Below are 144179 nucleotides of genomic sequence, written 5' to 3'. Positions count from 1 at the left end.
GAGCCCGAAAAATCCCTTCTCGTGCCGCGATGGCCGAAATCGACTTTTGAAGGTGAAAATGGCGACCCGGGCTGCGGAGCCAGAAATCCACATCCAGAGCGCGAAAACGTCCTCCTCGCGCCACGATGACCAAAATCGACTTTTGAGGCCAGAAATGGAGACACGGGCTTCGGAGGCCAAAATGCACGTTCGGAGGCTGAAAACGCCCTCCTCAACCCGCGATGGACAAAATTGACTTCTGTAGTTGAAAACGTCGAAACGGGCTGCGTAGGCCTAAATCCACATCCGGTACCCGAAAACACCCTCTTCGGGCCGCGATGGCCAAAATTGACTTTTGAAGCCGGAATCGGAGACCCGGGCTGTGGAGCCAGAAATTCACCTCCGGAGCCCAAAAACGTCCTCCTCATGCTGCGATGGCCGAAATTGACTTTTGAAGACAAAAACGGCGACCCGGGCTGCGGACCGAGAAAATCACTTCCAGAGCCTGAATACGCCCTACTGGGGCCGCGATGGCCAAAATCGAGTTTTGAAGCCGAAAACGGCGACCCGGGCCGCGGCGCCAGAAATTCATGTCCGGAGCCTGAAAACATCCTCCTCGGGCCATGATGGCCAAAATCGAGTTTTGAAGCCGAAAACGGCGACCCGGGCCGCGGCGCCAGAAATTCATGTCCGGAGCCTGAAAACATCCTCCTCGGGCCATGATGGCCAAAATCCACTTCTGAAGGTGAAAACGGTGACCCCGGGCGGCGGAGAGAGAAAATCACCTGCGGAGCCCGAAATGCCCTTGCTGGGACGCGATGGCCGAAATTGACTTTTGAAGGTCAAAATGGCTTCCCGGGCCGCGAAGCGAAAAAATCACGTCCGGAGCCCGAAAAAGCCCTTCTCGGGCCGCGATGGCCGAAATCGACTTTTCAAGGTGAAAATGGCGACCCGGGCTGCGGAGCCAGAAATACACATCCAGAGCGCGAAAACGTCCTCCTCGCGCCACGATGACCGAAATCGACATTTGAGGCCAAAAATGGAGACACGGGCTTCGGAGGCCAAATGCACGTTCGGAGGCTGAAAACGCCCTCCTCAACCCGCGATGGACAAAATTGACTTCTGTAGTTGAAAACGCCGAAACGGGCTGCGTAGGCCTAAATCCACGTCCGGTGCCCGAAAACACCCTCTTCGGGCCGTGATGGCCGAAATCGACTTTGAAGCCAAAAACGGCGACCCGGGCTGCGGACCGAGAAAATCACTTCCAGAGCCTGAATACGCCCTACTCGGGCCGCGATGGCCAAAATCGACTTTTGAAGCAGGAATCGGAGACCCGGGCTTTGGAGCCAGAAATTCACCTCCGGAGCCCAAAAACGTCCTCCTCATGCTGCGATGGCCGAAATTGACTTTTGAAAACAAAAACGGCGACCCGGGCTGCGGAGCCAGAAATTCATGTCCGGAGCCTGAAAACATCATCCTCGGGCCATGATGGCCGAAATCCACTTCTGAAGGTGAAAACGGTGACCCCGGGCGGCGGAGAGAGGAAATCACCTGCGGAGCCTGAAAACGCTCTATTCGGGCCGCGATGGCCGAAATTGACTTTTGAAGGTCAAAATGGCGACCCGGGCCGCGAAGCGAAAAAATCACGTCCGGAGCCCGAAAAAGCCCTTCTCGGGCCGCGATGGCCGAAATCGACTTTTGAAGGTGAAAATGGCGACCCGGGCTGCGGAGCCAGAAATACACATCCAGAGCGCGAAAACGTCCTCCTCGCGCCACGATGACCGAAATCGACATTTGAGGCCAAAAATGGAGACACGGGCTTCGGAGGCCAAAATGCACGTTCGGAGGCTGAAAACGCCCTCCTCAACCCGCGATGGACAAAATTGACTTCTGTAGTTGAAAACGTCGAAACGGGCTGCGTAGGCCTAAATCCACGTCCGGTGCCCGAAAACACCCTCTTCGGGCCGTGATGGCCGAAATCGACTTTTGAAGCCAAAACGGCGACCCGGGCTGCGGACCGAGAAAATCACTTCCAGAGCCTGAATACGCCCTACTCGGGCCGCGATGGCCAAAATCGACTTTTGAAGCAGGAATCGGAGACCCGGGCTTTGGAGCCAGAAATTCACCTCCGGAGCCCAAAAACGTCCTCCTCATGCTGCGATGGCCGAAATTGACTTTTGAAAACAAAAACGGCGACCCGGGCTGCGGAGCCAGAAATTCATGTCCGGAGCCTGAAAACATCATCCTCGGGCCATGATGGCCGAAATCCACTTCTGAAGGTGAAAACGGTGACCCCGGGCGGCGGAGAGAGGAAATCACCTGCGGAGCCTGAAAACGCTCTATTCGGGCCGCGATGGCCGAAATTGACTTTTGAAGGTCAAAATGGCGACCCGGGCCGCGAAGCGAAAAAATCACGTCCGGAGCCCGAAAAAGCCCTTCTCGGGCCGCGATGGCCGAAATCGACTTTTGAAGGTGAAAATGGCGACCCGGGCTGCGGAGCCAGAAATCCACATCCAGAGCGCGAAAACGTCCTCCTCGCGCCACGATGACCGAAATCGACTTTTGAGGCCAAAAATGGAGACACGGGCTTCGGAGGCCAAAATGCACGTTCGGAGGCTGAAAACGCCCTCCTCAACCCGCGATGGACAAAATTGACTTCTGTAGTTGAAAACGTCGAAACGGGCTGCGTAGGCCTAAATCCACGTCCGGTGCCCGAAAACACCCTCTTCGGGCCATGATGGCCGAAATCGACTTTTGAAGCCAAAAACGGCGACCCGGGCTGCGGACCGAGAAAATCACTTCCAGAGCCTGAATACGCCCTACTCGGGCCGCGATGGCCAAAATCGACTTTTGAAGCAGGAATCGGAGACCCGGGCTTTGGAGCCAGAAATTCACCTCCGGAGCCCAAAAACGTCCTCCTCATGCTGCGATGGCCGAAATTGACTTTTGAAAACAAAAACGGCGACCCGGGCTGCGGAGCCAGAAATTCATGTCCGGAGCCTGAAAACATCATCCTCGGGCCATGATGGCCGAAATCCACTTCTGAAGGTGAAAACGGTGACCCCGGGCGGCGGAGAGAGGAAATCACCTGCGGAGCCTGAAAACGCTCTATTCGGGCCGCGATGGCCGAAATTGACTTTTGAAGGTCAAAATGGCGACCCGGGCCGCGAAGCGAAAAAATTACGTCCGGAGCCCGAAAAAGCCCTTCTCGGGCCGCGATGGCCGAAATCGACTTTTGAAGGTGAAAATGGCGACCCGGGCTGCGGAGCCAGAAATCCACATCCAGAGCGCGAAAACGTCCTCCTCGCGCCACGATGACCGAAATCGACTTTTGAGGCCAAAAATGGAGACACGGGCTTCGGAGGCCAAAATGCACGTTCGGAGGCTGAAAACGCCCTCCTCAAGCCGCGATGGACAAAATTGACTTCTGTAGTTGAAAACGTCGAAACGGGCTGCGTAGGCCTAAATCCAGGTCCGGTGCCCGAAAACACCCTCTTCGGGCCGTGATGGCCGAAATCGACTTTCGAAGCCGAAAACGGCGACCCGGGCAGCGGAGCCAGTAATCCATGTCCGGAGGCCGAAAACGCTATCCTCGTGCCGCGATGGCCGAAATCGACTTTTGAAGCCAAAAACGGCGACCCGGGCTGCGGACCGAGAAAATCACTTCCAGAGCCTGAATACGCCCTACTCGGGCCACGATGGCCAAAATCGAGTTTTGAAGCCGAAAACGGCGACCCGGGCCGCGGCGCCAGAAATTCATGTCCGGAGCCTGAAAACATCATCCTCGGGCCATGATGGCCGAAATCCACTTCTGAAGTTGAAAACGGTGACCTGGGCAGCGGAGTGAGAAAATCACCTGCGGAGCCCGAAAACGCCCTATTCGGGCCGCGATGGCCGAAATCGACTTTTGAAGCCGAAAACGGCGACCCGGGCTGCGGACCGAGAAAACCACTTCCAGAGCCTGAATACGCCCTACTCGGGCCGCGATGGCCGAAATCGACTTATGAAGGTGAAAATGGCGACCCGTGCTGCGGAGCCAGAAATTCATGTCCGGAGCCTGAAAACATCCTCCTCGGGCCATGATGGCCGAAATCCACTTCTGAAGGTGAAAAACGGTGACCCCGGGCGGCGGAGAGAGGAAATCACCTGCAGAGCCCGAAAACGCCCTATTCGGGCCGCGATGGCCGAAATTGACTTTTGAAGGTCAAAATGGCGACCCGGGCCGCGGAGCGAAAAAATCACGTGCGGAGCCCGAAAAGCCCTTCTCGGGCCGCGATGGCCGAAATCGACTTTTGAAGGTGAAAATGGCGACCCGGGCTGCGGAGCCAGAAATCCACATCCAGAGCGCGAAAACGTCCTCCCGCGCCACGATGACCGAAATCGACTTTTGAGGCCAAAAATGGAGACACGGGCTTCGGAGGCCAAAATGCACGTTCGGAGGCTGAAAACGCCCTCCTCAACCCGCGATGGACAAAATTGACTTCTGTAGTTGAAAACGTCGAAACGGGCTGCGTAGGCCTAAATCCATTCCGGTGCCCGATAACACCCTCTTCGGGCCGTGATGGCCGAAATCGACTTTTGAAGCCGAAAACGGCGACCCGGGCTGCTGAGCCAGTAATCCATGTCCGGAGGCCGAAAACGCTATCCTCGTGCCACGATGGCCGAAATCGACTTTTGAAGCCGAAAACGGCGACCCGGGCTGCGGACCGAGAAAATCACTTCCAGAGCCTGAATACGCCCTACTCGGGCCGCGATGGCCAAAATTGACTTTTGAAGCCGGAATCGGAGACCCGGGCTGTGGAGCCAGAAATTCACCTCCGGAGCTCAAAAACGTCCTCCTCATGCTGCGATGGCCGAAATTGACTTTTGAAGACAAAAACGGCGACCCGGGCTGCGGACCGAGAAAATCACTTCCAGAGCCTGAGTACGCCCTTCTCGGGCCGCGATGGCCAAAATCGAGTTTTGAAGCCGAAAACGGCGACCCTGGCCGCGGCGCCAGTAATTCATGTCCGGAGCCTGAAAACATCCTCCTCGGGCCATGATGGCCGAAATCCACTTCTGAAGGTGAAAAAGGTGACCCCGGGCGGCGGAGAGAGGAAATCACCTGCGGAGCCCGAAACGCCCTATTCGGGCCGCGATGGCCGAAATCGACTTTTGAAGGTCAAAATGGCGACCCGGGCTGCGGAGCCAGAAATCCACATCCAGAGCGCGAAAACGTCCTCCCCGCGCCACGATGACCGAAATCGCCTTTTGAGGCCAGAAATGGAGACACGGGCTTCGGAGGCCAAATGCACGTTCGGAGGCTGAAAACGCCCTCCTCAACCCGCGATGGACAAAATTGACTTCTGTAGTTGAAAACGTCGAAACGGGCTGCGTAGGCCTAAATCCACGTCCGGTGTCCGAAAACACCCTCTTCGGGCCGTGATGGCCGAAATCGACTTTTGAAGCCGAAAACGGCGACCCGGGCTGCGGAGCCAGTAATCCATGTCCATAGGCCGAAAACGCTATCCTCGTGCCGCAATGGCCGAAATCGACTTTTGAAGCCAAAAACGGCGACCCGGGCTGTGGACCGAGAAAATCACTTCCAGAGCCTGAATACGCCCTACTCAGGCCGCGATGGCCAAAATCGACTTTTGAAGCAGGAATCGGAGACCCGGGCTGTGGAGCCAGTAATTCACCTCCGGAGCCCAAAAACGTCCTCCTCATGCTGCGATGGCCGAAATTGACTTTTGAAAACAAAACGGCGACCCGGGCTGCGGACCGAGAAAATCACTTCCAGAGCCTGAATACGCCCTACTCGGGCCGCGATGGCCAAAATCGACTTTTGAAGCCGAAAACGGCGACCCGGGCCGCGGCGCCAGAAATTCATGTCCGGAGCCTGAAAGCATCCTCCTCGGGCCATGATGGCCAAAATCGAGTTTTGAAGCCGAAAACGGCGACCCGGGCCGCGGCGCCAGAAATTCATGTCCGGAGCCTGAAAACATCATCCTCGGGCCATGATGGCCGAAATCCTCTTCTGAAGGTGAAAACGGTGACCCGGGCAGCGGAGTGAGAAAATCACCTGCGGAGCCTGAAAACGCCCTATTCGGGCCGCGATGGCCGAAATCGACTTTTGAAGCCGAAAACGGCGACCCGGGCTGCGGACCGAGAAAATCACTTCCAGAGCCTGAATACGCCCTACTCGGGCCGCGATGGCCAAAATCGAGTTTTGAAGCCGGAATCGGAGACCCGGGCTGTGGAGCCAGAAATTCACCTCCGGAGCCGAAAAACGTCCTCCTCATGCTGCGATGGCCGAAATTGACTTTTGAAGACAAAAACGGCGACCCGGGCTGCGGACCGAGAAAATCACTTCCAGAGCCTGAATACGCCCTACTCGGGCCGCGATGGCCAAAATCGAGTTTTGAAGCCGAAAACGGCGACCCGGGCCGCGGCGCCAGAAATTCATGTCCGGAGCCTGAAAACATTATCCTCGGGCCATGATGGCCGAAATCCACTTCTGAAGGTGAAAACGGTGACACGGGCAGCGGAGTGAGAAAATCACCTGCGGATCCCGAAAACGCCCTATTCGGGCCGCGATGGCCGAAATCGACTTTTGAAGCCGAAAACGGCGACCCGGGCCATGGACTGAGAAAATCACGTGCGGAGCCCGAAATGCCCTTCCTGGGCCGGGATGGCCGAAATCGACTTTTGAAGGTGAAAACGGCGACCCGGGCCGCGGAGCGAGTAAATCACGTGCGGAGCCCGAAAAATCCCTTCTCGGGCCGCGATGGCCGAAATCGACTTTTGAAGCCGAAAACGGCGACCCGGGCTGCGGAGCCAGAAATCCACATCCAGAGCGCGAAAACGTCCTCCTCGTGCTACGATGACCGAAATCGACTTTGAGGCCAAAAATGGAGACACGGGCTTCGGAGGCCAAAATGCACGTTCGGAGCCTGAAAACGCCCTCCTCAAGCCGCGATGGACAAAATTGACTTCTGTAGCTGAAAACGCCGAAACGGGCTTCGTAGGCCTAAATCCACGTCCGGTGCCCGAAAACACCCTCTTCGGGCCGTGATGGCCAAAATAGACTTTGAAGCCGAAAACGGCGACCCGGGCTGCCGAGCCAGAAATTCACCTCCGGAGCGCAAAAACGTCCTCCTCATGCTGCGATGGCCAAAATTGACTTTTGAAGACAAAAATGGCGACCCGGGCTGCGGACCGAGAAAACCGCTTCCAGAGCCTGAATACGCCCTACTCGGGCCGCGATGGCCGAAATCGAATTTGAAGCCAAAATGGCGACCCGGGCTGCGGACCGAGAAAATCACTTCCAGAGCCTGAATACGCCCTACTCGGGCCGCGATGGCCAAAATCGACTTTTGAAGCCGGAATCGGAGACCCGGGCTGTGGAGCCAGAAATTCACCTCCGGAGCCCAAAAACGTCCTCCTCATGCTGCGATGGCCGAAATTGACTTTTGAAAACAAAAACGGCGACCCGGGCTGCGGACCGAGAAAATCACTTCCAGAGCCTGAATACGCCCTACTCGGGCCGCGATGGCCAAAATCGAGTTTTGAAGCCGAAAACGGCGACCCGGGCCGCAGCGCCAGAAATTCATGTCCGGAGCCTGAAAACGTCATCCTCGGGCCATGATGTTCGAAATCCTTTTCTGAAGGTGAAAACGGTGACCCGGGCAGCAGAGTGAGAAAATCACCTGCGGAGCCCGAAAACGCCCTATTCGGGCCGCGATGGCCGAAATCGACTTTTGAAGCCGAAAACGGCGACCCGGGCTGCGGACCGAGAAAATCACTTCCAGAGCCTGAATACGCCCTACTCGGGCCGCGATGGCCAAAATCGACTTTTGAAGCCGGAATCGGAGACCCGGGCTGTGGAGCCAGAAATTCACCTCCGGAGCCCAAAAACGTCCTCCTCATGCTGCGATGGCCGAAATTGACTTTTGAAAACAAAAACGGCGACCCGGGCTGCGGACCGAGAAAATCACTTCCAGAGCCTGAATACGCCCTACTCGGGCCGCGATGGCCAAAATCGAGTTTTGAAGCCGAAAACGGCGACCCGGGCCGCAGCGCCAGAAATTCATGTCCGGAGCCTGAAAACGTCATCCTCGGGCCATGATGGCCGAAATCCTTTTCTGAAGGTGAAAACGGTGACCCGGGCAGCAGAGTGAGAAAATCACCTGCGGAGCCCGAAAACGCCCTATTCGGGCCGCGATGGCCGAAATCGACTTTTGAAGCCGAAAACGGCGACCCGGGCTGCGGACCGAGAAAATCACTTCCAGAGCCTGAATACGCCCTACTAGGGCCGCGATGGCCAAAATCGACTTTTGAAGCCGGAATCGGAGACCCGGGCTGTGGAGCCAGAAATTCACCTCCGGAGCCCAAAACGTCCTCCTCATGCTGCGATGGCCGAAATGGACTTTTGAAGACAAAAACGGCGACCCGGGCTGCGGACCGAGAAAATCACTTCCAGAGCCTGAATACGCCCTACTCGGGCCGCGATGGCCAAAATCGAGTTTTGAAGCCAAAAACGGCGACCCGGGCCGCGGCGCCAGAAATTCATGTCCGGAGCCTGAAAACATCCTCCTCGGGCCATGATGGCCGAAATCCACTTCTGAAGGTGAAAACGGTGACCCCGGGCGGCGGAGAGAGAAAATCACCTGCGGAGCCCGAAAACGCCCTATTCGGGCCGCGATGGCCAAAATTGACTTTTGAAGGTCAAAATGGCGACCCGGGCCGCGGAGCGAAAAAATCACGTGCGGAGCCCGAAAAAGCCCTTCTCGGGCTGCGATGGCCGAAATCGACTTTTGAAGGTGAAAATGGCGACCCGGCTGCGGAGCCAGAAATCCACATCCAGAGCGTGAAAACGTCCTCCTCGCGCCACGATGACCGAAATCGACTTTTGAGGCCAAAAATGGAGACACGGGCTTCGGAGGCCAAAATGCACGTTCGGAGGCTGAAAACGCCCTCCTCAACCCGCGATGGACAAAATTGACTTCTGTAGTTGAAAACGTCGAAACGAGCTGCGTAGGCCTAAATCCACGTCCGGTGCCCGAAAACACCCTCTTCGGGCCGTGATGGCCGAAATCGACTTTTGAAGCCGAAAACGGCGACCCGGGCTGGGGACCGAGAAAATCACTTCCAGAGCCTGAATACGCCCTACTCGGGCCGCGATGGCCAAAATCGACTTTTGAAGCCTGATTCGGAGACCCGGGCTGTGGAGCCAGAAATTCACCTCCGGAGCCCAAAAACGTCCTCCTCATGCTGCGATGGCCGAAATTGACTTTTGAAGACAAAAACGGCGACCCGGGCTGCGGACCGAGAAAATCACTTCCAGAGCCTGAATACGCCCTACTCGGGCCGCGATGGCCAAAATCGAGTTTTGAAGCCGAAAACGGCGACCCGGGCCGCGGCGCCAGAAATTCATGTCCGGAGCCTGAAAACATCCTCCTCGGGCCATGATGGCCGAAATCCACTTCTGAAGGTGAAAACGGTGACCCCGGGCGGCGGAGAGAGAAAATCACCTGCGGAGCCCGAAAATGCCCTATTCGGGCCGCGATGGCCAAAATTGACTTTTGAAGGTCAAAATGGCGACCCGGGCCGCGGAGCGAAAAAATCACGTGCGGAGCCCGAAAAAGCCCTTCTCGGGCCGCGATGGCCGAAATCGACTTTTGAAGGTGAAAATGGCGACCCGGGCTGCGGAGCCAGAAATACACATCCAGAGCGCGAAAACGTCCTCCTCGCGCCACGATGACCGAAATCGACTTTTGAGGCCAAAAATGGAGACACGGGCTTCGGAGGCCAAAATGCACGTTCGGAGGCTGAAAACGCCCTCCTCAACCCGCGATGGACAAAATTGACTTCTGTAGTTGAAAACGTCGAAACGAGCTGCGTAGGCCTAAATCCACGTCCGGTGCCCGAAAACACCCTCTTCGGGCCGTGATGGCCGAAATCGACTTTTGAAGGCGAAAACGGCGACCCGGGCTGCGGACCGAGAAAATCACTTCCAGAGCCTGAATACGCCCTACTCGGGCCGCGATGGCCAAAATCGAGTTTTGAAGCCGAAAACGGCGACCCGGGCCGCGGCGCCAGAAATTCATGTCCGGAGCCTGAAAACATCCTCCTCGGGCCATGATGGCCGAAATCCACTTCTGAAGGTGAAAACGGTGACCCCGGGCGGCGGAGAGAGAAAATCACCTGCGGAGCCCGAAAATGCCCTATTCGGGCCGCGATGGCCAAAATTGACTTTTGAAGGTCAAAATGGCGACCCGGGCCGCGGAGCGAAAAAATCACGTGCGGAGCCCGAAAAAGCCCTTCTCGGGCCGCGATGGCCGAAATCGACTTTTGAAGGTCAAAATGGCGACCCGGGCCGCGGAGCGAAAAAATCACGTGCGGAGCCCGAAAAAGCCCTTCTCGGGCCGCGATGGCCAAAATCGAGTTTTGAAGCCGAAAACGGCGACCCGGGCCGCGGCGCCAGAAATTCATGTCCGGAGCCTGAAAACATCCTCCTCGCGCCACGATGACCGAAATCGACTTTTGAGGACAAAAATGGAGACACGGGCTTCGGAGGCCAAAATGCACGTTCGGAGGCTGAAAACGCCCTCCTCAACCCGCGATGGACAAAATTGACTTCTGTAGTTGAAAACGTCGAAACGAGCTGCGTAGGCCTAAATCCACGTCCGGTGCCCGAAAACACCCTCTTCGGGCCGTGATGGCCGAAATCGACTTTTGAAGGCGAAAACGGCGACCCAGGCTGCGGACCGAGAAAATCACTTCCAGAGCCTGAATACGCCCTACTCGGGCCGCGATGGCCAAAATCGACTTTTGAAGCCGGAATCGGAGACCCGGGCTGTGGAGCCAGAAATTCACCTCCGGAGCCCAAAAACGTCCTCCTCATGCTGCGATGGCCGAAATTGACTTTTGAAGACAAAAACGGCGACCCGGGCTGCGGACCGAGAAAATCACTTCCAGAGCCTGAATACGCCCTACTCGGGCCGCGATGGCCGAAATCCACTTCTGAAGGTGAAAACGGTGACCCCGGGCGGCGGAGAGAGAAAATCACCTGCGGAGCCCGAAATGCCCTTCCTGGGCCGCGATGGCCGAAATTGACTTTTGAAGGTCAAAATGGCGACCCGGGCCGCGGAGCGAAAAAATCACGTCCGGAGCCCGAAAAAGCCCTTCTCGGGCCGCGATGGCCGAAATCGACTTTTGAAGGTGAAAATGGCGACCCGGGCTGCGGAGCCAGAAATCCACATCCAGAGCGCGAAAACGTCCTCCTCGCGCCACGATGACCGAAATCGACATTTGAGGCCAAAAATGGAGACACGGGCTTCGGAGGCCAAATGCACGTTCGGAGGCTGAAAACGCCCTCCTCAACCCGCGATGGCCGAAATCGACTTTTGAAGCCGAAAACGGCGACCCGGGCTGCGGACCGAGAAAATCACTTCCAGAGCCTGAATACGCCCTACTAGGGCCGCGATGGCCAAAATCGACTTTTGAAGCCGGAATCGGAGACCTGGGCTGTGGAGCCAGAAATTCACCTCCGGAGCCCAAAAACGTCCTCCTCATGTTGCGATGGCCGAAATTGACTTTGAAGACAAAAACGGCGACCCGGGCTGCGGACCGAGAAAATCACTTCCAGAGCCTGAATACGCCCTACTCGGGCCGCGATGGCCAAAATCGAGTTTTGAAGCCGAAAACGGCGACCCGGGCCGCGGCGCCAGAAATTCATGTCTGGAGGCTGAAAACATCCTCCTCGGGCCATGATGGCCGAAATCCACTTCTGAAGGTGAAAACGGTGACCCCGGGCGGCGGAGAGAGAAAATCACCTGCGGAGCCCGAAAACGCCCTATTCGGGCCGCGATGGCCAAAATTGACTTTTGAAGGTCAAAATGGCGACCCGGGCCGCGGAGCGAAAAAATCACGTCCGGAGCCCGAAAAAGCCCTTCTCGGGCCGCGATGGCCGAAATCGACTTTTGAAGGTGAAAATGGCGACCCGGGCTGCGGAGCCAGAAATACACATCCAGAGCGTGAAAACGTCCTCCTCATGCTGCGATGGCCGAAATTGACTTTTGAAGCCAAAAACGGCGACCCAGGCCGCGGCGCCAGAAATTCATGTCCGGAGCCTGAAAACATCCTCCTCGGGCCATGATGGCCGAAATCCACTTCTGAAGGTGAAAACGGTGACCAGGCCGCGGAGTGAGAAAATCACCTGCGGAGCCCGAAAACGCCCTACTCGGGCCGGGATGGCCGAAATCGACTTTTGAAGCCGAAAACGGCGACCCGGGCTGCGGAGCGAGAAAATCACGTGCGGAGCCCGAAAAATCCCTTCTCGGGCCGCGATGGCCGAAATCGACTTTGGAAGCCGAAAACAGCGACCCGGGCTGCGGAGCCAGAAATCGACATCCAGAGCGCGAAAACGTCCTCCTCGTGCCACGATGACCGAAATCGACTTTTGAGGCCAAAAATGGAGACACGGGCTTCGGAGGCCAAAATGCATGTTCGGAGCCTGAAAACGCCCTCCTCAAGCAGCCATGGACACAATTTACTTCTGTAGCTGAAAACGTCGAAACGGGCTTCGTAGGCCTAAATCCACGTCCGATGCCCGAAAACACCCTCTTCGGGACGTGATGGCCAAAATAGACTTTTGAAGCCAAAAACGGCGACCCGGGCTGCGGAGCCAGTAATCCATGTCTGGAGCCCGATAACGCTATCCTCGTACAGCGATGGCCGAAATCGACTTTTGAAGCCAAAAACGGCGACCCGGGCTGCGGACCGAGAAAATCACTTCCAGAGCCTGAATACGCCCTACTCGGGCCGCGATGGCCAAAATCGAGTTTTGAAGCCGAAAACGGCGACCCGGGCCGCGGCGCCAGAAATTCATGTCCGGAGCATGAAAACATCCTCCTCGGGCCATGATGGCCGAAATCCACTTCTGAAGGTGAAAACGGTGACCCCGGTCGGCGGAGAGAGAAAATCACCTGTGGAGCCCGAAAACGCCCTATTCGGGCCGCGATGGCCGCAATCGACTTTTGAAGGTCAAAATGGCGACCCGGGCAGCGGAGCGAAAAAATCACGTCCGGAGCCCGAAAAAGCCCTTCCTGGGCCGCGATGGCCGAAATCGACTTTTGAAGGTGAAAACGGAGACCCGGGCCGCAGAGCGAGAAAATCACGTGTGGAGCCCGAAAAATCCCTTCTCGGGACGCGATGGCCGAAATTGACTTTAGAAGCCGAAAACGGCGACCCGGGCCGCGGCGCCAGAAATTCATGTCCGGAGCCTGAAAACATCCTCCTCGGGCTATGATGGCCGAAATCCTCTTCTGAAGGTGAAAACGGTGACCCGGGCAGCGGAGTGAGAAAATCACCTGCGGAGCCCGAAAACGCCCTATTCGGGCCGCGATGGCCGAAATCGACTTTTGAAGGCGAAAACGGCGACCCGGGCTGCGGACCGAGAAAATCACTTCCAGAGCCTGAATACTCCCTACTCGGGCCGCGATGGCCAAAATCGACTTTGAAGCCTGATTCGGAGACCCGGGCTGTGGAGCCAGAAATTCACCTCCGGAGCCCAAAAACGTCCTCCTCATGTTGCGATGGCCGAAATTGACTTTTGAAGACAAAAACGGCGACCCGGGCTGCGGACCGAGAAAATCACTTCCAGAGCCTGAATACGCCCTACTCGGGCCGCGATGGCCAAAATCGAGTTTTGAAGCCGAAAACGGCGACCCGGGCCGCGGCGCCAGAAATTCATGTCCGGAGCCTGAAAACATCCTCCTCGGGCCATGATGGCCGAAATCCACTCTGAAGGTGAAAACGGTGACCCGGGCAGCGGAGTGAGAAAATCACCTGCGGAGCCCGAAAACGCCCTATTCGGGCCGCGATGGCCGAAATCGACTTTTGAAGCCGAAAACGGCGACCCGGGCTGCTGACCGAGAAAATCACTTCCAGAGCCTGAATACGCCCTACTCGGGCCGCGATGGCCAAAATCGACTTTTGAAGCCTGATTCGGAGACCCGGGCTGTGGAGCCAGAAATTCACCTCCGGAGCCCAAAAACGTCCTCCTCATGCTGCGATGGCCGAAATTGACTTTTGAAGACAAAAACGGCGACCCGGGCTGCGGACCGAGAAAATCACTTCCAGAGCCTGAATACGCCCTACTCGGGCCGCGATGGCCAAAATCGAGTTTTGAAGCCGAAAACGGCGACCCGGGCCGCGGCGCCAGAAATTCATGTCCGGAGCCTGAAAACATCCTCCTCGGGCCATGATGGCCGAAATCCACTTCTGAAGGTGAAAACGGTGACCCCGGGCGGCGGAGAGAGAAAATCACCTGCGGAGCCCGAAAACGCCCTATTCGGGCCGCGATGGCCAAAATTGACTTTTGAAGGTCAAAATGGCGACCCGGGCCGCGGAGCGAAAAAATCACATGCGGAGCCCGAAAAAGCCCTTCTCGGGCCGCGATGGCCAAAATCGAGTTTTGAAGCCGAAACGGCGACCCGGGCCGCGGAGCCAGAAATTCATGTCCGGAGCCTGAAAACATCCTCCTCGCGCCACGATGACCGAAATCGACTTTTGAGGACAAAAATGGAGACACGGGCTTCGGAGGCCAAAATGCACGTTCGGAGGCTGAAAACGCCCTCCTCAACCCGCGATGGACAAAATTGACTTTTGAAGCCTGATTCGGAGACCCGGGCTGTGGAGCCAGAAATTCACCTCCGGTGCCCGAAAACACCCTCTTCGGGCCGTGATGGCCGAAATCGACTTTGAAGGCGAAAACGGCGACCCGGGCTGCGGACCGAGAAAATCACTTCCAGAGCCTGAATACGCCCTACTCGGGCCGCGATGGCCAAAATCGACTTTTGAAGCAGGAATCGGAGACCCGGGCTTTGGAGCCAGAAATTCACCTCCGGTGCCCGAAAACACCCTCTTCGGGCCGTGATGGCCGAAATCGACTTTTGAAGGCGAAAACGGCGACCCGGGCTGCGGACCGAGAAAATCACTTCCAGAGCCTGAATACGCCCTACTCGGGCCGCGATGGCCAAAATCGACTTTTGAAGCAGGAATCGGAGACCCGGGCTTTGGAGCCAGAAATTCACCTCCGGAGCCCAAAAACGTCCTCCTCATGCTGCGATGGCCGAAATTGACTTTTGAAAACAAAAACGGCGACCCGGGCTGCGGACCGAGAAAATCACTTCCAGAGCCTGAATACGCCCTACTCGGGCCGCGATGGCCAAAATTGACTTTTGAAGGTCAAAATGGCGACCCGGGCCGCGGAGCGAAAAAATCACGTCCGGAGCCCGAAAAAGCCCTTCTCGGGCCGCGATGGCCGAAATCGACTTTTGAAGGTGAAAATGGCGACCCGGGCTGCGGAGCCAGAAATACACATCCAGAGCGTGAAAACGTCCTCCTCGCGCCACGATGACCGAAATCGACTTTTGAGGCCAAAAATGGAGACACGGGCTTCGGAGGCCAAAATGCACGTTCGGAGGCTGAAAACGCCCTCCTCAACCCGCGATGGACAAAATTGACTTCTGTAGTTGAAAACGTCGAAACGAGCTGCGTAGGCCTAAATCCACGTCCGGTGCCCGAAAACACCCTCTTCGGGCCGTGATGGCCGAAATCGACTTTTGAAGCCGAAAACGGCGACCCGGGCTGCGGACCGAGAAAATCACTTCCAGAGCCTGAATACGCCCTACTCGGGCCGCGATGGCCAAAATCGACTTTTGAAGCCTGATTCGGAGACCCGGGCTGTGGAGCCAGAAATTCACCTCCGGAGCCCAAAAACGTCCTCCTCATGCTGCGATGGCCGAAATTGACTTTTGAAGACAAAAACGGCGACCCGGGCTGCGGACCGAGAAAATCACTTCCAGAGCCTGAATACGCCCTACTCGGGCCGCGATGGCCAAAATCGAGTTTTGAAGCCGAAAACGGCGACCCGGGCCGCGGCGCCAGAAATTCATGTCCGGAGCCTGAAAACATCCTCCTCGGGCCATGATGGCCGAAATCCACTTCTGAAGGTGAAAACGGTGACCCCGGGCGGCGGAGAGAGAAAATCACCTGCGGAGCCCGAAAACGCCCTATTCGGGCCGCGATGGCCAAAATTGACTTTTGAAGGTCAAAATGGCGACCCGGGCCGCGGAGCGAAAAAATCACGTCCGGAGCCCGAAAAAGCCCTTCTCGGGCCGCGATGGCCGAAATCGACTTTTCAAGGTGAAAATGGCGACCCGGGCTGCGGAGCCAGAAATACACATCCAGAGCGCGAAAACGTCCTCCTCGCAACACGATGACCGAAATCGACTTTTGAGGCCAAAAATGGAGACACGGGCTTCGGAGGCCAAAATGCACGTTCGGAGGCTGAAAACGCCCTCCTCAACCCGCGATGGACAAAATTGACTTCTGTAGTTGAAAACGTCGAAACGAGCTGCGTAGGCCTAAATCCACGTCCGGTGCCCGAAAACACCCTCTTCGGGCCGTGATGGCCGAAATCGACTTTTGAAGGCGAAAACGGCGACCCGGGCTGTGGACCGAGAAAATCACTTCCAGAGCCTGAATACGCCCTACTCGGGCCGCGATGGCCAAAATCGACTTTGAAGCCGGAATCGGAGACCCGGGCTGTGGAGCCAGAAATTCACCTCCGGAGCCCAAAAACGTCCTCCTCATGCTGCGATGGCCGAAATTGACTTTGAAGACAAAAACGGCGACCCGGGCTGCGGACCGAGAAAATCACTTCCAGAGCCTGAATACGCCCTACTCGGGCCGGGATGGCCAAAATCGAGTTTTGAAGCCGAAAACGGCGACCCGGGCTGCGGACCGAGAAAATCACTTCCAGAGCCTGAATACGCCCTACTCGGGCCGCGATGGCCAAAATCGACTTTTGAAGCCTGATTCGGAGACCCGGGCTGTGGAGCCAGAAATTCACCTCCGGAGCCCAAAAACGTCCTCCTCATGCTGCGATGGCCGAAATTGACTTTTGAAGACAAAAACGGCGACCCGGGCTGCGGACCGAGAAAATCACTTCCAGAGCCTGAATACGCCCTACTCGGGCCGCGATGGCCAAAATCGAGTTTTGAAGCCGAAAACGGCGACCCGGGCCGCGGCGCCAGAAATTCATGTCCGGAGGCTGAAAACATCCTCCTCGGGCCATGATGGCCGAAATCCACTTCTGAAGGTGAAACGGTGACCCCGGGCGGCGGAGAGAGAAAATCACCTGCGGAGCCCGAAAACGCCCTATTCGGGCCGCGATGGCCAAAATTGACTTTTGAAGGTCAAAATGGCGACCCGGGCCGCGGAGCGAAAAATCACGTGCGGAGCCCGAAAAGCCCCTTCTCGGGCCGCGATGGCCGAAATCGACTTTTGAAGGTGAAAATGGCGACCCGGGCTGCGGAGCCAGAAATACACATCCAGAGCGTGAAAACGTCCTCCTCGCGCCACGATGACCGAAATCGACTTTTGAGGCCAAAAATGGAGAAACGGGCTTCGGAGGCCAAAATACACGTTCGGAGGCTGAAAACGCCCTCCTCAACCCGCGATGGACAAAATTGACTTCTGTAGTTGAAAACGTCGAAACGAGCTGCGTAGGCCTAAATCCACGTCCGGTGCCCGAAAACACCCTCTTCGGGCCGTGATGGCCGAAATCGACTTTTGAAGGCGAAAACGGCGACCCGGGCTGCGGACCGAGAAAATCACTTCCAGAGCCTGAATACGCCCTACTCGGGCCGCGATGGCCAAAATCGACTTTTGAAGCCTGATTCGGAGACCCGGGCTGTGGAGCCAGAAATTCACCTCCGGAGCCCAAAAATGTCCTCCTCATGCTGCGATGGCCGAAATTGACTTTGAAGACAAAAACGGCGACCCGGGCTGCGGACCGAGAAAATCACTTCCAGAGCCTGAATACGCCCTACTCGGGCCGCGATGGCCAAAATCGAGTTTTGAAGCCGAAACGGCGACCCGGGCCGCGGCGCCAGAAATTCATGTCCGGAGCCTGAAAACATCCTCCTCGGGCCATGATGGCCGAAATCCACTTCTGAAGGTGAAAACGGTGACCCGGGCAGCGGAGTGAGAAAATCACCTGCGGAGCCCGAAAACGCCCTATTCGGGCCGCGATGGCCGAAATCGACTTTTGAAGCCGAAAACGGCGACCCGGGCTGCTGACCGAGAAAATCACTTCCAGAGACTGAATACGCCCTACTCGGGCCGCGATGGCCAAAATCGACTTTTGAAGCCTGATTCGGAGACCCGGGCTGTGGAGCCAGAAATTCACCTCCGGAGCCCAAAAACGTCCTCCTCATGCTGCGATGGCCGAAATTGACTTTTGAAGACAAAACGGCGACCCGGGCTGCGGACCGAGAAAATCACTTCCAGAGCCTGAATACGCCCTACTCGGGCCGCGATGGCCAAAATCGAGTTTTGAAGCCGAAAACGGCGACCCAGGCCGCGGCGCCAGAAATTCATGTCCGGAGCCTGAAAACATCCTCCTCGGGCCATGATGGCCGAAATCCACTTCTGAAGGTGAAAACGGTGACCCCGGGCGGCGGAGAGAGAAAATCACCTGCGGAGCCCGAAAACGCCCTATTCGGGCCGCGATGGCCAAAATTGACTTTTGAAGGTCAAAATGGCGACCCGGGCCGCAGAGCGAAAAAATCACGTGCGGAGCCCGAAAAAGCCCTTCTCGGGCCGCGATGGCCAAAATCGAGTTTTGAAGCCGAAAACGGCGACCCGGGCCGCGGCGCCAGAAATTCATGTCCGGAGCCTGAAAACATCCTCCTCGCGCCACGATGACCCAAATCGACTTTTGAGGACAAAAATGGAGACACGGGCTTCGGAGGCCAAAATGCACGTTCGGAGGCTGAAAACGCCCTCCTCAACCCGCGATGGACAAAATTGACTTCTGTAGTTGAAAACGTCGAAACGAGCTGCGTAGGCCTAAATCCACGTCCGGTGCCCGAAAACACCCTCTTCGGGCCGTGATGGCCGAAATCGACTTTGAAGGCGAAAACGGCGACCCGGGCTGCGGACCGAGAAAATCACTTCCAGAGCCTGAATACGCCCTACTCGGGCCGCGATGGCCAAAATCGACTTTGAAGCCGGAATCGGAGACCCGGGCTGTGGAGCCAGAAATTCACCTCCGGAGCCCAAAACGTCCTCCTCATGCTGCGATGGCCGAAATTGACTTTTGAAGACAAAAACGGCGACCCGGGCTGCGGACCGAGAAAATCACTTCCAGAGCCTGAACACGCCCTACTCGGGCCGCGATGGCCAAAATCGAGTTTTGAAGCCGAAAACGGCGACCCGGGCTGCGGACCGAGAAAATCACTTCCAGAGCCTGAATACGCCCTACTCGGGCCGCGATGGCCAAAATCGACTTTTGAAGCCTGATTCGGAGACCCGGGCTGTGGAGCCAGAAATTCACCTCCGGAGCCCAAAACGTCCTCCTCATGCTGCGATGGCCGAAATTGACTTTTGAAGACAAAACGGCGACCCGGGCTGCGGACCGAGAAAATCACTTCCAGAGCCTGAATACGCCCTACTCGGGCCGCGATGGCCAAAATCGAGTTTTGAAGCCGAAAACGGCGACCCGGGCAGCGGCGCCAGAAATTCATGTCTGGAGGCTGAAAACATCCTCCTCGGGCCATGATGGCCGAAATCCACTTCTGAAGGTGAAAACGGTGACCCCGGGCGGCGGAGAGAGAAAATCACCTGCGGAGCCCGAAAACGCCCTATTCGGGCCGCGTGGCCAAAATTGACTTTTGAAGGTCAAAATGGCGACCCCGGCCGCGGAGCGAAAAAATCACGTGCGGAGCCCGAAAAAGGCCTTCTCGGGCCGCGATGGCCGAAATCGACTTTTGAAGGTGAAAATGGCGACCCCGGCTGCGGAGCCAGAAATACACATCCAGAGCGTGAAAACGTCCTCCTCGCGCCACGATGACCGAAATCGACTTTTGAGGCCAAAAATGGAGAAACGGGCTTCGGAGGCCAAAATGCACGTTCGGAGGCTGAAAACGCCCTCCTCAACCCGCGATGGACAAAATTGACTTCTGTAGCTGAAAACGTCGAAACGAGCTGCGTAGGCCTAAATCCACGTCCGGTGCCCGGAAACACCCTCTTCGGGCCGTGATGGCCGAAATCGACTTTTGAAGGCGAAAACGGCGACCAGGGCTGCGGACCGAGAAAATCACTTCCAGAGACTGAATACGCCCTACTCAGCCGCGATGGCCAAAATCGACTTTGGAAGCCTGATTCGGAGACCCGGGCTGTGGAGCCAGAAATTCACCTCCGGAGCCCAAAACGTCCTCCTCATGCTGCGATGGCCGAAATTGACTTTTGAAGACAAAAACGGCGACCCGGGCTGCGGACCGAGAAAATCACTTCCAGAGCCTGAATACGCCCTACTCGGGCCGCGATGGCCAAAATCGAGTTTTGAAGCCGAAACCGGCGACCCGGGCCGCGGCGCCAGAAATTCCTCTCCGGAGCCTGAAAACATCCTCCTCGGGCCATGATGGCCGAAATCCACTTCTGAAGGTGAAAACGGTGACCCGGGCAGCGGAGTGAGAAAATCACCTGCGGAGCCCGAAAACGCCCTATTCGGGCCGCGATGGCCGAAATCGACTTTTGAAGCCGAAAACGGCGACCCGGGCTACTGACCGAGAAAATCACTTCCAGAGCCCGAATACGCCCTACTCGGGCCGCGATGGCCAAAATCGACTTTTGAAGCCTGATTCGGAGACCCGGGCTGTGGAGCCAGAAATTCACCTCCGGAGCCCAAAAACGTCCTCCTCATGCTGCGATGGCCGAAATTGACTTTTGAAGACAAAAACGGCGACCCGGGCTGCGGACCGAGAAAATCACTTCCAGAGCCTGAATACGCCCTACTCGGGCCGCGATGGCCAAAATCGAGTTTTGAAGCCGAAACGGCGACCCGGGCCGCGGCGCCAGAAATTCATGTCCGGAGCCTGAAAACATCCTCCACGGGCCATGATGGCCGAAATCCACTTCTGAAGGTGAAAACGGTGACCCCGGGCGGCGGAGAGAGAAAATCACCTGCGGAGCCCGAAAACGCCCTATTCGGGCCGCGATGGCCAAAATTGACTTTTGAAGGTCAAAATGGCGACCCGGGCCGCGGAGCGAAAAAATCACGTGTGGAGCCCGAAAAAGCCCTTCTCGGGCCGCGATGGCCAAAATCGAGTTTTGAAGCCGAAAACGGCGACCCGGGCCGCGGCGCCAGAAATTCATGTCCGGAGCCTGAAAACATCCTCCTCGCGCCACGATGACCGAAATCGACTTTTGAGGACAAAAATGGAGACACGGGCTTCGGAGGCCAAAATGCACGTTCGGAGGCTGAAAACGCCCTCCTCAACCCGCGATGGACAAAATTGACTTCTGTAGTTGAAAACGTCGAAACGAGCTGCGTAGGCCTAAATCCACGTCCGGTGCCCGAAAACACCCTCTTCGGGTCGTGATGGCCGAAATCGACTTTTGAAGGCGAAAACGGCGACCCGGGCTGCGGACCGAGAAAATCACTTCCAGAGCCTGAATACGCCCTACTCGGGCCGCGATGGCCAAAATCGACTTTGAAGCCGGAATCGGAGACCCGGGCTGTGGAGCCAGAAATTCACCTCCGGAGCCCAAAACGTCCTCCTCATGCTGCGATGGCCGAAATTGACTTTTGAAGACAAAAACGGCGACCCGGGCTGCGGACCGAGAAAATCACTTCCAGAGCCTGAATACGCCCTACTCGGGCCGCGATAGCCAAAATCGAGTTTTGAAGCCGAAAACGGCGACCCGGGCCGCGGCGCCAGAAATTCATGTCCGGAGCCTGAAAACATCCTCCTCGGGCCATGATGGCCGAAATCCACTTCTGAAGGTGAAAACGGTGACCCGGGCAGCGGAGTGAGAAAATCACCTGCGGAGCCCGAAAACGCCCTATTCGGGCCGCGATGGCCGCAATCGACTTTTGAAGGTCAAAATGGCGACCCGGGCAGCGGAGCGAAAAAATCACGTCCGGAGCCCGAAAAAGCCCTTCCTGGGCCGCGATGGCCGAAATCGACTTTTGAAGGTGAAAATGGCGACCGGGCTGCGGAGCCAGAAATACACATCCAGAGCGTGAAAACATCCTCCTCGCGCCACGATGACCAAAATCGACTTTTGAGGCCAAAAATGGAGACACGGGCTTCGGAGGCCAAATGCACGTTCGGAGGCTGAAAACGCCCTCCTCAACCCGCGATGGACAAAATTGACTGCTGTAGTTGAAAACGTCGAAACGAGCTGCGTAGGCCTAAATCCACGTCCGGTGCCCGAAAACACCCTCTTCGGGCCGTGATGGCCGAAATCGACTTTTGAAGGCGAAAACGGCGACCCGGGCTGCGGACCGAGAAAATCACTTCCAGAGACTGAATACGCCCTACTCGGGCCACGATGGCCAAAATCGACTTTTGAAGCCGGAATCGGAGACCCGGGCTGTGGAGCGAGAAATTCACCTCCGGAGCCCAAAACGTCCTCCTCATGCTGCGATGGCCGAAATTGACTTTTGAAGACAAAAACGGCGACCCGGGCTGCGGACCGAGAAAATCACTTCCGGAGCCTGAATACGCCCTACTCGGGCCGCGATGGCCAAAATCGAGTTTTGAAGCCGAAAGCGGCGCCAGAAATTCATGTCCGGAGCCTGAAAACATCCTCCTCGGGCCATGATGGCCGAAATCCACTTCTGAAGATGAAAACGGTGACCCGGGCAGCGGAGTGAGAAAATCACCTGCGGAGCCCAAAAACGCCCTATTCGGGCCGCGATGGCCGAAATCGACTTTTGAAGGCTAAAACGGCGACCCGGGCTGCGGACCAGGAAAATCACTTCCAGAGCCTGAATACGCCCTACGCGGGCCGCGATGGCCAAAATCGACTTTGAAGCCTGATTCGGAGACCCGGGCTGTGGAGCCAGAAATTCACCTCCGGAGCCCAAAAACGTCCTCCTCATGCTGCGATGGCCGAAATTGACTTTTGAAGACAAAAACGGCGACCCGGGTCGCGGACCGAGAAAATCACTTCCAGAGCCTGAATACGCCCTACTCGGGCCGCGATGGCCAAAATCGAGTTTTGAAGCCAAAACGGCGACCCGGGCCACGGCGCCAGAAATTCATGTCCGGAGGCTGAAAACATCCTCCTCGGGCCATGATGGCCGAAATCCACTTCTGAAGGTGAAAACGGTGACCCCGGGCGGCGGAGAGAGAAAATCACCTGCGGAGCCCGAAAACGCCCTATTCGGGCCGCGATGGCCAAAATGGACTTTTGAAGGTCAAAATGGCGACCCGGCCCGCGGAGCGAAAAAATCACGTGCGGAGCCCAAAAAAGCCCTTCTCGGGCCGCGATGGCCCAAATCGACTTTTGAAGGTGAAAATGGCGACCCGGGCTGCGGAGCCAGAAATACACATCCAGAGCGTGAAAACGTCCTCCTCGCGCCACGAGGACCGAAATCGACTTTTGAGGCCAAAAATGGAGACACGGGCTTCGGAGGCCAAAATGCACGTTCGGAGGCTGAAAACGCCCTCCTCAACCCGCGATGGACAAAATTGACTTCTGTAGTTGAAAACGTCGAAACGAGCTGCGTAGGCCTAAATCCACGTCCGGTGCCCGAAAACACCCTCTTCGGGCCGTGATGGCCGAAATCGACTTTTGAAGGCGAAAACGGCGACCCGGGCTGCGGACCGAGAAAATCACTTCCAGAGCCTGAATACGCCCTACTCGGACCGCGATGGCCAAAATCGACTTTTGAAGCCGGAATCGGAGACCCGGACTGTGGAGCCAGAAATTCACCTCCGGAGCCCAAAAACGTCCTCCTCATGCTGCGATGGCCGAAATTGACTTTTGAAGACAAAAACGGCGACCCGGGCTGCGGACCGAGAAAATCACTTCCAGAGCCTGAATACGCCCTACTCGCGCCGCGATGGCCAAAATCGACTTTTGAAGGTGAAAACGACGACCCGGGCCACGGAGCGAGAAAATCACGTGCGGAGCCGGAAAACGTACGCCTCATGCTGCGATGGCCGAAATTGACTTTTGAAGACAAAAACAGCGACCCGGGCTGCGGACCGAGAAAATCACTTCCAGAGCCTGAATACGCCCTACTCGGGCCGCGATGGCCAAAATCGACTTTTGAAGCCGAAAACGGCGACCCGGGCCGCGGCGCCAGAAATTCATGTCCGGAGCCTGAAAGCATCCTCCTCGGGCCATGATGGCCAAAATCGAGTTTTGAAGCCGAAAATGGCGACCCGGGCCGCGGCGCCAGAAATTCATGTCCGGAGCCTGAAAACATCATCCTCGGGCCATGATGGCCGAAATCCTCTTCTGAAGGTGAAAACGGTGACCCGGGCAGCGGAGTGAGAAAATCACCTGCGGAGCCTGAAAACGCCCTATTCGGGCCGCGATGGCCGAAATCGACTTTTGAAGCCGAAAACGGCGACCCGGGCTGCGGACCGAGAAAATCACTTCCAGAGCCTGAATACGCCCTACTCGGGCCGCGATGGCCAAATCGAGTTTTGAAGCCGGAATCGGAGACCCGGGCTGTGGAGCCAGAAATTCACCTCCGGAGCCGAAAAACGTCCTCCTCATGCTGCGATGGCCGAAATTGACTTTTGAAGACAAAAACGGCGACCCGGGCTGCGGACCGAGAAAATCACTTCCAGAGCCTGAATACGCCCTACTCGGGCCGCGATGGCCAAAATCGAGTTTTGAAGCCGAAAACGGCGACCCGGGCCGCGGCGCCAGAAATTCATGTCCGGAGCCTGAAAACATTATCCTCGGGCCATGATGGCCGAAATCCACTTCTGAAGGTGAAAACGGTGACACGGGCAGCGGAGTGAGAAAATCACCTGCGGATCCCGAAAACGCCCTATTCGGGCCGCGATGGCCGAAATCGACTTTTGAAGCCGAAAACGGCGACCCGGGCCATGGACTGAGAAAATCACGTGCGGAGCCCGAAATGCCCTTCCTGGGCCGGGATGGCCGAAATCGACTTTTGAAGGTGAAAACGGCGACCCGGGCCGCGGAGCGAGTAAATCACGTGCGGAGCCCGAAGAATCCCTTCTCGGGCCGCGATGGCCGAAATCGAGTTTTGAAGCCGAAAACGGCGACCCGGGCTGCGGAGCCAGAAATCCACATCCAGAGCGCGAAAACGTCCTCCTCGTGCTACGATGACCGAAATCGACTTTGAGGCCAAAAATGGAGACACGGGCTTCGGAGGCCAAAATGCACGTTCGGAGCCTGAAAACGCCCTCCTCAAGCCGCGATGGACAAAATTGACTTCTGTAGCTGAAAACGTCGAAACGGGCTTCGTAGGCCTAAATCCACGTCCGGTGCCCGAAAACACCCTCTTCGGGCCGTGATGGCCAAAATAGACTTTTGAAGCCGAAAACGGCGACCCGGGCTGCCGAGCCAGAAATTCACCTCCGGAGCGCAAAAACGTCCTCCTCATGCTGCGATGGCCAAAATTGACTTTTGAAGACAAAAATGGCGACCCGGGCTGCGGACCGAGAAAACCGCTTCCAGAGCCTGAATACGCCCTACTCGGGCCGCGATGGCCGAAATCGAATTTGAAGCCAAAAATGGCGACCCGGGCTGCGGACCGAGAAAATCACTTCCAGAGCCTGAATACGCCCTACTCGGGCCGCGATGGCCAAAATCGACTTTTGAAGCCGGAATCGGAGACCCGGGCTGTGGAGCCAGAAATTCACCTCCGGAGCCCAAAAACGTCCTCCTCATGCTGCGATGGCCGAAATTGACTTTTGAAAACAAAAACGGCGACCCGGGCTGCGGACCGAGAAAATCACTTCCAGAGCCTGAATACGCCCTACTCGGGCCGCGATGGCCAAAATCGAGTTTTGAAGCCTAAAACGGCGACCCGGGCCGCAGCGCCAGAAATTCATGTCCGGAGCCTGAAAACGTCATCCTCGGGCCATGATGGCCGAAATCCTTTTCTGAAGGTGAAAACGGTGACCCGGGCAGCAGAGTGAGAAAATCACCTGCGGAGCCCGAAAACGCCCTATTCGGGCCGCGATGGCCGAAATCGACTTTTGAAGCCGAAAACGGCGACCCGGGCTGCGGACCGAGAAAATCACTTCCAGAGCCTGAATACGCCATACTAGGGCCGCGATGGCCAAAATCGACTTTTGAAGCCGGAATCGGAGACCCGGGCTGTGGAGCCAGAAATTCACCTCCGGAGCCCAAAAACGTCCTCCTCATGCTGCGATGGCCGAAATTGACTTTGGAAGACAAAAACGGCGACCCGGGCTGCGGACCGAGAAAATCACTTCCAGAGCCTGAATACGCCCTACTCGGGCCGCGATGGCCAAAATCGAGTTTTGAAGCCAAAAACGGCGACCAGGGCCGCGGCGCCAGAAATTCATGTCCGGAGCCTGAAAACATCCTCCTCGGGCCATGATGGCCGAAATCCACTTCTGAAGGTGAAAACGGTGACCCCGGGCGGCGGAGAGAGAAAATCACCTGCGGAGCCCGAAAACGCCCTATTCGGGCCGCGATGGCCAAAATTGACTTTTGAAGGTCAAAATGGCGACCCGGGCCGCGGAGCGAAAAAATCACGTGCGGAGCCCGAAAAAGCCCTTCTCGGGCTGCGATGGCCGAAATCGACTTTGAAGGTGAAAATGGCGACCCGGCTGCGGAGCCAGAAATACACATCCAGAGCGTGAAAACGTCCTCCTCGCGCCACGATGACCGAAATCGACTTTTGAGGCCAAAAATGGAGACACGGGCTTCGGAGGCCAAAATGCACGTTCGGAGGCTGAAAACGCCCTCCTCAACCCGCGATGGACAAAATTGACTTCTGTAGTTGAAAACGTCGAAACGAGCTGCGTAGGCCCAAATCCACGTCCGGTGCCCGAACACCCCCTCTTCGGGCCGTGATGGCCGAAATCGACTTTTGAAGCCGAAAACGGCGACCCGGGCTGGGGACCGAGAAAATCACTTGCAGAGCCTGAATACGCCCTACTCGGGCCGCGATGGCCAAAATCGACTTTTGAAGCCTGATTCGGAGACCCGGGCTGTGGAGCCAGAAATTCACCTCCGGAGCCCAAAAACGTCCTCCTCATGCTGCGATGGCCGAAATTGACTTTTGAAGACAAAAACGGCGACCCGGGCTGCGGACCGAGAAAATCACTTCCAGAGCCTGAATACGCCCTACTCGGGCCGCGATGGCCAAAATCGAGTTTTGAAGCCGAAAACGGCGACCCGGGCCGCGGCGCCAGAAATTCATGTCCGGAGCCTGAAAACATCCTCCTCGGGCCATGATGGCCGAAATCCACTTCTGAAGGTGAAAACGGTGACCCCGGGCGGCGGAGAGAGAAAATCACCTGCGGAGCCTGAAAATGCCCTATTCGGGCCGCGATGGCCAAAATTGACTTTTGAAGGTCAAAATGGCGACCCGGGCCGCGGAGCGAAAAAATCACGTGCGGAGCCCGAAAAAGCCCTTCTCGGGCCGCGATGGCCGAAATCGACTTTTGAAGGTGAAAATGGCGACCCGGCTGCGGAGCCAGAAATACACATCCAGAGCGCGAAAACGTCCTCCTCGCACCACGATGACCGAAATCGACTTTTGAGGCCAAAAATGGAGACACGGGCTTCGGAGGCCAAAATGCACGTTGGGAGGCTGAAAACGCCCTCCTCAACCCGCGATGGACAAAATTGACTTCTGTAGTTGAAAACGTCGAAACGAGCTGCGTAGGCCTAAATCCACGTCCGGTGCCCGAAAACACGCTCTTCGGGCCGTGATGGCCGAAATCGACTTTTGAAGGCGAAAACGGCGACCCGGGCTGCGGACCGAGAAAATCACTTCCAGAGCCTGAATGCGCCCTACTCGGGCCGCGATGGCCAAAATCGACTTTTGAAGCCGGAATCGGAGACCCGGGCTGTGGAGCCAGAAATTCACCTCCGGAGCCCAAAACGTCCTCCTCATGCTGCGATGGCCGAAATTGACTTTTGAAGACAAAACGGCGACCCGGGCTGCGGACCGAGAAAATCACTTCCAGAGCCTGAATACGCCCTACTCGGGCCGCGATGGCCAAAATCGAGTTTTGAAGCCGAAAACGGCGACCCGGGCCGCGGCGCCAGAAATTCATGTCCGGAGCCTGAAAACATCCTCCTCGGGCCATGATGGCCGAAATCCACTTCTGAAGGTGAAAACGGTGACCCCGGGCGGCGGAGAGAGAAAATCACCTGCGGAGCCCGAAAACGCCCTATTCGGGCCGCGATGGCCAAAATTGACTTTTGAAGGTCAAAATGGCGACCCGGGCCGCGGAGCGAAAAAATCACGTGCGGAGCCCGAAAAAGCCCTTCTCGGGCCGCGATGGCCAAAATCGAGTTTTGAAGCCGAAAACGGCGACCCGGGCCGCGGCGCCAGAAATTCATGTCCGGAGCCTGAAAACATCCTCCTCGCGCCACGATGACCGAAATCGACTTTGGAGGACAAAAATGGAGACACGGGCTTCGGAGGCCAAAATGCACGTTCGGAGGCTGAAAACGCCCTCCTCAACCCGCGATGGACAAAATTGACTTCTGTAGTTGAAAACGTCGAAACGAGCTGCGTAGGCCTAAATCCACGTCCGGTGCCCGAAAACACCCTCTTCGGGCCGTGATGGCCGAAATCGACTTTTGAAGGCGAAAACGGCGACCCGGGCTGCGGACCGAGAAAATCACTTCCAGAGCCTGAATACGCCCTACTCGGGCCGCGATGGCCAAAATCGACTTTTGAAGCCGGAATCGGAGACCCGGGCTGTGGAGCCAGAAATTCACCTCCGGAGCCCAAAAACGTCCCCCTCATGCTGCGATGGCCGAAATTGACTTTTGAAGACAAAAACGGCGACCCGGGCTGCGGACCGAGAAAATCACTTCCAGAGCCTGAATACGCCCTACTCGGGCCGCGATGGCCGAAATCCACTTCTGAAGGTGAAAACGGTGACCCCGGGCGGCGGAGAGAGAAAATCACCTGCGGAGCCCGAAATGCCCTTCCTGGGCCGCGATGGCCGAAATTGACTTTTGAAGGTCAAAGTGGCGACCCGGGCCGCGGAGCGAAAAAATCACGTCCGGAGCCCGAAAAAGCCCTTCTCGGGCCGCGATGGCCGAAATCGACTTTTGAAGGTGAAAATGGCGGCCCGGGCTGCGGAGCCAGAAATCCACATCCAGAGCGCGAAAACGTCCTCCCGCGCCACGATGACCGAAATCGACATTTGAGGCCAAAAATGGAGACACGGGCTTCGGAGGCCAAAATGCACGTTCGGAGGCTGAAAACGCCCTCCTCAACCCGCGATGGACAAAATTGACTTCTGTAGTTGAAAACGTCGAAACGGGCTGCGTAGGCCTAAATCCACGTCCGGTGCCCGAAAACACCCTCTTCGGGCCGTGATGGCCGAAATCGAGTTTTGAAGGCGAAAACGGCGACCCGGGCTGCGGACCGAGAAAATCACTTCCAGAGCCTGAATACGCCCTACTCGGGCCGCGATGGCCAAAATCGACTTTTGGAGCAGGAATCGGAGACCCGGGCTTTGGAGCCAGAAATTCACCTCCGGAGCCCAAAAACGTCCTCCTCATGCTGCGATGGCCGAAATTGACTTTTGAAGACAAAACGGCGACCCGGGCTGCGGACCGAGAAAATCACTTCCAGAGCCTGAATACGCCCTACTCGGGCCGCGATGGCCAAAATCGAGTTTGAAGCCGAAAACGGCGACCCGGGCCGCGGCGCCAGAAATTCATGTCCGGAGCCTGAAAACGTCATCCTCGGGCCATGATGGCCGAAATCCTTTTCTGAAGGTGAAAACGGTGACCCGGGCAGCGGAGTGAGAAAATCACCTGCGGAGCCCGAAAACGCCCTATTCGGGCCGCGATGGCCGAAATCGACTTTTGAAGCCGAAAACGGCGACCCGGGCTGCGGACCGAGAAAATCACTTCCAGAGCCTGAATACGCCCTACTAGGGCCGCGATGGCCAAAATCGACTTTTAAAGCCGGAATCGGAGACCCGGGCTGTGGAGCCAGAAATTCACCTCCGGAGCCCAAAAACGTCCTCCTCATGCTGCGATGGCCGAAATTGACTTTTGAAGACAAAAACTGCGACCTGGGCTGCGGACCGAGAAAATCACTTCCAGAGCCTGAATACGCCCTACTCGGGCCGCGATGGCCAAAATCGACTTTTGAAGCCGAAACGGCGACCCAGGCCGCGGCGCCAGAAATTCATGTCCGGAGCCTGAAAACATCCTCCTCGGGCCATGATGGCCGAAATCCACTTCTGAAGGTGAAAACGGTGACCCCGGGCGGCGGAGAGAGAAAATCACCTGCGGAGCCCGAAAACGCCCTATTCGGGCCGCGATGGCCAAAATTGACTATTGAAGGTCAAAATGGCGACCAGGGCCGCGGAGCGAAAAAATCACGTCCGGAGCCCGAAAAAGCCCTTCTCGGGCCGCGATGGCGGAAATCGACTTTTGAAGGTGAAAATGGCGACCCGGGCTGCGGAGCCAGAAATCCACATCCAGAGCTCGAAAACGTCCTCCTCGCGCCATGATGACCGAAATCGACTTTTGAGGCCAAAAACGGCAACCCGGGCTGCGGACCAAGAAAATCACTTCCAGAGCCTGAATACGCCCTACTCGGGCAGCGATGGCCAAAATCGACTTTTGAAGCCAGAATCGGAGACCCGGGCTGTGGAGCCAGAAATTCACCTCCGGAGCCCAAAATCGTCCTCCTCATGCTGCGATGGCCGAAATTGACTTTTGAAGACAAAAACGGCGACCCGGGCTGCGGACCGAGAAAATCACTTCCAGAGCCTTAATACGCCCTACTCGGGCCGCGATGGCCAAATCGAGTTTTGAAGCCGAAAACGGCGACCCGGGCCGCGGCGCCAGAAATTCATGTCCGGAGCCTGAAAACATCATCCTCGGGCCATGATGGCCGAAATCCGCTTCTGAAGGTGAAAACGGTGACTTGGGCAGCGGAGAGAGAAAATCACCTGCGGAGCCCGAAAACGCCCTATTCGGGCCGCGTTGGCCGAAATCGACTTTTGAAGCCGAAAACGGCGGCCCGGGCCAAGGACTGAGAAAACCACGTGCGGAACCCGCAAAAGCCCTTCCTGGGCCGCGATGGCCGAAATCGACTTTTCAAGGTGAAAACGGCGACCCGGGCCGCGGAGCCAGTAATCCATGTCCGGAGGCCGAAAACGCTATCCTCGTGCCGCGATGGCCGAAATCGACTTTTGAAGCCGAAAACGGCGACCCAGGCCAAGGACTGAGAAAATCACGTCCGGAGCCCGAAAAAGCCCTTCCTGGGCCGCGATGGCCGAAATCGACTTTTGAAGGTGAAAATGGCGACCCGGGCTGCGGAGCCAGAAATCCACATCCAGAGCGCGAAAACGTCCTCCTCGCGCCACAATGACCGAAATCAACTTTTGAGGCCAAAATGGAGACACGGGCTTCGGAGGCCAAAACGCCTGTTCGGAAGCTGAAAACGCCCTCCTCAACCCGCGATGGACAAAATTGACTTCTGTAGTTGAAAACGTCGAAACGGGCTGCGTAGGCCTAAATCCTTATCCGGTGCCCGAAAACACCCTCTTCGGGCCGTGATGGCCAAAATCGACTTTTGAAGCCGAAAACGGGCACCCGGGCTGCGGAGCCAGTAATCCATGTCCGGAGGCCGAAAACGCTATCCTCGTGCCGCGATGGCCGAAATCGACTTTTGAAGCCGAAAACGGCGACCCGGGCTGCGGAGCCAGTAATCCATGTCCGGAGGCCGAAAACGCCATCCTCGTGCCGCGATGGCCGAAATCGACTTTTGAAGCCAAAAACGGCGACCCAGGCTGCGGACCGAGAAAATCACTTCCAGAGCCTGAATACGCCCTACTCGGGCCACGATGGCCGAAATCGACTTTAGAAGCCGAAAACCGCGACCCGGGCTGCGGACCGAGAAAATCACTTCCAGACCCTGAATACGCCCTACTCGGGCCGCGATGGCCAAAATCGACTCTTGAAGCCGGAATCGGAGAGCCGGGCTGTGGAGCCAGAAATTCACCTCCGGAACCCAAAAATGTCCTCCTCATGCTGCGATGGCCGAAATTGACTTTTGAAGACCAAAACGGCGACCCGGGCTGCGGACCGAGAAAATCACTTCCAGAGCCTGAATACGCCCTACTCGGGCCGCGGTGGCCAAAGTCGAGTTTTGAAGCCGAAAACGGCGACCCGGGCCGCGGCGCCAGAAATTCATGTCCGGAGCCTGAAAACATCCTTCTCGGGCCATGATGGCCGAAATCCACTTCTGAAGGTGAAAACGGCGTCCCGGTCCGCGGAGCGAGAAAATCACGTGCGGAGCCCGAAAAATCCCTTCTCGGGCTGCGATGGCCGAAATCGACTTTTGAAGCCGAAAACGGCGACCCGGGCCAAGGACTGAGAAAATCACGTGTGGAGCCCGAAAAAGTCCTTCTCGGGCCGCGATGGCCGAAATTGACTTTTGAAGCCGAAAACGGCGACCCGGGCTGCGGAGCCAGAAATCCACAAACAGAGCGCGAAAACGTCCTCCTCGTGCCACGATGACCGAAATCGACTTTTGAGGCCAAAAATGGAGACACGGGCTTCGGAGGCCAAAATGCACGTTCGGAGCCAGAAAACGCCCTCCTCAAGCCGCGATGGACAAAATAGACTTTTGAAGCCGAAACGGCGACCCGCGCTGTGGAGCCAGTAATCCGTCTCCGGAGCCCCATAACGCTATCCTCGTGCCGCGATGGCCGAAATCGACTTTTGAAGCCAAAAACGGCGACCCGGGCTGCGGACCGAGAAAATCACTTCCAGACCCTGAATACGCCCTCTTCGAGCCGCGATTGCCAAAATAGACTTTTGAAGCTGGAATCGGAGACCCGGGCTGTGGCGCCAGAAATTCACCTCCGGAGCCCAAAAACGTCCTCCTCATGCTGCGATGGCCGAAATTGACTTTTGAAGACAAAAACTGCGACCTGGGCTGCGGACCGAGAAAATCACTTCCAGAGCCTGAATACGCCCTACTCGGGCCGCGATGGCCAAAATCGAGTTTTGAAGCCGAAAACGGCGACCCAGGCCGCGGCGCCAGAAATTCATGTCCGGAGCCTGAAAACATCCTCCTCGGGCCATGATGGCCGAAATCCACTTCTGAAGGTGAAAACGGTGACCCCGGGCGGCGGAGAGAGAAAATCACCTGCGGAGCCCGAAAACGCCCTATTAGGGCCGCGATGGCCAAAATTGACTATTGAAGGTCAAAATGGCGACCAGGGCCGCGGAGCGAAAAAATCACGTCCGGAGCCCGAAAAAGCCCTTCTCGGGCCGCGATGGCGGAAATCGACTTTTGAAGGTGAAAATGGCGACCCGGGCTGCGGAGCCAGAAATCCACATCCAGAGCTCGAAAACGTCCTCCTCTCGCCATGATGACCGAAATCGACTTTTGAGGCCAAAAACGGCAACCCGGGCTGCGGACCAAGAAAATCACTTCCAGAGCCTGAATACGCCCTACTCGGGCAGCGATGGCCAAAATCGACTTTTGAAGCCAGAATTGGAGACCCGGGCTGTGGAGCCAGAAATTCACCTCCGGAGCCCAAAATCGTCCTCCTCATGCTGCGATGGCCGAAATTGACTTTTGAAGACAAAAACGGCGACACGGGCTGCGGACCGAGAAAATCACTTCCAGAGCCTGAATACGCCCTACTCGGGCCGCGATGGCCAAAATCGAGTTTTGAAGCCGAAAACGGCGACCCGGGCCGCGGCGCCAGAAATTCATGTCCGGAGCCTGAAAACATCATCCTCGGGCCATGATGGCCGAAATCCGCTTCTGAAGGTGAAAACGGTGACTTGGGCAGCGGAGAGAGAAAATCACCTGCGGAGCCCGAAAACACCCTACTCGGGCCGCGATGGCCGAAATCGACTTTTGAAGCCGAAAACGGCGGCCCGGGCCAAGGACTGAGAAAATAACGTGCGGAGCCCGAAAAATCCCTTCTCGGGCCGCGATGGCCGAAATCGACTTTAGAAGCCGAAAACGGCGTCCCGGGCTGCGGAGCCAGAAATCCACATCCAGAGAGCGAAAACGTCCTCCTCGTGCCACGATGACCAAAATCGACTTTTGAGGCCAAAAATGGAGACACGGGCTTCGGAGGCCAAAATGCACGTTCGGAGCCTGAAAACGCCCTCCTCAAGCCGCGATGGACAAAATTGACTTCTGTAGCTGAAAACGTCGAAACGGTCTTCGTAGGCCTAAATCCATGTCTGGTGCCCGAAAACACCCTCTTCGGGCCGTGATGGCCGAAATCGACTTTTGAAGCCGAAAACGGCGACCCGGGCCAAGGACTGAGAAAATCACGTGCGGAGCCCGCAAAAGCCCTTCCTGGGCCGCGATGGCCGAAATCGAATTTTTAAGGTGAAAACGGCGACCTGGGCCGCGGAGCGAGAAAATCACGTGAGGAGCCCGAAAAATCCCTTCTCGGGCCGCGATGGCCGAAATCGACTTTTGAAGCCGAAAACGGCGACCCTGGCTGCGGAGCCAGAAATCCATATCCAGAGCGCGAAAACGTCCTCCTCGTGCCACGATGACCGAAATCGACTTTTGAGGCCAAAAATGGAGACACGGGCTTCGAGGCCAAAATGCACGTTCGGAGCCTGAAAACGCCCTCCTCAAGCCGCGATGGACAAAATTGACTTCTGTAGCTGAAAACGTCGAAACGGGCTTCGTAGGCCTAAATCCACGTCCGGTGCCCGAAAACACCCTCTTCGGGCCGTGATGGCCGAAATCGACTTTTGAAGCCGAAAACGGCGACCCGGCTGCGGAGCCAGTAATCCATGTCCGGAGGCCGAAAACGCTATCCTCGTGCCGCGATGGCCGAAATCGATTTTTGAAGCCAAAAACGGAGACCCGGGCTGCGGACCGAGAAAATCACTTCCAGACCCTGAATACGCCCTACTCGGGCCGCGATGGCCAAAATCGACTTTGAAGCCGGAATCGGAGACCCGGGCTGTGGAGCCAGAAATTCACCTCCGGAGCCCAAAAACGTCCTCCTCATGCTGCGATGGCCGAAATGACTTTTGAAGACAAAAACGGCGACCCGGGCTGCGGACCGAGAAAATCACTTCCAGAGCCTGAATACGCCCAACTCGGGCCGCGATGGCCAAAATCGAGTTTTGAAGCCGAAAACGGCGACCCGGGCTCTGGACCGAGAAAATGACTTCCAGAGCCTCAATACGCCGAAAACTACGATCCAGGCCGCGGCGCCAGAAATTCATGTCCGGAGCCTGAAAACATCATCCTCGGGCCACGATGGCCGAAATCCACTTCTGAAGGTGAAACGGTGACCCGGGCAGCGGAGTGAGAAAATCACCTGCGGAGCCCGAAAACGCCCTATTCGGGCCGCGATGGCCAAAATCGACTTTTGAAGCCGGAATCGAAGACCCGGGCTGTGGAGCCAGAAATTCACCTCCAGAGCCAAAAAATGTCCTCCTCATGCTGCGATGGCCAAATTGACTTTTGAAGACAAAAACGGCGACCCGGGCTGCGGACCGAGAAAATCACTTCCAGAGCCTGAATACGCCCAACTCGGGCCGCGATGGCCAAAATCGAGTTTTGAAGCCGAAAACGGCGACCCGGGCTGCGGACCGAGAAAATCACTTCCAGAGCCTCAATACGCCGAAAACTACGATCCAGGCCGCGGCGCCAGAAATTCATGTCCAGAGCCTGAAAACATCATCCTCGGGCCATGATGGCCGAAATCCACTTCTGAAGGTGAAAACTGTGACCCGGGCAGCGGAGTGAGAAAATCACCTGCGGAGCCCAAAACGCCCTATTCGGGCCGCGATGCCCGAAATCGACTTTTGAAGCCGAAAACGGCGACCCGGGCCAAGGACTGAGAAAATCACGTGCGGAGCCCGAAAAAGTCCTTCTCGGGCCGCGATGACCGAAATCGACTTTTGAGGCCAAAAATGGAGACACGGGCTTCGGAGGCCAAAATGCACGTTCGGAGCCAGAAAACGCCCTCCTCAAGCCGCGATGGACAAAATAGATTTTTGAAGCCGAAAACGGCGACCCGCGCTGTGGAGCCAGTAATCCGTCTCCGGAGCCCCATAACGCTATCCTCGTGCCGCGATGGCCGAAATCGACTTTTGAAGCCAAAACGGCGACCCGGGCTGCGGACCGAGAAAATCACTTCCAGACCCTGAATACGCCCTCTTCGAGCCGCGATGGCCAAAATCGACTTTTGAAGCCGGAATCGGAGACCCGGGCTGTGGAGCCAGAAATTCACCTCCGGAGCCCAAAAACGTCCTCCTCATGCTGCGATGGCCGAAATTGACTTTTGAAGACAAAAAACGGCGACCCGGGCTGCGGACCGAGAAAATCACTTCCAGAGCCTGAATACGCCCAACTCGGGCCGCGATGGCCAAAATCGAGTTTTGAAGCCGAAAACGGCGACCCGGGCTCTGGACCGAGAAAATGACTTCCAGAGCCTCAATACGCCGAAAACTACGATCCAGGCCGCGGCGCCAGAAATTCATGTCCGGAGCCTGAAAACATCATCCTCGGGCCATGATGGCCGAAATCCACTTCTGAAGGTGAAACGGTGACCCGGGCAGCGGAGTGAGAAAATCACCTGCGGAGCCCGAAACGCCCTATTCGGGCCGCGATGGCCAAAATCGACTTTTGAAGCCGGAATCGAAGACCCGGGCTGTGGAGCCAGAAATTCACCTCCAGAGCCAAAAAATGTCCTCCTTATGCTGCGATGGCCAAAATTGACTTTTGAAGACAAAAACGGCGACCCGGGCTGCGGACCGAGAAAATCACTTCCAGAGCCTGAATACGCCCAACTCGGGCCGCGATGGCCAAAATCGAGTTTTGAAGCCGAAAACGGCGACCCGGGCTGCGGACCGAGAAAATCACTTCCAGAGCCTCAATACGCCGAAAACTACGACCCAGGCCGCGGCGCCAGAAATTCATGTCCGGAGCCTGAAAACATCATCCCCGGGCCATGATGGCCGAAATCCACTTCTGAAGGTGAAAACTGTGACCCGGGCAGCGGAGTGAGAAAATCACCTGCGGAGCCCAAAACGCCCTATTCGGGCCGCGATGCCCGAAATCGACTTTTGAAGCCGAAAACGGCGACCCGGGCCAAGGACTGAGAAAATCACGTGCGGAGCCCGAAAAAGTCCTTCTCGGGCCGCGATGGCCGAAATTGACTTTTGAAGCCGAAAACTGCGACCCGGGCTGCGGAGCCAGAAATCCACATCCAGAGCGCGAAAACGTTCTCCTCGTGTCACGATGACCGAAATCGACTTTTGAGGCCAAAAATGGAGACACGGGCTTCGGAGGCCAAAATGCACGTTCGGAGCCTGAAAACGCCCTCCTCAAGCCGCGATGGACAAAATTGACTTCTGTAGCTGAAAACGTCGAAACGGGCTTCGTAGGCCTAAATCCACGTGCGGTGCCCGAAAACACCCTCTTCGGGCCGTGATGGCCAAATAGACTTTTGAAGCCGAAAACGGCGACCTGGGCTGAGGAGCCAGTAATCCGTGTCCGGAGCCCGATAACGCTATCCTCGTGCCGCGATGGCCGAAATCGACTTTTGAAGACAAAAACGGCGACCCGGGCTGCGGACCGAGAAAATCACTTCCAGAGCCTGAATAGGCCCTACTCGGGCCGCGATGGCCAAAATCGACTTTTGAAGCCGAAAACCGCGACCCCGGCCGCGGCGCCAGAAATTCATGTCCGGAGCCTGAAAACATCCTCCTCGGGCCATGATGGCCGAAATCCACGTCTGAAGGTGAAAACGGTGACCCCGGGCGGCGGAGAGAGAAAATCACCTGCGGAGCCCGAAAACGCCCTATTCGGGCCGCGATGGCCGAAATTGACTTTTGAAGGTCAAAATGGCGACCCGGGCCGCGGAGCGAAAAAACCACGTCCGGAGCCCGAAAAAGCCCTTCTCGGGCCGCGATGGCCGAAATCGACTTTTGAAGGTGAAAATGGCGACCGGGGCTGCGGAGCCAGAAATCCACATCCAGAGCTCGAAAACGTCCTCCTCGCGCCATGATGACCGAAATCGACTTTTGAGGCCAAAAATGGAGACACGGGCTTCGGAGGCCAAATGCACGTTCGGAGGCTGAAAACGCCCTCCTCAACCCACGATGGACAAAATTGACTTCTATAGTTTAAAACGTCGAAACGGGCTGCGTAGGCCTAAATCCACGTCCGGTGCCCGAAAACGCCCTCTTCGGGCCGTGATGGCCGAAACCGACTTTTGAAGCCGAAAACGGCGACCCGGGCTGCGGAGCCAGTAATCCATGTCCGGAGGCCAAAATCACCATCCTCGTGCCGCGATGGCCGAAATCGACTTTTGAAGCCAAAACGGCGACCCGGGCTGAGTACCGAGAAAATCACTTCCAGAGCCTGAATACGCCCTACTCGGGCCGCGATGGCCAAAATCGACTTTTCAAGCCGGAATCAGAGACCCGGGCTGTGGAGCCAGAAATTCACCTCCGGAGCCCAAAAACGTCCTCCTCATGCTGCGATGGCCGAAATTGACTTTTGAAGACAAAAACGGCGACCCGGGCTGCGGACCGAGAAAATCACTTCCAGAGCCTGAATACGCCCTACTCGGGCCGCGATGGCCAAAATCGAGTTTTGAAGCCGAAAACGGCGACCTAGTCCGTGGCGCCAGTAATTCATGTCCGGAGCCTGAAAACATCATCCTCGGGTCATGATGGCCGAAATCCACTTCTGAAGGTGAAAACGGTGACCCGGGCAGCGGAGTGAGAAAATCACCTGCTGAGCCCGAAAACGCCCTATTCGGGCCGCGATGGCCGAAATCGACTTTTGAAGCCGAAAACGGCGACCCGGGCCAAGGACTGAGAAAATCATGTCCGGAGCCCGAAAAAGCTCTTCTCGGACCGCGATGGCTGAAATCGACTTTTGAAGGTGAAAATGGCGACCCGGGCTGCGGAGCCAGAAATCAACAATCAAAACACGAAAACGTCCTCCTCGCGCCACGATGACCGAAATCGACATTTGAGGCCAAAAATGGAGACACGGGCTTCGGAGGCCAAAATGCACGTTCGGAGACTGAAAACGCCCTCCTCAACCCACGATGGACAAAATTGTCTTCTGTAGTGGAAACGTCGAAACGGGCTGCGTAGGCCTAAATCCACGTCCGGTGCCATAAAACACCCTCTTCGGGCCGTGATGGCCGAAATCGACTTTTGAAGCCGAAACGGCGACCCGGGCTGCCGACCGTGAAAATCACTTCCAGAGCCTGAATACGCCCTACTCGTTCCGCGATGGCCAAAATCGACTTTTGAAGCAGGAATCGGAGACCCGGGTTGTGGAGCCAGAAATTCACCTCCGGAGCCCAAAAACGTCCTCCTCATGCTGCGATGGCCGAAATTGACTTTTGAAGACAAAAAACGGCGACCCCGGCTGCGGACCGAGAAAATCACATCCAGAGCCTGAATACGCCCTACTCGGGCCGCGATGGCCAAAATCGAGTTTTGAATCCGAAAACGGCGACCCGGGCCGCGGCTCCAGAAATTCATGTCCGGAGCATGAAAACATCCTCCTCGGGCCATGATGGCCGAAATCCACTTCTGAAGGTGAAAACGGTGACCCCGAGCGGCGGAGAGAGAAAATCACCTGCGGAGCCCGAAAACGCCCTATTCGGGCCGCGATGGCCGAAATCGACTTTTGAAGCCAAAAACGGCGACCCGGGCTGCGGACCAAGAAAATCACTTCCAGAGCCTGAATACGCCCTACTCGGGCCGCGATGGCCAAAATCGACTTTTTAAGCAGGAATCGGAGACCCGGGCTGCGGAGCCAGAAATCCACATCCAGAGCGCGAAAACGTCCTCCTCGTGCCACGATTACCGAAATCGACTTTTGAGGCCAAAAATGGAGACACGGGCTTCGGAGGCCAAAATGCACGTTCGGAGCCTGAAAACGCCCTCCTCAAGCCGCGATGGACAAAATTGACTTCTGTAGCTGAAAACGTCGAAACGGGATTCGTAGGCCTAAATCCACGTCCGGTGCCCGAAAACACCCTCTTCGGGCCGTGATGGCCGAAATCGACTTTTGAAGCCGAAAACGGCGACCCGGGCTGCGGACCGAGAAAATCACGTGCGGAGCCCGAAAAAGCCCTTCCTGGGCCGCGATGGCCAAAATCGACTTTTGATGCCGGAATCGGAGACCCGGGCTGTGGAGGCAGAAATTCACCTCCGGAGCCCAAAACGTCCTCCGCATGATGAGATGGCCGAAATTGACTTTTGAAGACAAAAACGGCGACCCGGGCTGCGGACCGAGAAAATCACTTCCAGAGCCTGAATACGCCCTACTCGGGCCGTGATGGCCAAAATCGAGTTTTGAAGCCGAAAACGGCGATCCGGGCCGCGGCGCCAGAAATTCATGTCCGGAGCCTGAAAACATCATCCTCGGGCCATGATGGCCGAAATCCACTTCTGAAGGTGAAAACGGTGACCCGGGCAGCGGAGAGAGAAAATCACCTGCGCAGCCCGAAAACGCCCTATTCGGGCCGCGATGGCCGAAATCGACTTTTGAAGCCGAAAACGGCGACCCGGGTTGCGGACCGAGAAAATCACTGAATACGCCCTACTCGGGCCGCGATGGCCAAAATCGACTTATAAGCACGAATCGGAGACCCGGGCTGTGGAGCCAGAAATTCACCTCCGGAGCCCAAAAACGTCCTCCTCATGCTGCGATGGCCGAAATTGACTTTTGAAGACAAAAACGGCGACCCGGGCTGCGGACCGAAAAAATCACGTGCGGAGCCCGAAAAAGCCCTTCCTGGGCCGCGATGGCCAAAATCGAGTTTTGAAGCCGAAAACGGCGACCCAGGCCGCGGCGCCAGAAATTCATGTCCGGAGCCTGAAAACATCATCCTCGGGCCATGATGGCCGAAATCCACTTCTGAAGGTGAAAACGGTGACCCGGGCACCGGATTGAGAAAATCACCTGCGGAGCCCGAAAACGCCCTATTCGGGCCGCGATGGCCGAAATCGACTTTTGAAGCCGAAAACGGCGACCCGGGCCAAGGACTGAGAAAATCACGTCCGGAGCCCGAAAAGCCCTTCTCGGACCGCGATGGCTGAAATCGACTTTTGAAGGTGAAAATGGCGACCCGGGCTGCGGAGCCAGAAATCCACATCCAGAGCGCGAAAACGTCCTCCTCACGCCACGATGACCGAAATCGACATTTGAGGCCAAAAATGGAGACACGGGCTTCGGAGGCCGAAATGCACGTTCGGAGGCTGAAAACGCCCTCCTCAACCCACGATGGACAAAATTGACTTCTGTAGTTGAAAAGGTCGAAACGGGCTGCGTAGGCCTAAATCCACGTCCGGTGCCCGAAAACACCCTCTTCAGGCCGTGATGGCCGAAATCGACTTTTGAAGCCGAAAACGACGACCCGGGCTGCCGACCGTGAAAATCACTTCCAGAGCCTGAATACGCCCTACTCGGGCCGCGATGGCCAAAATCGACTTTTGAAGCCGGAATCGGAGACCCGGGCTGTGGAGCCAGAAATTCACCTCCGGAGCCCAAAAACGTCCTCCTCATGCTGCGATGGCCGAAATTGACTTTTGAAGACAAAAAACGGCGACCCTGGCTGCTGACCAAGAAAATCACTTCCAGACCCTGAATACGCCCTACTCGGGCCGCGATGGCCAAAATCGAGTTTTGAAGCCGAAAACGGCGACCCGGGCCGCGGCGCCAGAAATTCATGTCCGGAGCATGAAAACATCCTCCTCGGGCCATGATGGCCGAAATCCACTTCTGAAGGTGAAAATGGTGACCCCGGTCGGCGGAGTGAGAAAATCACCTGCGGAGCCCGAAAACGCCCTATTTGGGCCGCGATGGCCGAAATCGACTTTTGAAGGTTAAAATGTTGACCCGGGCTGCGGAGCGAAAAAATCACGTCCGGAGCCCGAAAAAGCCCTTCTTGGGCCGCGATGGCCGAAATCGACTTTTGAAGGTGAAAATGGCGACCCGGGCTGCGGAGCCAGAAATCCACATCCAGAGCGCGAAAACGTCCTCCTCGCGCCACGATGACCGAAATCGACTTTTGAGGCCAAAAATGGAGACACGGGCTTCGGAGGCCTAAATGCACGTTCGGAGGCTGAAAACGCCCTCCTCAACCCGCGATGAACAAAATTGACTTCTGTAGTTGAAAACGTCGAAACGGGCTGCGTAGGCCTAAATCCACATCCGGTGCCCGAAAAAACCCTCTTCGGGCCGTGATGGCCGAAATCGACTTTTGAAGCCGAAAACGGCGACCCGGGCTGCGGAGCCAGTAATCCATGTCCGGAGCCCTAAAACGCTATCCTCGTGCCGCGATGGCCGAATTCGACTTTTGAAGGTGAAAATGGCGACCCGGGCTGCGGAGCCAGAAATCCACATCCAGAGCGCAAAAACGTCCTCCTCGCGCCACGATGACCGAAATCGACTTTTGAGGCCAAAAATGGACACACGGGCTTCGGAGGCCAAAATGCACGTTCGGAGGCTGAAAACGCCCTCCTCAACCCGCGATGGACAAAATTGACTTCTGTAGTTGAAAACGTCGAAACAAGCTGCGTAGGCCTAAATCCACGTCCGGTGCCCGAAAACATCCTCCTCGGGCCGTGATGGCCGAAATCCACTTCTGAAGGTGAAAACGGTGACCCCGGGCGGCGGAGAGAGAAAATCACCTGCGGAGCCCGAAAACGCCCTATTCGGGCCGCGATGGCCGAAATCGACTTTTGAATCCAAAAACGGCGACCCGGGCTGCGGACCAAGAAAATCACTTCCAGAGCCTGAATACGCCCTACTCAGGCCGCGATGGCCAAAATCGACTATTGAAGCCGGAATCGGAGACCCGGGCTGTGGAGCCAGAAATTCACCTCCGGAGCCCAAAAACGTCCTCCTCATGCTGCGATGGCCGAAATTGACTTTTGAAGACAAAAACGGCGACCCGGGCTGCGGACCGAGAAAATCACTTCCAGAGCCTGAATACGCCCTACTCGGGCTGCGATGGCCAAAATCGAGTTTTGAAGCAGAAAACGGCGACCCGGGCGGCGGCGCCAGAAATTCATGTCCGGAGCCTGAAAACATCATCCTCGGGCCATGATGGCCGAAATCCACTTCTGAAGGTGAAAACGGTGACCCCGGGCGGCGGAGAGAGAAAATCACCTGCGGAGCCCGAAAACGCCCTATTCGGGCCGCGATGGCCGAAATGGACTTTTGAAGCCGAAAACGGCGACCCGGGCTGCGGACCAAGAAAATCACTTCCAGAGCCTGAATATGCCCTACTCGGGCCGCGATGGCCGAAATTGACTTTTGAAGACAAAAACGGCGACCCGGGCTGCGGACCGAGAAAATCACTTCCAGAGCCTTAATACGCCCTACTCGGGCCGCGATGGCCAAAATCGAGTTTTGAAGCCGAAAACGGCGACCCGGGCCGCGGCGCCAGAAATTCATGTCCGGAGCCTGAAAACATCATCCTCGGGCCATGATAGCCGAAATCCGCTTCTGAAGGTGAAAACGGTGACCCGGGCAGCGGAGTCAGAAAATCACCTGCGGAGCCCGAAAACGCCCTATTCGGGCCGCGATGGCCGAAATCGACTTTTGAAGCCGAAAACGGTGACCCGGGCCAAGGACTGAGAAAATCACGTGCGGAGCCCGAAAAAGCCCTTCCTGGGCCGCGATGGCCGAAATCGACTTTTGAAGGTGAAAACGGCGACCCGGGCCGCGGAGCGAGAAAATCACGTGCGGAGCCCGAAAAATCACTTCTCGGGCCGCGATGGCCGAAATCGACTTTTGAAGCCGAAAACGGCGACCCGGGCTGCGGAGCCAGAAATCCACATCCAGAGCGCGAAAACGTCCTCCTCGTGCCACGATGACCGAAATCGACTTTAGAGGCCAAAAAGGAGACACGGGCTTCGGAGGCCAAAATGCACGTTCGGAGCCTGAAAACGCCCTCCTCAAGCCGCGATGGACAAAATTGACTTCTGTAGCTGAAAACGTCGAAACGGGCTTCGTAGGCCTAAATCCACGTCCGGTGCCCGAAAACACCCTCTTCGGGCCGTGATGGCCGAAATCGACTTTTGAAGCCGAAAACGGCGAACCGGGCTGCGGACCGAGAAAATCACTTCCAGAGCCTGAATACGCCCTACTCGGGCCGCGATGGCCAAAATCGACTTTTGAAGCCTGATTCGGAGACCCGGGCTGTGGAGCCAGAAATTCACCTCCGGAGCCCAAAAACGTCCTCCTTTTGCTGCGATGGCCGAAATTGACTTTTGAAGACAAAAACGGCGACCCGGGCTGCGGACCGAGAAAATCACTTCCAGAGCCTGAATACGACCTACTCGGGCCGCGATGGCCGAAATCGACTTTTGAAGCCGAAAACGGCGACCCGGGCTGCGGACCGAGAAAATCACTTCCAGAGCCTGAATACGCCCTACTCGGGCCGCGATGGCCAAAATCGACTTTTGAAGCCGGAATCGGAGACCCGGGCTGTGGAGCCAGAAATTCACCTCCGGAGCCCAAAAACGTCCTCCTCATGCTGCGATGGCCGAAATTGACTTTTGAAGACAAAAACGGCGACCCGGGCTGCGGACCGAGAAAATCACTTCCAGAGCCTGAATACGCCCTACTCGGGCCGCGATGGCCAAAATCGAGTTTTGAAGCCGAAACGGCGACCCGGGCCGCGGCGCCAGAAATTCATGTCCGGAGCCTGAAAACATCCTCCTCGGGCCATGATGGCCGAAATCCACTTCTGAAGGTGAAAACGGTGACCCCGGGCGGCGGAGAGAGAAAATCACCTGCGGAGCCCGAAAACGCCCTATTCGGGCCGCGATGGCCAAAATAGACTTTTGAAGGTCAAAATGGCGACCCGGGCCGCGGAGCGAAAAAATCACGTGCGGAGCCCGAAAAAGCCCTTCTCGGGCCGCGATGGCCGAAATCGACTTTTGAAGGTGAAAATGGCGACCCGGGCTGCGGAGCCAGAAATACACATCCAGAGCGTGAAAACGTCCTCCTCGCGCCACGATGACCGAAATCGACTTTTGAGGCCAAAAATGGAGACACGGGCTTCGGAGGCCAAAATGCACGTTCGGAGGCTGAAAACGCCCTCCTCAACCCGCGATGGACAAAATTGACTTCTGTAGTTGAAAACGTCGAAACGAGCTGCGTAGGCCTAAATCCACGTCCGGTGCCCGAAAACACCCTCTTCGGGCCGTGATGGCCGAAATCGACTTTTGAAGGCGAAAACGGCGACCCGGGCTGCGGACCGAGAAAATCACTTCCAGAGCCTGAATACGCCCTACTCGGGCCGCGATGGCCGAAATTGACGTTTGAAGACAAAAACGGCGACCCGGGCTGCGGACCGAGAAAATCACTTCCAGAGCCTGAATACGCCCTACTCGGGCCGCGATGGCCAAAATCGACTTTTGAAGCCGGAATCGGAGACCCGGGCTGTGGAGCCAGAAATTCACCTCCGGAGCCTAAAAACGTCCTCCTCATGCTGCGATGGCCGAAATTGACTTTGAAGACAAAAACGGCGACCCGGGCTGCGGACCGAGAAAATCACTTCCAGAGCCTGAATACGACCTACTCGGGCCGCGATGGCCGAAATCGACTTTTGAAGCCGAAAAACGGCGACCCGGGCTGCGGACCGAGAAAATCACTTCCAGAGCCTGAATACGCCCTACTCGGGCCGCGATGGCCAAAATCGACTTTTGAAGCCGGAATCGGAGACCCGGGCTGTGGAGCCAGAAATTCACCTCCGGAGCCCAAAAACGTCCTCCTCATGCTGCGATGGCCGAAATTGACTTTGAAGACAAAAACGGCGACCCGGGCTGCGGACCGAGAAAATCACTTCCAGAGCCTGAATACGCCCTACTCGGGCCGCGATGGCCAAAATCGAGTTTTGAAGCCGAAAACGGCGACCCGGGCCGCGGCGCCAGAAATTCATGTCCGGAGCCTGAAAACATCCTCCTCGGGCCATGATGGCCGAAATCCACTTCTGAAGGTGAAAACGGTGACCCCGGGCGGCGGAGAGAGAAAATCACCTGCGGAGCCCGAAAACGCCCTATTCGGGCCGCGATGGCCAAAATAGACTTTTGAAGGTCAAAATGGCGACCCGGGCCGCGGAGCGAAAAAATCACGTGCGGAGCCCGAAAAAGCCCTTCTCGGGCCGCGATGGCCGAAATCGACTTTTGAAGGTGAAAATGGCGACCCGGGCTGCGGAGCCAGAAATACACATCCAGAGCGTGAAAACGTCCTCCTCGCGCCACGATGACCGAAATCGACTTTTGAGGCCAAAAATGGAGACACGGGCTTCGGAGGCCAAAATGCACGTTCGGAGGCTGAAAACGCCCTCCTCAACCCGCGATGGACAAAATTGACTACTGTAGTTGAAAACGTCGAAACGAGCTGCGTAGGCCTAAATCCACGTCCGGTGCCCGAAAACACCCTCTTCGGGCCGTGATGGCCGAAATCGACTTTTGAAGGCGAAAACGGCGACCCGGGCTGCGGACCGAGAAAATCACTTCCAGAGCCTGAATACGCCCTACTCGGGCCGCGATGGCCAAAATCGAGTTTTGAAGCCGAAAACGGCGACCCGGGCCGCGGCGCCAGAAATTCATGTCCGGAGCCTGAAAACATCCTCCTCGGGCCATGATGGCCGAAATCCACTTCTGAAGGTGAAAACGGTGACCCGGGCAGCGGAGTGAGAAAATCACCTGCGGAGCCCGAAAACACCCTATTCGGGCCGCGATGGCCGAAATCGACTTTTGAAGCCGAAAATGGCGACCCGGGCTGCGGACCGAGAAAATCACTTCCAGAGCCTGAATACGCCCTACTCGGGCCGCGATGGCCAAAATCGACTTTTGAAGCCTGATTCGGAGACCCGGGCTGTGGAGCCAGAAATTCACCTCCGGAGCCCAAAAACGTCCTCCTTTTGCTGCGATGGCCGAAATTGACTTTTGAAGACAAAAACGGCGACCCGGGCTGCGGACCGAGAAAATCACTTCCAGAGCCTGAATACGACCTACTCGGGCCGCGATGGCCGAAATCGACTTTTGAAGCCGAAAACGGCGACCCGGGCTGCGGACCGAGAAAATCACTTCCAGAGCCTGAATACGCCCTACTCGGGCCGCGATGGCCAAAATCGACTTTTGAAGCCGGAATCGGAGACCCGGGCTGTGGAGCCAGAAATTCACCTCCGGAGCCCAAAAACGTCCTCCTCATGCTGCGATGGCCGAAATTGACTTTTGAAGACAAAAACGGCGACCCGGGCTGCGGACCGAGAAAATCACTTCCAGAGCCTGAATACGCCCTACTCGGGCCGCGATGGCGAAAATCGAGTTTTGAAGCCGAAAACGGCGACCCGGGCCGCGGCGCCAGAAATTCATGTCCGGAGCCTGAAAACATCCTCCTCGGGCCATGATGGCCGAAATCCACTTCTGAAGGTGAAAACGGTGACCCCGGGCGGCGGAGAGAGAAATCACCTGCGGAGCCCGAAAACGCCCTATTCGGGCCGCGATGGCCAAAATAGACTTTTGAAGGTCAAAATGGCGACCCGGGCCGCGGAGCGAAAAAATCACGTGCGGAGCCCGAAAAAGCCCTTCTCGGGCCGCGATGGCCGAAATCGACTTTTGAAGGTGAAAATGGCGACCCGGGCTGCGGAGCCAGAAATACACATCCAGAGCGTGAAAACGTCCTCCTCGCGCCACGATGACCGAAATCGACTTTTGAGGCCAAAAATGGAGACACGGGCTTCGGAGGCCAAATGCACGTTCGGAGGCTGAAAACGCCCTCCTCAACCCGCGATGGACAAAATTGACTACTGTAGTTGAAAACGTCGAAACGAGCTGCGTAGGCCTAAATCCACGTCCGGTGCCCGAAAACACCCTCTTCGGGCCGTGATGGCCGAAATCGACTTTTGAAGGCGAAAACGGCGACCCGGGCTGCGGACCGAGAAAATCACTTCCAGAGCCTGAATACGCCCTACTCGGGCCGCGATGGCCAAAATCGACTTTTGAAGCCGGAATCGGAGACCCGGGCTGTGGAGCCAGAAATTCACCTCCGGAGCCTAAAAACGTCCTCCTCATGCTGCGATGGCCGAAATTGACTTTTGAAGACAAAAACGGCGACCCGGGCTGCGGACCGAGAAAATCACTTCCAGAGCCTGAATACGCCCTACTCGGGCCGCGATGGCCAAAATCGAGTTTTGAAGCCGAAAACGGCGACCCGGGCCGCGGCGCCAGAAATTCATGTCCGGAGCCTGAAAACATCCTCCTCGGGCCATGATGGCCGAAATCCACTTCTGAAGGTGAAAACGGTGACCCGGGCAGCGGAGTGAGAAAATCACCTGCGGAGCCCGAAAACACCCTATTCGGGCCGCGATGGCCGAAATCGACTTTTGAAGCCGAAAATGGCGACCCGGGCTGCGGACCGAGAAAATCACTTCCAGAGCCTGAATACGCCCTACTCGGGCCGCGATGGCCAAAATCGACTTTTGAAGCCTGATTCGGAGACCCGGGCTGTGGAGCCAGAAATTCACCTCCGGAGCCCAAAAACGTCCTCCTTTTGCTGCGATGGCCGAAATTGACTTTTGAAGACAAAAACGGCGACCCGGGCTGCGGACCGAGAAAATCACTTCCAGAGCCTGAATACGACCTACTCGGGCCGCGATGGCCGAAATCGACTTTTGAAGCCGAAAACGGCGACCCGGGCTGCGGACCGAGAAAATCACTTCCAGAGCCTGAATACGTCCTACTCGGGCCGCGATGGCCAAAATCGACTTTTGAAGCCGGAATCGGAGACCCGGGCTGTGGAGCCAGAAATTCACCTCCGGAGCCCAAAAGCGTCCTCCTCATGCTGCGATGGCCGAAATTGACTTTTGAAGACAAAACGGCGACCCGGGCTGCGGACCGAGAAAATCACATCCAGAGCCTGAATACGCCCTACTCGGGCCGCGATGGCCAAAATCGAGTTTTGAAGCCGAAAACGGCGACCCGGGCCGCGGCGCCAGAAATTCATGTCCGGAGCCTGAAAACATCCTCCTCGGGCCATGATGGCCGAAATCCACTTCTGAAGGTGAAACGGTGACCCCGGGCGGCGGAGAGAGAAAATCACCTGCGGAGCCCGAAAACGCCCTATTCGGGCCGCGATGGCCAAAATAGACTTTTGAAGGTCAAAATGGCGACCCGGGCCGCGGAGCGAAAAAATCACGTGCGGAGCCCGAAAAAGCCCTTCTCGGGCCGCGATGGCCGAAATCGACTTTTCAAGGTGAAAATGGCGACCCGGGCTGCGGAGCCAGAAATACACATCCAGAGCGTGAAAACGTCCTCCTCGCGCCACGATGACCGAAATCGACTTTTGAGGCCAAAAATGGAGACACGGGCTTCTGAGGCCAAAATGCACGTTCGGAGGCTGAAAACGCCCTCCTCAACCCGCGATGGACAAAATTGACTTCTGTAGTTGAAAACGTCGAAACGAGCTGCGTAGGCCTAAATCCACGTCCGGTGCCCGAAAACACCCTCTTCGGGCCGTGATGGCCGAAATCGACTTTTGAAGGCGAAAACGGCGACCCGGGCTGCGGACCGAGAAAATCACTTCCAGAGCCTGAATACGCCCTACTCGGGCCGCGATGGCCAAAATCGACTTTTGAAGCCGGAATCGGAGACCCGGGCTGTGGAGACAGAAATTCACCTCCGGAGCCCAAAACGTCCTCCTCATGCTGCGATGGCCGAAATTGACTTTTGAAGACAAAAACGGCGACCCGGGCTGCAGACCGAGAAAATCACTTCCAGAGCCTGAATACGCCCTACTCGGGCCGCGATGGCCAAAATCGAGTTTTGAAGCCGAAAACGGCGACCCGGGCCGCGGCGCCAGAAATTCATGTCCGGAGCCTGAAAACATCCTCCTCGGGCCATGATGGCCGAAATCCACTTCTGAAGGTGAAAACGGTGACCCGGGCAGCGGAGTGAGAAAATCACCTGCGGAGCCCGAAAACACCCTATTCGGGCCGCGATGGCCGAAATCGACTTTTGAAGCCGAAAATGGCGACCCGGGCTGCGGACCGAGAAAATCACTTCCAGAGCCTGAATACGCCCTACTCGGGCCGCGATGGCCAAAATCGACTTTTGAAGCCTGATTCGGAGACCCGGGCTGTGGAGCCAGAAATTCACCTCCGGAGCCCAAAAACGTCCTCCTTTTGCTGCGATGGCCGAAATTGACTTTTGAAGACAAAAACGGCGACCCGGGCTGCGGACCGAGAAAATCACTTCCAGAGCCTGAATACGACCTACTCGGGCCGCGATGGCCGAAATCGACTTTTGAAGCCGAAAACGGCGACCCGGGCTGCGGACCGAGAAAATCACTTCCAGAGCCTGAATACGCCCTACTCGGGCCGCGATGGCCAAAATCGACTTTGAAGCCGGAATCGGAGACCCGGGCTGTGGAGCCAGAAATTCACCTCCGGAGCCCAAAACGTCCTCCTCATGCTGCGATGGCCGAAATTGACTTTTGAAGACAAAAACGGCGACCCGGGCTGCGGACCGAGAAAATCACTTCCAGAGCCTGAATACGCCCTACTCGGGCCGCGATGGCCAAAATCGAGTTTTGAAGCCGAAAACGGCGACCCGGGCCGCGGCGCCAGAAATTCATGTCCGGAGCCTGAAAACATCCTCCTCGGGCCATGATGGCCGAAATCCACTTCTGAAGGTGAAAACGGTGACCCCGGGCGGCGGAGAGAGAAATCACCTGCGGAGCCCGAAAACGCCCTATTCGGGCCGCGATGGCCAAAATTGACTTTTGAAGGTCAAAATGGCGACCCGGGCCGCGGAGCGAAAAAATCACGTCCGGAGCCCGAAAAAGCCCTTCTCGGGCCGCGATGGCCGAAATCGACTTTTGAAGGTGAAAATGGCGACCCGGGCTGCGGAGCCAGAAATACACATCCAGAGCGTGAAAACGTCCTCCTCGCGCCACGATGACCGAAATCGACTTTTGAGGCCAAAAATGGAGACACGGGCTTCGGAGGCCAAAATGCACGTTCGGAGGCTGAAAACGCCCTCCTCAACCCGCGATGGACAAAATTGACTTCTGTAGTTGAAAACGTCGAAACGAGCTGCGTAGGCCTAAATCCACGTCCGGTGCCCGAAAACACCCTCTTCGGGCCGTGATGGCCGAAATCGACTTTTGAAGGCGAAAACGGCGACCCGGGCTGCGGACCGAGAAAATCACTTCCAGAGCCTGAATACGCCCTACTCGGGCCGCAATGACAAAATCGACTTTTGAAGCCGGAATCGGAGACCCGGGCTGTGGAGCCAGAAATTCACCTCCGGAGCCCAAAAACGTCCTCCTCATGCTGCGATGGCCGAAATTGACTTTTGAAGACAAAAACGGCGACCCGGGCTGCGGACCGAGAAAATCACTTCCAGAGCCTGAATACGCCCTACTCGGGCCGCGATGGCCAAAATCGAGTTTTGAAGCCGAAAACGGCGACCCAGGCCGCGGCGCCAGAAATTCATGTCCGGAGCCTGAAAACATCCTCCTCGGGCCATGATGGCCGAAATCCACTTCTGAAGGTGAAAACGGTGACCCCGGGCGGCGGAGAGAGAAAATCACCTGCGGAGCCCAAAAAATCCCTTCTCGGGCCGCGAGGGCCGAAATCGACTTTTGAAGCCGAAAACGGCGACCCGGGCCGCGGAGCCAGAAATCCACATCCAGAGCGCGAAAACGTCCTCCTCGTGCCACGATGACCGAAATCGACTTTTGAGGCCAAAAATGGAGACACGGGCTTCGGAGGCCAAAATGCACGTTCGGAGCCTGAAAACGCCCTCCTCAACCCGCGATGGACAAAATTGACTTCTGTAGCTGAAAACGTCGAAACGGGCTTCGTAGGCCTAAATCCACGTCCGGTGCCCGAAAACACCCTCTTCGGGACGTGATGGCCAAAATAGACTTTTGAAGCCGAAAACGGCGACCCGGGCTGCGGAGCCAGTAATCCATGTCAGAAGCCCGATAATGCTATCCTCGTGCAGCAATGGCCGAAATCGACTTTTGAAGCCAAAAACGGCGACCCGGGCTGCGGACCGAGAAAATCACTTCCAGAGCCTGAATACGCCCTACTCGGGCCGCGATGGCCAAATCGACTTTTGAAGCCGGAATCGGAGACCCAGGCTGTGGAGCCAGAAATTCACCTCCGGAGCCCAAAAACGTCCTCCTCATGCTGCGATGGCCGAAATTGACTTTTGAAGACAAAAACGGCGACCCGGGCTGTGGACCGAGAAAATCACTTCCAGAGCCTGAATACGCCCTACTCGGGCCGCGATGGCCAAAATCGACTTTTGAAGCCGGAATCAGAGACCCGGGCTGTGGAGCCAGAAATTCACCTCCGGAGCCCAAAAACGTCCTCCTCATGCTGCGATGGCCGAAATTGACTTTTGAAGACCAAAACGGCGACCCGGGCTGCGGACCGAGAAAATCACTTCCAGAGCCTGAATACGCCCTACTCGGGCCGCGATGGCCAAAATCGACTTTTGAAGCCGGAATCGGAGACCCGGGCTGTGGAGCCAGAAATTCACCTCCGGAGCCCAAAAACGTCCTCCTCATGCTGCGATGGCCGAAATTGACTTTTGAAGACAAAAACGGCGACCCGGGCTGCGGACCGAGAAAATCACATCCAGAGCCTGAATACACCCTACTCGGGCCGCGATGGCCAAAATCGAGTTTTGAAGCCGAAAACGGCGACCCGGGCCGCGGCGCCAGAAATTCATGTCTGGAGCCTGAAAACATCCTCCTCGGGCCATGATGGCCGAAATCCACTTCTGAAGGTGAAAACGGTGACCCCGGGCGGCGGAGAGAGAAAATCACCTGCGGAGCCCGAAAACGCCCTATTCGGGCCGCGATGGCCAAAATAGACTTTTGAAGGTCAAAATGGCGACCCGGGCCGCGGAGCGAAAAAATCACGTGCGGAGCCCGAAAAAGCCCTTCTCGGGCCGCGATGGCCGAAATCGACTTTTGAAGGTGAAAATGGCGACCCGGGCTGCGGAGCCAGAAATACACATCCAGAGCGTGAAAACGTCCTCCTCGCGCCACGATGACCGAAATCGACTTTTGAGGCCAAAAATGGACACACGGGCTTCGGAGGCCAAAATGCACGTTCGGAGGCTGAAAACGCCCTCCTCAACCCGCGATGGACAAAATTGACTTCTGTAGTTGAAAACGTCGAAACGAGCTGCGTAGGCCTAAATCCACGTCCGGTGCCCGAAAACATCCTCCTCGGGCCGTGATGGCCGAAATCCACTTCTGAAGGTGAAAACGGTGACCCCGGGCGGCGGAGAGAGAAAATCACCTGCGGAGCCCGAAAACGCCCTATTCGGGCCGCGATGGCCGAAATCGACTTTTGAATCCAAAAACGGCGACCCGGGCTGCGGACCAAGAAAATCACTTCCAGAGCCTGAATACGCCCTACTCAGGCCGCGATGGCCAAAATCGACTATTGAAGCCGGAATCGGAGACCCGGGCTGTGGAGCCAGAAATTCACCTCCGGAGCCCAAAACGTCCTCCTCATGCTGCGATGGCCGAAATTGACTTTTGAAGACAAAAACGGCGACCCGGGCTGCGGACCGAGAAAATCACTTCCAGAGCCTGAATACGCCCTACTCGGGCTGCGATGGCCAAAATCGAGTTTTGAAGCAGAAAACGGCGACCCGGGCGGCGGCGCCAGAAATACATGTCCGGAGCCTGAAAACATCATCCTCGGGCCATGATGGCCGAAATCCACTTCTGAAGGTGAAAACGGTGACCCCGGGCGGCGGAGAGAGAAATCACCTGCGGAGCCCGAAAACGCCCTATTCGGGCCGCGATGGCCGAAATGGACTTTTGAAGCCGAAAACGGCGACCCGGGCTGCGGACCAAGAAAATCACTTCCAGAGCCTGAATATGCCCTACTCGGGCCGCGATGGCCAAAATCGACTTTTGAAGCCTGAATCGGAGACCCGGGCTGTGGAGCCAGAAATTCACCTCCGGAGCCCAAAAACGTCCTCCTCATGCTGCGATGGCCGAAATTGACTTTTGAAGACAAAAACGGCGACCCGGGCTGCGGACCGAGAAAATCACTTCCAGAGCCTTAATACGCCCTACTCGGGCCGCGATGGCCAAAATCGAGTTTTGAAGCCGAAAACGGCGACCCGGGCCGCGGCGCCAGAAATTCATGTCCGGAGCCTGAAAACATCATCCTCGGGCCATGATAGCCGAAATCCGCTTCTGAAGGTGAAAACGGTGACTCGGGCAGCGGAGTCAGAAAATCACCTGCGGAGCCCGAAAACGCCCTATTCGGGCCGCGATGGCCGAAATCGACTTTTGAAGCCGAAAACGGTGACCCGGGCCAAGGACTGAGAAAATCACGTGCGGAGCCCGAAAAAGCCCTTCCTGGGCCGCGATGGCCGAAATCGACTTTTGAAGGTGAAAACGGCGACCCGGGCCGCGGAGCGAGAAAATCACGTGCGGAGCCCGAAAAATCACTTCTCGGGCCGCGATGGCCGAAATCGACTTTTGAAGCCGAAAACGGCGACCCGGGCTGCGGAGCCAGAAATCCACATCCAGAGCGCGAAAACGTCCTCCTCGTGCCACGATGACCGAAATCGACTTTAGAGGCCAAAAAAGGAGACACGGGCTTCGGAGGCCAAATGCACGTTCGGAGCCTGAAAACGCCCTCCTCAAGCCGCGATGGACAAAATTGACTTCTGTAGCTGAAAACGTCGAAACGGGCTTCGTAGGCCTAAATCCACGTCCGGTGCCCGAAAACACCCTCTTCGGGCCGTGATGGCCGAAATCGACTTTTGAAGCCGAAAACGGCGAACCGGGCTGCGGACCGAGAAAATCACTTCCAGAGCCTGAATACGCCCTACTCGGGCCGCGATGGCCAAAATCGACTTTTGAAGCCTGATTCGGAGACCCGGGCTGTGGAGCCAGAAATTCACCTCCGGAGCCCAAAAACGTCCTCCTTTTGCTGCGATGGCCGAAATTGACTTTTGAAGACAAAAACGGCGACCCGGGCTGCGGACCGAGAAAATCACTTCCAGAGCCTGAATACGACCTACTCGGGCCGCGATGGCCGAAATCGACTTTTGAAGCCGAAAACGGCGACCCGGGCTGCGGACCGAGAAAATCACTTCCAGAGCCTGAATACGCCCTACTCGGGCCGCGATGGCCAAAATCGACTTTGAAGCCGGAATCGGAGACCCGGGCTGTGGAGCCAGAAATTCACCTCCGGAGCCCAAAAACGTCCTCCTCATGCTGCGATGGCCGAAATTGACTTTTGAAGACAAAAACGGCGACCCGGGCTGCGGACCGAGAAAATCACTTCCAGAGCCTGAATACGCCCTACTCGGGCCGCGATGGCCAAAATCGAGTTTTGAAGCCGAAAACGGCGACCCGGGCCGCGGCGCCAGAAATTCATGTCCGGAGCCTGAAAACATCCTCCTCGGGCCATGATGGCCGAAATCCACTTCTGAAGGTGAAAACGGTGACCCCGGGCGGCGGAGAGAGAAATCACCTGCGGAGCCCGAAAACGCCCTATTCGGGCCGCGATGGCCAAAATAGACTTTTGAAGGTCAAAATGGCGACCCGGGCCGCGGAGCGAAAATCACGTCCGGAGCCCGAAAAAGCCCTTCTCGGGCCGCGATGGCCGAAATCGACTTTTGAAGGTGAAAATGGCGACCCGGGCTGCGGAGCCAGAAATACACATCCAGAGCGTGAAAACGTCCTCCTCGCGCCACGATGACCGAAATCGACTTTTGAGGCCAAAAATGGAGACACGGGCTTCGGAGGCCAAAATGCACGTTCGGAGGCTGAAAACGCCCTCCTCAACCCGCGATGGACAAAATTGACTTCTGTAGTTGAAAACGTCGAAACGAGCTGCGTAGGCCTAAATCCACGTCCGGTGCCCGAAAACACCCTCTTCGGGCCGTGATGGCCGAAATCGACTTTTGAAGGCGAAAACGGCGACCCGGGCTGTGGAGCCAGAAATTCACCTCCGGAGCCTAAAACGTCCTCCTCATGCTGCGATGGCCGAAATTGACGTTTGAAGACAAAAACGGCGACCCGGGCTGCGGACCGAGAAAATCACTTCCAGAGCCTGAATACGCCCTACTCGGGCCGCGATGGCCAAAATCGACTTTTGAAGCCGGAATCGGAGACCCGGGCTGTGGAGCCAGAAATTCACCTCCGGAGCCTAAAAACGTCCTCCTCATGCTGCGATGGCCGAAATTGACTTTTGAAGACAAAAACGGCGACCCGGGCTGCGGACCGAGAAAATCACTTCCAGAGCCTGAATACGACCTACTCGGGCCGCGATGGCCGAAATCGACTTTTGAAGCCGAAAACGGCGACCCGGGCTGCGGACCGAGAAAATCACTTCCAGAGCCTGAATACGCCCTACTCGGGCCGCGATGGCCAAAATCGACTTTTGAAGCCGGAATCGGAGACCCGGGCTGTGGAGCCAGAAATTCACCTCCGGAGCCCAAAAACGTCCTCCTCATGCTGCGATGGCCGAAATTGACTTTTGAAGACAAAAACGGCGACCCGGGCTGCGGACCGAGAAAATCACTTCCAGAGCCTGAATACGCCCTACTCGGGCCGCGATGGCCAAAATCGAGTTTTGAAGCCGAAAACGGCGACCCGGGCCGCGGCGCCAGAAATTCATGTCCGGAGCCTGAAAACATCCTCCTCGGGCCATGATGGCCGAAATCCACTTCTGAAGGTGAAAACGGTGACCCCGGGCGGCGGAGAGAGAAAATCACCTGCGGAGCCCGAAAACGCCCTATTCGGGCCGCGATGGCCAAAATAGACTTTTGAAGGTCAAAATGGCGACCCGGGCCGCGGAGCGAAAAAATCACGTGCGGAGCCCGAAAAAGCCCTTCTCGGGCCGCGATGGCCGAAATCGACTTTTGAAGGTGAAAATGGCGACCCGGGCTGCGGAGCCAGAAATACACATCCAGAGCGTGAAAACGTCCTCCTCGCGCCACGATGACCGAAATCGACTTTTGAGGCCAAAAATGGAGACACGGGCTTCGGAGGCCAAAATGCACGTTCGGAGGCTGAAAACGCCCTCCTCAACCCGCGATGGACAAAATTGACTACTGTAGTTGAAAACGTCGAAACGAGCTGCGTAGGCCTAAATCCACGTCCGGTGCCCGAAAACACCCTCTTCGGGCCGTGATGGCCGAAATCGACTTTTGAAGGCGAAAACGGCGACCCGGGCTGCGGACCGAGAAAATCACTTCCAGAGCCTGAATACGCCCTACTCGGGCCGCGATGGCCAAAATCGACTTTGAAGCCGGAATCGGAGACCCGGGCTGTGGAGCCAGAAATTCACCTCCGGAGCCTAAAAACGTCCTCCTCATGCTGCGATGGCCGAAATTGACTTTTGAAGACAAAAACGGCGACCCGGGCTGCGGACCGAGAAAATCACTTCCAGAGCCTGAATACGCCCTACTCGGGCCGCGATGGCCAAAATCGAGTTTTGAAGCCGAAAACGGCGACCCGGGCCGCGGCGCCAGAAATTCATGTCCGGAGCCTGAAAACATCCTCCTCGGGCCATGATGGCCGAAATCCACTTCTGAAGGTGAAAACGGTGACCCGGGCAGCGGAGTGAGAAAATCACCTGCGGAGCCCGAAAACACCCTATTCGGGCCGCGATGGCCGAAATCGACTTTGAAGCCGAAAATGGCGACCCGGGCTGCGGACCGAGAAAATCACTTCCAGAGCCTGAATACGCCCTACTCGGGCCGCGATGGCCAAAATCGACTTTTGAAGCCTGATTCGGAGACCCGGGCTGTGGAGCCAGAAATTCACCTCCGGAGCCCAAAAACGTCCTCCTTTTGCTGCGATGGCCGAAATTGACTTTTGAAGACAAAAACGGCGACCCGGGCTGCGGACCGAGAAAATCACTTCCAGAGCCTGAATACGACCTACTCGGGCCGCGATGGCCGAAATCGACTTTTGAAGCCGAAAACGGCGACCCGGGCTGCGGACCGAGAAAATCACTTCCAGAGCCTGAATACGCCCTACTCGGGCCGCGATGGCCAAAATCGACTTTTGAAGCCGGAATCGGAGACCCGGGCTGTGGAGCCAGAAATTCACCTCCGGAGCCCAAAACGTCCTCCTCATGCTGCGATGGCCGAAATTGACTTTTGAAGACAAAAACGGCGACCCGGGCTGCGGACCGAGAAAATCACATCCAGAGCCTGAATACGCCCTACTCGGGCCGCGATGGCCAAAATCGAGTTTTGAAGCCGAAAACGGCGACCCGGGCCGCGGCGCCAGAAATTCATGTCCGGAGCCTGAAAACATCCTCCTCGGGCCATGATGGCCGAAATCCACTTCTGAAGGTGAAAACGGTGACCCCGGGCGGCGGAGAGAGAAAATCACCTGCGGAGCCCGAAAACGCCCTATTCGGGCCGCGATGGCCAAAATAGACTTTTGAAGGTCAAAATGGCGACCCGGGCCGCGGAGCGAAAAAATCACGTGCGGAGCCCGAAAAAGCCCTTCTCGGGCCGCGATGGCCGAAATCGACTTTTCAAGGTGAAAATGGCGACCCGGGCTGCGGAGCCAGAAATACACATCCAGAGCGTGAAAACGTCCTCCTCGCGCCACGATGACCGAAATCGACTTTTGAGGCCAAAAATGGAGACACGGGCTTCGGAGGCCAAAATGCACGTTCGGAGGCTGAAAACGCCCTCCTCAACCCGCGATGGACAAAATTGACTTCTGTAGTTGAAAACGTCGAAACGAGCTGCGTAGGCCTAAATCCACGTCCGGTGCCCGAAAACACCCTCTTCGGGCCGTGATGGCCGAAATCGACTTTTGAAGGCGAAAACGGCGACCCGGGCTGCGGACCGAGAAAATCACTTCCAGAGCCTGAATACGCCCTACTCGGGCCGCGATGGCCAAAATCGACTTTTGAAGCCGGAATCGGAGACCCGGGCTGTGGAGACAGAAATTCACCTCCGGAGCCCAAAAACGTCCTCCTCATGCTGCGATGGCCGAAATTGACTTTTGAAGACAAAAACGGCGACCCGGGCTGCAGACCGAGAAAATCACTTCCAGAGCCTGAATACGCCCTACTCGGGCCGCGATGGCCAAAATCGAGTTTTGAAGCCGAAAACGGCGACCCGGGCCGCGGCGCCAGAAATTCATGTCCGGAGCCTGAAAACATCCTCCTCGGGCCATGATGGCCGAAATCCACTTCTGAAGGTGAAAACGGTGACCCGGGCAGCGGAGTGAGAAAATCACCTGCGGAGCCCGAAAACACCCTATTCGGGCCGCGATGGCCGAAATCGACTTTTGAAGCCGAAAATGGCGACCCGGGCTGCGGACCGAGAAAATCACTTCCAGAGCCTGAATACGCCCTACTCGGGCCGCGATGGCCAAAATCGACTTTTGAAGCCTGATTCGGAGACCCGGGCTGTGGAGCCAGAAATTCACCTCCGGAGCCCAAAAACGTCCTCCTTTTGCTGCGATGGCCGAAATTGACTTTTGAAGACAAAAACGGCGACCCGGGCTGCGGACCGAGAAAATCACTTCCAGAGCCTGAATACGACCTACTCGGGCCGCGATGGCCGAAATCGACTTTTGAAGCCGAAAACGGCGACCCGGGCTGCGGACCGAGAAAATCACTTCCAGAGCCTGAATACGCCCTACTCGGGCCGCGATGGCCAAAATCGACTTTTGAAGCCGGAATCGGAGACCCGGGCTGTGGAGCCAGAAATTCACCTCCGGAGCCCAAAACGTCCTCCTCATGCTGCGATGGCCGAAATTGACTTTTGAAGACAAAACGGCGACCCGGGCTGCGGACCGAGAAAATCACTTCCAGAGCCTGAATACGCCCTACTCGGGCCGCGATGGCCAAAATCGAGTTTTGAAGCCGAAAACGGCGACCCGGGCCGCGGCGCCAGAAATTCATGTCCGGAGCCTGAAAACATCCTCCTCGGGCCATGATGGCCGAAATCCACTTCTGAAGGTGAAAACGGTGACCCCGGGCGGCGGAGAGAGAAAATCACCTGCGGAGCCCGAAAACGCCCTATTCGGGCCGCGATGGCCAAAATTGACTTTTGAAGGTCAAAATGGCGACCCGGGCCGCGGAGCGAAAATCACGTCCGGAGCCCGAAAAAGCCCTTCTCGGGCCGCGATGGCCGAAATCGACTTTTGAAGGTGAAAATGGCGACCCGGGCTGCGGAGCCAGAAATACACATCCAGAGCGTGAAAACGTCCTCCTCGCGCCACGATGACCGAAATCGACTTTTGAGGCCAAAAATGGAGACACGGGCTTCGGAGGCCAAAATGCACGTTCGGAGGCTGAAAACGCCCTCCTCAACCCGCGATGGACAAAATTGACTTCTGTAGTTGAAAACGTCGAAACGAGCTGCGTAGGCCTAAATCCACGTCCGGTGCCCGAAAACACCCTCTTCGGGCCGTGATGGCCGAAATCGACTTTTGAAGGCGAAAACGGCGACCCGGGCTGCGGACCGAGAAAATCACTTCCAGAGCCTGAATACGCCCTACTCGGGCCGCAATGGCCAAAATCGACTTTTGAAGCCGGAATCGGAGACCCGGGCTGTGGAGCCAGAAATTCACCTCCGGAGCCCAAAAACGTCCTCCTCATGCTGCGATGGCCGAAATTGACTTTTGAAGACAAAAACGGCGACCCGGGCTGCGGACCGAGAAAATCACTTCCAGAGCCTGAATACGCCCTACTCGGGCCGCGATGGCCAAAATCGACTTTTGAAGCCGGAATCGGAGACCCAGGCTGTGGAGCCAGAAATTCACCTCCGGAGCCCAAAAACGTCCTCCTCATGCTGCGATGGCCGAAATTGACTTTTGAAGACAAAAACGGCGACCCGGGCTGTGGACCGAGAAAATCACTTCCAGAGCCTGAATACGCCCTACTCGGGCCGCGATGGCCAAAATCGACTTTTGAAGCCGGAATCGGAGACCCGGGCTGTGGAGCCAGAAATTCACCTCCGGAGCCCAAAAACGTCCTCCTCATGCTGCGATGGCCGAAATTGACTTTTGAAGACAAAAACGGCGACCCGGGCTGCGGACCGAGAAAATCACATCCAGAGCCTGAATACGCCCTACTCGGGCCGCGATGGCCAAAATCGAGTTTTGAAGCCGAAAACGGCGACCCGGGCCGCGGCGCCAGAAATTCATGTCTGGAGCCTGAAAACATCCTCCTCGGGCCATGATGGCCGAAATCCACTTCTGAAGGTGAAAACGGTGACCCCGGGCGGCGGAGAGAGAAAATCACCTGCGGAGCCCGAAAACGCCCTATTCGGGCCGCGATGGCCAAAATAGAGTTTTGAAGGTCAAAATGGCGACCCGGGCCGCGGAGCGAAAAAATCACGTGCGGAGCCCGAAAAAGCCCTTCTCGGGCCGCGATGGCCGAAATCGACTTTTGAAGGTGAAAATGGCGACCCGGGCTGCGGAGCCAGAAATACACATCCAGAGCGTGAAAACGTCCTCCTCGCGCCACGATGACCGAAATCGACTTTTGAGGCCAAAAATGGAGACACGGGCTTCGGAGGCCAAAATGCACGTTCGGAGGCTGAAAACGCCCTCCTCAACCCGCGATGGACAAAATTGACTTCTGTAGTTGAAAACGTCGAAACGAGCTGCGTAGGCCTAAATCCACGTCCGGTGCCCGAAAACACCCTCTTCGGGCCGTGATGACCGAAATCGACTTTTGAAGGCGAAAACGGCGACCCGGGCTGCGGACCGAGAAAATCACTTCCAGAGCCTGAATACGCCCTACTCGGGCCGCGATGGCCAAAATCGACTTTTGAAGCCGGAATCGGAGACCCGGGCTGTGGAGCCAGAAATTCACCTCCGGAGCCCAAAAACGTCCTCCTCATGCTGCGATGGCCGAAATTGACTTTTGAAGACAAAAACGGCGACCCGGGCTGCAGACCGAGAAAATCACTTCCAGAGCCTGAATACGCCCTACTCGGGCCGCGATGGCCAAAATCGAGTTTTGAAGCCGAAAACGGCGACCCGGGCCGCGGCGCCAGAAATTCATGTCCGGAGCCTGAAAACATCCTCCTCGGGCCATGATGGCCGAAATCCACTTCTGAAGGTGAAAACGGTGACCCGGGCAGCGGAGTGAGAAAATCACCTGCGGAGCCCGAAAACACCCTATTCGGGCCGCGATGGCCGAAATCGACTTTTGAAGCCGAAAATGGCGACCCGGGCTGCGGACCGAGAAAATCACTTCCAGAGCCTGAATACGCCCTACTCGGGCCGCGATGGCCAAAATCGACTTTTGAAGCCTGATTCGGAGACCCGGGCTGTGGAGCCAGAAATTCACCTCCGGAGCCCAAAAACGTCCTCCTTTTGCTGCGATGGCCGAAATTGACTTTTGAAGACAAAAACGGCGACCCGGGCTGCGGACCGAGAAAATCACTTCCAGAGCCTGAATACGACCTACTCGGGCCGCGATGGCCGAAATCGACTTTTGAAGCTGAAAACGGCGACCCGGGCTGCGGACCGAGAAAATCACTTCCAGAGCCTGAATACGCCCTACTCGGGCCGCGATGGCCAAAATCGACTTTTGAAGCCGGAATCGGAGACCCGGGCCGCGGCGCCAGAAATTCACCTCCGGAGCCCAAAAACGTCCTCCTCATGCTGCGATGGCCGAAATCCACTTCTGAAGGTGAAAACGGTGACCCCGGGCGGCGGAGAGAGAAAATCACCTGCGGAGCCCGAAAACGCCCTATTCGGGCCGCGATGGCCAAAATAGACTTTTGAAGGTCAAAATGGCGACCCGGGCCGCGGAGCGAAAAAATCACGTGCGGAGCCCGAAAAAGCCCTTCTCGGGCCGCGATGGCCGAAATCGACTTTTGAAGGTGAAAATGGCGACCCGGGCTGCGGAGCCAGAAATACACATCCAGAGCGTGAAAACGTCCTCCTCGCGCCACGATGACCGAAATCGACTTTTGAGGCCCAAAATGGAGACACGGGCTTCGGAGGCCAAAATGCACGTTCGGAGGCTGAAAACGCCCTCCTCAACCCGCGATGGACAAAATTGACTTCTGTAGTTGAAAACGTCGAAACGAGCTGCGTAGGCCTAAATCCACGTCCGGTGCCCGAAAACACCCTCTTCGGGCCGTGATGGCCGAAATCGACTTTTGAAGGCGAAAACGGCGACCCGGGCTGCGGACCGAGAAAATCACTTCCAGAGCCTGAATACGCCCTACTCGGGCCGCGATGGCCAAAATCGACTTTTGAAGCCGGAATCGGAGACCCGGGCTGTGGAGCCAGAAATTCACCTCCGGAGCCCAAAAACGTCCTCCTCATGCTGCGATGGCCGAAATTGACTTTTGAAGACAAAAACGGCGACCCGGGCTGCGGACCGAGAAAATCACTTCCAGAGCCTGAATACGCCCTACTCGGGCCGCGATGGCCAAAATCGAGTTTTGAAGCCGAAAACGGCGACCCGGGCCGCGGCGCCAGAAATTCATGTCCGGAGCCTGAAAACATCCTCCTCGGGCCATGATGGCCGAAATCCACTTCTGAAGGTGAAAACGGTGACCCCGGGCGGCGGAGAGAGAAAATCACCTGCGGAGCCCAAAAAATCCCTTCTCGGGCCGCGAGGGCCGAAATCGACTTTTGAAGCCGAAAACGGCGACCCGGGCCGCGGAGCCAGAAATCCACATCCAGAGCGCGAAAACGTCCTCCTCGTGCCACGATGACCGAAATCGACTTTTGAGGCCAAAAATGGAGACACGGGCTTCGGAGGCCAAAATGCACGTTCGGAGCCTGAAAACGCCCTCCTCAACCCGCGATGGACAAAATTGACTTCTGTAGCTGAAAACGTCGAAACGGGCTTCGTAGGCCTAAATCCACGTCCGGTGCCCGAAAACACCCTCTTCGGGACGTGATGGCCAAAATAGACTTTGAAGCCGAAAACGGCGACCCGGGCTGCGGAGCCAGTAATCCATGTCAGAAGCCCGATAATGCTATCCTCGTGCAGCAATGGCCGAAATCGACTTTTGAAGCCAAAAACGGCGACCCGGGCTGCGGACCGAGAAAATCACTTCCAGAGCCTGAATACGCCCTACTCGGGCCGCGATGGCCAAAATCGATTTTGAAGCCGGAATCGGAGACCCAGGCTGTGGAGCCAGAAATTCACCTCCGGAGCCCAAAAACGTCCTCCTCATGCTGCGATGGCCGAAATTGACTTTTGAAGACAAAAACGGCGACCCGGGCTGCGGACCGAGAAAATCACTTCCAGAGCCTGAATACGCCCTACTCGGGCCGCGATGGCCAAAATCGACTTTTGAAGCCGGAATCGGAGACCCGGGCTGTGGAGCCAGAAATTCACCTCCGGAGCCCAAAAACGTCCTCCTCATGCTGCGATGGCCGAAATTGACTTTTGAAGACCAAAACGGCGACCCGGGCTGCGGACCGAGAAAATCACTTCCAGAGCCTGAATACGCCCTACTCGGGCCGCGATGGCCAAAATCGACTTTTGAAGCCGGAATCGGAGACCCGGGCTGTGGAGCCAGAAATTCACCTCCGGAGCCCAAAAAACGTCCTCCTCATGCTGCGATGGCCGAAATTGACTTTTGAAGACAAAACGGCGACCCGGGCTGCGGACCGAGAAAATCACATCCAGAGCCTGAATACGCCCTACTCGGGCCGCGATGGCCAAAATCGAGTTTTGAAGCCGAAAACGGCGACCCGGGCCGCGGCGCCAGAAATTCATGTCTGGAGCCTGAAAACATCCTCCTCGGGCCATGATGGCCGAAATCCACTTCTGAAGGTGAAAACGGTGACCCCGGGCGGCGGAGAGAGAAAATCACCTGCGGAGCCCGAAAACGCCCTATTCGGGCCGCGATGGCCAAAATAGACTTTTGAAGGTCAAAATGGCGACCCGGGCCGCGGAGCGAAAAAATCACGTGCGGAGCCCGAAAAAGCCCTTCTCGGGCCGCGATGGCCGAAATCGACTTTTGAAGGTGAAAATGGCGACCCGGGCTGCGGAGCCAGAAATACACATCCAGAGCGTGAAAACGTCCTCCTCGCGCCACGATGACCGAAATCGACTTTTGAGGCCAAAAATGGAGACACGGGCTTCGGAGGCCAAAATGCACGTTCGGAGGCTGAAAACGCCCTCCTCAACCCGCGATGGACAAAATTGACTTCTGTAGTTGAAAACGTCGAAACGAGCTGCGTAGGCCTAAATCCACGTCCGGTGCCCGAAAACACCCTCTTCGGGCCGTGATGGCCGAAATCGACTTTTGAAGGCGAAAACGGCGACCCGGGCTGCGGACCGAGAAAATCACTTCCAGAGCCTGAATACGCCCTACTCGGGCCGCGATGGCCAAATCGACTTTTGAAGCCGGAATCGGAGACCCGGGCTGTGGAGCCAGAAATTCACCTCCGGAGCCCAAAAACGTCCTCCTCATGCTGCGATGGCCGAAATTGACTTTTGAAGACAAAAAAGGCGACCCGGGCTGCGGACCGAGAAAATCACTTCCAGAGCCTGAATACGCCCTACTCGGGCCGCGATGGCCAAAATCGAGTTTTGAAGCCGAAAACGGCGACCCGGGCCGCGGCGCCAGAAATTCATGTCCGGAGCCTGAAAACATCCTCCTCGGGCCATGATGGCCGAAATCCACTTCTGAAGGTGAAAACGGTGACCCCGGGCGGCGGAGAGAGAAAATCACCTGCGGAGCCCGAAAACGCCCTATTCGGGCCGCGATGGCCAAAATTGACTTTTGAAGGTCAAAATGGCGACCCGGGCCGCGGAGCGAAAAAATCACGTGCGGAGCCCGAAAAAGCCCTTCTCGGGCCGCGATGGCCGAAATCGACTTTTCAAGGTGAAAATGGCGACCCGGGCTGCGGAGCCAGAAATACACATCCAGAGCGTGAAAACGTCCTCCTCGCGCCACGATGACCGAAATCGACTTTTGAGGCCAAAAATGGAGACACGGGCTTCGGAGGCCAAAATGCACGTTCGGAGGCTGAAAACGCCCTCCTCAACCCGCGATGGACAAAATTGACTTCTGTAGTTGAAAACGTCGAAACGAGCTGTGTAGGCCTAAATCCACGTCCGGTGCCCGAAATAACCCTCTTCCGGCCGCGATGGCCAAAATCGACTTTGAAGCCTGATTCGGAGACCCGGGCTGTGGAGCCAGAAATTCACCTCCGGAGCCCAAAAACGTCCTCCTCATGCTGCGATGGCCGAAATTGACTTTTGAAGACAAAAACGGCGACCCAGGCTGCGGACCGAGAAAATCACTTCCAGAGCCTGAATACGCCCTACTCGGGCCGCGATGGCCAAAATCGACTTTTGAAGCCTGATTCGGAGACCCGGGCTGTGGAGCCAGAAATTCACCTCCGGAGCCCAAAAACGTCCTCCTCATGCTGCGATGGCCGAAATTGACTTTTGAAGACAAAAACGGCGACTCGGGCTGCGGACCGAGAAAATCACTTCCAGAGCCTGAATACGCCCTACTCGGGCCGTGATGGCCGAAATCACTTTTGAAGGCGAAAACGGCGACCCGGGCTGCGGACCGAGAAAATCACTTCCAGAGCCTGAATACGCCCTACTCGGGCCGCGATGGCCAAAATCGAGTTTTGAAGCCGAAAACGGCGACCCGGGCCGCGGCGCCAGAAATTCATGTCCGGAGCCTGAAAACATCCTCCTCGGGCCATGATGGCCGAAATCCACTTCTGAAGGTGAAAACGGTGACCCGGGCAGCGGAGTGAGAAAATCACCTGCGGAGCCCGAAAACGCCCTATTCGGGCCGCGATGGCCGAAATCGACTTTTGAAGCCGAAAACGGCGACCCGGGCTGCGGACCGAGAAAATCACTTCCAGAGCCTGAATACGCCCTACTCGGGCCGCGATGGCCAAAATCGAGTTTTGAAGCCGAAAACGGCGACCCGGGCCGCGGCACCAGAAATTCATGTCCGGAGCCTGAAAACATCCTCCTCGGGCCATGATGGCCGAAATCCACTTCTGAAGGTGAAAACGGTGACCCGGGCAGCGGAGTGAGAAAATCACCTGCGCAGCCCGAAAACGCCCTATTCGGGCCGCGATGGCCGAAATCGACTTTTGAAGCCGAAAACGGCGACCCGGGCTGCGGACCGAGAAAATCACTTCCAGAGCCTGAATACGCCCTACTCGGGCCGCGATGGCCAAAATCGAGTTTTGAAGCCGAAAACGGCGACCCGGGCCGCGGCGCCAGAAATTCATGTCCGGAGCCTGAAAACATCCTCCTCGGGCCATGATGGCCGAAATCCACTTCTGAAGGTGAAAACGGTGACCCGGGCAGCGGAGTGAGAAAATCACCTGCGGAGCCCGAAAACGCCCTATTCGGGCCGCGATGGCCGAAATCGACTTTTGAAGGTCAAAATGGCGACCCGGGCCGCGGAGCGAAAAAATCACGTGCGGAGCCCGAAAAAGCCCTTCTCGGGCCGCGATGGCCGAAATCGACTTTTGAAGGTGAAAATGGCGACCCGGGCTGCGGAGCCAGAAATACACATCCAGAGCGTGAAAACGTCCTCCTCGCGCCACGATGACCGAAATCGACTTTTGAGGCCCAAAATGGAGACACGGGCTTCGGAGGCCAAAATGCACGTTCGGAGGCTGAAAACGCCCTCCTCAACCCGCGATGGACAAAATTGACTTCTGTAGTTGAAAACGTCGAAACGAGCTGCGTAGGCCTAAATCCACGTCCGGTGCCCGAAAACACCCTCTTCGGGCCGTGATGGCCGAAATCGACTTTTGAAGGCGAAAACGGCGACCCGGGCTGCGGACCGAGAAAATCACTTCCAGAGCCTGAATACGCCCTACTCGGGCCGCGATGGCCAAAATCGACTTTTGAAGCCGGAATCGGAGACCCGGGCTGTGGAGCCAGAAATTCACCTCCGGAGCCCAAAAACGTCCTCCTCATGCTGCGATGGCCGAAATTGACTTTTGAAGACAAAAACGGCGACCCGGGCTGCGGACCGAGAAAATCACTTCCAGAGCCTGAATACGCCCTACTCGGGCCGCGATGGCCAAAATCGAGTTTTGAAGCCGAAAACGGCGACCCGGGCAGCGGCGCCAGAAATTCATGTCCGGAGCCTGAAAACATCCTCCTCGGGCCATGATGGCCGAAATCCACTTCTGAAGGTGAAAACGGTGACCCCGGGCGGCGGAGAGAGAAAATCACCTGCGGAGCCCGAAACGCCCTATTCGGGCCGCGATGGCCAAAATAGACTTTTGAAGGTCAAAATGGCGACCCGGGCCGCGGAGCGAAAAAATCACGTCCGGAGCCCGAAAAAGCCCTTCTCGGGCCGCGATGGCCGAAATCGACTTTGAAGGTGAAAATGGCGACCGGGCTGCGGAGCCAGAAATACACATCCAGAGCGTGAAAACGTCCTCCTCACGCCACGATGACCGAAATCGACTTTTGAGGCCAAAAATGGAGACACGGGCTTCGGAGGCCAAAATGCACGTTCGGAGGCTGAAAACGCCCTCCTCAACCCGCGATGGACAAAATTGACTTCTGTAGTTGAAAACGTCGAAACGAGCTGCGTAGGCCTAAATCCACGTCCGGTGCCCGAAAACACCCTCTTCGGGCCGTGATGGCCGAAATCGACTTTGAAGGCGAAAACGGCGACCCGGGCTGCGGACCGAGAAAATCACTTCCAGAGCCTGAATACGCCCTACTCGGGCCGCGATGGCCAAAATCGACTTTGAAGCCGGAATCGGAGACCCGGGCTGTGGAGCCAGAAATTCACCTCCGGAGCCCAAAACGTCCTCCTCATGCTGCGATGGCCGAAATTGACTTTTGAAGACAAAAACGGCGACCCGGGCTGCGGACCGAGAAAATCACTTCCAGAGCCTGAATACGCCCTACTCGGGCCGCGATGGCCAAAATCGAGTTTTGAAGCCGAAAACGGCGACCCGGGCCGCGGCGCCAGAAATTCATGTCCGGAGCCTGAAAACATCCTCCTCGGGCCATGATGGCCGAAATCCACTTCTGAAGGTGAAAACGGTGACCCGGGCAGCGGAGTGAGAAAATCACCTGCGGAGCCCGAAAACACCCTATTCGGGCCGCGATGGCCAAATCGACTTTTGAAGCCGAAAATGGCGACCCGGGCTGCGGACCGAGAAAATCACTTCCAGAGCCTGAATACGCCCTACTCGGGCCGCGATGGCCAAAATCGAGTTTTGAAGCCGAAAACGGCGACCCGGGCCGCGGCGCCAGAAATTCATGTCCGGAGCCTGAAAACATCCTCCTCGGGCCATGATGGCCGAAATCCACTTCTGAAGGTGAAAACGGTGACCCCGGGCGGCGGAGAGAGAAAATCACCTGCGGAGCCCGAAAACGCCCTATTAGACCAAATAGACTTTTGATGGTCAAAATGGCGACCCGGGCCGCGGAGCGAAAAAATCACGTGCGGAGCCCGAAAAAGCCCTTCTCGGGCCGCGATGGCCGAAATCGACTTTGAAGGTGAAAATGGCGACCCGGGCTGCGGAGCCAGAAATACACATCCAGAGCGTGAAAACGTCCTCCTCGCGCCACGATGACCGAAATCGACTTTTGAGGCCCAAAATGGAGACACGGGCTTCGGAGGCCAAAATGCACGTTCGGAGGCTGAAAACGCCCTCCTCAACCCGCGATGGACAAAATTGGCTTCTGTAGTTGAAAACGTCGAAACGAGCTGCGTAGGCCTAAATCCACGTCCGGTGCCCGAAAACACCCTCTTCGGGCCGTGATGGCCGAAATCGACTTTTGAAGGCGAAAACGGCGACCCGGGCTGCGGACCGAGAAAATCACTTCCAGAGCCTGAATACGCCCTACTCGGGCCGCGATGGCCAAAATCGACTTTTGAAGCCGGAATCGGAGACCCGGGCTGTGGAGCCAGAAATTCACCTCCGGAGCCCAAAAACGTCCTCCTCATGCTGCGATGGCCGAAATTGACTTTTGAAGACAAAAACGGCGACCCGGGCTGCAGACCGAGAAAATCACTTCCAGAGCCTGAATACGCCCTACTCGGGCCGCGATGGCCAAAATCGAGTTTTGAAGCCGAAAACGGCGACCCGGGCCGCGGCGCCAGAAATTCATGTCCGGAGCCTGAAAACATCCTCCTCGGGCCATGATGGCCGAAATCCACTTCTGAAGGTGAAAACGGTGACCCGGGCAGCGGAGTGAGAAAATCACCTGCGGAGCCCGAAAACACCCTATTCGGGCCGCGATGGCCGAAATCGACTTTTGAAGCCGAAAATGGCGACCCGGGCTGCGGACCGAGAAAATCACTTCCAGAGCCTGAATACGCCCTACTCGGGCCGCGATGGCCAAAATCGACTTTTGAAGCCTGATTCGGAGACCCGGGCTGTGGAGCCAGAAATTCACCTCCGGAGCCCAAAAACGTCCTCCTTTTGCTGCGATGGCCGAAATTGACTTTTGAAGACAAAAACGGCGACCCGGGCTGCGGACCGAGAAAATCACTTCCAGAGCCTGAATACGACCTACTCGGGCCGCGATGGCCGAAATCGACTTTTGAAGCCGAAAACGGCGACCCGGGCTGCGGACCGAGAAAATCACTTCCAGAGCCTGAATACGCCCTACTCGGGCCGCGATGGCCAAAATCGACTTTTGAAGCCGGAATCGGAGACCCGGGCTGTGGAGCCAGAAATTCACCTCCGGAGCCCAAAAACGTCCTCCTCATGCTGCGATGGCCGAAATTGACTTTTGAAGACAAAAACGGCGACCTGGGCTGCGGACCGAGAAAATCACTTCCAGAGCCTGAATACGCCCTACTCGGGCCGCGATGGCCAAAATCGAGTTTTGAAGCCGAAAACGGCGACCCGGGCCGCGGCGCCAGAAATTCATGTCCGGAGCCTGAAAACATCCTCCTCGGGCCATGATGGCCGAAATCCACTTCTGAAGGTGAAAACGGTGACCCCGGGCGGCGGAGAGAGAAAATCACCTGCGGAGCCCGAAAACGCCCTATTCGGGCCGCGATGGCCAAAATTGACTTTTGAAGGTCAAAATGGCGACCCGGGCCGCGGAGCGAAAAATCACGTCCGGAGCCCGAAAAAGCCCTTCTCGGGCCGCGATGGCCGAAATCGACTTTTGAAGGTGAAAATGGCGACCCGGGCTGCGGAGCCAGAAATACACATCCAGAGCGTGAAAACGTCCTCCTCGCGCCACGATGACCGAAATCGACTTTTGAGGCCAAAAATGGAGACACGGGCTTCGGAGGCCAAAATGCACGTTCGGAGGCTGAAAACGCCCTCCTCAACCCGCGATGGACAAAATTGACTTCTGTAGTTGAAAACGTCGAAACGAGCTGCGTAGGCCTAAATCCACGTCCGGTGCCCGAAAACACCCTCTTCGGGCCGTGATGGCCGAAATCGACTTTTGAAGGCGAAAACGGCGACCCGGGCTGCGGACCGAGAAAATCACTTCCAGAGCCTGAATACGCCCTACTCGGGCCGCGATGGCCAAAATCGACTTTTGAAGCCGGAATCGGAGACCCGGGCTGTGGAGCCAGAAATTCACCTCCGGAGCCCAAAAACGTCCTCCTCATGCTGCGATGGCCGAAATTGACTTTTGAAGACAAAAACGGCGACCCGGGCTGCGGACCGAGAAAATCACTTCCAGAGCCTGAATACGCCCTACTCGGGCCGCGATGGCCAAAATCGAGTTTTGAAGCCGAAAACGGCGACCCGGGCCGCGGCGCCAGAAATTCATGTCCGGAGCCTGAAAACATCCTCCTCGGGCCATGATGGCCGAAATCCACTTCTGAAGGTGAAAACGGTGACCCGGGCAGCGGAGTGAGAAAATCACCTGCGCAGCCCGAAAACGCCCTATTCGGGCCGCGATGACCGAAATCGACTTTTGAAGCCGAAAACGGCGACCCGGGCTGCGGACCGAGAAAATCACTTCCAGAGCCTGAATACGCCCTACTCGGGCCGCGATGGCCAAAATCGACTTTTGAAGCTGGAATCGGAGACCCGGGCTGTGGAGCCAGAAATTCACCTCCGGAGCCCAAAAACGTCCTCCTCATGCTGCGATGGCCGAAATTGACTTTTGAAGACAAAAACGGCGACCCGGGCTGCGGACCGAGAAAATCACTTCCAGAGCCTAAATACGCCCTACTCGGGCCGCGATGGCCAAAATCGAGTTTTGAAGCCGAAAACGGCGACCCGGGCCGCGGCGCCAGAAATTCATGTCCGGAGCCTGAAAACATCCTCCTCGGGCCATGATGGCCGAAATCCACTTCTGAAGGTGAAAACGGTGACCCGGGCAGCGGAGTGAGAAATCACCTGCGGAGCCCGAAAACGCCCTATTCGGGCCGCGATGGCCGAAATCGACTTTTGAAGGTCAAAATGGCGACCCGGGCCGCGGAGCGAAAAAATCACGTGCGGAGCCCGAAAAAGCCCTTCTCGGGCCGCGATGGCCGAAATCGACTTTTGAAGGTGAAAATGGCGACCCGGGCTGCGGAGCCAGAAATACACATCCAGAGCGTGAAAACGTCCTCCTCGCGCCACGATGACCGAAATCGACTTTTGAGGCCCAAAATGGAGACACGGGCTTCGGAGGCCAAAATGCACGTTCGGAGGCTGAAAACGCCCTCCTCAACCCGCGATGGACAAAATTGACTTCTGTAGTTGAAAACGTCGAAACGAGCTGCGTAGGCCTAAATCCACGTCCGGTGCCCGAAAACACCCTCTTCGGGCCGTGATGGCCGAAATCGACTTTTGAAGGCGAAAACGGCGACCCGGGCTGCGGACCGAGAAAATCACTTCCAGAGCCTGAATACGCCCTACTCGGGCCACGATGGCCAAAATGGACTTTTGAAGCCGGAATCGGAGACCCGGGCTGTGGAGCCAGAAATTCACCTCCGGAGCCCAAAACGTCCTCCTCATGCTGCGATGGCCGAAATTGACTTTTGAAGACAAAAACGGCGACCCGGGCTGCGGACCGAGAAAATCACTTCCAGAGCCTGAATACGCCCTACTCGGGCCGCGATGGCCAAAATCGAGTTTTGAAGCCGAAAACGGCGACCCGGGCCGCGGCGCCAGAAATTCATGTCCGGAGCCTGAAAACATCCTCCTCGGGCCATGATGGCCGAAATCCACTTCTGAAGGTGAAAACGGTGACCCCGGGCGGCGGAGAGAGAAAATCACCTGCGGAGCCCGAAAACGCCCTATTCGGGCCGCGATGGCCAAAATAGACTTTTGAAGGTCAAAATGGCGACCCGGGCCGCGGAGCGAAAAAATCACGTGCGGAGCCCGAAAAAGCCCTTCTCGGGCCGCGATGGCCGAAATCGACTTTTGAAGGTGAAAATGGCGACCCGGGCTGCGGAGCCAGAAATACACATCCAGAGCGTGAAAACGTCCTCCTCGCGCCACGATGACCGAAATCGACTTTTGAGGCCAAAAATGGAGACACGGGCTTCGGAGGCCAAAATGCACGTTCGGAGGCTGAAAACGCCCTCCTCAACCCGCGATGGACAAAATTGACTTCTGTAGTTGAAAACGTCGAAACGAGCTGCGTAGGCCTAAATCCACGTCCGGTGCCCGAAAACACCCTCTTCGGGCCGTGATGGCCGAAATCGACTTTTGAAGGCGAAAACGGCGACCCGGGCTGCGGACCGAGAAAATCACTTCCAGAGCCTGAATACGCCCTACTCGGGCCGCGATGGCCAAAATCGACTTTTGAAGCCTGATTCGGAGACCCGGGCTGTGGAGCCAGAAATTCACCTCCGGAGCCCAAAAACGTCCTCCTCATGCTGCGATGGCCGAAATTGACTTTTGAAGACAAAAACGGCGACCCGGGCTGCGGACCGAGAAAATCACTTCCAGAGCCTGAATACGACCTACTCGGGCCGCGATGGCCGAAATCGACTTTTGAAGCCGAAAACGGCGACCCGGGCTGCGGACCGAGAAAATCACTTCCAGAGCCTGAATACGCCCTACTCGGGCCGCGATGGCCAAAATCGACTTTTGAAGCCTGATTCGGAGACCCGGGCTGTGGAGCCAGAAATTCACCTCCGGAGCCCAAAACGTCCTCCTCATGCTGCGATGGCCGAAATTGACTTTGAAGACAAAAACGGCGACCCGGGCTGCGGACCGAGAAAATCACTTCCAGAGCCTGAATACGCCCTACTCGGGCCGCGATGGCCAAAATCGAGTTTTGAAGCCGAAAACGGCGACCCGGGCCGCGGCGCCAGAAATTCATGTCCGGAGCCTGAAAACATCCTCCTCGGGCCATGATGGCCGAAATCCACTTCTGAAGGTGAAAACGGTGACCCCGGGCGGCGGAGAGAGAAAATCACCTGCGGAGCCCGAAAACGCCCTATTCGGGCCGCGATGGCCAAAATTGACTTTTGAAGGTCAAAATGGCGACCCGGGCCGCGGAGCGAAAAAATCACGTGCGGAGCCCGAAAAAGCCCTTCTCGGGCCGCGATGGCCGAAATCGACTTTTGAAGGTGAAAATGGCGACCCGGGCTGCGGAGCCAGAAATACACATCCAGAGCGTGAAAACGTCCTCCTCGCGCCACGATGACCGAAATCGACTTTTGAGGCCCAAAATGGAGACACGGGCTTCGGAGGCCAAAATGCACGTTCGGAGGCTGAAAACGCCCTCCTCAACCCGCGATGGACAAAATTGACTTCTGTAGTTGAAAACGTCGAAACGAGCTGCGTAGGCCTAAATCCACGTCCGGTGCCCGAAAACACCCTCTTCGGGCCGCGATGGCCAAAATCGACTTTTGAAGCCTGATTCGGAGACCCGGGCTGTGGAGCCAGAAATTCACCTCCGGAGCCCAAAACGTCCTCCTCATGCTGCGATGGCCGAAATTGACTTTTGAAGACAAAAACGGCGACCCGGGCTGCGGACCGAGAAAATCACTTCCAGAGCCTGAATACGCCCTACTCGGGCCGTGATGGCAGAAATCGACTTTTGAAGGCGAAAACGGCGACCCGGGCTGCGGACCGAGAAAATCACTTCCAGAGCCTGAATACGCCCTACTCGGGCCGCGATGGCCAAAATCGAGTTTTGAAGCCGAAAACGGCGACCCGGGCCGCGGCGCCAGAAATTCATGTCCGGAGCCTGAATACGCCCTACTCGGGCCGCGATGGCCGAAATCCACTTCTGAAGGTGAAAACGGTGACCCGGGCAGCGGAGTGAGAAAATCACCTGCGGAGCCCGAAAACGCCCTATTCGGGCCGCGATGGCCGAAATCGACTTTTGAAGCCGAAAACGGCGACCCGGGCTGCGGACCGAGAAAATCACTTCCAGAGCCTGAATACGCCCTACTCGGGCCGCGATGGCCAAAATCGAGTTTTGAAGCCGAAAACGGCGACCCGGGCCGCGGCGCCAGAAATTCATGTCCGGAGCCTGAAAACATCCTCCTCGGGCCATGATGGCCGAAATCCACTTCTGAAGGTGAAAACGGTGACCCGGGCAGCGGAGTGAGAAAATCACCTGCGGAGCCCGAAAACGCCCTATTCGGGCCGCGATGGCCGAAATCGACTTTTGAAGCCGAAAACGGCGACCCGGGCTGCGGACCGAGAAAATCACTTCCAGAGCCTGAATACGCCCTACTCGGGCCGCGATGGCCAAAATCGACTTTTGAAGCCTAATTCGGAGACCCGGGCTGTGGAGCCAGTAATTCACCTCCGGAGCCCAAAAACGTCCTCCTCATGCTGCGATGGCCGAAATTGACTTTTGAAGACAAAAACGGCGACCCGGGCTGCGGACCGAGAAAATCACTTCCAGAGCCTGAATACGCCCTACTCGGGCCGCGATGGCCAAAATCGAGTTTTGAAGCCGAAAACGGCGACCCGGGCCGCGGCGCCAGAAATTCATGTCCGGAGCCTGAAAACATCCTCCTCGGGCCATGATGGCCGAAATCCACTTCTGAAGGTGAAAACGGTGACCCGGGCAGCGGAGTGAGAAAATCACCTGCGGAGCCCGAAACGCCCTATTCGGGCCGCGATGGCCGAAATCGACTTTTGAAGGTCAAAATGGCGACCCGGGCCGCGGAGCGAAAAAATCACGTCCGGAGCCCGAAAAAGCCCTTCTCGGGCCGCGATGGCCGAAATCGACTTTTGAAGGTGAAAATGGCGACCCGGGCTGCGGAGCCAGAAATACACATCCAGAGCGTGAAAACGTCCTCCTCGCGCCACGATGACCGAAATCGACTTTTGAGGCCAAAAATGGAGACACGGGCTTCGGAGGCCAAAATGCACGTTCGGAGGCTGAAAACGCCCTCCTCAACCCGCGATGGACAAAATTAACTTCTGTAGTTGAAAACGTCGAAACGAGCTGCGTAGGCCTAAATCCACGTCCGGTGCCCGAAAACACCCTCTTCGGGCCGTGATGGCCGAAATCGACTTTTGAAGCCAAAAACGGCGACCCGGGCTGCGGACCGAGAAATCACTTCCAGAGCCTGAATACGCCCTACTCGGGCCGCGATGGCCAAAATCGACTTTTGAAGCCGAAAACGGCGACCCGGGCCGCGGCGCCAGAAATTCATGTCCGGAGCCTGAAAACATCCTCCTCGGGCCATGATGGCCGAAATCCACTTCTGAAGGTGAAAACGGTGACCCCGGGCGGCGGAGAGAGAAAATCACCTGCGGAGCCCGAAAACGCCCTATTCGGGCCGCGATGGCCAAAATTGACTTTTGAAGGTCAAAATGGCGACCCGGGCCGCGGAGCGAAAAACTCACGTGCGGAGCCCGAAAAAGCCCTTCTCGGGCCGCGATGGCCGAAATCGACTTTTGAAGGTGAAAATGGCGACCCGGGCTGCGGAGCCAGAAATACACATCCAGAGCGTGAAAACGTCCTCCTCGCGCCACGATGACCGAAATCGACTTTTGAGGCCAAAAATGGAGACACGGGCTTCGGAGGCCAAAATGCACGTTCGGAGGCTGAAAACGCCCTCCTCAACCCGCGATGGACAAAATTGACTTCTGTAGTTGAAAACGTCGAAACGAGCTGCGTAGGCCTAAATCCACGTCCGGTGCCCGAAAACACCCTCTTCGGGCCGTGATGGCCGAAATCGACTTTTGAAGGCGAAAACGGCGACCCGGGCTGCGGACCGAGAAAATCACTTCCAGAGCCTGAATACGCCCTACTCGGGCCGCGATGGCCAAAATCGACTTTTGAAGCCTGATTCGGAGACCCGGGCTGTGGAGCCAGAAATTCACCTCCGGAGCCCAAAACGTCCTCCTCATGCTGCGATGGCCGAAATTGACTTTTGAAGACAAAAACGGCGACCCGGGCTGCGGACCGAGAAAATCACTTCCAGAGCCTGAATACGACCTACTCGGGCCGCGATGGCCGAAATCGACTTTTGAAGCCGAAAACGGCGACCCGGGCTGCGGACCGAGAAAATCACTTCCAGAGCCTGAATACGCCCTACTCGGGCCGCGATGGCCAAAATCGACTTTTGAAGCCGGAATCGGAGACCCGGGCTGTGGAGCCAGAAATTCACCTCCGGAGCCCAAAACGTCCTCCTCATGCTGCGATGGCCGAAATTGACTTTTGAAGACAAAAACGGCGACCCGGGCTGCGGACCGAGAAAATCACTTCAAGAGCCTGAATACGCCCTACTCGGGCCGCGATGGCCAAAATCGAGTTTTGAAGCCGAAAACGGCGACCCGGGCCGCGGCGCCAGAAATTCATGTCCGGAGCCTGAAAACATCCTCCTCGGGCCATGATGGCCGAAATCCACTTCTGAAGGTGAAAACGGTGACCCCGGGCGGCGGAGAGAGAAAATCACCTGCGGAGCCCGAAACGCCCTATTCGGGCCGCGATGGCCAAAATTGACTTTTGAAGGTCAAAATGGCGACCCGGGCCGCGGAGCGAAAAAATCACGTGCGGAGCCCGAAAAAGCCCTTCTCGGGCCGCGATGGCCGAAATCGACTTTTGAAGGTGAAAATGGCGACCCGGGCTGCGGAGCCAGAAATACACATCCAGAGCGTGAAAACGTCCTCCTCGCGCCACGATGACCGAAATCGACTTTTGAGGCCCAAAATGGAGACACGGGCTTCGGAGGCCAAAATGCACGTTCGGAGGCTGAAAACGCCCTCCTCAACCCGCGATGGACAAAATTGACTTCTGTAGTTGAAAACGTCGAAACGAGCTGCGTAGGCCTAAATCCACGTCCGGTGCCCGAAAACACCCTCTTCGGGCCGTGATGGCCGAAATCGACTTTGAAGGCGAAAACGGCGACCCGGGCTGCGGACCGAGAAAATCACTTCCAGAGCCTGAATACGCCCTACTCGGGCCGCGATGGCCAAAATCGACTTTTGAAGCCTGATTCGGAGACCCGGGCTGTGGAGCCAGAAATTCACCTCCGGAGCCCAAAACGTCCTCCTCATGCTGCGATGGCCGAAATTGACTTTTGAAGACAAAAACGGCGACCCGGGCTGCGGACCGAGAAAATCACTTCCAGAGCCTGAATACGACCTACTCGGGCCGCGATGGCCGAAATCGACTTTTGAAGCCGAAAACGGCGACCCGGGCTGCGGACCAAGAAAATCACTTCCAGAGCCTGAATACGCCCTACTCGGGCCGCGATGGCCAAAATCGACTTTTGAAGCCGGAATCGGAGACCCGGGCTGTGGAGCCAGAAATTCACCTCCGGAGCCCAAAAACGTCCTCCTCATGCTGCGATGGCCGAAATTGACTTTTGAAGACAAAAACGGCGACCCGGGCTGCGGACCGAGAAAATCACTTCAAGAGCCTGAATACGCCCTACTCGGGCCGCGATGGCCAAAATCGAGTTTTGAAGCCGAAAACGGCGACCCGGGCAGCGGCGCCAGAAATTCATGTCCGGAGCCTGAAAACATCCTCCTCGGGCCATGATGGCCGAAATCCACTTCTGAAGGTGAAAACGGTGACCCCGGGCGGCGGAGAGAGAAAATCACCTGCGGAGCCCGAAAACGCCCTATTCGGGCCGCGATGGCCAAAATTGACTTTTGAAGGTCAAAATGGCGACCCGGGCCGCGGAGCGAAAAAATCACGTGCGGAGCCCGAAAAAGCCCTTCTCGGGCCGCGATGGCCGAAATCGACTTTTGAAGGTGAAAATGGCGACCCGGGCTGCGGAGCCAGAAATACACATCCAGAGCGTGAAAACGTCCTCCTCGCGCCACGATGACCGAAATCGACTTTTGAGGCCCAAAATGGAGACACGGGCTTCGGAGGCCAAAATGCACGTTCGGAGGCTGAAAACGCCCTCCTCAACCCGCGATGGACAAAATTGACTTCTGTAGTTGAAAACGTCGAAACGAGCTGCGTAGGCCTAAATCCACGTCCGGTGCCCGAAAACACCCTCTTCGGGCCGTGATGGCCGAAATCGACTTTTGAAGGCGAAAACGGCGACCCGGGCTGCGGACCGAGAAAATCACTTCCAGAGCCTGAATACGCCCTACTCGGGCCGCGATGGCCAAAATCGACTTTTGAAGCCTGATTCGGAGACCCGGGCTGTGGAGCCAGAAATTCACCTCCGGAGCCCAAAACGTCCTCCTCATGCTGCGATGGCCGAAATTGACTTTTGAAGACAAAAACGGCGACCCGGGCTGCGGACCGAGAAAATCACTTCCAGAGCCTGAATACGACCTACTCGGGCCGCGATGGCCGAAATCGACTTTTGAAGCCGAAAACGGCGACCCGGGCTGCGGACCAAGAAAATCACTTCCAGAGCCTGAATACGCCCTACTCGGGCCGCGATGGCCAAAATCGACTTTTGAAGCCGGAATCGGAGACCCGGGCTGTGGAGCCAGAAATTCACCTCCGGAGCCCAAAAACGTCCTCCTCATGCTGCGATGGCCGAAATTGACTTTGAAGACAAAAACGGCGACCCGGGCTGCGGACCGAGAAAATCACTTCAAGAGCCTGAATACGCCCTACTCGGGCCGCGATGGCCAAAATCGAGTTTTGAAGCCGAAAACGGCGACCCGGGCCGCGGCGCCAGAAATTCATGTCCGGAGCCTGAAAACATCCTCCTCGGGCCATGATGGCCGAAATCCACTTCTGAAGGTGAAAACGGTGACCCCGGGCGGCGGAGAGAGAAATCACCTGCGGAGCCCGAAACGCCCTATTCGGGCCGCGATGGCCAAATTGACTTTTGAAGGTCAAAATGGCGACCCGGGCCGCGGAGCGAAAAAATCACGTGCGGAGCCCGAAAAAGCCCTTCTCGGGCCGCGATGGCCGAAATCGACTTTTGAAGGTGAAAATGGCGACCCGGGCTGCGGAGCCAGAAATGCACATCCAGAGCGTGAAAACGTCCTCCTCGCGCCACGATGACCGAAATCGACTTTTGAGGCCCAAAATGGAGACACGGGCTTCGGAGGCCAAAATGCACGTTCGGAGGCTGAAAACGCCCTCCTCAACCCGCGATGGACAAAATTGACTTCTGTAGTTGAAAACGTCGAAACGAGCTGCGTAGGCCTAAATCCACGTCCGGTGCCCGAAAACACCCTCTTCGGGCCGTGATGGCCGAAATCGACTTTTGAAGGCGAAAACGGCGACCCGGGCTGCGGACCGAGAAAATCACTTCCAGAGCCTGAATACGCCCTACTCGGGCCGCGATGGCCAAAATCGACTTTTGAAGCCTGATTCGGAGACCCGGGCTGCGGAGCCAGAAATTCACCTCCGGAGCCCAAAACGTCCTCCTCATGCTGCGATGGCCGAAATTGACTTTTGAAGACAAAAACGGCGACCCGGGCTGCGGACCGAGAAAATCACTTCCAGAGCCTGAATACGACCTACTCGGGCCGCGATGGCCGAAATCGACTTTTGAAGCCGAAAACGGCGACCCGGGCTGCGGACCAAGAAAATCACTTCCAGAGCCTGAATACGCCCTACTCGGGCCGCGATGGCCAAAATCGACTTTTGAAGCCGGAATCGGAGACCCGGGCTGTGGAGCCAGAAATTCACCTCCGGAGCCCAAAAACGTCCTCCTCATGCTGCGATGGCCGAAATTGACTTTTGAAGACAAAAACGGCGACCCGGGCTGCGGACCGAGAAAATCACTTCCAGAGCCTGAATACGCCCTACTCGGGCCGCGATGGCCAAAATCGAGTTTTGAAGCCGAAAACGGCGACCCGGGCCGCGGCGCCAGATATTCATGTCCGGAGCCTGAAAACATCCTCCTCGGGCCATGATGGCCGAAATCCACTTCTGAAGGTGAAAACGGTGACCCCGGGCGGCGGAGAGAGAAATCACCTGCGGAGCCCGAAAACGCCCTATTCGGGCCGCGATGGCCAAAATTGACTTTTGAAGGTCAAAATGGCGACCCGGGCCGCGGAGCGAAAAAATCACGTGCGGAGCCCGAAAAAGCCCTTCTCGGGCCGCGATGGCCGAAATCGACTTTTGAAGGTGAAAATGGCGACCCGGGCTGCGGAGCCAGAAATCCACATCCAGAGCGTGAAAACGTCCTCCTCGCGCCACGATGACCGAAATCGACTTTTGAGGCCCAAAATGGAGACACGGGCTTCGGAGGCCAAAATGCACGTTCGGAGGCTGAAAACGCCCTCCTCAACCCGCGATGGACAAAATTGACTTCTGTAGTTGAAAACGTCGAAACGAGCTGCGTAGGCCTAAATCCACGTCCGGTGCCCGAAAACACCCTCTTCGGGCCGTGATGGCCGAAATCGACTTTTGAAGGCGAAAACGGCGACCCGGGCTGCGGACCGAGAAAATCACTTCCAGAGCCTGAATACGCCCTACTCGGGCCGCGATGGCCAAAATCGACTTTTGAAGCCTGATTCGGAGACCCGGGCTGTGGAGCCAGAAATTCACCTCCGGAGCCCAAAACGTCCTCCTCATGCTGCGATGGCCGAAATTGACTTTTGAAGACAAAAACGGCGACCCGGGCTGCGGACCGAGAAAATCACTTCCAGAGCCTGAATACGCCCTACTCGGGCCGCGATGGCCAAAATCGACTTTTGAAGCCGGAATCGGAGACCCGGGCTGTGGAGCCAGAAATTCACCTCCGGAGCCCAAAAACGTCCTCCTCATGCTGCGATGGCCGAAATTGACTTTTGAAGACAAAAACGGCGACCCGGGCTGCGGACCGAGAAAATCACTTCCAGAGCCTGAATACGCCCTACTCGGGCCGCGATGGCCAAATCGAGTTTTGAAGCCGAAAACGGCGACCCGGGCCGCGGCGCCAGATATTCATGTCCGGAGCCTGAAAACATCCTCCTCGGGCCATGATGGCCGAAATCCACTTCTGAAGGTGAAAACGGTGACCCCGGGCGGCGGAGAGAGAAAATCACCTGCGGAGCCCGAAAACGCCCTATTCGGGCCGCGATGGCCAAAATTGACTTTTGAAGGTCAAAATGGCGACCCGGGCCGCGGAGCGAAAAAATCACGTGCGGAGCCCGAAAAAGCCCTTCTCGGGCCGCGATGGCCGAAATCGACTTTTGAAGGTGAAAATGGCGACCCGGGCTGCGGAGCCAGAAATACACATCCAGAGCGTGAAAACGTCCTCCTCGCGCCACGATGACCGAAATCGACTTTTGAGGCCCAAAATGGAGACACGGGCTTCGGAGGCCAAATGCACGTTCGGAGGCTGAAAACGCCCTCCTCAACCCGCGATGGACAAAATTGACTTCTGTAGTTGAAAACGTCGAAACGAGCTGCGTAGGCCTAAATCCACGTCCGGTGCCCGAAAACACCCTCTTCGGGCCGTGATGGCCGAAATCGACTTTGAAGGCGAAAACGGCGACCCGGGCTGCGGACCGAGAAAATCACTTCCAGAGCCTGAATACGCCCTACTCGGGCCGCGATGGCCAAATCGACTTTTGAAGCCGGAATCGGAGACCCGGGCTGTGGAGCCAGAAATTCACCTCCGGAGCCCAAAAACGTCCTCCTCATGCTGCGATGGCCGAAATTGACTTTTGAAGACAAAAACGGCGACCCGGGCTGCGGACCGAGAAAATCACTTCCAGAGCCTGAATACGACCTACTCGGGCCGCGATGGCCGAAATCGACTTTTGAAGCCGAAAACGGCGACCCGGGCTGCGGACCGAGAAAATCACTTCCAGAGCCTGAATACACCCTACTCGGGCCGCGATGGCCAAAATCGACTTTTGAAGCCGGAATCGGAGACCCGGGCTGTGGAGCCAGAAATTCACCTCCGGAGCCCAAAAACGTCCTCCTCATGCTGCGATGGCCGAAATTGACTTTTGAAGACAAAAACGGCGACCCGGGCTGCGGACCGAGAAAATCACTTCCAGAGCCTGAATACGCCCTACTCGGGCCGCGATGGCCAAAATCGAGTTTTGAAGCCGAAAACGGCGACCCGGGCCGCGGCGCCAGAAATTCATGTCCGGAGCCTGAAAACATCCTCCTCGGGCCATGATGGCCGAAATCCACTTCTGAAGGTTAAAACAGTGACCCCGGGCGGCGGAGAGAGAAAATCACCTGCGGAGCCCGAAAACGCCCTATTCGGGCCGCGATGGCCAAATTGACTTTTGAAGGTCAAAATGGCGACCCGGGCCGCGGAGCGAAAAAATCACGTGCGGAGCCCGAAAAAGCCCTTCTCGGGCCGCGATGGCCGAAATCGACTTTTGAAGGTGAAAATGGCGACCCGGGCTGCGGAGCCAGAAATACACATCCAGAGCGTGAAAACGTCCTCCTCGCGCCACGATGACCGAAATCGACTTTTGAGGCCCAAAATGGAGACACGGGCTTCGGAGGCCAAAATGCACGTTCGGAGGCTGAAAACGCCCTCCTCAACCCGCGATGGACAAAATTGACTTCTGTAGTTGAAAACGTCGAAACGAGCTGCGTAGGCCTAAATCCACGTCCGGTGCCCGAAAACACCCTCTTCGGGCCGTGATGGCCGAAATCGACTTTTGAAGGCGAAAACGGCGACCCGGGCTGCGGACCGAGAAAATCACTTCCAGAGCCTGAATACGCCCTACTCGGGCCGCGATGGCCAAAATCGACTTTTGAAGCCAGAATCGGAGACCCGGGCTGTGGAGCCAGAAATTCACCTCCGGAGCCCAAAAACGTCCTCCTCATGCTGCGATGGCCGAAATTGACTTTTGAAGACAAAAACGGCGACCCGGGCTGCGGACCGAGAAAATCACTTCCAGAGCCTGAATACGCCCTACTCGGGCCGCGATGGCCAAAATCGAGTTTTGAAGCCGAAAACGGCGACCCGGGCCGCGGCGCCAGAAATTCATGTCCGGAGCCTGAAAACATCCTCCTCGGGCCATGATGGCCGAAATCCACTTCTGAAGGTGAAAACGGTGACCCGGGCAGCGGAGTGAGAAAATCACCTGCGGATCCCGAAAACGCCCTATTCGGGCCGCGATGGCCGAAATCGACTTTTGAAGCCGAAAACGGCGACCCGGGCTGCGGACCGAGAAAATCACTTCCAGAGCCTGAATACGCCCTACTCGGGCCGCGATGGCCAAAATCGACTTTGAAGCCTGATTCGGAGACCCAGGCTGTGGAGCCAGAAATTCACCTCCGGAGCCCAAAAACGTCCTCCTCATGCTGCGATGGCCGAAATTGACTTTTGAAGACAAAAACGGCGACCCGGGCTGCGGACCGAGAAAATCACTTCCAGAGCCTGAATACGCCCTACTCGGGCCGCGATGGCCAAAATCGAGTTTTGAAGCCGAAAACGGCGACCCAGGCCGCGGCGCCAGAAATTCATGTCCGGAGCCTAAAAACATCCTCCTCGGGCCATGATGGCCGAAATCCACTTCTGAAGGTGAAAACGGTGACCCCGGGCGGCGGAGAGAGAAAATCACCTGCGGAGCCCGAAAACGCCCTATTCGGGCCGCGATGGCCAAAATTGACTTTTGAAGGTCAAAATGGCGACCCGGGCCGCGGAGCGAAAAAATCACGTCCGGAGCCTGAAAAAGCCCTTCTCGGGCCGCGATGGCCGAAATCGACTTTGAAGGTGAAAATGGCGACCCGGGCTGCGGAGCCAGAAATACACATCCAGAGCGTGAAAACGTCCTCCTCGCGCCACGATGACCGAAATCGACTTTTGAGGCCAAAAATGGAGACACGGGCTTCGGAGGCCAAAATGCACGTTCGGAGGCTGAAAATGCCCTCCTCAACCCGCGATGGACAAAATTGACTTCTGTAGTTGAAAACGTCGAAACGAGCTGCGTAGGCCTAAATCCACGTCCGGAGCCCAAAAACGTCCTCCTCATGCTGCGATGGCCGAAATCGACTTTTGAAGGCGAAAACGGCGACCCGGGCTGCAGACCGAGAAAATCACTTCCAGAGCCTGAATACGCCCGACTCGGGCCGCGATGGCCAAAATCGACTTTTGAAGCCGGAATCGGAGACCCGGGCCGCGGCACCAGAAATTCATGTCCGGAGCCTGAAAACATCCTCCTCGGGCCATGATGGCCGAAATCCACTTCTGAAGGTGAAAACGGTGACCCGGGCAGCGGAGTGAGAAAATCACCTGCGGAGCCCGAAAACGCCCTATTCGGGCCGCGATGGCCGAAATCGACTTTTGAAGCCGAAAACGGCGACCCGGGCTGCGGACCGAGAAAATCACTTCCAGAGCCTGAATACGCCCTACTCGGGCCGCGATGGCCAAAATCGACTTTTGAAGCCTGATTCGGAGACCCGGGCTGTGGAGCCAGAAATTCACCTCCGGAGCCCAAAAACGTCCTCCTCATGCTGCAATGGCCGAAATTGACTTTTGAAGACAAAAACGGCGACCCGGGCTGCGTACCGAGAAAACACTTCCAGACCCTAAATACGCCCTACTCGGGCCGCGATGGCCAAAATCGAGTTTTGAAGCCGAAAACGGCGACCCGGGCCGCGGCGCCAGAAATTCATGTCCGGAGCCTGAAAACATCCTCCTCGGGCCATGATGGCCGAAATCCACTTCTGAAGGTGAAAACGGTGACCCCGGGCGGCGGAGACAGAAAATCACCTGCGGAGCCCGAAAACGCCCTATTCGGGCCGCGATGGCCGAAATTGACTTTTGAAGGTCAAAATGGCGACCCGGGCCGCGGAGCGAAAAAATCACGTGCGGAGCCCGAAAAAGCCCTTCTCGGGCCGCGATGGCCGAAATCGACTTTTGAAGGTGAAAATGGCGACCCGGGCTGCGGAGCCAGGAATACACATCCAGAGCGTGAAAACGTCCTCCTCGCGCCACGATGACCGAAATCGACTTTTGAGGCCAAAAATGGAGACACGGGCTTCGGAGGCCAAATGCACGTTCGGAGGCTGAAAACGCCCTCCTCAACCCGCGATGGACAAAATTGACTTCTGTAGTTGAAAACGTCGAAACGAGCTGCGTAGGCCTAAATCCCCGTCCGGTGCCCGAAAACACCCTCTTCGGGCCGTGATGGCCGAAATCGACTTTTGAAGGCGAAAACGGCGACCCGGGCTGCGGACCGAGAAAATCACTTCCAGAGCCTGAATACGCCCTACTCGGGCCGCGATGGCCAAAATCGACTTTTGAAGCCGGAATCGGAGACCCGGGCTGTGGAGCCAGAAATTCACCTCCGGAGCCCAAAAACGTTCTCTTCATGCTGCGATGGCCGAAATTGACTTTTGAAGACAAAAACGGCGACCCGGGCTGCGGACCGAGAAAATCACTTCCAGAGCCTGAATACGCCCTACTCGGGCCGCGATGGCCAAAATCGAGTTTTGAAGCCGAAAACGGCGACCCGGGCCGCGGCGCCAGAAATTCATGTCCGGAGCCTGAAAACATCCTCCTCGGGCCATGATGGCCGAAATCCACTTCTGAAGGTGAAAACGGTGACCCGGGCAGCGGAGTGAGAAAATCACCTGCGGAGCCCGAAAACGCCAATTCGGGCTGCGATGGCCGAAATCGACTTTTGAAGCCGAAAACGGCGACCCGGGCCAAGGACTGAGAAAATCACGTGCGGAGCCCGCAAAAGCCCTTCCTGGGCTGCGATGGCCGAAATCGACTTTTGAAGGTGAAAACGGCGACCCGGGCCGCGGAGCGAGAAAATCACGTGTGGAGCCCGAAAAATCCCTTCTCGGGCCGCGATGGCCAAAATCGACTTTTGAAGCCGAAAACGGCGACCCGGGCTGCGGAGCCAGAAATCCACATCCAGAGCGCGAAAACGTCCTCCTCGTGCCACGATGACCGAAATCGACTTTTGAGGCCAAAAATGGAGACACGGGCTTCGGAGGCCAAAATGCACGTTCGGAGCCTGAAAACGCCCTCCTCAAGCCGCGATGGACAAAATTGACTTCTGTAGCTGAAAACGTCGAAACAGGCTTCGTAGGCCTAAATCCACATTCGGTGCCCGAAAACACCCTCTTCGGGCCGTGATGGCCAAAATAGACTTTTGAAGCCGAAAACGGCGACCCGGGCTGCGGAGCCAGTAATCCATGTCCCGAGCCCGATAACGCTATCCTCGTGCCGCGATGGCCGAAATCGACTTTTGAAGCCAAAAACGGCGACCCGGGCTGCGGACCGAGAAAATCACTTCCAGACCCTGAATACGCCCTACTCGGGCCGCGATGGCCAAAATCGACTTTTGAAGCCGAAAACGGCGACCCGGGCCGCGGCACCAGAAATTCATGTCCGGAGCCTGAAAACATCCTCCTCGGGCCATGATGGCCGAAATCCACTTCTGAAGGTGAAAACGGTGACCCGGGCAGCGGAGTGAGAAAATCACCTGCGGAGCCCGAAAACACCCTATTCGGGCCGCGATGGCCGAAATCGACTTTTGAAGCCGAAAACGGTGACCCGGGCTGCGGACCGAGAAAATCACTTCCAGAGCCTGAATACGCCCTACTCGGGCCGCGATGGCCAAAATCGACTTTTGAAGCCTGATTCGGAGACCCGGGCTGTGGAGCCAGAAATTCACCTCCGGAGCCCAAAAACGTCCTCCTCATGCTGCGATGGCCGAAATTGACTTTGAAGACAAAAACGGCGACCCGGGCTGCGGACCGAGAAAATCACTTCCAGAGCCTGAATACGCCCTACTCGGTCCGCGATGGCCAAAATCGAGTTTTGAAGCCGAAAATGGCGACCCGGGCCGCGGCGCCAGAAATTCATGTCCGGAGGCTGAAAACATCCTCCTCGGGCCATGATGGCCGAAATCCACTTCTGAAGGTGAAAACGGTGACCCCGGGCGGCGGAGAGAGAAAATCACCTGCGGAGCCCGAAAACGCCCTATTCGGGCCGCGATGGCCAAAATTGACTTTTGAAGGTCAAAATGGCGACCCGGGCCGCGGAGCGAAAAAATCACGTGCGGAGCCCGAAAAAGCCCTTCTCGGGCCGCGATGGCCGAAATCGACTTTTGAAGGTGAAAATGGCGACCCGGGCTGCGGAGCCAGAAATACACATCCAGAGCGTGAAAACGTCCTCCTCGCGCCACGATGACCGAAATCGACTTTTGAGGCCAAAAATGGAGACACGGGCTTCGGAGGCCAAATGCACGTTCGGAGGCTGAAACGCCCTCCTCAACCCGCGATGGACAAAATTGACTTCTGTAGTTGAAAACGTCGAAACGAGCTGCGTAGGCCTAAATCCACGTCCGGTGCCCGAAAACACCCTCTTCGGGCCGTGATGGCCGAAATCGACATTTGAAGGCGAAAACGGCGACCCGGGCTTCGGACCGAGAAAATCACTTCCAGAGCCTGAATACGCCCTACTCGGGCCGCGATGGCCAAAATCGACTTTTGAAGCCGGAATCGGAGACCCGGGCTGTGGAGCCAGAAATTCACCTCCGGAGCCCAAAAAACGTCCTCCTCATGCTGCGATGGCCGAAATTGACTTTTGAAGACAAAAACGGCGACCCGGGCTGCGGACCGAGAAAATCACTTCCAGAGCCTGAATACGCCCTACTCGGGCCGCGATGGCCAAAATCGAGTTTTGAAGCCGAAAACGGCGACCCGGGCCGCGGCGCCAGAAATTCATGTCCGGAGCCTGAAAACATCCTCCTCGGGCCATGATGGCCGAAATCCACTTCTGAAGGTGAAAACGGTGACCCGGGCAGCGGAGTGAGAAAATCACCTGCGGAGCCCGAAAACGCCCTACTCGGGCCGCGATGGCCGAAATCGACTTTTGAAGCCGAAAACGGCGACCCGGGCCAAGGACTGAGAAAATCACGTGCGGAGCCCGCAAAAGCCCTTCCTGGGCTGCGATGGCCGAAATCCACTTTTGAAGGTGAAAACGGCGACCCGGGCCGCGGAGCGAAAAAATCACGTGTGGAGCCCGAAAAATCCCTTCTCGGGCCGCGATGGCCAAAATCGACTTTTGAAGCCGAAAACGGCGACCCGGGCTGCGGAGCAAGAAATCCACATCCAGAGCGCGAAAACGTCCTCCTCGTGCCACGATGACCGAAATCGACTTTTGAGGCCAAAAATGGAGACACGGGCTTCGGAGGCCAAAATGCACGTTCGGAGCCTGAAAACGCCCTCCTCAAGCCGCGATGGACAAAATTGACTTCTGTAGCTGAAAACGTCGAAACGGGCTTCGTAGGCCTAAATCCACATTCGGTGCCCGAAAACACCCTCTTCGGGCCGTGATGGCCGAAATCGACATTTGAAGGCGAAAACGGCGACCCGGGCTTCGGACCGAGAAAATCACTTCCAGAGCCTGAATACGCCCTACTCGGGCCGCGATGGCCAAAATCGACTTTTGAAGCCGGAATCGGAGACCCGGGCTGTGGAGCCAGAAATTCACCTCCGGAGCCCAAAAACGTCCTCCTCATGCTGCGATGGCCGAAATTGACTTTTGAAGACAAAAACGGCGACCCGGGCTGCGGACCGAGAAAATCACTTCCAGAGCCTGAATACGCCCTACTCGGGCCGCGATGGCCAAAATCGAGTTTTGAAGCCGAAAACGGCGACCCGGGCCGCGGCGCCAGAAATTCATGTCCGGAGCCTGAAAACATCCTCCTCGGGCCATGATGGCCGAAATCCACTTCTGAAGGTGAAAACGGTGACCCGGGCAGCGGAGTGAGAAAATCACCTGCGGAGCCCGAAAACGCCCTACTCGGGCCGCGATGGCCGAAATCGACTTTTGAAGCCGAAAACGGCGACCCGGGCCAAGGACTGAGAAAATCACGTGCGGAGCCCGCAAAAGCCCTTCCTGGGCTGCGATGGCCGAAATCCACTTTTGAAGGTGAAAACGGCGACCCGGGCCGCGGAGCGAAAAAATCACGTGTGGAGCCCGAAAAATCCCTTCTCGGGCCGCGATGGCCAAAATCGACTTTTGAAGCCGAAAACGGCGACCCGGGCTGCGGAGCAAGAAATCCACATCCAGAGCGCGAAAACGTCCTCCTCGTGCCACGATGACCGAAATCGACTTTTGAGGCCAAAAATGGAGACACGGGCTTCGGAGGCCAAAATGCACGTTCGGAGCCTGAAAACGCCCTCCTCAAGCCGCGATGGACAAAATTGACTTCTGTAGCTGAAAACGTCGAAACGGGCTTCGTAGGCCTAAATCCACATTCGGTGCCCGAAAACACCCTATTCGGGCCGTGATGGCCAAAATAGACTTTTGAAGCCGAAAACGGCGACCCGGGCTGCGGAGCCAGTAATCCATGTCCGGAGCCCGATAACGCTATCCTCGTACCGCGATGGCCGAAATCGACTTTTGAAGCCAAAAACGGCGACCCGGGCTGCGGACCGAGAAAATCACTTCCAGACCCTGAATACGCCCTACTCGGGCCGCGATGGCCAAAATCGACTTTTGAAGCCGGAATCGGAGACCCGGGGGTGTGGAGCCAGAAATTCACGTCCGGAGCCCAAAAACGTCCTCCTCATGCTGCGATGGCCGAAATTGACTTTTGAATACAAAAACGGCGACCCGGGCTGCGGACCGAGAAAATCACTTCCAGAGCCTGAATACGCCCTACTCGGGCCGCGATGGCCAAAATCGAGTTTTGAAGCCGAAAACGGCGACCCGGGCCGCGGCGCCAGAAATTCATGTCCGGAGCCTGAAAACATCCTCCTCGGGCCATGATGGCCGAAATCCACTTCTGAAGGTGAAAACGGTGACCCGGGCAGCGGAGTGAGAAAATCACCTGCGGAGCCCGAAAACGCCCTATTCGGGCCGCGATGGCCGAAATCGACTCTTGAAGCCGAAAACGGTGACCCGGGCTGCGGACCGAGAAAATCACTTCCAGAGCCTGAATACGCCCTACTCGGGCCGCGATGGCCAAAATCGACTTTTGAAGCCTGATTCGGAGACCCGGGCTGTGGAGCCAGAAATTCACCTCCGGAGCCCAAAAACGTCCTCCTCATGCTGCGATGGCCGAAATTGACTTTTGAAGACAAAAACGGCGACCCGGGCTGCGGACCGAGAAAATCACTTCCAGAGCCTGAATACGCCCTACTCGGGCCGCGATGGCCAAAATCGAGTTTTGAAGCCGAAAACGGCGACCCGGGCCGCGGCGCCAGAAATTCATGTCCGGAGCCTGAAAACATCCTCCTCGGGCCATGATGGCCGAAATCCACTTCTGAAGGTGAAAACGGTGACCCGGGCAGCGGAGTGAGAAAATCACCTGCGGAGCCCGAAAACGCCCTATTCGGGCCGCGATGGCCGAAATCGACTCTTGAAGCCGAAAACGGTGACCCGGGCTGCGGACCGAGAAAATCACTTCCAGAGCCTGAATACGCCCTACTCGGGCCGCGATGGCCAAAATCGACTTTTGAAGCCTGATTCGGAGACCCGGGCTGTGGAGCCAGAAATTCACCTCCGGAGCCCAAAAACGTCCTCCTCATGCTGCGATGGCCGAAATTGACTTTTGAAGACAAAAACGGCGACCCGGGCTGCGGACCGAGAAAATCACTTCCAGAGCCTGAATACGCCCTACTCGGGCCGCGATGGCCAAAATCGAGTTTTGAAGCCGAAAACGGCGACCCGGGCCGCGGCGCCAGAAATTCATGTCCGGAGCCTGAAAACATCCTCCTCGGGCCATGATGGCCGAAATCCACTTCTGAAGGTGAAAACGGTGACCCGGGCAGCGGAGTGAGAAAATCACCTGCGGAGCCCGAAAACGCCCTACTCGGGCCGCGATGGCCGAAATCGACTTTTGAAGCCGAAAACGGCGACCCGGGCCAAGGACTGAGAAAATCACGTGCGGAGCCCGCAAAAGCCCTTCCTGGGCTGCGATGGCCGAAATCCACTTTTGAAGGTGAAAACGGCGACCCGGGCCGCGGAGCGAAAAAATCACGTGTGGAGCCCGAAAAATCCCTTCTCGGGCCGCGATGGCCAAAATCGACTTTTGAAGCCGAAAACGGCGACCCGGGCTGCGGAGCAAGAAATCCACATCCAGAGCGCGAAAACGTCCTCCTCGTGCCACGATGACCGAAATCGACTTTTGAGGCCAAAAATGGAGACACGGGCTTCGGAGGCCAAAATGCACGTTCGGAGCCTGAAAACGCCCTCCTCAAGCCGCGATGGACAAAATTGACTTCTGTAGCTGAAAACGTCGAAACGGGCTTCGTAGGCCTAAATCCACATTCGGTGCCCGAAAACACCCTATTCGGGCCGTGATGGCCAAAATAGACTTTTGAAGCCGAAAACGGCGACCCGGGCTGCGGAGCCAGTAATCCATGTCCCGAGCCCGATAACGCTATCCTCGTGCCGCGATGGCCGAAATCGACTTTTGAAGCCAAAAACGGCGACCCGGGCTGCGGACCGAGAAAATCACTTCCAGACCCTGAATACGCCCTACTCGGGCCGCGATGGCCAAAATCGACTTTTGAAGCCGGAATCGGAGACCCGGGGGTGTGGAGCCAGAAATTCACGTCCGGAGCCCAAAAACGTCCTCCTCATGCTGCGATGGCCGAAATTGACTTTTGAATACAAAAACGGCGACCCGGGCTGCGGACCGAGAAAATCACTTCCAGAGCCTGAATACGCCCTACTCGGGCCGCGATGGCCAAAATCGAGTTTTGAAGCCGAAAACGGCGACCCGGGCCGCGGCGCCAGAAATTCATGTCCGGAGCCTGAAAACATCCTCCTCGGGCCATGATGGCCGAAATCCACTTCTGAAGGTGAAAACGGTGACCCGGGCAGCGGAGTGAGAAAATCACCTGCGGAGCCCGAAAACGCCCTATTCGGGCCGCGATGGCCGAAATCGACTCTTGAAGCCGAAAACGGCGACCCGGGCTGCGGACCGAGAAAATCACTTCCAGAGCCTGAATACGCCCTACTCGGGCCGCGATGGCCAAAATCGACTTTTGAAGCCTGATTCGGAGACCCGGGCTGTGGAGCCAGTAATTCACCTCCGGAGCCCAAAAACGTCCTCCTCATGCTGCGATGGCCGAAATTGACTTTTGAAGACAAAAACGGCGACCCGGGCTGCGGACCGAGAAAATCACTTCCAGAGCCTAAATACGCCCTATTCGGTCCGCGATGGCCAAAATCGTGTTTTGAAGCCGAAAACGGCGACCCGGGCCGCGGCGCCAGAAATTCATGTCCGGAGGCTGAAAACATCCTCCTCGGGCCATGATGGCCGAAATCCACTTCTGAAGGTGAAAACGGTGACCCCGGGCGGCGGAGAGAGAAAATCACCTGCGGAGCCCGAAAACGCCCTATTCGGGCCGCGATGGCCAAAATTGACTTTTGAAGGTCAAAATGGCGACCCGGGCCGCGGAGCGAAAAAATCACGTGCGGAGCCCGAAAAAGCCCTTCTCGGGCCGCGATGGCCGAAATCGACTTTTGAAGGTGAAAATGGCGACCCGGGCTGCGGAGCCAGAAATACACATCCAGAGCGTGAAAACGTCCTCCTCGCGCCACGATGACCGAAATCGACTTTTGAGGCCAAAAATGGAGACACGGGCTTCGGAGGCCAAAATGCACGTTCGGAGGCTGAAAACGCCCTCCTCAACCCGCGATGGACAAAATTGACTTCTGTAGTTGAAAACGTCGAAACGAGCTGCGTAGGCCTAAATCCACGTCCGGTGCCCGAAAACACCCTCTTCGGGCCGTGATGGCCGAAATCGACTTTTGAAGGCGAAAACGGCGACCCGGGCTGCGGACCGAGAAAATCACTTCCAGAGCCTGAATACGCCCTACTCGGGCCGCAATGGCCAAAATCGACTTTTGAAGCCGGAATCGGAGACCCGGGCTGTGGAGCCAGAAATTCACCTCCGGAGCCCAAAAACGTCCTCCTCATGCTGCGATGGCCGAAATTGACTTTTGAAGACAAAAACGGCGACCCGGGCTGCGGACCGAGAAAATCACTTCCAGAGCCTGAATACGCCCTACTCGGGCCGCGATGGCCAAAATCGAGTTTTGAAGCCGAAAACGGCGACCCGGGCCGCGGCGCCAGAAATTCATGTCCGGAGCCTGAAAACATCCTCCTCGGGCCATGATGGCCGAAATCCACTTCTGAAGGTGAAAACGGTGACCCCGGGCGGCGGAGAGAGAAAATCACCTGCGGAGCCCAAAAAATCCCTTCTCGGGCCGCGAGGGCCGAAATCGACTTTTGAAGCCGAAAACGGCGACCCGGGCCGCGGAGCCAGAAATCCACATCCAGAGCGCGAAAACGTCCTCCTCGTGCCACGATGACCGAAATCGACTTTTGAGGCCAAAAATGGAGACACGGGCTTCGGAGGCCAAAATGCACGTTCGGAGCCTGAAAACGCCCTCCTCAACCCGCGATGGACAAAATTGACTTCTGTAGCTGAAAACGTCGAAACGGGCTTCGTAGGCCTAAATCCACGTCCGGTGCCCGAAAACACCCTCTTCGGGACGTGATGGCCAAAATAGACTTTTGAAGCCGAAAACGGCGACCCGGGCTGCGGAGCCAGTAATCCATGTCAGAAGCCCGATAATGCTATCCTCGTGCAGCAATGGCCGAAATCGACTTTTGAAGCCAAAAACGGCGACCCGGGCTGCGGACCGAGAAAATCACTTCCAGAGCCTGAATACGCCCTACTCGGGCCGCGATGGCCAAAATCGACTTTTGAAGCCGGAATCGGAGACCCAGGCTGTGGAGCCAGAAATTCACCTCCGGAGCCCAAAAACGTCCTCCTCATGCTGCGATGGCCGAAATTGACTTTTGAAGACAAAAACGGCGACCCGGGCTGTGGACCGAGAAAATCACTTCCAGAGCCTGAATACGCCCTACTCGGGCCGCGATGGCCAAAATCGACTTTTGAAGCCGGAATCGGAGACCCGGGCTGTGGAGCCAGAAATTCACCTCCGGAGCCCAAAAACGTCCTCCTCATGCTGCGATGGCCGAAATTGACTTTTGAAGACAAAAACGGCGACCCGGGCTGCGGACCGAGAAAATCACTTCCAGAGCCTGAATACGCCCTACTCGGGCCGCGATGGCCAAAATCGACTTTTGAAGCCGGAATCGGAGACCCGGGCTGTGGAGCCAGAAATTCACCTCCGGAGCCCAAAAACGTCCTCCTCATGCTGCGATGGCCGAAATTGACTTTTGAAGACAAAAACGGCGACCCGGGCTGCGGACCGAGAAAATCACATCCAGAGCCTGAATACGCCCTACTCGGGCCGCGATGGCCAAAATCGAGTTTTGAAGCCGAAAACGGCGACCCGGGCCGCGGCGCCAGAAATTCATGTCTGGAGCCTGAAAACATCCTCCTCGGGCCATGATGGCCGAAATCCACTTCTGAAGGTGAAAACGGTGACCCCGGGCGGCGGAGAGAGAATATCACCTGCGGAGCCCGAAAACGCCCTATTCGGGCCGCGATGGCCAAAATAGACTTTTGAAGGTCAAAATGGCGACCCGGGCCGCGGAGCGAAAAAATCACGTGTGGAGCCCGAAAAAGCCCTTCTCGGGCCGCGATGGCCGAAATCGACTTTTGAAGGTGAAAATGGCGACCCGGGCTGCGGAGCCAGAAATACACATCCAGAGCGTGAAAACGTCCTCCTCGAGCCACGATGACCGAAATCGACTTTTGAGGCCAAAAATGGAGACACGGGCTTCGGAGGCCAAAATGCACGTTCGGAGGCTGAAAACGCCCTCCTCAACCCGCGATGGACAAAATTGACTTCTGTAGTTGAAAACGTCGAAACGAGCTGCGTAGGCCTAAATCCACGTCCGGTGCCCGAAAACACCCTCTTCGGGCCGTGATGGCCGAAATCGACTTTTGAAGGCGAAAACGGCGACCCGGGCTGCGGACCGAGAAAATCACTTCCAGAGCCTGAATACGCCCTACTCGGGCCGCGATGGCCAAAATCGACTTTTGAAGCCGGAATCGGAGACCCGGGCTGTGGAGCCAGAAATTCACCTCCGGAGCCCAAAAACGTCCTCCTCATGCTGCGATGGCCGAAATTGACTTTTGAAGACAAAAACGGCGACCCGGGCTGCAGACCGAGAAAATCACTTCCAGAGCCTGAATACGCCCTACTCGGGCCGCGATGGCCAAAATCGAGTTTTGAAGCCGAAAACGGCGACCCGGGCCGCGGCGCCAGAAATTCATGTCCGGAGCCTGAAAACATCCTCCTCGGGCCATGATGGCCGAAATCCACTTCTGAAGGTGAAAACGGTGACCCGGGCAGCGGAGTGAGAAAATCACCTGCGGAGCCCGAAAACACCCTATTCGGGCCGCGATGGCCGAAATCGACTTTTGAAGCCGAAAATGGCGACCCGGGCTGCGGACCGAGAAAATCACTTCCAGAGCCTGAATACGCCCTACTCGGGCCGCGATGGCCAAAATCGACTTTTGAAGCCTGATTCGGAGACCCGGGCTGTGGAGCCAGAAATTCACCTCCGGAGCCCAAAAACGTCCTCCTTTTGCTGCGATGGCCGAAATTGACTTTTGAAGACAAAAACGGCGACCCGGGCTGCGGACCGAGAAAATCACTTCCAGAGCCTGAATACGACCTACTCGGGCCGCGATGGCCGAAATCGACTTTTGAAGCCGAAAACGGCGACCCGGGCTGCGGACCGAGAAAATCACTTCCAGAGCCTGAATACGCCCTACTCGGGCCGCGATGGCCAAAATCGACTTTTGAAGCCGGAATCGGAGACCCGGGCTGTGGAGCCAGAAATTCACCTCCGGAGCCCAAAAACGTCCTCCTCATGCTGCGATGGCCGAAATTGACTTTTGAAGACAAAAACGGCGACCCGGGCTGCAGACCGAGAAAATCACTTCCAGAGCCTGAATACGCCCTACTCGGGCCGCGATGGCCAAAATCGAGTTTTGAAGCCGAAAACGGCGACCCGGGCCGCGGCGCCAGAAATTCATGTCCGGAGCCTGAAAACATCCTCCTCGGGCCATGATGGCCGAAATCCACTTCTGAAGGTGAAAACGGTGACCCGGGCAGCGGAGTGAGAAAATCACCTGCGGAGCCCGAAAACACCCTATTCGGGCCGCGATGGCCGAAATCGACTTTTGAAGCCGAAAATGGCGACCCGGGCTGCGGACCGAGAAAATCACTTCCAGAGCCTGAATACGCCCTACTCGGGCCGCGATGGCCAAAATCGACTTTTGAAGCCTGATTCGGAGACCCGGGCTGTGGAGCCAGAAATTCACCTCCGGAGCCCAAAAACGTCCTCCTTTTGCTGCGATGGCCGAAATTGACTTTTGAAGACAAAAACGGCGACCCGGGCTGCGGACCGAGAAAATCACTTCCAGAGCCTGAATACGACCTACTCGGGCCGCGATGGCCGAAATCGACTTTTGAAGCCGAAAACGGCGACCCGGGCTGCGGACCGAGAAAATCACTTCCAGAGCCTGAATACGCCCTACTCGGGCCGCGATGGCCAAAATCGACTTTTGAAGCCGGAATCGGAGACCCGGGCTGTGGAGCCAGAAATTCACCTCCGGAGCCCAAAAACGTCCTCCTCATGCTGCGATGGCCGAAATTGACTTTTGAAGACAAAAACGGCGACCCGGGCTGCAGACCGAGAAAATCACTTCCAGAGCCTGAATACGCCCTACTCGGGCCGCGATGGCCAAAATCGAGTTTTGAAGCCGAAAACGGCGACCCGGGCCGCGGCGCCAGAAATTCATGTCCGGAGCCTGAAAACATCCTCCTCGGGCCATGATGGCCGAAATCCACTTCTGAAGGTGAAAACGGTGACCCGGGCAGCGGAGTGAGAAAATCACCTGCGGAGCCCGAAAACACCCTATTCGGGCCGCGATGGCCGAAATCGACTTTTGAAGCCGAAAATGGCGACCCGGGCTGCGGACCGAGAAAATCACTTCCAGAGCCTGAATACGCCCTACTCGGGCCGCGATGGCCAAAATCGACTTTTGAAGCCTGATTCGGAGACCCGGGCTGTGGAGCCAGAAATTCACCTCCGGAGCCCAAAAACGTCCTCCTTTTGCTGCGATGGCCGAAATTGACTTTTGAAGACAAAAACGGCGACCCGGGCTGCGGACCGAGAAAATCACTTCCAGAGCCTGAATACGACCTACTCGGGCCGCGATGGCCGAAATCGACTTTTGAAGCCGAAAACGGCGACCCGGGCTGCGGACCGAGAAAATCACTTCCAGAGCCTGAATACGCCCTACTCGGGCCGCGATGGCCAAAATCGACTTTTGAAGCCGGAATCGGAGACCCGGGCTGTGGAGCCAGAAATTCACCTCCGGAGCCCAAAAACGTCCTCCTCATGCTGCGATGGCCGAAATTGACTTTTGAAGACAAAAACGGCGACCCGGGCTGCGGACCGAGAAAATCACTTCCAGAGCCTGAATACGCCCTACTCGGGCCGCGATGGCCAAAATCGAGTTTTGAAGCCGAAAACGGCGACCCGGGCCGCGGCGCCAGAAATTCATGTCCGGAGCCTGAAAACATCCTCCTCGGGCCATGATGGCCGAAATCCACTTCTGAAGGTGAAAACGGTGACCCGGGCAGCGGAGTGAGAAAATCACCTGCGGAGCCCGAAAACACCCTATTCGGGCCACGATGGCCGAAATCGACTTTTGAAGCCGAAAATGGCGACCCGGGCTGCGGACCGAGAAAATCACTTCCAGAGCCTGAATACGCCCTACTCGGGCCGCGATGGCCAAAATCGACTTTTGAAGCCTGATTCGGAGACCCGGGCTGTGGAGCCAGAAATTCACCTCCGGAGCCCAAAAACGTCCTCCTTTTGCTGCGATGGCCGAAATTGACTTTTGAAGACAAAAACGGCGACCCGGGCTGCGGACCGAGAAAATCACTTCCAGAGCCTGAATACGACCTACTCGGGCCGCGATGGCCGAAATCGACTTTTGAAGGCGAAAACGGCGACCCGGGCTGCGGACCGAGAAAATCACTTCCAGAGCCTGAATACGCCCTACTCGGGCCGCGATGGCCAAAATCGACTTTTGAAGCCGGAATCGGAGACCCGGGCTGTGGAGCCAGAAATTCACCTCCGGAGCCCAAAAACGTCCTCCTCATGCTGCGATGGCCGAAATTGACTTTTGAAGACAAAAACGGCGACCCGGGCTGCGGACCGAGAAAATCACTTCCAGAGCCTGAATACGCCCTACTCGGGCCGCGATGGCCAAAATCGAGTTTTGAAGCCGAAAACGGCGACCCGGGCCGCGGCGCCAGAAATTCATGTCCGGAGCCTGAAAACATCCTCCTCGGGCCATGATGGCCGAAATCCACTTCTGAAGGTGAAAACGGTGACCCCGGGCGGCGGAGAGAGAAAATCACCTGCGGAGCCCAAAAAATCCCTTCTCGGGCCGCGAGGGCCGAAATCGACTTTTGAAGCCGAAAACGGCGACCCGGGCCGCGGAGCCAGAAATCCACATCCAGAGCGCGAAAACGTCCTCCTCGTGCCACGATGACCGAAATCGACTTTTGAGGCCAAAAATGGAGACACGGGCTTCGGAGGCCAAAATGCACGTTCGGAGCCTGAAAACGCCCTCCTCAACCCGCGATGGACAAAATTGACTTCTGTAGCTGAAAACGTCGAAACGGGCTTCGTAGGCCTAAATCCACGTCCGGTGCCCGAAAACACCCTCTTCGGGACGTGATGGCCAAAATAGACTTTTGAAGCCGAAAACGGCGACCCGGGCTGCGGAGCCAGTAATCCATGTCAGAAGCCCGATAATGCTATCCTCGTGCAGCAATGGCCGAAATCGACTTTTGAAGCCAAAAACGGCGACCCGGGCTGCGGACCGAGAAAATCACTTCCAGAGCCTGAATACGCCCTACTCGGGCCGCGATGGCCAAAATCGACTTTTGAAGCCGGAATCGGAGACCCAGGCTGTGGAGCCAGAAATTCACCTCCGGAGCCCAAAAACGTCCTCCTCATGCTGCGATGGCCGAAATTGACTTTTGAAGACAAAAACGGCGACCCGGGCTGCGGACCGAGAAAATCACTTCCAGAGCCTGAATACGCCCTACTCGGGCCGCGATGGCCAAAATCGACTTTTGAAGCCGGAATCGGAGACCCGGGCTGTGGAGCCAGAAATTCACCTCCGGAGCCCAAAAACGTCCTCCTCATGCTGCGATGGCCGAAATTGACTTTTGAAGACCAAAACGGCGACCCGGGCTGCGGACCGAGAAAATCACTTCCAGAGCCTGAATACGCCCTACTCGGGCCGCGATGGCCAAAATCGACTTTTGAAGCCGGAATCGGAGACCCGGGCTGTGGAGCCAGAAATTCACCTCCGGAGCCCAAAAACGTCCTCCTCATGCTGCGATGGCCGAAATTGACTTTTGAAGACAAAAACGGCGACCCGGGCTGCGGACCGAGAAAATCACTTCCAGAGCCTGAATACGCCCTACTCGGGCCGCGATGGCCAAAATCGAGTTTTGAAGCCGAAAACGGCGACCCGGGCCGCGGCGCCAGAAATTCATGTCCGGAGCCTGAAAACATCCTCCTCGGGCCATGATGGCCGAAATCCACTTCTGAAGGTGAAACGGTGACCCCGGGCGGCGGAGAGAGAAAATCACCTGCGGAGCCCGAAAACGCCCTATTCGGGCCGCGATGGCCAAAATTGACTTTTGAAGGTCAAAATGGCGACCCGGGCCGCGGAGCGAAAAAATCACGTGCGGAGCCCGAAAAAGCCCTTCTCGGGCCGCGATGGCCGAAATCGACTTTTCAAGGTGAAAATGGCGACCCGGGCTGCGGAGCCAGAAATACACATCCAGAGCGTGAAAACGTCCTCCTCGCGCCACGATGACCGAAATCGACTTTTGAGGCCAAAAATGGAGACACGGGCTTCGGAGGCCAAAATGCACGTTCGGAGGCTGAAAACGCCCTCCTCAACCCGCGATGGACAAAATTGACTTCTGTAGTTGAAAACGTCGAAACGAGCTGTGTAGGCCTAAATCCACGTCCGGTGCCCGAAATAACCCTCTTCGGGCCGCGATGGCCAAAATCGACTTTTGAAGCCTGATTCGGAGACCCGGGCTGTGGAGCCAGAAATTCACCTCCGGAGCCCAAAAATGTCCTCCTCATGCTGCGATGGCCGAAATTGACTTTTGAAGACAAAAACGGCGACCCGGGCTGCGGACCGAGAAAATCACTTCCAGAGCCTGAATACGCCCTACTCGGGCCGCGATGGCCAAAATCGACTTTTGAAGCCTGATTCGGAGACCCGGGCTGTGGAGCCAGAAATTCACCTCCGGAGCCCAAAACGTCCTCCTCATGCTGCGATGGCCGAAATTGACTTTTGAAGACAAAAACGGCGACTCGGGCTGCGGACCGAGAAAATCACTTCCAGAGCCTGAATACGCCCTACTCGGGCCGTGATGGCCGAAATCGACTTTTGAAGGCGAAAACGGCGACCCGGGCTGCGGACCGAGAAAATCACTTCCAGAGCCTGAATACGCCCTACTCGGGCCGCGATGGCCAAAATCGAGTTTTGAAGCCGAAAACGGCGACCCGGGCCGCGGCGCCAGAAATTCATGTCCGGAGCCTGAAAACATCCTCCTCGGGCCATGATGGCCGAAATCCACTTCTGAAGGTGAAAACGGTGACCCGGGCAGCGGAGTGTGAAAATCACCTGCGGAGCCCGAAAACGCCCTATTCGGGCCGCGATGGCCGAAATCGACTTTTGAAGCCGAAAACGGCGACCCGGGCTGCGGACCGAGAAAATCACTTCCAGAGCCTGAATACGCCCTACTCGGGCCGCGATGGCCAAAATCGAGTTTTGAAGCCGAAAACGGCGACCCGGGCCGCGGCGCCAGAAATTCATGTCCGGAGCCTGAAAACATCCTCCTCGGGCCATGATGGCCGAAATCCACTTCTGAAGGTGAAAACGGTGACCCGGGCAGCGGAGTGAGAAAATCACCTGCGCAGCCCGAAAACGCCCTATTCGGGCCGCGATGATCGAAATCGACTTTTGAAGCCGAAAACGGCGACCCGGGCTGCGGACCGAGAAAATCACTTCCAGAGCCTGAATACGCCCTACTCGGGCCGCGATGGCCAAAATCGACTTTTGAAGCCGGAATCGGAGACCCGGGCTGTGGAGCCAGAAATTCACCTCCGGAGCCCAAAACGTCCTCCTCATGCTGCGATGGCCGAAATTGACTTTTGAAGACAAAAACGGCGACCCGGGCTGCGGACCGAGAAAATCACTTCCAGAGCCTAAATACGCCCTACTCGGGCCGCGATGGCCAAAATCGAGTTTTGAAGCCGAAAACGGCGACCCGGGCCGCGGCGCCAGAAATTCATGTCCGGAGCCTGAAAACATCCTCCTCGGGCCATGATGGCCGAAATCCACTTCTGAAGGTGAAAACGGTGACCCGGGCAGCGGAGTGAGAAAATCACCTGCGGAGCCCGAAAACGCCCTATTCGGGCCGCGATGGCCGAAATCGACTTTTGAAGGTCAAAATGGCGACCCGGGCCGCGGAGCGAAAAAATCACGTGCGGAGCCCGAAAAAGCCCTTCTCGGGCCGCGATGGCCGAAATCGACTTTTGAAGGTGAAAATGGCGACCCGGGCTGCGGAGCCAGAAATACACATCCAGAGCGTGAAAACGTCCTCCTCGCGCCACGATGACCGAAATCGACTTTTGAGGCCCAAAATGGAGACACGGGCTTCGGAGGCCAAAATGCACGTTCGGAGGCTGAAAACGCCCTCCTCAACCCGCGATGGACAAAATTGACTTCTGTAGTTGAAAACGTCGAAACGAGCTGCGTAGGCCTAAATCCACGTCCGGTGCCCGAAAACACCCTCTTCGGGCCGTGATGGCCGAAATCGACTTTTGAAGGCGAAAACGGCGACCCGGGCTGCGGACCGAGAAAATCACTTCCAGAGCCTGAATACGCCCTACTCGGGCCGCGATGGCCAAAATCGACTTTTGAAGCCGGAATCGGAGACCCGGGCTGTGGAGCCAGAAATTCACCTCCGGAGCCCAAAAACGTCCTCCTCATGCTGCGATGGCCGAAATTGACTTTTGAAGACAAAAATGGCGACCCGGGCTGCGGACCGAGAAAATCACTTCCAGAGCCTGAATACGCCCTACTCGGGCCGCGATGGCCAAAATCGAGTTTTGAAGCCGAAAACGGCGACCCGGGCCGCGGCGCCAGAAATTCATGTCCGGAGCCTGAAAACATCCTCCTCGGGCCATGATGGCCGAAATCCACTTCTGAAGGTGAAAACGGTGACCCCGGGTGGCGGAGAGAGAAAATCACCTGCGGAGCCCGAAAACGCCCTATTCGGGCCGCGATGGCCAAAATAGACTTTTGAAGGTCAAAATGGCGACCCGGGCCGCGGAGCGAAAAAATCACGTCCGGAGCCCGAAAAAGCCCTTCTCGGGCCGCGATGGCCGAAATCGACTTTTGAAGGTGAAAATGGCGACCCGGGCTGCGGAGCCAGAAATACACATCCAGAGCGTGAAAACGTCCTCCTCACGCCACGATGACCGAAATCGACTTTTGAGGCCAAAAATGGAGACACGGGCTTCGGAGGCCAAAATGCACGTTCGGAGGCTGAAAACGCCCTCCTCAACCCGCGATGGACAAAATTGACTTCTGTAGTTGAAAACGTCGAAACGAGCTGCGTAGGCCTAAATCCACGTCCGGTGCCCGAAAACACCCTCTTCGGGCCGTGATGGCCGAAATCGACTTTTGAAGGCGAAAACGGCGACCCGGGCTGCGGACCGAGAAAATCACTTCCAGAGCCTGAATACGCCCTACTCGGGCCGCGATGGCCAAAATCGACTTTTGAAGCCTGATTCGGAGACCCGGGCTGTGGAGCCAGAAATTCACCTCCGGAGCCCAAAAACGTCCTCCTCATGCTGCGATGGCCGAAATTGACTTTTGAAGACAAAAACGGCGACCCGGGCTGCGGACCGAGAAAATCACTTCCAGAGCCTGAATACGACCTACTCGGGCCGCGATGGCCGAAATCGACTTTTGAAGCCGAAAACGGCGACCCGGGCTGCGGACCGAGAAAATCACTTCCAGAGCCTGAATACGCCCTACTCGGGCCGCGATGGCCAAAATCGACTTTTGAAGCCTGATTCGGAGACCCGGGCTGTGGAGCCAGAAATTCACCTCCGGAGCCCAAAAACGTCCTCCTCATGCTGCGATGGCCGAAATTGACTTTTGAAGACAAAAACGGCGACCCGGGCTGCGGACCGAGAAAATCACTTCCAGAGCCTGAATACGCCCTACTCGGGCCGCGATGGCCAAAATCGAGTTTTGAAGCCGAAAACGGCGACCCGGGCCGCGGCGCCAGAAATTCATGTCCGGAGCCTGAAAACATCCTCCTCGGGCCATGATGGCCGAAATCCACTTCTGAAGGTGAAAACGGTGACCCCGGGCGGCGGAGAGAGAAAATCACCTGCGGAGCCCGAAAACGCCCTATTCGGGCCGCGATGGCCAAAATAGACTTTTGAAGGTCAAAATGGCGACCCGGGCCGCGGAGCGAAAAAATCACGTGCGGAGCCCGAAAAAGCCCTTCTCGGGCCGCGATGGCCGAAATCGACTTTTGAAGGTGAAAATGGCGACCCGGGCTGCGGAGCCAGAAATACACATCCAGAGCGTGAAAACGTCCTCCTCGCGCCACGATGACCGAAATCGACTTTTGAGGCCCAAAATGGAGACACGGGCTTCGGAGGCCAAAATGCACGTTCGGAGGCTGAAAACGCCCTCCTCAACCCGCGATGGACAAAATTGACTTCTGTAGTTGAAAACGTCGAAACGAGCTGCGTAGGCCTAAATCCACGTCCGGTGCCCGAAAACACCCTCTTCGGGCCGCGATGGCCAAAATCGACTTTTGAAGCCTGATTCGGAGACCCGGGCTGTGGAGCCAGAAATTCACCTCCGGAGCCCAAAAACATCCTCCTCATGCTGCGATGGCCGAAATTGACTTTTGAAGACAAAAACGGCGACCCGGGCTGCGGACCGAGAAAATCACTTCCAGAGCCTGAATACGCCCTACTCGGGCCGTGATGGCAGAAATCGACTTTTGAAGGCGAAAACGGCGACCCGGGCTGCGGACCGAGAAAATCACTTCCAGAGCCTGAATACGCCCTACTCGGGCCGCGATGGCCAAAATCGAGTTTTGAAGCCGAAAACGGCGACCCGGGCCGCGGCGCCAGAAATTCATGTCCGGAGCCTGAATACGCCCTACTCGGGCCGCGATGGCCGAAATCCACTTCTGAAGGTGAAAACGGTGACCCGGGCAGCGGAGTGAGAAAATCACCTGCGGAGCCCGAAACGCCCTATTCGGGCCGCGATGGCCGAAATCGACTTTTGAAGCCGAAAACGGCGACCCGGGCTGCGGACCGAGAAAATCACTTCCAGAGCCTGAATACGCCCTACTCGGGCCGCGATGGCCAAAATCGAGTTTTGAAGCCGAAAACGGCGACCCGGGCCGCGGCGCCAGAAATTCATGTCCGGAGCCTGAAAACATCCTCCTCGGGCCATGATGGCCGAAATCCACTTCTGAAGGTGAAAACGGTGACCCGGGCAGCGGAGTGAGAAAATCACCTGCGGAGCCCGAAAACGCCCTATTCGGGCCGCGATGGCCGAAATCGACTTTTGAAGCCGAAAACGGCGACCCGGGCTGCGGACCGAGAAAATCACTTCCAGAGCCTGAATACGCCCTACTCGGGCCGCGATGGCCAAAATCGACTTTTGAAGCCTAATTCGGAGACCCGGGCTGTGGAGCCAGTAATTCACCTCCGGAGCCCAAAAACGTCCTCCTCATGCTGCGATGGCCGAAATTGACTTTTGAAGACAAAAACGGCGACCCGGGCTGCGGACCGAGAAAATCACTTCCAGAGCCTGAATACGCCCTACTCGGGCCGCGATGGCCAAAATCGAGTTTTGAAGCCGAAAACGGCGACCCGGGCCGCGGCGCCAGAAATTCATGTCCGGAGCCTGAAAACATCCTCCTCGGGCCATGATGGCCGAAATCCACTTCTGAAGGTGAAAACGGTGACCCGGGCAGCGGAGTGAGAAAATCACCTGCGGAGCCCGAAAACGCCCTATTCGGGCCGCGATGGCCGAAATCGACTTTTGAAGGTCAAAATGGCGACCCGGGCCGCGGAGCGAAAAAATCACGTCCGGAGCCCGAAAAAGCCCTTCTCGGGCCGCGATGGCCGAAATCGACTTTTGAAGGTGAAAATGGCGACCCGGGCTGCGGAGCCAGAAATACACATCCAGAGCGTGAAAACGTCCTCCTCGCGCCACGATGACCGAAATCGACTTTTGAGGCCAAAAATGGAGACACGGGCTTCGGAGGCCAAAATGCACGTTCGGAGGCTGAAAACGCCCTCCTCAACCCGCGATGGACAAAATTAACTTCTGTAGTTGAAAACGTCGAAACGAGCTGCGTAGGCCTAAATCCACGTCCGGTGCCCGAAAACACCCTCTTCGGGCCGTGATGGCCGAAATCGACTTTTGAAGCCGAAAACGGCGACCCGGGCTGCGGACCGAGAAAATCACTTCCAGAGCCTGAATACGCCCTACTCGGGCCGCGATGGCCAAAATCGACTTTTGAAGCCGAAAACGGCGACCCGGGCCGCGGCGCCAGAAATTCATGTCCGGAGCCTGAAAACATCCTCCTCGGGCCATGATGGCCGAAATCCACTTCTGAAGGTGAAAACGGTGACCCCGGGCGGCGGAGAGAGAAAATCACCTGCGGAGCCCGAAAACGCCCTATTCGGGCCGCGATGGCCAAAATTGACTTTTGAAGGTCAAAATGGCGAGCCGGGCCGCGGAGCGAAAAAATCACGTGCGGAGCCCGAAAAAGCCCTTCTCGGGCCGCGATGGCCGAAATCGACTTTTGAAGGTGAAAATGGCGACCCGGCTGCGGAGCCAGAAATACACATCCAGAGCGTGAAAACGTCCTCCTCGCGCCACGATGACCGAAATCGACTTTTGAGGCCAAAAATGGAGACACGGGCTTCGGAGGCCAAAATGCACGTTCGGAGGCTGAAAACGCCCTCCTCAACCCGCGATGGACAAAATTGACTTCTGTAGTTGAAAACGTCGAAACGAGCTGCGTAGGCCTAAATCCACGTCCGGTGCCCGAAAACACCCTCTTCGGGCCGTGATGGCCGAAATCGACTTTTGAAGGCGAAAACGGCGACCCGGGCTGCGGACCGAGAAAATCACTTCCAGAGCCTGAATACGCCCTACTCGGGCCGCGATGGCCAAAATCGACTTTTGAAGCCTGATTCGGAGACCCGGGCTGTGGAGCCAGAAATTCACCTCCGGAGCCCAAAAACGTCCTCCTCATGCTGCGATGGCCGAAATTGACTTTTGAAGACAAAAATGGCGACCCGGGCTGCGGACCGAGAAAATCACTTCCAGAGCCTGAATACGACCTACTCGGGCCGCGATGGCCGAAATCGACTTTTGAAGCCGAAAACGGCGACCCGGGCTGCGGACCGAGAAAATCACTTCCAGAGCCTGAATACGCCCTACTCGGGCCGCGATGGCCAAAATCGACTTTTGAAGCCGGAATCGGAGACCCGGGCTGTGGAGCCAGAAATTCACCTCCGGAGCCCAAAAAACGTCCTCCTCATGCTGCGATGGCCGAAATTGACTTTTGAAGACAAAAACGGCGACCCGGGCTGCGGACCGAGAAAATCACTTCCAGAGCCTGAATACGCCCTACTCGGGCCGCGATGGCCAAAATCGAGTTTTGAAGCCGAAAACGGCGACCCGGGCCGCGGCGCCAGAAATTCATGTCCGGAGCCTGAAAACATCCTCCTCGGGCCATGATGGCCGAAATCCACTTCTGAAGGTGAAAACGGTGACCCCGGGCGGCGGAGAGAGAAAATCACCTGCGGAGCCCGAAAACGCCCTATTCGGGCCGCGATGGCCAAAATTGACTTTTGAAGGTCAAAATGGCGACCCGGGCCGCGGAGCGAAAAAATCACGTGCGGAGCCCGAAAAAGCCCTTCTCGGGCCGCGATGGCCGAAATCGACTTTTGAAGGTGAAAATGGCGACCCGGGCTGCGGAGCCAGAAATACACATCCAGAGCGTGAAAACGTCCTCCTCGCGCCACGATGACCGAAATCGACTTTTGAGGCCCAAAATGGAGACACGGGCTTCGGAGGCCAAAATGCACGTTCGGAGGCTGAAAACGCCCTCCTCAACCCGCGATGGACAAAATTGACTTCTGTAGTTGAAAACGTCGAAACGAGCTGCGTAGGCCTAAATCCACGTCCGGTGCCCGAAAACACCCTCTTCGGGCCGTGATGGCCGAAATCGACTTTTGAAGGCGAAAACGGCGACCCGGGCTGCGGACCGAGAAAATCACTTCCAGAGCCTGAATACGCCCTACTCGGGCCGCGATGGCCAAAATCGACTTTTGAAGCCTGATTCGGAGACCCGGGCTGTGGAGCCAGAAATTCACCTCCGGAGCCCAAAACGTCCTCCTCATGCTGCGATGGCCGAAATTGACTTTTGAAGACAAAAACGGCGACCCGGGCTGCGGACCGAGAAAATCACTTCCAGAGCCTGAATACGCCCTACTCGGTCCGCGATGGCCAAAATCGAGTTTTGAAGCCGAAAATGGCGACCCGGGCCGCGGCGCCAGAAATTCATGTCCGGAGGCTGAAAACATCCTCCTCGGGCCATGATGGCCGAAATCCACTTCTGAAGGTGAAAACGGTGACCCCGGGCGGCGGAGAGAGAAATCACCTGCGGAGCCCGAAAACGCCCTATTCGGGCCGCGATGGCCAAAATTGACTTTTGAAGGTCAAAATGGCGACCCGGGCCGCGGAGCGAAAAAATCACGTGCGGAGCCCGAAAAAGCCCTTCTCGGGCCGCGATGGCCGAAATCGACTTTTGAAGGTGAAAATGGCGACCCGGCTGCGGAGCCAGAAATACACATCCAGAGCGTGAAAACGTCCTCCTCGCGCCACGATGACCGAAATCGACTTTTGAGGCCAAAAATGGAGACACGGGCTTCGGAGGCCAAAATGCACGTTCGGAGGCTGAAAACGCCCTCCTCAACCCGCGATGGACAAAATTGACTTCTGTAGTTGAAAACGTCGAAACGAGCTGCGTAGGCCTAAATCCACGTCCGGTGCCCGAAACACCCTCTTCGGGCCGTGATGGCCGAAATCGACATTTGAAGGCGAAAACGGCGACCCGGGCTTCGGACCGAGAAAATCACTTCCAGAGCCTGAATACGCCCTACTCGGGCCGCGATGGCCAAAATCGACTTTTGAAGCCGGAATCGGAGACCCGGGCTGTGGAGCCAGAAATTCACCTCCGGAGCCCAAAAACGTCCTCCTCATGCTGCGATGGCCGAAATTGACTTTTGAAGACAAAAACGGCGACCCGGGCTGCGGACCGAGAAAATCACTTCCAGAGCCTGAATACGCCCTACTCGGGCCGCGATGGCCAAAATCGAGTTTTGAAGCCGAAAACGGCGACCCGGGCCGCGGCGCCAGAAATTCATGTCCGGAGCCTGAAAACATCCTCCTCGGGCCATGATGGCCGAAATCCACTTCTGAAGGTGAAAACGGTGACCCGGGCAGCGGAGTGAGAAAATCACCTGCGGAGCCCGAAAACGCCCTACTCGGGCCGCGATGGCCGAAATCGACTTTTGAAGCCGAAAACGGCGACCCGGGCCAAGGACTGAGAAAATCACGTGCGGAGCCCGCAAAAGCCCTTCCTGGGCTGCGATGGCCGAAATCCACTTTTGAAGGTGAAAACGGCGACCCGGGCCGCGGAGCGAAAAAATCACGTGTGGAGCCCGAAAAATCCCTTCTCGGGCCGCGATGGCCAAAATCGACTTTTGAAGCCGAAAACGGCGACCCGGGCTGCGGAGCAAGAAATCCACATCCAGAGCGCGAAAACGTCCTCCTCGTGCCACGATGACCGAAATCGACTTTTGAGGCCAAAAATGGAGACACGGGCTTCGGAGGCCAAAATGCACGTTCGGAGCCTGAAAACGCCCTCCTCAAGCCGCGATGGACAAAATTGACTTCTGTAGCTGAAAACGTCGAAACGGGCTTCGTAGGCCTAAATCCACATTCGGTGCCCGAAAACACCCTATTCGGGCCGTGATGGCCAAAATAGACTTTTGAAGCCGAAAACGGCGACCCGGGCTGCGGAGCCAGTAATCCATGTCCCGAGCCCGATAACGCTATCCTCGTGCCGCGATGGCCGAAATCGACTTTTGAAGCCAAAAACGGCGACCCGGGCTGCGGACCGAGAAAATCACTTCCAGACCCTGAATACGCCCTACTCGGGCCGCGATGGCCAAAATCGACTTTTGAAGCCGGAATCGGAGACCCGGGGTGTGGAGCCAGAAATTCACGTCCGGAGCCCAAAAACGTCCTCCTCATGCTGCGATGGCCGAAATTGACTTTTGAATACAAAAACGGCGACCCGGGCTGCGGACCGAGAAAATCACTTCCAGAGCCTGAATACGCCCTACTCGGGCCGCGATGGCCAAAATCGAGTTTTGAAGCCGAAAACGGCGACCCGGGCCGTGGCGCCAGAAATTCATGTCCGGAGCCTGAAAACATCCTCCTCGGGCCATGATGGCCGAAATCCACTTCTGAAGGTGAAAACGGTGACCCGGGCAGCGGAGTGAGAAAATCACCTGCGGAGCCCGAAAACGCCCTATTCGGGCCGCGATGGCCGAAATCGACTCTTGAAGCCGAAAACGGTGACCCGGGCTGCGGACCGAGAAAATCACTTCCAGAGCCTGAATACGCCCTACTCGGGCCGCGATGGCCAAAATCGACTTTTGAAGCCTGATTCGGAGACCCGGGCTGTGGAGCCAGAAATTCACCTCCGGAGCCCAAAAACGTCCTCCTCATGCTGCGATGGCCGAAATTGACTTTTGAAGACAAAAACGGCGACCCGGGCTGCGGACCGAGAAAATCACTTCCAGAGCCTAAATACGCCCTATTCGGTCCGCGATGGCCAAAATCGAGTTTTGAAGCCGAAAACGGCGACCCGGGCCGCGGCGCCAGAAATTCATGTCCGGAGGCTGAAAACATCCTCCTCGGGCCATGATGGCCGAAATCCACTTCTGAAGGTGAAAACGGTGACCCCGGGCGGCGGAGAGAGAAAATCACCTGCGGAGCCCGAAAACGTCCTATTCGGGCCGCGATGGCCAAAATTGACTTTTGAAGGTCAAAATGGCGACCCGGGCCGCGGAGCGAAAAAATCACGTGCGGAGCCCGAAAAAGCCCTTCTCGGGCCGCGATGGCCGAAATCGACTTTTGAAGGTGAAAATGGCGACCCGGGCTGCGGAGCCAGAAATACACATCCAGAGCGTGAAAACGTCCTCCTCGCGCCACGATGACCGAAATCGACTTTTGAGGCCAAAAATGGAGACACGGGCTTCGGAGGCCAAAATGCACGTTCGGAGGCTGAAAACGCCCTCCTCAACCCGCGATGGACAAAATTGACTTCTGTAGTTGAAAACGTCGAAACGAGCTGCGTAGGCCTAAATCCACGTCCGGTGCCCGAAAACACCCTCTTCGGGCCGTGATGGCCGAAATCGACTTTTGAAGGCGAAAACGGCGACCTGGGCCGCGGCGCCAGAAATTCATGTCCGGAGCCTGAAAACATCCTCCTCGGGCCATGATGGCCGAAATCCACTTCTGAAGGTGAAAACGGTGACCCGGGCAGCGGAGTGAGAAAATCACCTGCGGATCCCGAAAACGCCCTATTCGGGCCGCGATGGCTGAAATCGACTTTTGAAGCCGAAAACGGCGACCCGGGCTGCGGACCGAGAAAATCACTTCCAGAGCCTGAATACGCCCTACTCGGGCCGCGATGGCCAAAATCGACTTTTGAAGCCTGATTCGGAGACCCGGGCTGTGGAGCCAGAAATTCACCTCCGGAGCCCAAAAACGTCCTCCTCATGCTGCGATGGCCGAAATTGACTTTTGAAGACAAAAACGGCGACCCGGGCTGCGGACCGAGAAAATCACTTCCAGAGCCTGAATACGACCTACTCGGGCCGCGATGGCCAAAATCGACTTTTGAGGCCAAAAACGGCGACCCGGGCTGCGGACCGAGAAAATCACTTCCGGAGCCTGAATACGCCCTACTCGGGCCGCGATGGCCAAAATCGACTTTTGAAGCCGGAATCGGAGACCCGGGCTGTGGAGCCATAAATTCACGTCCGGAGCCCAAAAACGTCCTCCTCATGCTGCGATGGCCAAAATTGACTTTTGAAGACAAAAACGGTGACCCGGGCCAAGGATTGAGAAAATCACGTGCGGAGCCCGAAAAAGTCCTTCTCGGGCCGCGTTGGCCGAAATTGACTTTTGAAGCCGAAAACGGCAACCCGGGCTGCGGAGCCAGAAATCCACATCCAGAGTGCGAAAACGTCCTCCTCGTGCCACGATGACCGAAATCGACTTTTGAGGCCAAAAATGGAGACACGGGCTTCGGAGGCCAAAATGCACGTTCGGAGCCTGAAAACGCCCTCCTCAAGCCGCGATGGACAAAATTGACTTCTGTAGCTGAAAACGTCGAAACGGGCTTCGTAGGCCTAAATCCACGTCCGGTGCCCGAAAACACCCTCTTCGGGCCGTGATGGCCAAAATAGACTTTTGAAGCCGAAAACGGCGACCTGGGCTGCTGACCGAGAAAATCACTTCCAGAGCCTGAATACGCCCTACTCGGGCCGCGATGGCCAAAATCGAGTTTTGAAGACAAAAACGGCGACCCGGGCTGCGGACCGAGAAAATCACTTCCAGAGCCTGAATACGCCCTACTCGGGCTGCGATGGCCAAAATCGACTTTTGAAACCGGAATCGGAGACCCGGGCTGTGGAGCCAGAAATTCACGTCCGGAGCCCAAAAACGTCCTCCTCATGCTGCGATGGCCGAAATTGACTTTTGAATACAAAAACGGCGACCCGGGCTGCGGACCGAGAAAATCACTTCCAGAGCCTGAATACGCCCTACTCGGGCCGCGATGGCCAAAATCGAGTTTTGAAGCCGAAAACGGCGACCCGGGCCGCGGCGCCAGAAATTCATGTCCGGAGCCTGAAAACATCCTCCTCGGGCCATGATCGCCGAAATCCACTTCTGAAGGTGAAAACGGTGACCCGGGCAGCGGAGAGAGAAAATCACCTGCGGAGCCCGAAAACGCCCTATTCGGGCCGCGATGGCCGAAATCGATTTTTGAAGCCGAAAACGGCGACCCGGGCTGCGGACCGAGAAAATCACTTCCAGACCCTGAATACGCCCTACTCGGGCCGCGATGGCCAAAATCGACTTTTGAAGCCGGAATCGGAGACCCGGGCTGTGGAGCCAGAAATTCACCTCCGGAGCCCAAAAACGTCCTCCTCATGCTGCGATGGCCGAAATCGACTTTTGAAGACAAAAACGGCGACCCGGGCTGCGGACCGAGAAAATCACTTCCAGAGCCTGAATACGCCCTACTCGGGCTGCGATGGCCAAAATCGACTTTTGAAGCCGGAATCGGAGACCCGGGCTTTGGAGCCAGAAATTCACGTCCGGAGCCCAAAAACGTCCTCCTCATGCTGCGATGGCCGAAATTGACTTTTGAAGACAAAAACGGCGACCCGGGCTGCGGACCGAGAAAATCACTTCCAGAGCCTGAATACGCCCTACTCGGGCCGCGATGGCCAAAATCGAGTTTTGAAGCCGAAAACGGCGACCCGGGCCGCGGCGCCAGAAATTCATGTCCGGAGCCTGAAAACATCCTCCTCGGGCCATGATGGCCGAAATCCACTTCTGAAGGTGAAAACGGTGACCCCGGGCGGCGGAGAGAGAAAATCACCTGCGGAGCCCGAAAACGCCCTATTCGGGCCGCGATGGCCAAAATTGACTTTTGAAGGTCAAAATGGCGACCCGGGCCGCGGAGCGAAAAAATCACGTGCGGAGCCCGAAAAAGCCCTTCTCGGGCCGCGATGGCCGAAATCGACTTTTGAAGGTGAAAATGGCGACCCGGGCTGCGGAGCCAGAAATCCACATCCAGAGCGTGAAAACGTCCTCCTCGCGCCACGATGACCGAAATCGACTTTTGAGGCCAAAAATGGAGACACGGGCTTCGGAGGCCAAAATGCACGTTCGGAGGCTGAAAACGCCCTCCTCAACCCGCGATGGACAAAATTGACTTCTGTAGTTGAAAACGTCGAAACGAGCTGCGTAGGCCTAAATCCACGTCCGGTGCCCGAAAACACCCTCTTCGGGCCGTGATGGCCGAAATCGACTTTTGAAGGCGAAAATGGCGACCCGGGCTGCGGACCGAGAAAATCACCTGCGGACCCCAAAAACGCCCTATTCGGGCCGCGATGGCCAAAATCGACTTTTGAAGCCGGAATCGGAGACCCGGGCTGTGGAGCCAGAAATTCACCTCCGGAGCCCAAAAACGTCCTCCTCATGCTGCGATGGCCGAAATTGACTTTTGAAGACAAAAACGGCGACCCGGGCTGCGGACCGAGAAAATCACTTCCAGAGCCTGAATACGCCCTACTCGGGCCGCGATGGCCAAAATCGAGTTTTGAAGCCGAAAACGGCGACCCGGGCCGCGGCGCCAGAAATTCATGTCCGGAGCCTGAAAACATCCTCCTCGGGCCATGATGGCCGAAATCCACTTCTGAAGGTGAAAACGGTGACCCCGGGCGGCGGAGAGAGAAAATCACCTGCGGAGCCCGAAAACGCCCTATTCGGGCCGCGATGGCCAAAATTGACTTTTGAAGGTCAAAATGGCGACCCGGGCCGCGGAGCGAAAAAATCACGTCCGGAGCCCAAAAAAGCCCTTCTCGGGCCGCGATGGCCGAAATCGACTTTTGAAGGTGAAAATGGCGACCCGGTCTGCGGAGCCAGAAATCCACATCCAGAGCGTGAAAACGTCCTCCTCACGCCACGATGACCGAAATCGACTTTTGAGGCCAAAAATGGAGACACGGGCTTCTGAGGCCAAAATGCACGTTCGGAGGCTGAAAACGCCCTCCTCAACCCGCGATGGACAAAATTGACTTCTGTAGTTGAAAACGTCGAAACGAGCTGCGTAGGCCTAAATCCACGTCCGGTGCCCGAAAACACCCTCTTCGGGCCGTGATGGCCGAAATCGACTTTTGAAGCCGAAAACGGCGACCCGGGCCGCGGCGCCAGAAATTCATGTCCGGAGCCTGAAAACATCATCCTCGGGCCGCGATGGCCGAAATCGACTTTTGAAGCCGAAAACGGCGACCCGGGCCAAGGACTGAGAAAATCACGTGCGGAGCCCGAAAAATCCCTTCTCGGGCCACGATGGCCGAAATTGACTTTTGAAGCCGAAAACGGCGACCCGGGCTGCGGAGCCATAAATCCACATCCAGAGCGCGAAAACGTCCTCCTTGTGCCACGATGACCGAAATCGACTTTTGAGGCCAAAAATGGAGACACGGGCTTCGGAGGCCAAAATGCACGTTCGGAGCCTGAAAACGCCCTCCTCAAGCCGCGATGGACAAAATTGACTTCTGTAGCTGAAAACGTCGAAACGGGCTTCGTAGGCCTAAATCCACGTCCAGTGCCCGAAAACACCCTCTTCGGGCCGTGATGGCCAAAATAGATTTTTGAAGCCGAAAACGGCGACCCGGGCTGGGGAGCCAGTAATCCATGTCCGGAGGCCGAAAACGGTATCCTCGTGCCGCGATGGCCGAAATCGACTTTTGAAGCCAAAAACGGCGACCCGGGCTGCGGACCGAGAAAATCACTTCCAGAGCCTGAGTACGCCCTTCTCGGGCCGCGATGGCCAAAATCGACTTTTGGAGCCAGAAATTCACCTCTGGAGCCCAAAAAAGTCCTCCTCATGCTGCAATGGCCGAAATTGACTTTTGAAGACAAAAACGGCGACCCGGGCTGCGGACCGAGAAAATCACTTCCAGAGCCTGAGTACGCCCTTCTCGGGCCGCGATGGCCAAAATCGACTTTTGAAGCCGAAAACGGCGACCCGGGCCGCGGCGCCAGAAATTCATGTCCGGAGCCTGAAAACATCCTCTTCGGGCCATGATGGCCAAAATCGAGTTTTGAAGCCGAAAACGGCGACCCGGGCCGCGGCGCCAGAAATTCATGTCCGGAGCCTGAAAACATCCTTCTCGGGCCATGATGGCCGAAATCCACTTCTGAAGGTGAAAACGGTGACCCCGGGCGGGGGAGAGAGAAAATCACCTGCGGAGCCCGAAAACGCCCTATTCGGGCCGCGATGGCCAAAATTGACTTTTGAAGGTCAAAATGGCGACCCGGGCCGCGGAGCGAAAAAATCACGTCCGGAGCCCGAAAAAGCCCTTCTCGCACCACGATGACCGAAATCGACTTTTGAGGCCAAAAATGGAGACACGGGCTTCGGAGGCCAAAATGCACGTTCGGAGGCTGAAAACGCCCTCCTCAACCCGCGATGGACAAAATTGACTTCTGTAGTTGAAAACGTCGAAACGAGCTGCGTAGGCCTAAATCCACGTCCGGTGCCCGAAAACACCCTCTTCGGGCCGTGATGGCCGAAATCGACTTTTGAAGGCGAAAATGGCGACCCGGGCTGCGGACCGAGAAAATCACCTGCGGACCCCAAAAACGCCCTATTCGGGCCGCGATGGCCAAAATCGACTTTTGAAGCCGGAATCGGAGACCCGGGCTGTGGAGCCAGAAATTCACCTCCGGAGCCCAAAAACGTCCTCCTTATGCTGCGATGGCTGAAATTGACTTTTGAAGACAAAAACGGCGACCCGGGCTGCGGACCGAGAAAATCACTTCCAGAGCCTGAATACGCCCTACTCGGGCCGCGATGGCCAAAATCGAGTTTTGAAGCCGAAAACGGCGACCCGGGCCGCGGCGCCAGAAATTCATGTCCGGAGCGTGAAAACATCCTCCTCGGGCCATGATGGCCGAAATCCACTTCTGAAGGTGAAAACGGTGACCCCGGGCGGCGGAGAGAGAAAATCACCTGCGGAGCCCGAAAACGCCCTATTCGGGCCGCGATGGCCAAAATTGACTTTTGAAGGTCAAAATGGCGACCCGGGCCGCGGAGCGAAAAAATCACGTCCGGAGCCCGAAAAAGCCCTTCTCGGGCCGCGATGGCCGAAATCGACTTTTGAAGGTGAAAATGGCGACCCGGGCTGCGGAGCCAGAAATACACATCCAGAGCGTGAAAACGTCCTCCTCGCTCCACGATGACCGAAATCGACTTTTGAGGCCAAAAATGGAGACACGGGCTTCGGAGGCCAAAATGCACGTTCGGAGGCTGAAAACGCCCTCCTCAACCCACGATGGACAAAATTGACTTCTGTAGTTGAAAACGTCGAAACGAGCTGCGTAGGCCTAAATCCACGTCCGGTGCCCGAAAACACCCTCTTCGGGCCGTGATGGCCGAAATCGACTTTTGAAGCCGAAAACGGCCACCCAGGTCGCGGCGCCAGAAATTCATGGCCGAAAACCACTTCTGAAGGTGAAAACGGTGACCCCGGGCGGCGGAGAGAGGAAATCACCTGCGGAGCCCGAAAACGCCCTATTCGGGCCGCGATGGCCGAAATTGACTTTAGAAGGTCAAAATGGCGACCCGGGACGCGGAGCGAAAAAATCACGTGCGGAGCCCGAAAAAGCCCTTCTCGGGCCGCAATGGCCGAAATCGACTTTTGAAGGTGAAAGTGGCGACCCGGACTGCGGAGCCAGAAATCCACATCCTGAGCGCGAAAACGTCCTCCTCGCGCCACGATAACCGAAATCGACTTTTGAGGCCAAAAATGGAGACACGGGCTTCGGAGGCCAAAATGCACGTTCGGAGGCTGAAAACGCCCTCCTCAACCCGCGATGGACAAAATTGACTTCTGTAGTTGAAAACGTCGAAACGGGCTGCGTAGGCCTAAATCCATTCCGGTGCCCGAAAACACCCTCTTCGGGCCGTGATGGCCGAAATCGACTTTTGAAGCCGAAAACGGCGACCCGGGCTGCGGAGCCAGTAATCCATGTCCGGAGGCCGAAAACGCTATCCTCGTGCCGCGATGGCCGAAATCGACTTTTGAAGCCGAAAACGGCGACCCGGGCTGCGGACCGAGAAAATCACTTCCAGAGCCTGAATACGCCCTACTCGGGCCGCGATGGCCAAAATCGACATTTGAAGCCGGAATCGGAGACCCGGGCTGTGGAGCCAGAAATTCACCTCCGGAGCTCAAAAACGTCCTCCTCATGCTGCGATGGCCGAAATTGACTTTTGAAGACAAAAACGGCGACCCGGGCGGGGGACCGAGAAAATCACTTCCAGAGCCTGAATACGCCCTACTCGGGCCGCGATGGCCAAAATCGACTTTTGAAGCCGGAATCGGAGACCCGGGCTGTGGAGCCAGAAATTCACCTCCGGAGCCCAAAAACGTCCTCCTCATGCTGCGATGGCCGAAATTGACTTTTGAAGACAAAAACGGCGACCCGGGCTGCGGACCGAGAAAATCACATCCAGAGCCTGAATACGCCCTACTCGGGCCGCGATGGCCAAAATCGAGTTTTGAAGCCGAAAACGGCGACCCGGGCCGCGGCGCCAGAAATTCATGTCTGGAGCCTGAAAACATCCTCCTCGGGCCATGATGGCCGAAATCCACTTCTGAAGGTGAAAACGGTGACCCCGGGCGGCGGAGAGAGAAAATCACCTGCGGAGCCCGAAAACGCCCTATTCGGGCCGCGATGGCCAAAATAGAGTTTTGAAGGTCAAAATGGCGACCCGGGCCGCGGAGCGAAAAAATCACGTGCGGAGCCCGAAAAAGCCCTTCTCGGGCCGCGATGGCCGAAATCGACTTTTGAAGGTGAAAATGGCGACCCGGGCTGCGGAGCCAGAAATACACATCCAGAGCGTGAAAACGTCCTCCTCGCGCCACGATGACCGAAATCGACTTTTGAGGCCAAAAATGGAGACACGGGCTTCGGAGGCCAAAATGCACGTTCGGAGGCTGAAAACGCCCTCCTCAACCCGCGATGGACAAAATTGACTTCTGTAGTTGAAAACGTCGAAACGAGCTGCGTAGGCCTAAATCCACGTCCGGTGCCCGAAAACACCCTCTTCGGGCCGTGATGGCCGAAATCGACTTTTGAAGGCGAAAACGGCGACCCGGGCTGCGGACCGAGAAAATCACTTCCAGAGCCTGAATACGCCCTACTCGGGCCGCGATGGCCAAAATCGACTTTTGAAGCCGGAATCGGAGACCCGGGCTGTGGAGCCAGAAATTCACCTCCGGAGCCCAAAAACGCCCTACTCGGGCCGCGACGGCCAAAATCGACTTTTGAAGCCGAAAACGGCGACCCGGGCCTCGGCACCAGAAATTAATGTCCTGAGCCTGAAAACATCCTCCTCGGGCCATGATGGCCAAAATCGAGTTTTGAAAAGCCCAAAACGGCGACCCGGGCCGCGGCGCCAGAAATTCATGTCCGGAGGCTGAAAACATCCTCCTCGGGCCATGATGGCCGAAATCCACTTCTGAAGGTGAAAACGGTGACCCCGGGCGGCGGAGAGAGAAAATCACGTGCGGAGCCCGAAAAAGCCCTTCCTGGGCCGCGATGTCCGAAATCGACTTTTGAAGCCGAAAACGGCGACCCGGGCTGCGGACCGAGAAAATCACTTCCAGAGCCTGAATACGCCCTACTCGGGCCGCGATGGCCGAAATCGACTTATGAAGGTGAAAATGGCGACACGGGCTGCGGAGCCAGAAATCCACATCCCGAGCGCGAAAACGTCCTCCTCGCGCCACGATGACCGAAATCGACTTTAGAGGCCAAAAATGGAGACACGGGCTTCGGAGGCCAAAATGCACGTTCGGAGCCTGAAAACGCCCTCCTCAAGCCGCGATGGGCAAAATTGACTTCTGTAGCTGAAAACGTCGAAATGGGCTTCGTAGGCCTAAATCCACGTCCGGTGCCCGAAAACACCCTCTTCGGGCCGCGATGGCCGAAATCGACTTTTGAAGCCAAAAACGGCGACCCGGGCTGCAGACCGAGAAAATCACTTCCAGAGCCTGAATACGCCCTACTCGGGCCGCGATGACCAAAATCGACATTTGAAGCCGGAATCGGAGACCCGGGCAGTGGAGCCAGAAATTCACCTCCGGAGCCCAAAAACGTCCTCCTCATGCTGAGATGGCCGAATTGACTTTTGAAGACAAAAACGGCGACCCGGGCTGCGGACCGAGAAAATCACTTCCAGAGCCTGAATACGCCCTACTCGGGCCGCGATGGCCAAAATCGAGTTTTGAAGGTGAAAATGGCTGCGGAGCCAGAAATCCACATCCAGAGCGCGAAAACGTCCTCCTCGCGCCACGATGACCGAAATCGACTTTTGAGGCCAAAAATGGAGACACGGGCTCCGGAGACCAAAATGCACATTCGGAGGCTGAAAACGCCCTCCTCAACCCGCGATGGACAAAATTGACTTCTGTTGTTGAAAACGTCGAAACGGGCTGCGTAGGCCTAAATCCACTTCCAGAGCCTGAATACGCCCTACTCGGGCCACGATGGCCAAAATCGACTTTTGAAGCCAGAATCGGAGACCCGGGCTGTGGAGCCTAAAATTCACCTCCGGAGCCCAAAAACGTCCTCCTCATTCTGCGATGGCCGAAATTGACTTTTGAAGACAAAAACGGTGACCCGGGCTGCGGACCGAGAAAATCACTTCCAGAGCCTGAATACGCCCTCTTCGGGCCGCGATGGCCAAAATCGAGTTTTGAAGCCGAAAACGGCGACCCGGGCCGCGGCGCCAGAAATTCATGTCCGGAGCCTGAAAACATCCTCCTCGGGCCATGAGGGCCGAAATCCACTTCTGAAGGTGAAAACGGTGACCCGGGCAGCGGAGTGAGAAAATCACCTGCGGAGCCCGAAAACGCCCTATTCGGGCCGCGATGGCCTAAATCGACTTTTGAAGCCGAAAACGGCGAACCGGGTTGCGGACCGAGAAAATCACTTTCAGAGCCTGAATACGCCCTACTCGGGCCGCGATGGCCAAAATCGACTTTTGAAGCCGGAATCGGAGACCCGGGCTGTGGAGCCAGAAACTCACCTCCGGAGCCCAAAAACGTCCTTCTCATGCTGCGATGGCCGAAATTGACCTTTGAAGACAAAAACGGCGACCCGGGCTGCGGACCGAGAAAATCACTTCAAGACCCTGAATACGCCCTACTCGGGCCGCGATGGCCAAAATCGACTTTTGAAGCCGAAAACGGCGACCCGGGCCTCGGCACCAGAAATTCATGTCCGGAGCCTGAAAACATCCTCCTCGGGCCATGATGGCTAAAATCGAGTTTTGAAGCCCAAAACGGCGACCCGGGCCGCGGCGTCAGAAATTCATGTCCGGAGGCTGAAAACATCCTCCTCGGGCCATGATGGCCGAAATCCACTTCTGAAGGTGAAAACGGTGACCTCGGGCGGCGGAGAGAGAAAATCACCTGCGGAGCCCGAAATGCCCTTCCTGGGCCACGATGACCGAAATCGACTTTTGAGGCCTAAAATGGAGACACGGGCTTCGGAGGCCAAAATGCACGTTCGGAGGCTGAAAACGCCCTCCTCAACCCGCGATGGACAAAATTGACTTCTGTAGTTGAAAACGTCGAAACGGGCTGCGTAGGCCTAAATCCACATCCGGTGCCCGAAAACACCCTCTTCGGGCCATGATGGCCGAAATCAACTTTTGAAGCCGAAAACGGCGACCCGGGCTGCGGATCGAGAAAATCACTTCCAGAGCCTGAATACGCCCTACTCGGGCCGCGATGGCCAAAATCGAGTTTTGAAGCCGAAAACGGCGACCCTGGCCGTGGCGCCAGAAATTCATGTCCGGAGCCTGAAAACATCATCCTTGGGCCATGATGGCCGAAATCCTCTTCTGAAGGTGAAAACACTGACCCGGGCAGCGGAGTGAGAAAATCACCTGCGGAGCCCGAAAACGCCCTATTCGGGCCGCGATGGCCGAAATCGACTTTTGAAGCCGAAAACGGCGACCAGGGGCAAGGACTGAGAAAATCACGTGCGGAGCCCGAAAAAGCCCTTCCTGGGCCGCGATGTCCGAAATCGACTTTTGAAGCCGAAAACGGCGACCCGGGCTGCGGACCGAGAAAATCACTTCCAGAGCCTGAATACGCCCTACTCGGGCCGCGATGGCCGAAATCGACTTATGAAGGTGAAAATGGCGACACGGGCTGCGGAGCCAGAAATCCACATCCCGAGCGCGAAAACGTCCTCCTCGCGCCACGATGACCGAAATCGACTTTAGAGGCCAAAAATGGAGACACGGGCTCCGGAGGCCAAAATGCACGTTCGGAGGCTGAAAACGCCCTTCTCAACCCGCGATGGACAAAATTGACTTCTGTTGTTGAAAACGTCGAAACGGGCTGCGTAGGCCTAAATCCACTTCCAGAGCCTGAATACGCCCTACTCGGGCCGCGATGGCCAAAATCGACTTTTGAAGCTGAAAACGGCGAACCGGGTTGCGGACCGAGAAAATCACTTCCAGAGCCTGAATACGCCCTACTCGGGCCGCGATGGCCAAAATCTACTTTTGAAGCCGGAATCGGAGACCCGGGCTGTGGAGCCAGAAATTCACCTCCGGAGCCCAAAAACGACCTCACCATGCTGCGATGGCCGAAATTGACTTTTGAAGACAAAAACGGCGACCCGGGCTGCGGACCGAGAAAATCACTTTCAGAGCCTGAATACGCCCTACTCGGGCCGCGATGGCCAAAATCGAGTTTTGAAGCCGAAAACGGCGACCCGGGCCGCGGCGCCAGAAATTCATGTCCGGAGCCTGAAAACATCGTCCTCGGGCCATGATGGCCGAAATCCACTTCTGAAGGTGAAAACGGTGACCCGGGCAGCGGAGTGAGAAAATCACCTGCGGAGCCCGAAAACGCCCTATTCGGGCCACGATGGCCGAAATCGACATTGGAAGGTGAAAACGGCGACCCGGGCTGCGGAGCCAGTAATCCATGTCCGGAGCCCGATAACGCTATCCTCGTGCCGCGATGGCCGAAATCGACTTTTGAAGCCGGAATCGGAGACCCGGGCAGGGGAGCCAGAAATTCACCTCCGGAGCCCAAAAACGTCCTCCTCATGCTGCGATGGCCGAATTGACTTTTGAAGACAAAAACGGCGACCCGGGCTGCGGACCGAGAAAATCACTTCCAGAGCCTGAATACGCCCTACTCGGGCCGCGACGGCCAAATCGAGTTTTGAAGCCGAAAACGGCGACCCGGGCCGCGGCGCCAGAAAGTCATGTCCGGAGCCTGAAAACATCATCCTCGGGCCATGATGGCCGAAATCCTCTTCTGAAGGTGAAAACGGTGACCCGGGCAGCGGAGTGAGAAAATCACCTGCGGAGCCCGAAAACGCCCTATTCGGGCCGCAATGGCCGAAATCGACTTTTGAAGCCGAAAACGGCGACCCGGGCTGCGGACCGAGAAAATCACTTCCAGAGCCTGAATACGCCCTACTCGGGCCGCGATGGCCAAAATCGACTTTTGAAGCCGGAATCGGAGACCCGGGCTGTGGAGCCAGAAATTCACCTCCGGAGCCCAAAAACGTCCTCCTCATGCTGAGATGGCCGAATTGACTTTTGAAGACAAAAACGGCGACCCGGGCTGCGGACCGAGAAAATCACTTCCAGAGCCTGAATACGCCCTACTCGGGCCGCGATGGCCAAAATCGACTTTTGAAGCCGGAATCGGAGACCCGGGCTGTGGAGCCAGAAATTCACCTCCGGAGCCCAAAAACGTCCTCCTCATGCTGCGATGGCCGAAATTGACTTTTGAAGACAAAAACGGCGACCCGGGCTGCGGACCGAGAAAATCACTTCAAGAGCCTGAATACGCCCTACTCGGGCCGCGATGGCCAAAATCGAGTTTTGAAGCCGAAAACGGCGACCCGGGCCGCGGCGCCAGAAATTCATGTCCGGAGCCTGAAGACATCCTCCTCGGGCCATGATGGCCGAAATCCACTTCTGAAGGTGAAAACGGTGACCCCGGGCGGCGGAGAGAGAAAATCACCTGCGGAGCCCGAAAACGCCCTATTCGGGCCGCGATGGCCGAAATCGACTTTTGAAGGTCAAAATGGCGACCCGGGCCGCGGAGCGAAAAAATCACGTGCGGAGCCCGAAAAAGCCCTTCTCGGGCCGCGATGGCCGAAATCGACTTTTGAAGGTGAAAATGGCGACCCGGGCTGCGGAGCCAGAAATACACATCCAGAGCGTGAAAACGTCCTCCTCGCGCCACGATGACCGAAATCGACTTTTGAGGCCCAAAATGGAGACACGGGCTTCGGAGGCCAAAATGCACGTTCGGAGGCTGAAAACGCCCTCCTCAACCCGCGATGGACAAAATTGACTTCTGTAGTTGAAAACGTCGAAACGAGCTGCGTAGGCCTAAATCCACGTCCGGTGCCCGAAAACACCCTCTTCGGGCCGTGATGGCCGAAATCGACTTTTGAAGGCGAAAACGGCGACCCGGGCTGCGGACCGAGAAAATCACTTCCAGAGCCTGAATACGCCCTACTCGGGCCGCGATGGCCAAAATCGACTTTTGAAGCCTGATTCGGAGACCCGGGCTGCGGAGCCAGAAATTCACCTCCGGAGCCCAAAAACGTCCTCCTCATGCTGCGATGGCCGAAATTGACTTTTGAAGACAAAAACGGCGACCCGGGCTGCGGACCGAGAAAATCACTTCCAGAGCCTGAATACGACCTACTCGGGCCGCGATGGCCGAAATCGACTTTTGAAGCCGAAAACGGCGACCCGGGCTGCGGACCAAGAAAATCACTTCCAGAGCCTGAATACGCCCTACTCGGGCCGCGATGGCCAAAATCGACTTTTGAAGCCGGAATCGGAGACCCGGGCTGTGGAGCCAGAAATTCACCTCCGGAGCCCAAAAACGTCCTCCTCATGCTGCGATGGCCGAAATTGACTTTTGAAGACAAAAACGGCGACCCGGGCTGCGGACCGAGAAAATCACTTCCAGAGCCTGAATACGCCCTACTCGGGCCGCGATGGCCAAAATCGAGTTTTGAAGCCGAAAACGGCGACCTGGGCCGCGATGCCAGAAATTCATGTCCGGAGCCTGAAAACATCCTCCTCGGGCCATGATGGCCGAAATCCACTTCTGAAGGTGAAAACGGTGACCCCGGGCGGCGGAGAGAGAAAATCACCTGCGGAGCCCGAAAACGCCCTATTCGGGCCGCGATGGCCAAAATTGACTTTTGAAGGTCAAAATGGCGACCCGGGCCGCGGAGCGAAAAAATCACGTCCGGAGCCCGAAAAAGCCCTTCTCGGGCCGCGATGGCCGAAATCGACTTTTGAAGGTGAAAATGGCGACCCGGGCTGCGGAGCCAGAAATCCACATCCATAGCGCGAAAACGTCCTCCTCGCGCCACGATGACCGAAATCGACTTTTGAGGCCAAAAATGGAGACACGGGCTTCGGAGACCAAAATGCACATTCGGAGGCTGAAAACGCCCTCCTCAACCCGCGATGGACAAAATTGACTTCTGTTGTTGAAAACGTCGAAACGGGCTGCGTAGGCCTAAATCCACTTCCAGAGCCTGAATACGCCCTACTCGGGCCGCGATGGCCAAAATCGACTTTTGAAGCTGAAAACGGCGAACCGGGTTGCGGACCGAGAAAATCACTTCCAGAGCCTGAATACGCCCTACTCGGGCCGCGATGGCCAAAATCGACTTTTGAAGCCTGATTCGGAGACCCGGGCTGTGGAGCCAGAAATTCACCTCCGGAGCCCAAAAACGTCCTCCTCATGCTGCGATGGCCGAAATTGACTTTTGAAGACAAAAACGGCGACCCGGGCTGCGGACCGAGAAAATCACGTTCAGAGCCTGAATACGCCGTACTCGGGCCGCGATGGCCAAAATCGACTTTTGAAGCCGGAATCGGAGACCCGGGCTGTGGAGCCAGAAATTCACCTCCGGAGCCCAAAAACGTCCTCCTCATGCTGCGATGGCCGAAATTGACTTTTGAAGACAAAAACGGCGACCCGGGCTGCGGACCGAGAAAATCACTTCCAGAGCCTGAATACGCCCTACTCGGGCCGCGATGGCCAAAATCGAGTTTTGAAGCCGAAAACGGCGACCCGGGCCGCGGCGCCAGATATTCATGTCCGGAGCCTGAAAACATCCTCCTCGGGCCATGATGGCCGAAATCCACTTCTGAAGGTGAAAACGGTGACCCCGGGCGGCGGAGAGAGAAAATCACCTGCGGAGCCCGAAAACGCCCTATTCGGGCCGCGATGGCCAAAATTGACTTTTGAAGGTCAAAATGGCGACCCGGGCCGCGGAGCGAAAAAATCACGTGCGGAGCCCGAAAAAGCCCTTCTCGGGCCGCGATGGCCGAAATCGACTTTTGAAGGTGAAAATGGCGACCCGGGCTGCGGAGCCAGAAATACACATCCAGAGCGTGAAAACGTCCTCCTCGCGCCACGATGACCGAAATCGACTTTTGAGGCCAAAAATGGAGACACGGGCTTCGGAGGCCAAAATGCACGTTCGGAGGCTGAAAACGCCCTCCTCAACCCGCGATGGACAAAATTGACTTCTGTAGTTGAAAACGTCGAAACGAGCTGCGTAGGCCTAAATCCACGTCCGGTGCCCGAAAACACCCTCTTCGGGCCGTGATGGCCGAAATCGACTTTTGAAGGCGAAAACGGCGACCCGGGCTGCGGACCGAGAAAATCACTTCCAGAGCCTGAATACGCCCTACTCGGGCCGCGATGGCCAAAATCGACTTTTGAAGCCGGAATCGGAGACCCGGGCTGTGGAGCCAGAAATTCACCTCCGGAGCCCAAAAACGTCCTCCTCATGCTGCGATGGCCGAAATTGACTTTTGAAGACAAAAACGGCGACCCGGGCTGCGGACCGAGAAAATCACTTCCAGAGCCTGAATACGACCTACTCGGGCCGCGATGGCCGAAATCGACTTTTGAAGCCGAAAACGGCGACCCGGGCTGCGGACCGAGAAAATCACTTCCAGAGCCTGAATACACCCTACTCGGGCCGCGATGGCCAAAATCGACTTTTGAAGCCGGAATCGGAGACCCGGGCTGTGGAGCCAGAAATTCACCTCCGGAGCCCAAAAACGTCCTCCTCATGCTGCGATGGCCGAAATTGACTTTTGAAGACAAAAACGGCGACCCGGGCTGCGGACCGAGAAAATCACTTCCAGAGCCTGAATACGCCCTACTCGGGCCGCGATGGCCAAAATCGAGTTTTGAAGCCGAAAACGGCGACCTGGGCCGCGGCGCCAGAAATTCATGTCCGGAGCCTGAAAACATCCTCCTCGGGCCATGATGGCCGAAATCCACTTCTGAAGGTTAAAACAGTGACCCCGGGCGGCGGAGAGAGAAAATCACCTGCGGAGCCCGAAAACGCCCTATTCGGGCCGCGATGGCCAAAATTGACTTTTGAAGGTCAAAATGGCGACCCGGGCCGCGGAGCGAAAAAATCACGTGCGGAGCCCGAAAAAGCCCTTCTCGGGCCGCGATGGCCGAAATCGACTTTTGAAGGTGAAAATGGCGACCCGGGCTGCGGAGCCAGAAATACACATCCAGAGCGTGAAAACGTCCTCCTCGCGCCACGATGACCGAAATCGACTTTTGAGGCCCAAAATGGAGACACGGGCTTCGGAGGCCAAAATGCACGTTCGGAGGCTGAAAACGCCCTCCTCAACCCGCGATGGACAAAATTGACTTCTGTAGTTGAAAACGTCGAAACGAGCTGCGTAGGCCTAAATCCACGTCCGGTGCCCGAAAACACCCTCTTCGGGCCGTGATGGCCGAAATCGACTTTTGAAGGCGAAAACGGCGACCCGGGCTGCGGACCGAGAAAATCACTTCCAGAGCCTGAATACGCCCTACTCGGGCCGCGATGGCCAAAATCGAGTTTTGAAGCCGAAAACGGCGACCCGGGCCGCGGCGCCAGAAATTCATGTCCGGAGCCTGAAAACATCCTCCTCGGGCCATGATGGCCGAAATCCACTTCTGAAGGTGAAAACGGTGACCCGGGCAGCGGAGTGAGAAAATCACCTGCGGATCCCGAAAACGCCCTATTCGGGCCGCGATGGCCGAAATCGACTTTTGAAGCCGAAAACGGCGACCCGGGCTGCGGACCGAGAAAATCACTTCCAGAGCCTGAATACGCCCTACTCGGGCCGCGATGGCCAAAATCGACTTTTGAAGCCTGATTCGGAGACCCAGGCTGTGGAGCCAGAAATTCACCTCCGGAGCCCAAAAACGTCCTCCTCATGCTGCGATGGCCGAAATTGACTTTTGAAGACAAAAACGGCGACCCGGGCTGCGGACCGAGAAAATCACTTCCAGAGCCTGAATACGCCCTACTCGGGCCGCGATGGCCAAAATCGAGTTTTGAAGCCGAAAACGGCGACCCAGGCCGCGGCGCCAGAAATTCATGTCCGGAGCCTAAAAACATCCTCCTCGGGCCATGATGGCCGAAATCCACTTCTGAAGGTGAAAACGGTGACCCCGGGCGGCGGAGAGAGAAAATCACCTGCGGAGCCCGAAAACGCCCTATTCGGGCCGCGATGGCCAAAATTGACTTTTGAAGGTCAAAATGGCGACCCGGGCCGCGGAGCGAAAAAATCACGTGCGGAGCCCGAAAAAGCCCTTCTCGGGCCGCGATGGCCGAAATCGACTTTTGAAGGTGAAAATGGCGACCCGGGCTGCGGAGCCAGAAATACACATCCAGAGCGTGAAAACGTCCTCCTCGCGCCACGATGACCGAAATCGACTTTTGAGGCCAAAAATGGAGACACGGGCTTCGGAGGCCAAAATGCACGTTCGGAGGCTGAAAATGCCCTCCTCAACCCGCGATGGACAAAATTGACTTCTGTAGTTGAAAACGTCGAAACGAGCTGCGTAGGCCTAAATCCACGTCCGGAGCCCAAAAACGTCCTCCTCATGCTGCGATGGCCGAAATCGACTTTTGAAGGCGAAAACGGCGACCCGGGCTGCAGACCGAGAAAATCACTTCCAGAGCCTGAATACGCCCGACTCGGGCCGCGATGGCCAAAATCGACTTTTGAAGCCGGAATCGGAGACCCGGGCCGCGGCACCAGAAATTCATGTCCGGAGCCTGAAAACATCCTCCTCGGGCCATGATGGCCGAAATCCACTTCTGAAGGTGAAAACGGTGACCCGGGCAGCGGAGTGAGAAAATCACCTGCGGAGCCCGAAAACGCCCTATTCGGGCCGCGATGGCCGAAATCGACTTTTGAAGCCGAAAACGGCGACCCGGGCTGCGGACCGAGAAAATCACTTCCAGAGCCTGAATACGCCCTACTCGGGCCGCGATGGCCAAAATCGACTTTTGAAGCCTGATTCGGAGACCCGGGCTGTGGAGCCAGAAATTCACCTCCGGAGCCCAAAAACGTCCTCCTCATGCTGCAATGGCCGAAATTGACTTTTGAAGACAAAAACGGCGACCCGGGCTGCGTACCGAGAAAACACTTCCAGACCCTAAATACGCCCTACTCGGGCCGCGATGGCCAAAATCGAGTTTTGAAGCCGAAAACGGCGACCCGGGCCGCGGCGCCAGAAATTCATGTCCGGAGCCTGAAAACATCCTCCTCGGGCCATGATGGCCGAAATCCACTTCTGAAGGTGAAAACGGTGACCCCGGGCGGCGGAGACAGAAAATCACCTGCGGAGCCCGAAAACGCCCTATTCGGGCCGCGATGGCCGAAATTGACTTTTGAAGGTCAAAATGGCGACCCGGGCCGCGGAGCGAAAAAATCACGTGCGGAGCCCGAAAAAGCCCTTCTCGGGCCGCGATGGCCGAAATCGACTTTTGAAGGTGAAAATGGCGACCCGGGCTGCGGAGCCAGGAATACACATCCAGAGCGTGAAAACGTCCTCCTCGCGCCACGATGACCGAAATCGACTTTTGAGGCCAAAAATGGAGACACGGGCTTCGGAGGCCAAAATGCACGTTCGGAGGCTGAAAACGCCCTCCTCAACCCGCGATGGACAAAATTGACTTCTGTAGTTGAAAACGTCGAAACGAGCTGCGTAGGCCTAAATCCCCGTCCGGTGCCCGAAAACACCCTCTTCGGGCCGTGATGGCCGAAATCGACTTTTGAAGGCGAAAACGGCGACCCGGGCTGCGGACCGAGAAAATCACTTCCAGAGCCTGAATACGCCCTACTCGGGCCGCGATGGCCAAAATCGACTTTTGAAGCCGGAATCGGAGACCCGGGCTGTGGAGCCAGAAATTCACCTCCGGAGCCCAAAAACGTTCTCTTCATGCTGCGATGGCCGAAATTGACTTTTGAAGACAAAAACGGCGACCCGGGCTGCGGACCGAGAAAATCACTTCCAGAGCCTGAATACGCCCTACTCGGGCCGCGATGGCCAAAATCGAGTTTTGAAGCCGAAAACGGCGACCCGGGCCGCGGCGCCAGAAATTCATGTCCGGAGCCTGAAAACATCCTCCTCGGGCCATGATGGCCGAAATCCACTTCTGAAGGTGAAAACGGTGACCCGGGCAGCGGAGTGAGAAAATCACCTGCGGAGCCCGAAAACGCCAATTCGGGCTGCGATGGCCGAAATCGACTTTTGAAGCCGAAAACGGCGACCCGGGCCAAGGACTGAGAAAATCACGTGCGGAGCCCGCAAAAGCCCTTCCTGGGCTGCGATGGCCGAAATCGACTTTTGAAGGTGAAAACGGCGACCCGGGCCGCGGAGCGAGAAAATCACGTGTGGAGCCCGAAAAATCCCTTCTCGGGCCGCGATGGCCAAAATCGACTTTTGAAGCCGAAAACGGCGACCCGGGCTGCGGAGCCAGAAATCCACATCCAGAGCGCGAAAACGTCCTCCTCGTGCCACGATGACCGAAATCGACTTTTGAGGCCAAAAATGGAGACACGGGCTTCGGAGGCCAAAATGCACGTTCGGAGCCTGAAAACGCCCTCCTCAAGCCGCGATGGACAAAATTGACTTCTGTAGCTGAAAACGTCGAAACAGGCTTCGTAGGCCTAAATCCACATTCGGTGCCCGAAAACACCCTCTTCGGGCCGTGATGGCCAAAATAGACTTTTGAAGCCGAAAACGGCGACCCGGGCTGCGGAGCCAGTAATCCATGTCCCGAGCCCGATAACGCTATCCTCGTGCCGCGATGGCCGAAATCGACTTTTGAAGCCAAAAACGGCGACCCGGGCTGCGGACCGAGAAAATCACTTCCAGACCCTGAATACGCCCTACTCGGGCCGCGATGGCCAAAATCGACTTTTGAAGCCGAAAACGGCGACCCGGGCCGCGGCACCAGAAATTCATGTCCGGAGCCTGAAAACATCCTCCTCGGGCCATGATGGCCGAAATCCACTTCTGAAGGTGAAAACGGTGACCCGGGCAGCGGAGTGAGAAAATCACCTGCGGAGCCCGAAAACACCCTATTCGGGCCGCGATGGCCGAAATCGACTTTTGAAGCCGAAAACGGTGACCCGGGCTGCGGACCGAGAAAATCACTTCCAGAGCCTGAATACGCCCTACTCGGGCCGCGATGGCCAAAATCGACTTTTGAAGCCTGATTCGGAGACCCGGGCTGTGGAGCCAGAAATTCACCTCCGGAGCCCAAAAACGTCCTCCTCATGCTGCGATGGCCGAAATTGACTTTTGAAGACAAAAACGGCGACCCGGGCTGCGGACCGAGAAAATCACTTCCAGAGCCTGAATACGCCCTACTCGGTCCGCGATGGCCAAAATCGAGTTTTGAAGCCGAAAATGGCGACCCGGGCCGCGGCGCCAGAAATTCATGTCCGGAGGCTGAAAACATCCTCCTCGGGCCATGATGGCCGAAATCCACTTCTGAAGGTGAAAACGGTGACCCCGGGCGGCGGAGAGAGAAAATCACCTGCGGAGCCCGAAAACGCCCTATTCGGGCCGCGATGGCCAAAATTGACTTTTGAAGGTCAAAATGGCGACCCGGGCCGCGGAGCGAAAAAATCACGTGCGGAGCCCGAAAAAGCCCTTCTCGGGCCGCGATGGCCGAAATCGACTTTTGAAGGTGAAAATGGCGACCCGGGCTGCGGAGCCAGAAATACACATCCAGAGCGTGAAAACGTCCTCCTCGCGCCACGATGACCGAAATCGACTTTTGAGGCCAAAAATGGAGACACGGGCTTCGGAGGCCAAAATGCACGTTCGGAGGCTGAAAACGCCCTCCTCAACCCGCGATGGACAAAATTGACTTCTGTAGTTGAAAACGTCGAAACGAGCTGCGTAGGCCTAAATCCACGTCCGGTGCCCGAAAACACCCTCTTCGGGCCGTGATGGCCGAAATCGACATTTGAAGGCGAAAACGGCGACCCGGGCTTCGGACCGAGAAAATCACTTCCAGAGCCTGAATACGCCCTACTCGGGCCGCGATGGCCAAAATCGACTTTTGAAGCCGGAATCGGAGACCCGGGCTGTGGAGCCAGAAATTCACCTCCGGAGCCCAAAAACGTCCTCCTCATGCTGCGATGGCCGAAATTGACTTTTGAAGACAAAAACGGCGACCCGGGCTGCGGACCGAGAAAATCACTTCCAGAGCCTGAATACGCCCTACTCGGGCCGCGATGGCCAAAATCGAGTTTTGAAGCCGAAAACGGCGACCCGGGCCGCGGCGCCAGAAATTCATGTCCGGAGCCTGAAAACATCCTCCTCGGGCCATGATGGCCGAAATCCACTTCTGAAGGTGAAAACGGTGACCCGGGCAGCGGAGTGAGAAAATCACCTGCGGAGCCCGAAAACGCCCTACTCGGGCCGCGATGGCCGAAATCGACTTTTGAAGCCGAAAACGGCGACCCGGGCCAAGGACTGAGAAAATCACGTGCGGAGCCCGCAAAAGCCCTTCCTGGGCTGCGATGGCCGAAATCCACTTTTGAAGGTGAAAACGGCGACCCGGGCCGCGGAGCGAAAAAATCACGTGTGGAGCCCGAAAAATCCCTTCTCGGGCCGCGATGGCCAAAATCGACTTTTGAAGCCGAAAACGGCGACCCGGGCTGCGGAGCAAGAAATCCACATCCAGAGCGCGAAAACGTCCTCCTCGTGCCACGATGACCGAAATCGACTTTTGAGGCCAAAAATGGAGACACGGGCTTCGGAGGCCAAAATGCACGTTCGGAGCCTGAAAACGCCCTCCTCAAGCCGCGATGGACAAAATTGACTTCTGTAGCTGAAAACGTCGAAACGGGCTTCGTAGGCCTAAATCCACATTCGGTGCCCGAAAACACCCTCTTCGGGCCGTGATGGCCGAAATCGACTTTTGAAGGCGAAAACGGCGACCCGGGCTTCGGACCGAGAAAATCACTTCCAGAGCCTGAATACGCCCTACTCGGGCCGCGATGGCCAAAATCGACTTTTGAAGCCGGAATCGGAGACCCGGGCTGTGGAGCCAGAAATTCACCTCCGGAGCCCAAAAACGTCCTCCTCATGCTGCGATGGCCGAAATTGACTTTTGAAGACAAAAACGGCGACCCGGGCTGCGGACCGAGAAAATCACTTCCAGAGCCTGAATACGCCCTACTCGGGCCGCGATGGCCAAAATCGAGTTTTGAAGCCGAAAACGGCGACCCGGGCCGCGGCGCCAGAAATTCATGTCCGGAGCCTGAAAACATCCTCCTCGGGCCATGATGGCCGAAATCCACTTCTGAAGGTGAAAACGGTGACCCGGGCAGCGGAGTGAGAAAATCACCTGCGGAGCCCGAAAACGCCCTACTCGGGCCGCGATGGCCGAAATCGACTTTTGAAGCCGAAAACGGCGACCCGGGCCAAGGACTGAGAAAATCACGTGCGGAGCCCGCAAAAGCCCTTCCTGGGCTGCGATGGCCGAAATCCACTTTTGAAGGTGAAAACGGCGACCCGGGCCGCGGAGCGAAAAAATCACGTGTGGAGCCCGAAAAATCCCTTCTCGGGCCGCGATGGCCAAAATCGACTTTTGAAGCCGAAAACGGCGACCCGGGCTGCGGAGCAAGAAATCCACATCCAGAGCGCGAAAACGTCCTCCTCGTGCCACGATGACCGAAATCGACTTTTGAGGCCAAAAATGGAGACACGGGCTTCGGAGGCCAAAATGCACGTTCGGAGCCTGAAAACGCCCTCCTCAAGCCGCGATGGACAAAATTGACTTCTGTAGCTGAAAACGTCGAAACGGGCTTCGTAGGCCTAAATCCACATTCGGTGCCCGAAAACACCCTATTCGGGCCGTGATGGCCAAAATAGACTTTTGAAGCCGAAAACGGCGACCCGGGCTGCGGAGCCAGTAATCCATGTCCGGAGCCCGATAACGCTATCCTCGTACCGCGATGGCCGAAATCGACTTTTGAAGCCAAAAACGGCGACCCGGGCTGCGGACCGAGAAAATCACTTCCAGACCCTGAATACGCCCTACTCGGGCCGCGATGGCCAAAATCGACTTTTGAAGCCGGAATCGGAGACCCGGGGGTGTGGAGCCAGAAATTCACGTCCGGAGCCCAAAAACGTCCTCCTCATGCTGCGATGGCCGAAATTGACTTTTGAATACAAAAACGGCGACCCGGGCTGCGGACCGAGAAAATCACTTCCAGAGCCTGAATACGCCCTACTCGGGCCGCGATGGCCAAAATCGAGTTTTGAAGCCGAAAACGGCGACCCGGGCCGCGGCGCCAGAAATTCATGTCCGGAGCCTGAAAACATCCTCCTCGGGCCATGATGGCCGAAATCCACTTCTGAAGGTGAAAACGGTGACCCGGGCAGCGGAGTGAGAAAATCACCTGCGGAGCCCGAAAACGCCCTATTCGGGCCGCGATGGCCGAAATCGACTCTTGAAGCCGAAAACGGTGACCCGGGCTGCGGACCGAGAAAATCACTTCCAGAGCCTGAATACGCCCTACTCGGGCCGCGATGGCCAAAATCGACTTTTGAAGCCTGATTCGGAGACCCGGGCTGTGGAGCCAGAAATTCACCTCCGGAGCCCAAAAACGTCCTCCTCATGCTGCGATGGCCGAAATTGACTTTTGAAGACAAAAACGGCGACCCGGGCTGCGGACCGAGAAAATCACTTCCAGAGCCTGAATACGCCCTACTCGGGCCGCGATGGCCAAAATCGAGTTTTGAAGCCGAAAACGGCGACCCGGGCCGCGGCGCCAGAAATTCATGTCCGGAGCCTGAAAACATCCTCCTCGGGCCATGATGGCCGAAATCCACTTCTGAAGGTGAAAACGGTGACCCGGGCAGCGGAGTGAGAAAATCACCTGCGGAGCCCGAAAACGCCCTATTCGGGCCGCGATGGCCGAAATCGACTCTTGAAGCCGAAAACGGTGACCCGGGCTGCGGACCGAGAAAATCACTTCCAGAGCCTGAATACGCCCTACTCGGGCCGCGATGGCCAAAATCGACTTTTGAAGCCTGATTCGGAGACCCGGGCTGTGGAGCCAGAAATTCACCTCCGGAGCCCAAAAACGTCCTCCTCATGCTGCGATGGCCGAAATTGACTTTTGAAGACAAAAACGGCGACCCGGGCTGCGGACCGAGAAAATCACTTCCAGAGCCTGAATACGCCCTACTCGGGCCGCGATGGCCAAAATCGAGTTTTGAAGCCGAAAACGGCGACCCGGGCCGCGGCGCCAGAAATTCATGTCCGGAGCCTGAAAACATCCTCCTCGGGCCATGATGGCCGAAATCCACTTCTGAAGGTGAAAACGGTGACCCGGGCAGCGGAGTGAGAAAATCACCTGCGGAGCCCGAAAACGCCCTACTCGGGCCGCGATGGCCGAAATCGACTTTTGAAGCCGAAAACGGCGACCCGGGCCAAGGACTGAGAAAATCACGTGCGGAGCCCGCAAAAGCCCTTCCTGGGCTGCGATGGCCGAAATCCACTTTTGAAGGTGAAAACGGCGACCCGGGCCGCGGAGCGAAAAAATCACGTGTGGAGCCCGAAAAATCCCTTCTCGGGCCGCGATGGCCAAAATCGACTTTTGAAGCCGAAAACGGCGACCCGGGCTGCGGAGCAAGAAATCCACATCCAGAGCGCGAAAACGTCCTCCTCGTGCCACGATGACCGAAATCGACTTTTGAGGCCAAAAATGGAGACACGGGCTTCGGAGGCCAAAATGCACGTTCGGAGCCTGAAAACGCCCTCCTCAAGCCGCGATGGACAAAATTGACTTCTGTAGCTGAAAACGTCGAAACGGGCTTCGTAGGCCTAAATCCACATTCGGTGCCCGAAAACACCCTATTCGGGCCGTGATGGCCAAAATAGACTTTTGAAGCCGAAAACGGCGACCCGGGCTGCGGAGCCAGTAATCCATGTCCCGAGCCCGATAACGCTATCCTCGTGCCGCGATGGCCGAAATCGACTTTTGAAGCCAAAAACGGCGACCCGGGCTGCGGACCGAGAAAATCACTTCCAGACCCTGAATACGCCCTACTCGGGCCGCGATGGCCAAAATCGACTTTTGAAGCCGGAATCGGAGACCCGGGGGTGTGGAGCCAGAAATTCACGTCCGGAGCCCAAAAACGTCCTCCTCATGCTGCGATGGCCGAAATTGACTTTTGAATACAAAAACGGCGACCCGGGCTGCGGACCGAGAAAATCACTTCCAGAGCCTGAATACGCCCTACTCGGGCCGCGATGGCCAAAATCGAGTTTTGAAGCCGAAAACGGCGACCCGGGCCGCGGCGCCAGAAATTCATGTCCGGAGCCTGAAAACATCCTCCTCGGGCCATGATGGCCGAAATCCACTTCTGAAGGTGAAAACGGTGACCCGGGCAGCGGAGTGAGAAAATCACCTGCGGAGCCCGAAAACGCCCTATTCGGGCCGCGATGGCCGAAATCGACTCTTGAAGCCGAAAACGGCGACCCGGGCTGCGGACCGAGAAAATCACTTCCAGAGCCTGAATACGCCCTACTCGGGCCGCGATGGCCAAAATCGACTTTTGAAGCCTGATTCGGAGACCCGGGCTGTGGAGCCAGAAATTCACCTCCGGAGCCCAAAAACGTCCTCCTCATGCTGCGATGGCCGAAATTGACTTTTGAAGACAAAAACGGCGACCCGGGCTGCGGACCGAGAAAATCACTTCCAGAGCCTAAATACGCCCTATTCGGTCCGCGATGGCCAAAATCGAGTTTTGAAGCCGAAAACGGCGACCCGGGCCGCGGCGCCAGAAATTCATGTCCGGAGGCTGAAAACATCCTCCTCGGGCCATGATGGCCGAAATCCACTTCTGAAGGTGAAAACGGTGACCCCGGGCGGCGGAGAGAGAAAATCACCTGCGGAGCCCGAAAACGCCCTATTCGGGCCGCGATGGCCAAAATTGACTTTTGAAGGTCAAAATGGCGACCCGGGCCGCGGAGCGAAAAAATCACGTGCGGAGCCCGAAAAAGCCCTTCTCGGGCCGCGATGGCCGAAATCGACTTTTGAAGGTGAAAATGGCGACCCGGGCTGCGGAGCCAGAAATACACATCCAGAGCGTGAAAACGTCCTCCTCGCGCCACGATGACCGAAATCGACTTTTGAGGCCAAAAATGGAGACACGGGCTTCGGAGGCCAAAATGCACGTTCGGAGGCTGAAAACGCCCTCCTCAACCCGCGATGGACAAAATTGACTTCTGTAGTTGAAAACGTCGAAACGAGCTGCGTAGGCCTAAATCCACGTCCGGTGCCCGAAAACACCCTCTTCGGGCCGTGATGGCCGAAATCGACTTTTGAAGGCGAAAACGGCGACCCGGGCTGCGGACCGAGAAAATCACTTCCAGAGCCTGAATACGCCCTACTCGGGCCGCAATGGCCAAAATCGACTTTTGAAGCCGGAATCGGAGACCCGGGCTGTGGAGCCAGAAATTCACCTCCGGAGCCCAAAAACGTCCTCCTCATGCTGCGATGGCCGAAATTGACTTTTGAAGACAAAAACGGCGACCCGGGCTGCGGACCGAGAAAATCACTTCCAGAGCCTGAATACGCCCTACTCGGGCCGCGATGGCCAAAATCGAGTTTTGAAGCCGAAAACGGCGACCCGGGCCGCGGCGCCAGAAATTCATGTCCGGAGCCTGAAAACATCCTCCTCGGGCCATGATGGCCGAAATCCACTTCTGAAGGTGAAAACGGTGACCCCGGGCGGCGGAGAGAGAAAATCACCTGCGGAGCCCAAAAAATCCCTTCTCGGGCCGCGAGGGCCGAAATCGACTTTTGAAGCCGAAAACGGCGACCCGGGCCGCGGAGCCAGAAATCCACATCCAGAGCGCGAAAACGTCCTCCTCGTGCCACGATGACCGAAATCGACTTTTGAGGCCAAAAATGGAGACACGGGCTTCGGAGGCCAAAATGCACGTTCGGAGCCTGAAAACGCCCTCCTCAACCCGCGATGGACAAAATTGACTTCTGTAGCTGAAAACGTCGAAACGGGCTTCGTAGGCCTAAATCCACGTCCGGTGCCCGAAAACACCCTCTTCGGGACGTGATGGCCAAAATAGACTTTTGAAGCCGAAAACGGCGACCCGGGCTGCGGAGCCAGTAATCCATGTCAGAAGCCCGATAATGCTATCCTCGTGCAGCAATGGCCGAAATCGACTTTTGAAGCCAAAAACGGCGACCCGGGCTGCGGACCGAGAAAATCACTTCCAGAGCCTGAATACGCCCTACTCGGGCCGCGATGGCCAAAATCGACTTTTGAAGCCGGAATCGGAGACCCAGGCTGTGGAGCCAGAAATTCACCTCCGGAGCCCAAAAACGTCCTCCTCATGCTGCGATGGCCGAAATTGACTTTTGAAGACAAAAACGGCGACCCGGGCTGTGGACCGAGAAAATCACTTCCAGAGCCTGAATACGCCCTACTCGGGCCGCGATGGCCAAAATCGACTTTTGAAGCCGGAATCGGAGACCCGGGCTGTGGAGCCAGAAATTCACCTCCGGAGCCCAAAAACGTCCTCCTCATGCTGCGATGGCCGAAATTGACTTTTGAAGACCAAAACGGCGACCCGGGCTGCGGACCGAGAAAATCACTTCCAGAGCCTGAATACGCCCTACTCGGGCCGCGATGGCCAAAATCGACTTTTGAAGCCGGAATCGGAGACCCGGGCTGTGGAGCCAGAAATTCACCTCCGGAGCCCAAAAACGTCCTCCTCATGCTGCGATGGCCGAAATTGACTTTTGAAGACAAAAACGGCGACCCGGGCTGCGGACCGAGAAAATCACATCCAGAGCCTGAATACGCCCTACTCGGGCCGCGATGGCCAAAATCGAGTTTTGAAGCCGAAAACGGCGACCCGGGCCGCGGCGCCAGAAATTCATGTCTGGAGCCTGAAAACATCCTCCTCGGGCCATGATGGCCGAAATCCACTTCTGAAGGTGAAAACGGTGACCCCGGGCGGCGGAGAGAGAATATCACCTGCGGAGCCCGAAAACGCCCTATTCGGGCCGCGATGGCCAAAATAGACTTTTGAAGGTCAAAATGGCGACCCGGGCCGCGGAGCGAAAAAATCACGTGTGGAGCCCGAAAAAGCCCTTCTCGGGCCGCGATGGCCGAAATCGACTTTTGAAGGTGAAAATGGCGACCCGGGCTGCGGAGCCAGAAATACACATCCAGAGCGTGAAAACGTCCTCCTCGAGCCACGATGACCGAAATCGACTTTTGAGGCCAAAAATGGAGACACGGGCTTCGGAGGCCAAAATGCACGTTCGGAGGCTGAAAACGCCCTCCTCAACCCGCGATGGACAAAATTGACTTCTGTAGTTGAAAACGTCGAAACGAGCTGCGTAGGCCTAAATCCACGTCCGGTGCCCGAAAACACCCTCTTCGGGCCGTGATGGCCGAAATCGACTTTTGAAGGCGAAAACGGCGACCCGGGCTGCGGACCGAGAAAATCACTTCCAGAGCCTGAATACGCCCTACTCGGGCCGCGATGGCCAAAATCGACTTTTGAAGCCGGAATCGGAGACCCGGGCTGTGGAGCCAGAAATTCACCTCCGGAGCCCAAAAACGTCCTCCTCATGCTGCGATGGCCGAAATTGACTTTTGAAGACAAAAACGGCGACCCGGGCTGCAGACCGAGAAAATCACTTCCAGAGCCTGAATACGCCCTACTCGGGCCGCGATGGCCAAAATCGAGTTTTGAAGCCGAAAACGGCGACCCGGGCCGCGGCGCCAGAAATTCATGTCCGGAGCCTGAAAACATCCTCCTCGGGCCATGATGGCCGAAATCCACTTCTGAAGGTGAAAACGGTGACCCGGGCAGCGGAGTGAGAAAATCACCTGCGGAGCCCGAAAACACCCTATTCGGGCCGCGATGGCCGAAATCGACTTTTGAAGCCGAAAATGGCGACCCGGGCTGCGGACCGAGAAAATCACTTCCAGAGCCTGAATACGCCCTACTCGGGCCGCGATGGCCAAAATCGACTTTTGAAGCCTGATTCGGAGACCCGGGCTGTGGAGCCAGAAATTCACCTCCGGAGCCCAAAAACGTCCTCCTTTTGCTGCGATGGCCGAAATTGACTTTTGAAGACAAAAACGGCGACCCGGGCTGCGGACCGAGAAAATCACTTCCAGAGCCTGAATACGACCTACTCGGGCCGCGATGGCCGAAATCGACTTTTGAAGCCGAAAACGGCGACCCGGGCTGCGGACCGAGAAAATCACTTCCAGAGCCTGAATACGCCCTACTCGGGCCGCGATGGCCAAAATCGACTTTTGAAGCCGGAATCGGAGACCCGGGCTGTGGAGCCAGAAATTCACCTCCGGAGCCCAAAAACGTCCTCCTCATGCTGCGATGGCCGAAATTGACTTTTGAAGACAAAAACGGCGACCCGGGCTGCAGACCGAGAAAATCACTTCCAGAGCCTGAATACGCCCTACTCGGGCCGCGATGGCCAAAATCGAGTTTTGAAGCCGAAAACGGCGACCCGGGCCGCGGCGCCAGAAATTCATGTCCGGAGCCTGAAAACATCCTCCTCGGGCCATGATGGCCGAAATCCACTTCTGAAGGTGAAAACGGTGACCCGGGCAGCGGAGTGAGAAAATCACCTGCGGAGCCCGAAAACACCCTATTCGGGCCGCGATGGCCGAAATCGACTTTTGAAGCCGAAAATGGCGACCCGGGCTGCGGACCGAGAAAATCACTTCCAGAGCCTGAATACGCCCTACTCGGGCCGCGATGGCCAAAATCGACTTTTGAAGCCTGATTCGGAGACCCGGGCTGTGGAGCCAGAAATTCACCTCCGGAGCCCAAAAACGTCCTCCTTTTGCTGCGATGGCCGAAATTGACTTTTGAAGACAAAAACGGCGACCCGGGCTGCGGACCGAGAAAATCACTTCCAGAGCCTGAATACGACCTACTCGGGCCGCGATGGCCGAAATCGACTTTTGAAGCCGAAAACGGCGACCCGGGCTGCGGACCGAGAAAATCACTTCCAGAGCCTGAATACGCCCTACTCGGGCCGCGATGGCCAAAATCGACTTTTGAAGCCGGAATCGGAGACCCGGGCTGTGGAGCCAGAAATTCACCTCCGGAGCCCAAAAACGTCCTCCTCATGCTGCGATGGCCGAAATTGACTTTTGAAGACAAAAACGGCGACCCGGGCTGCAGACCGAGAAAATCACTTCCAGAGCCTGAATACGCCCTACTCGGGCCGCGATGGCCAAAATCGAGTTTTGAAGCCGAAAACGGCGACCCGGGCCGCGGCGCCAGAAATTCATGTCCGGAGCCTGAAAACATCCTCCTCGGGCCATGATGGCCGAAATCCACTTCTGAAGGTGAAAACGGTGACCCGGGCAGCGGAGTGAGAAAATCACCTGCGGAGCCCGAAAACACCCTATTCGGGCCGCGATGGCCGAAATCGACTTTTGAAGCCGAAAATGGCGACCCGGGCTGCGGACCGAGAAAATCACTTCCAGAGCCTGAATACGCCCTACTCGGGCCGCGATGGCCAAAATCGACTTTTGAAGCCTGATTCGGAGACCCGGGCTGTGGAGCCAGAAATTCACCTCCGGAGCCCAAAAACGTCCTCCTTTTGCTGCGATGGCCGAAATTGACTTTTGAAGACAAAAACGGCGACCCGGGCTGCGGACCGAGAAAATCACTTCCAGAGCCTGAATACGACCTACTCGGGCCGCGATGGCCGAAATCGACTTTTGAAGCCGAAAACGGCGACCCGGGCTGCGGACCGAGAAAATCACTTCCAGAGCCTGAATACGCCCTACTCGGGCCGCGATGGCCAAAATCGACTTTTGAAGCCGGAATCGGAGACCCGGGCTGTGGAGCCAGAAATTCACCTCCGGAGCCCAAAAACGTCCTCCTCATGCTGCGATGGCCGAAATTGACTTTTGAAGACAAAAACGGCGACCCGGGCTGCGGACCGAGAAAATCACTTCCAGAGCCTGAATACGCCCTACTCGGGCCGCGATGGCCAAAATCGAGTTTTGAAGCCGAAAACGGCGACCCGGGCCGCGGCGCCAGAAATTCATGTCCGGAGCCTGAAAACATCCTCCTCGGGCCATGATGGCCGAAATCCACTTATGAAGGTGAAAACGGTGACCCGGGCAGCGGAGTGAGAAAATCACCTGCGGAGCCCGAAAACACCCTATTCGGGCCGCGATGGCCGAAATCGACTTTTGAAGCCGAAAATGGCGACCCGGGCTGCGGACCGAGAAAATCACTTCCAGAGCCTGAATACGCCCTACTCGGGCCGCGATGGCCAAAATCGACTTTTGAAGCCTGATTCGGAGACCCGGGCTGTGGAGCCAGAAATTCACCTCCGGAGCCCAAAAACGTCCTCCTTTTGCTGCGATGGCCGAAATTGACTTTTGAAGACAAAAACGGCGACCCGGGCTGCGGACCGAGAAAATCACTTCCAGAGCCTGAATACGACCTACTCGGGCCGCGATGGCCGAAATCGACTTTTGAAGCCGAAAACGGCGACCCGGGCTGCGGACCGAGAAAATCACTTCCAGAGCCTGAATACGCCCTACTCGGGCCGCGATGGCCAAAATCGACTTTTGAAGCCGGAATCGGAGACCCGGGCTGTGGAGCCAGAAATTCACCTCCGGAGCCCAAAAACGTCCTCCTCATGCTGCGATGGCCGAAATTGACTTTTGAAGACAAAAACGGCGACCCGGGCTGCGGATCGAGAAAATCACTTCCAGAGCCTGAATACGCCCTACTCGGGCCGCGATGGCCAAAATCGAGTTTTGAAGCCGAAAACGGCGACCCGGGCCGCGGCGCCAGAAATTCATGTCCGGAGCCTGAAAACATCCTCCTCGGGCCATGATGGCCGAAATCCACTTCTGAAGGTGAAAACGGTGACCCCGGGCGGCGGAGAGAGAAAATCACCTGCGGAGCCCGAAAACGCCCTATTCGGGCCGCGATGGCCAAAATTGACTTTTGAAGGTCAAAATGGCGACCCGGGCCGCGGAGCCAGAAATACACATCCAGAGCGTGAAAACGTCCTCCTCGCGCCACGATGACCGAAATCGACTTTTGAGGCCAAAAATGGAGACACGGGCTTCGGAGGCCAAAATGCACGTTCGGAGGCTGAAAACGCCCTCCTCAACCCGCGATGGACAAAATTGACTTCTGTAGTTGAAAACGTCGAAACGAGCTGCGTAGGCCTAAATCCACGTCCGGTGCCCGAAAACACCCTCTTCGGGCCGTGATGGCCGAAATCGACTTTTGAAGGCGAAAACGGCGACCCGGGCTGCGGACCGAGAAAATCACTTCCAGAGCCTGAATACGCCCTACTCGGGCCGCGATGGCCAAAATCGACTTTTGAAGCCGGAATCGGAGACCCGGGCTGTGGAGCCAGAAATTCACCTCCGGAGCCCAAAAACGTCCTCCTCATGCTGCGATGGCCGAAATTGACTTTTGAAGACAAAAACGGCGACCCGGGCTGCGGACCGAGAAAATCACTTCCAGAGCCTGAATACGCCCTACTCGGGCCGCGATGGC

This window comes from Pelodiscus sinensis, chromosome 1 (genome assembly GCF_052426305.1).
Source record: "Pelodiscus sinensis isolate ZL-2025 chromosome 1, ASM5242630v1, whole genome shotgun sequence".
Lineage (NCBI taxonomy): Eukaryota > Metazoa > Chordata > Testudines > Trionychidae > Pelodiscus > Pelodiscus sinensis.
Note: the sequence above shows the minus strand (reverse complement) of the source record.